At 43.3% G+C, this 144,179-nt stretch overlaps 1 protein-coding gene across 1 annotated transcript; it reads left to right on the top strand.

Moving 5' to 3' along the window:
- Window positions 1-35,498: 35,498 nt before the first annotated feature.
- LOC140185122 (tumor necrosis factor receptor superfamily member 5-like) lies at window positions 35,499-140,047 on the top strand. Its single transcript, XM_072238422.1, has 9 exons — window positions 35,499-35,684; window positions 81,418-81,502; window positions 95,709-95,834; window positions 105,961-106,104; window positions 115,694-115,790; window positions 124,373-124,434; window positions 131,366-131,464; window positions 135,207-135,244; window positions 136,502-140,047. The coding sequence occupies exons 1-9, from the start codon at window positions 35,643-35,645 to the stop codon at window positions 136,748-136,750; spliced, it is 942 nt and encodes a 313-aa protein (XP_072094523.1). The 5' UTR covers window positions 35,499-35,642; the 3' UTR covers window positions 136,751-140,047.
- Window positions 140,048-144,179: the final 4,132 nt, after the last annotated feature.

Below are 144,179 nucleotides of genomic sequence, written 5' to 3'. Positions count from 1 at the left end.
GACATGAACATCGACTTCTCTAACTTCTGCTAAGGCCCCACCTCCCGCTCGTACCCCATCTGTTACTCATTTTTATGCACACATTCTTTCTCTCACTCTCCTTTTTCTCCCTCTGTCCCTCTGAATATACCTCTTGCCCATCCTCTGGGTCCCCCCTGCCCCTTGTCTTTCTTCCCGAACCTCCTGTCCCATGATCCTCTTGTATCCCCTTTTGCCTATCACCTGTCCAGCTCTTGGCTCTATCCCTCCCCCTCCTGTCTTCTCCTGTCATTTTGGATCTCCCCCTCCCCCTCCAACTTTCAAATCTCTTACTCACTCTTCCTTCAGTTAGTCCTGACGAAGGGTCTCGGCCTGAAACGTCGACTGCACCTCTTCCTACAGATGCTGCTTGGCCTGCTGCGTTCACCAGCAACTTTGATGTGTGTTGCTTGAGACTATTTGTATTCATCATTTATGGGGTCCTTTGACCTCTGCAATTCTTTCTTTCCTATCCACCTGGTTTAAAATCGACTATTCTTCTTGGCAAATCATAGACATCTCTTGCCTTGAGCTATGCACGTCTACACTTTATTCCATTACTGTTAAGGGCTGCACCAAGTCTTTTTTTACATTAGATCTGCTGCATAAATGAATGCTGCAGTTGTTGTAAAAAAATAAGCGCAGATGTGCCATGGACTCTCTGAGATTGACTTACCTTTCACCAGTTTCCTAGTTGGCCCATTAGGATTAGTTTTGAGATTTTACATTTATAAATAAATATTAAAAATTAGAAGTCACTTACTAAAACATTAAACAAACAAGCCCTGAAATTCCAGTCTGGATATGTTATACCTAGGCTGCTGCTCTTGTGCTGTGGGTGTTGTTCACGTGGAATTTCTTTATTACATAAATTGCACACAGTCCAGTCATGAGGGAATTTGATCCCTCTCGTGTTTGTGAAAGATGCCATGGAAGAATTTTTAAATGAAACCAGGAAGTTTCCAGTTGTCTTGCTACCACCTCTTTCTCAACAACCATTTGCTCTATTCCCCACATTGTGCGAGGCCTGCTGTTTGATATCCCTTATCACGGCCGTGAAGCACCTTGGGACATTGTGAGAGGGGCTGTGTAGCTACAAGTTCTCCAAAAGCACTCTTGTGTACTCTGAGTGAATATCTACTCATCCATCATTCAATGGGGTGTGGTGCTGCATATTCAGTAGAGGAACATTCTGAAGGATAGATTAATCAGTAATCAAATGATGACATACAGAATGGAAAGAGGCCAGGCATTCACAGTAACTGCCGGCATAATATCCAACCTCAACTTCAGTTTGGCTTCAATTGTTATGAGGGAAGGAGGAAAGAGGAGAAAGTTTTTTAAAAAAGAAATGGAAATTAAATAATATATAAAATGTATCAGAAATATAATAAAAATATTTAAAAAAAATTGTTTTTAGAGGGTCTTATCTAACAATCAGCGCTGGATAAGCAGTAGATCACACCAGCTGAGCTAACTATCTCTAGGAGTGTCATAACTCCGGCACCGTAATAACACTTATAAATCTTGTGTCGCCCACTGCATTGATGGATGGTGATATCATCTACCTTGAGAATTTACAACCTCTATAAAGTTGTCTGATAATTCTGAAAACCATTCATTTCCTTCTGATATGAGTCTCTAACCACTGCAAGATTAGGTTAAGAGATAAACAACTTCCTGCATACTCCAGTTCTCCCATCATCATGTTCTACCCACAGAAACTACTAGCTTTTTGTACTGGGGCTGGGCGTCAGCAGATCCTGGAATTCATTGCCAGTGATGGAATGCCATCCTATAACACCACGGAGAGGTAACAGCAAACAAACATCCCCATTAGTTTTATTGTGGGAAGCTGGAGGTACTTGTGGTGTTCAGCCAGGTATCCGTGGGTGGTTGTGGTAGAAACAATGTACCCTCCTGCTCACTTGTAACAAACAAATGATATTGTACTGATTCCAACATGGATTAAGTAGGTAGTGTAACCCTTTAATGCAGTCTAATTTTAAAATTGTATTCTCATCATAAGGCTTGAGTGACAGTTTAGGAAGACACAAATCATTTATTATCTAAGTATACAACTCTGAAATTCTTCTTTTCCAGATAGCCGCAAAACCAAGAAAGAAAGGAACAATAGCACAATCATGAACCCCAAATCCCTCCTCCTTACACAAAAAACAAACAAAAATGAAACAGGTACCTCGACCCCCAAATCCCCCTCCCCTGTACACAAAAATAACGAGCAAGACTGGGTGAAAAACCCAGAATATAATAACTATAAGACTGAAAAAAGTGTAGAGTTCAAGTTCATATCCAAAACCGCAAAACATCGATGTAACATTCTCCAGGCTCAGCGGCAGGCTCTCCAGTAGCAGAGTGATCCCACCAGCAATCAACAGTCAGTCTCCCTTCTCCGGTAGCAGAGTGATCCCACCAGCGATCAAAATGTAGTTTGCCGGAGCTCACCTTTCGCATTGTTCAATGCTTTAATCTCCCTCATCGCTCTAATCGTCGAACAATGGAAGCTTTAATCGGCGAGGCAGAGTCAAACATTGGCTTGCAGCCTGTACCGCAGACTTCTCGCCATGCAGTTCACAAGCCTGGGCTCTGCCTCCCTGAATCGTCTCACAGACTGCAGAGTGCTGAATCACCCAAACGATCTTCAAACTGTAAATCATAGGCTCCAGCAGTTCCAGAATCACATTCAAGATGAAAAACAAACATAAAAGACATAAAAGGAGTGAAATATGTGGTTTCATGATCTATCCAGAAGATGTCAACTGAAGGACAATTGCCTGCAGGCACCATCTTGACTGGAAGTCTTTGGTCTGCAGGCATTTGAGGCATTCAAGAATTGGGATTCTCCTGACTTGGTAAACACCTGAAATCAGCACAGGTTTTCATCCTGGTCTGAATCATAATGCTCATCAGATCTGATCTGAATAGCTTGTCTTGTTTACTTTGCGCAGAGACAATGATGGATGAGCATCCATGATATTTTCATGTCATATGTGTTTTAACCAGTGATTTTTAAAATAGATACGGGCTGCTTCAAGAACAGGCCCATTTTTTAGGAGAAGCTGGCACACTCCTCTAGACTTGATGAAGGGACAGCAGCTGCCCACCTGGCTTTGCAGGACATGGATAAGAGCCTGGATTAATTTTTAACAGTGGGCTGGACTCCCTACGCTCTAGGAATTGATGTGGAATTCAGTCACTGGATGAAGAAACAAGTTACAATTTCAATGCATCTCTCCTAGGCTAGGAAAAACAGCATCCCTAGTCCAAATCCTTCAGTAAAGACTTCATCTGGTCCCGAATCTGCTCCTGTAGTTAGAAGCTGCCTTTGGTGTCTCCTGTTCCACACTAGACCAGCCCCTGCTCTCTTCACTCCCCCACCCTTCTCCGTTCTGGGCACTCATCACAGCCAAGAGTTTTGCCTCCTAGTCTATCCATTCCTGTGACATTTGGGGCTTTAACTTGATTTCAGTAAAACCGTATTCAATATTGTTATAAAATGGAAACTTGTCACAATGATGTTCTTCTACGAGTCTGTGGTGGCCAGTGCGATCATGTTTGCTGTTGTGTGCTGGGGCAGCAGGCTGAGGGTAGCAGACACCAACAGAATCAACAAACTCATTCGTAAGGCCAGTGATGTTGTGGGGATGGAACCGGACTCTCTCACGGTGGTGTCTGAAAAGAGGATGCTGTCTAAGTTGCATGCCATCTTGGACAATGTCTCCTATCCACTACATAATGTACTGGGTGGGCACAGGAGTACATTCAGCCAGAGACTCATTCCTCTGAGATGCAGCACAGAGCGTCATAGGAAGTCATTCCTCCCTGTGGACATCAAACTTTACAACTCCTCCCTTGGAGGGTCAGACACCCTGAGCCAATAGGCTGGTCCTGGACTTAATTCATAATTTACTAGCATAATTTACATATTACTATTTAACTATTTATGGTTCTATTACTATTTATTATTTATGGTGCAACTGTAATGAAAACCAATTTCCCCCGGGATCAATAAAGTATGACTATGACTATGATTTTTATTCGATGACCTCAAGCAATTGCAGAGGACGACCTCTAATGCCTAGAGGGTGGGGAAGTGTCAGAAAGGTGCAAATTTGCTTTTAATGGGCATTATAAGTGCTCACTAATTAGTGAGGTTACAGATGTTCAGTATTGCGGTATGGTTGTTGGATGGAAGGAGAACAGCTCAGAGGGAATGTTAAAGCTCTGTTCACACAGAACTGGATGTGATAAATGAAAATGGGCAGCTCTGCACATGTGTCAATCTTTGGTGCATTATTGTACAGTAAAACCCAACTTCATACTCCATAACTCTTAACTGCCCTCTCGGAAACCTGCCAGCTCATTCGGGTCAGGGACTAGCTAGGGATAGACAACTCGTGCTGGCCTAACACTTGGCCTCCTGCATCTCCTCTTCATGATGTAGAAGAGTTCGCCATCACCCTGTGTCAAATTAGATTAGATTAGATTATGAGGACACGCTGTCCTCTTTTATTGTCATTTAGAAATGCATGCATTAAGAAATGATACCATATTCCTCTGGTGTGATATCACAAAAACACAGGACAGACCAAGACTGAAAAACTAACAAAACCACATAATTATAACATATAGTTACAACAGTTCAACAATACCATAACTTGATGAAGAACAGTCCATGGCACAGTAAAAAAGTTTAAAGTTTCTTGAAAGTCCCACATCTCACGCAGACGGGAGACGGAAGAAAACTCTTCCTGCCATGCCCGACCACAGTCCGACTCTGAGTCGTCCGAAAACTTTGAGCTCTGATCAGCCCTCCGAGACCGAGTACCGACTGCCATCTCTATCCGAAAGTTTCAACCTCAGCCTTGATCGCCAGTAGCAGGCAAAGCTGGGGATTTTGGGGCCTACCCTCTGGAAATTCTCGATCGCACAGTAACAACAGCGGCGAACCAGGCACTTCGGAAATTTCTGCAGCTGTTCCTCTGCTTCTCACATCTGTCTTTATCAAATCAGAATTGTCCACGGCCCCTATTTAACAGAAATGATATCATTTCACCGGAGAGCTGCGCGCGCTGCGTTGCACTGCCATCTTCTCCTCCCACCTTTAATTTAATCAGTGCAGATACATCACAGTTCCCCAATCTCCAGTGTTTTACTGATATACTAAAAGCCACTGAGTCATAGAGCATGACTGCACAGAAGCAGGCTCTTTGGCCTATCTAGTCCAAGGCATTGATTGATATATTGTAGATATTCTGGCTAGTGAATTGGGGAATTGAGATTAGTGAAGGGAAGTGAGGCTGAAAGAGAGTATCAGCCATGATCTTATTGAGTAATGGAGCAGTCAGGGTTGGAGGGGGGAGAGAATGGATAGTCTACTTCTGCTTCTATTTCTTGTGTTCTTTAGGACAAGGGTATTAAGTGTGTGGGAATATCAGCACCAAGTTCGTCTCTAAGGCAGCTAATATTATGACTTGAAAATATATCGCTGTTCTTTTATCATTGCTGGATCAAGGCACTAAATATCTTATCCAAAAGCATTGTTAGGAATACCTTCACTTGCAGACTGTGGTAAGCATCCTATTTGGTACAGCAACTGCTCTGCCTATGACTGCAAGAAACTGCACATGGTTGTGGACACATATGAGCACATCATGGAAACTAGTCTCCTCTCTATGGACTCTGTCTGTACTTTGCACTACATCAGAAAAGCATGGTAACCTGCCTCAAAACTATCATCCAGTAGAGCTTGCATCCATGGTGATGAAATGCTTCGAGAGGTTGGTCATGAAGCATATCAACTCCTGCTTGAAGAGCGACCTGCACCTGCTCCAGTTTGCTTACTGGCACAAAAGGTCAAGGGCAGATGCTATTTCATTGGCTCTTCACTCAGATCAGGAACACCTGGACAGTGAAGGTGCATACGTCAGGATGCTCTTTATTGCCCATGGCTCAGCATTCAACACTATCATCCCCTCAAAGCTCACTACTAATTTCCAAGATCTAGGCCTTAGTATCTTCGTTTGCACAGGATCCTTGATTTCCCCACCGGTAGCCCAGTTAATGGGGATTGGCAACAAGATTTCACACTTGCCATCAGTGCAGATACAACACAAGAGTGCACGCTTAATCCCACTCACCTTATGCTTATGACTTTATGGCTAAGTACAGCTCCAACACCGTATTTAAGTTTGCTAATAACACCACTATTGTCGGCAGAATCAAATCAGGTGATGAATCAGCATATAGGAGGGACATTGAAAATCTAGTTCAGTGGTGCCACAACATCAGTAAAAACAAAGAGCTGATTACTGACCACAAGAGGAAGAAGCTGGAGGTCCATGAACCAGTCCTCATTAGGGGATTGGAGAAGGAGAAGGTCAGTATCTTTAATTCAACATATCAGAGGATCTGTTCTGGAACCACCACATACGTGTCATCACAGAGAAGGCATGACAAGGCCTCTGTAATCGTAGAAGTATTCGGCATGTCAACAAAAACTTCTATCCATGCACACTGGAGAGGATCCCGGCTGGCTGCTTTGCGGCTTGGTATTGAAACACGAATGCCCAGGAACGGGAAAGTGTACAGGAAGTGGTGGATACAGCCCGGTCCTTCATAGGCAAAGGACTTCCCACCACTGAGAATATTTATACACAGCACTGTCATAAGAAAACAGTATCTATCATCAAACCCCACCATCCAGGCCATGCCTCTTCTCGCTACTACCAAGAGGAAGAAGGTAGAGAAACTTCAGGTCCCGCACCACCAGGTTCATGAACAGTTAATACCCAACAACCATCATGTGGATAACTTCATCTACCACCACTCAGAGCTACCCTAACTAACTCTTTACTCATACTCTCTACTATTTTTATTTGTATAGATCAAACACTGACAAACACCAATTTTGTACGTTTTTTTTGTAAAATTCTAGATTATATCGTTTTATTCCTGTAAGAAAATGAATCTCAAGGTAGTATATGGTAACAGATACGTACTTTGATAATATTTTTACTTTGAACTTTGAAATTTGAGAATAATCAAAGACCCTACCCATTCCAGACCTTCTCTCTTCTCCACCCTCCCATTGGGCAGAAGATATAAGAGTATCAAAGTGTGAATCACCAGGCTGCAGGATAGCTTCTACTCCACTGTTATAATTCTATTGAATGGTTCCACAGCACGATACGATGGATTCTTGACCTCCCAATCTACTGCGTTACGATCTTGCATCTTATAGTCTACTTGTACTGACTTTCTCTGTAGGTGTTGCACGTTATTCTGCAATCTGTTATTCCTTACACCTGCCACAATGCACTGTGTACTGATTCAGCCTGAGTGAACAGTAAGGCAAGGCAAGCTTTTCACCATACCTCAGCACAAGTGACAATCATAAACAATGTGACAATGATATATTGTTTAACTTGGTTGATAGTTTAACTCTTATTGTACATATTGATATGTTGACTTGATTACTTTAATGTATTTTTTGTTGTTGTTGATTTTCAATAATAATTAATAAAAAGATTTAAAGAGAGAGAGACAATCGTAAGCTAATTTTAATTCCAATAATTCGAGAAAATATCCATTTCCAAGCATTCAATAATAAAAGCTGTCAGTATCCTTGCAAGGGTAATCCATGATCAAATACAGGCAAAAGACAGACAGCATTTACTAACAGCTTGAATGCTTCAAGAGGAACCCAAGGAGGACAAATAGTTCTGGGCTTCCAGCCAAGCAGCTTAGCTCTTCCACTGTTACTATGTTGATGGACACGGAAACAATTTTCTGGGAAGTAAGCAAGTTAAACTTTGCCTTAAGTTTAAAAAAAATCTTCCCTTTTTTCTGATTCAGGCAGGCTTGGCTACTGCATAAAGTTGAGGCCACTAGCCCATCGGATCCAAGGCATGAGAATAGCACACAATTTTAAACCACATTGTCTTGTTCCTTCTGCTGCAACTTACTTATATTGCAAAGTTGCCGTTCGGAATTGAAGGCTGTGTGCTTGAGCCAGTCCTATCAGTTGAATGAGTGGCAGAGTGATCACATCAGGCAACAATTACTACTGTGTTGTGGGAACCTGCACCCAGTAAAGTTTAATACAATACCCCCAGCCACCCGAATCCCTGCCAAAGATGACTCCTTAGTTGATAGGCTATTGCATTCCTCAATACGTGCAACATTGCTTTTAATTATGTTCTTTCAAGTAAAAATTGTCTTTAGTTTATCTTTAACGTGTGCTTTCCTTGTCTGCTGCTGCTTATATGATGCTACATAGATAGATAGATAGATGTACTTTATTAATCCCGAGGGAAATTGGGTTTCATTACAGCCACACCAACATGCGGGCGATGTTGCTGCAGTAAGTTTTCCATTGCAGCTGTGCATAGGAAAATAAATTTGATTTTTTGATATTTTTTACTGTGACATCATCTGTTCATCGAGTTGGGAAGCATCTCATTTGTAATCTATTCAATTCCTCTCTCAGTAAATAATCAGTTCCTTCAGCTTCTTTCATTATTGACTTAACCTGTCTTTTGTGAATCAAGCACCAGGACTCCCAGATCCCTCTGCATCTCTGAGCTCTGTAATTCGCCAACATTTGGATAAAATTATTCCTTTTTTTAAGTTTTTCCTACCACAATGAACACTTCCCCATATTTGCATAAGCTTTCTCTGTTTCAACTCAGCTGTCACATTTCCTACAGCCAGTCAGCATAACTGCTGTTTTTAAGGGTCAGTCATGCATTACTGCCATTATAAGACCACAAGACATAGGAGCAGAATTAGGCCATTTGGCCCATTGAGTCTGCTCTGCCATTCAATCATGGCTGACCCTTCTTTTCCCCTCCTCAACCCCACTCCCCGGCCTTCTTGCAGTAACCTTTGATGCTGTGTCCAATCAACAACCTAAAATTTCTGTCTTAAACTCACCCAATGATCTGGCCTCCACAGCTGCCAATGGAAACAAATTTCACAAATTCACCACCCTCTGGTTAAAGAAATTTCTCTGCATTTCTGATTTAAATGGCTGCCCTTCTAAACTGAGGCTGTGCCCTCTTGTCCTAGGCCCTCCCCCCAGCCATGGGAAACATCCTTTCCACATCTACTCTGTCTAGGCCTTTCAAAAGGTTTCAATGAGATCCCACAGGGATGGGGGTGTCTTGGCATTTTCTTAAGAAGTGGCAAATACTCCTGTGGGTTCTGACTCCCAAATGCATTGCATTCCACAATAAAACCCCATTTTTCTAATTGTTAATGTTCCTGAAATAACACTGGCAGTGCAGTTGGGTAAGCTCTGCTGAGTGAAAGTAAAATCTTGTTGCACTCACAATAGAATAGGGAAGGTCATCAGTTTTATGACATATGGAGTGATGGCTATTGAAATGTGTTGTCAGTCCATAGTATGGCAAGCTCTGGATGTAGAGTCATAGAAACATACAGCATTGCCATAGGTACTTTGGCTCAACAAGTCCATGCTGACCAAAATTCTCATCTAAGCTAGTCCCATTTGCTTGCATTTGGCCCACATTCATCTAAACCCTTCCTATTCATGTTCCTGCCCAAGTACTTTTTAAATGCTGTAAATGTACCTGACGGGGTGTTAGCTCAGCACACACACAATGCTGGAGGAGCTCAACAGCTCAGGCAGCATCGTTGGAGGAAAATAAAAAGTCAACGCTTTGGGCCAAGATCCTTCCTCAGGTCTGGAAAGAAAGAGGGCAGAAGCCAGAATAAAAGATCTGAAGGGGAAGAGCAGGAGCTGGCAGTGGATAGGTCAATTCAGGAGGGAGTGGGGGAGTGGGTGGAAATATAGGTAAGGGGCAGGAAGCAGGGAAAAGGGAGTTATGTAAATTGCTGGAAGGTGATGGATGGAAAAGTCAAATGGCTGGAGAAGAAAGAATCTGATGTTGAGAGAACAGTACACCGTGGAATAAAGGGAAGGAGAAAGGGAACCGGAGGGAGGAAGGAAGATGAAGCTGAGGGAGTAATCATGATTGGGGTTGCGGGGGGGAGGGGTGAAAACAGAAAGGGTAATGGGTCAGAAGGATTAGGAATAGGGGTGGTGTGGGTGGTGGGGGTAACCAGATGTTAGCAAAATTGATTCTTATACCAAGATCATCAAGATGGAAGGACAAGGAGAACAAAGAGACAATACAGTCAGATGTATCAATATTAAAGTGGAGTAAAGGGAATTACAAAGGCATGAGAGGAATTGGCCAAGACTGATTGGAAAAGAACGCTGGCTGGGATGACAGAAGAGCAGCAATGGCTGGAATTTCTGGAAGCAATTTGGAAGGCACATGATATATATGAAGCATTCTAAAGGCAAGATGACACAACCGTGGCTAACAACGAAAGTCAAAGCCAAAATAAAAGCCAAAGAGAGGGCATATGATAGAGCAAACATTAGTGGGAAGTCAGAGGATTTGGATGCTTTTAAAAACCAACAGAAGGCAACTAAAAAGCCATTAAGAAGGAAAAGGTGGAATAAGAAAGTAAGCTAGCCAATAATATTAAAGAGGATACCTAGAGTTTCTCCAGATACATAAAGTGTAAAGGAGAGGTGAGAGTGGATATCAGAACTGCTGGAAAGGTAGAAATGGGAGAAAAGGAAATAGTGGATGAACTGAATAAGTATTTTGCATCAGACTTCACTGTGGAGGACAGGAGCAGTATGGTGGAAGCTCCAGAGTGACAGGGGTCAGAAGTGCTTGAAGTTGCCATTACTAGGGAGAAGGTTATTGGGAAACTGAAAGGTCTGAAGCTAGTTAAGTCACCTGGACCAGATATTGTACACCCCAGGGTTCTGAAAAAGGTGGCTGAAGAGATTGTGGAGGCATTAGTAATGATCTTCAAGAATCGCTAGATTCTGGAATGGTTCCAGAAGACTGTAAAATTGCAAATGTCACTCTGCTCTTCAAGAAGGGAGAGATGCAGAAGAAAGGAAATTATAGGCCAGTTAGTCTGACGTCAGTGGTTGGGAAGGTGTTGGAGTCAATTGTTAAGGATGTGGTTTTGGGGTACTTGGAGGCACATGATAAATTAGGCCATAGCCAGCACAGTTTCCTCAAGGGAAAATCTTACCTGACATAACTGTTGAAATTCTTTGAGGAAATAACAATTAGGATAGACAAAGGAGAATCGACGGATATTGTGTACTTGGATTTTCAGAAGGTCTGAACAAGTAAAGAGCCCATGGTATTACAGGAAAGATACTAGTATGGTTAAAGCAGTGGTTTATTGGCAGGAAGTAAAAACTGGGAATAGAGGGAGCCTTTTCTGGCTGACTGCCAGTGACTAGTGGTGTTCCACAAGGGTCTGTATTGGGACTACTTCTTTTACATGTTATATGTCAATGACTTAGATGATTGAATTGATAGCTTTGTTGAAATATTTGCAGAAGATATGAAGATAGGTGGAGGGGCAAGTAGTTTTGAGGAAGTAGAGAAGCTACAGAAGGACTTGGACAGATTAGGAGAATGGCAAAGAAATGGCAGATGGAAAACAGTATCGGGAAGTGTATGGTCAAGCATTTTAGTAGAAGAACTGAAAGGGTGGACTGTTTTCGACTGTTGAAAGGTTTTGATAGAGTGGACGTGGAAAGGATGTTTCCTATGGTGGGAGAGTCTAGGACCAGAGGACACAACCTCAGAATAGAACAGAGATGAGGAACAGTTTCTTTATCCAGAGAGTGGTGGATCTGTGGAATTCATTGCCACAGGCAGCAGTGGAGGCCAAGCCTTCACAAATATTTAAGAGTGATTAATAGATTCTTGATTGGTTAGGGCATGAAGGGATTTGGGGAGAAGGCAGGAGAATGGGGCTGAGAGGAAAAATTGATCAGCCTTGATGGTCCAAATGGCCTAATTCTGCTCCTGTATCATCTGGTCATGGTTTTAAGGAATATGAGGTGTTGCTCCTCCAGTCTGCATCTGGCCTCATCATAGCAGTGGAGGAGGCCATGAACAATTATATCAGTGTGGGAATGGGGAGTGAAATTAAAATGATTGTCGATTGGAAATCTTGGTTATTGCAGCAGATGGAGCAAAGGTGCTCAATGGAGTCATCAACCTATCTATGTAAGGTCTCTCTGATCAAGATCAAGTTGATCAAGTTGCACCGGGAGCAACAGATACAAGGATAAGGATATCCTTGTATATCCTTGTATATCCTTATACAAAGGGAAAATTACTGGACAATGACTTGCAGTGTACAGTTGTCGGTGTCAGACAAAGAGCTACCGTCTGATTTAAAGGGGTGTTCCTCCACCTCACTGAGCCGGGAAACATCAAACAAAAAAGATCACAGACTCCTTAGCAACACACATCAAAGTTGCTGGTGGATGCAGCAGGCCAGGCAGCATCTCTAGAAAGAGGTACAATCGACGTTTTGGGCCGAGACCCTTATCAGTTGTGGTGCTCATGCTGCCATTAATCACCTACAAACAACACTTCACAGGGTTGTGCTTTGCAGTGGAAGTTAACAATGCACTCACATTTACAAATTGCGTAGAAGATCCTAAATACTTCTGCTGATTCGTGAGCCTTGATTGTTCTAAATCGTTGAAACCTGGCACACATCCTCTCTTTTGTCCAGAACTGGGCAGAATGCCATTCTTTGTTATGTGACTGAAGGCATTTTTTTTTGTCACATGTGCCCAGTGCTGTTGAAAAGTATTTTTAGCGTCTCTTACACCAAGCCATGGTTAGCCTGTGGTTGGAAACAATCCCCCTCAGAAGGTGAATATTGAGAAAAGAGAATCGCCAGAGACTGGTATTACTTTATATTTCCGTGCCCTTTGGGGAAAACTTAGTACAGAGTCTCAGAGAAAGGTATGTTACATAGATAACTCTTGTAGTGTTCTTGAGACCGTGGAATTCAGAGAAGAGCAATTCTGTAATGCAGTCTAGGTTTTTTCTCATAGCATCGAGTTATCTGGATCTGTGGAAACCAGTCTCTGAGTGCAGAGTGGTTATTTCTGGACAACATACTGGAGACGGACTACACGACCATCAGTCTCGACACTTACTGAATAGGGATTGTATTTTATAGCTGATAGATGACAGCTATGTTTTTGATGAATGTATAGCTGTACCACCAATAATTTCCTGGCAAAATTCTGATTGGGATGGACAGTAAGTACCACGACTGAAAGCTGGTGCCACAATTTTCAAGAGACAGCCAAAATCATGGTGGTATTCTCAGACATAAGTACTTTTTATATCTATGAGGCAGCACAATTAAATGTCTCTTTTCAATGATGGAACACAATTCTGCTTTCCTGGATTCATAGCTCAGTGTTTTGAGAATGAAGGTTATCTTGCTTTTGTGAGTACTGGCAGAGTACTGAAAAACTTTAGCAACCAACTGGTGTTTGAGGATGTCTTCAAAACTCTCACTGCTGCAGTCAGCACGCTTCAAAAAGGAATCAATCATACTGGTGGCCAAGAAGAGCAGGGTGAGCTGCCTCAATGACTAGCGCCTGGTTTCACTGCAATCTACTGTGATGCAGTGCTTTGAGAGGTTGGTCATGGCTAGAATTAACTCTTGCCTAAGCAAGGATCTTGCCTACTACTGCAGACTCAATCTCACTGGCTCCCCACTGTGCTTTAGGCCACCTGGACACCAGCAGTACTTCCGTCAGGCTGCTATTCATCAATTACAGCTCGGCATTCAACACCTTCATCCCCTCAGTACCAATCAACAAGCTGCAAAATTCAGCCTCTGTACCTTTGTCTGCAACTGGATTCTTGACTTCCTTATGAAGTAGCTTCCATCATAGCTAGTATGGATTGGTGATAACATTTCCTCCTCGCTGACAATCAACACAGGTGTAACTCAATGATGCGAGTTTAGCCCGCTGCCCTACTCTCTCTACACCCATGTCTATGTGGCTAGACACAGCTCAGACAGCAAATACAAAATCACTGATGACACCACTGTTGTTGGCAGAATCTGAGATGGAAACGAGGGAGCGCACAGAAGCAAAATAGATCAGCTAGCTGAGTGGTGTCACGGCAATGTCTTTGCACTCAGTGTCAGCAAGTCCAAGGAACTGGTTGTGGATTTCGGGATGGGGAAGTCAGGAGAACACACACCAATCCTCACTGAGGGGTCAGCGGTGGAAAGCTTGAGCAGTATCAAGTTCATGGACGTCAGCATCTAGTCACTCTCGTCATTTTTGGATCTTATTGACTAAGAATCTAGGCATGAAAATTTGTGCTCAGTTAATGAGCATGGACACAGGAGGTAAATGATGTATCTTTTTTTATATTAACAACTGTGTGTATACTTTAGCAGTAAAGGATCGTGTAAAAAGGGGTCTACTGATGAGAGGTCAAGGGAAGGAGATAATTAAAGATACCATTGACCTTGGACATTCTCTCTCCTGCCCAATTCTATTGGGCAGAAGATACAAAGGACTGAAGGCATGTACCGCCACCAGGCTCAAGCTCAGTTTCTATCCCATTGTTAATAGACAACTAAATGGTTCCCTACTACAATAAGTTGGATTCTTGACCTCACAATTTACTTTGTTATGATCTTGTCATAAGATCATAAGATAAGTGATAAGTCCTGGGTATGACTCTAAACTGCAACCGGTGATGAAGCTCTGATTGGGGACTTTCAGAGCTTTGGGGAAAGTGGGGTTACCCCTTAGTCATTCATTGCTCCCAGAGCCACTCTGACCCGGAACAGTAGCACCTGCAAGGGTTCCTGCTCTGCATACGAGCGAAGGCCAACGGCAGATCTGGCAGGTTCAGTAACTGAACTTATGATGGAGAAGGCGGATGAGCTAGGACCTCAAATGTCAACAGCTCTAGTGCAGGTGGATGAACATTTGGGAAGAGAAATGGTGATTTCTTTAGTTCGCCCAATGGTAGGCAATAGCAAACCACCGTTGCTAGATACTAGGTTTCCTAGAATCTATTTGGTAAGAAAACCATGGTCAAACTCATAAAATGTATCACACAACAACAGGGTCAGGAGGATCTTCAAGACAATTCTGAAGATGCTTCACTTGGTAGGGTTGTGTAGCCCCTTGTTAAGCCTTGTGCTCGCTCAGCTCGCTTTCGTCTAGGGGGAGCAGCCTTCGGCCCTGCTAAACTGGGTAATCAAGTTTGTGTGGATGCTGTGCGATGTACCCCACCCCGCCAAATAACAGACAATGCGCCATATGTGATTAAATGATAACACTTTATAGATCTTACTGGAACTATGTAATTAATGGAGATAAAATATAAAAGGAAAAGTAAAAGGTGCCAAACTTATCAAAGTTCAACCACTTCGTGCACAACAGTTGGAGCTCAATTAACGGAGTCTTCTTTCCACCATTTGATCCCCTCCGACCTCCTCAACCCGCCGCCTGGGATCAACCATGGTGGTCGACCAGACGCTCCACACAAGTCTGTCTTTGTCTCCTCTCCTCTCCTTGCTGAAGACCCTGGGCCTCAGACTCCCGCTTGGGGTCCGTTCCGTCGGCCAGCTTACAGCATCGCGTCTCCTCTCTCTGTCCCCATCACGTCTTCTGACCCAAAGCCCGCGAAAACAATAGCTTACAGACACCCAAGAAAGAATAACATCTATCCCAATTGGATGACTAATAAATACAATTGATTCATGCAAATGAATAAAATTCTCTTATCAGTAATTATAACCCAAACAAGCCGCGAGAGAGAAGCACTTTCACAGCAGTTAACATAACAAAGAAGCCATTTTTATTCTTAACAAAGAAGCCATTTTATTAGCCTTAGCAGTAACACAAAAGAAGAAACCGCTTACAGTTGATTCTGGTCAGCAGGGGATCCCTGACGGTCATCAAGCTACTGCTCATAAAATTCAAGTAACACAAAAGAAAATTATTGCCACTTGGAATATAAGAACCCTATATTCAAGCAGGAAGATTGGACAATGTGATAAATGAAATGGAAAGACTAAAGATTAACATCATGGGAATTAGCAAAGTTCGTTGGATAGGTGCTGGAACATGTCAGAATAGAAATAAAACACTAATTTATTCTTGTGGAACATCCCATACTCATGGAGTAGGAATTCTTGTGGGTGAAAACATGGCAAAAAGTGTTTTAGGACATTGGGCAATATCAGAAAGAGTGCTCCTTGTTAGATTCAGAGGACAACCATTTGATTTAGCAATTATATAGGTATATGCATTAACGTCAGATGGAACAAATGAGGATATAGATAAATTCTATGGAGAGCTTGAACAAGCAAAGAATGGATGCAAATCTCAAGATATTGTTATTGTCATGGGAGATCTAAATGCTAAAGTAGGACAAGGTGCTGATGGAAATACCATAGGAAAATTTGGACTAGGAGAAAGAAATGAAAGAGGTGAGAAATGGGTAGAATGGTGCAAGATGAATATTCAGGTCATTATGAATACCTACTTTAAAAACCATCCAAGATGCTTGTGGACCTGGAAAAGTCCAGGTGATAACACTAGAAATCAAATTGACTTTATTACTATAAACCAGAGATTTAGAAACTCAGTGACTCAATGCAAAACATATCCAGGTGCAGACTGTAATAGTGACTGTAAAGTAAAGCTTAAAAAAACTAAAAAAGCAAAAACCTGAACAATCCCTTGACTACTTGCAATTAATTAAAGAAGAAAACTTAAGACAAAAATTTACAATTGAAATAAGGAATAGATTTCAAAGTCTAGACACAGAACCTGTTGAAGATGATAGCAATCATGTAGAAATGAAATTTAATTCTCTAAAGGATGTCTTGGTAGAATCAGCAAAGTCAGTGATTCCTAAAAAAGAAAAAAGCACAAAGAATAAATGGATGACAGATGAAATCAAAAATCTAATGGAAGAAAGGAAACAGAAGAAAGCAAATCCTATAGAACATAAATCCTTAGATAAAAAAGTTAAAAGCTTATGCCAAAAAGCCAAAGAAGAATGGTTAAACCAGGAATGTGAGCAAATAGAACGAATCCCTATTCCTGATCCAAAAAGGTTACATCAACAAATCAAGAATATCACTAGTAAAAAGCTCTTCTGTTTTTCAGGTGGATGTTTGAAAGCAAAGGATGGTACCATTATCATGGAAAAAGATGAGATTATGAACAGATGGACTGAGTATATTCAGGAATTGTTTGAAGACAATCGAGGTGAAAAACCAGAAATTAAGAAAAACATTGAAGGTCCAAGTATTTTAAAATCTGAAGTCCTTAATGCAATAAATAAGATGAAGAAAGGAAAGGCAGCAGGTCCTGATGAATTAGTAATAGAACAAATTATTGCCCTTGAAGATTATGGAATTGAAAAACTTACTGATTTAATCAATGACATTTATGAGACTGGAATAATAACAGAAGAGGTGAAAAAAATCAGCATTTATCACTCTTCCTAAGAAACCTGGAGCAATAGAATGTGAATTACATAGGACCATAAATTTAATGAGTCATATCACCAAGATACTTCTAAGAATTTTGATGACAAAAGCTAAAATTAAGATACAAGCTGAAATAGGTGAAGAACAATGTGGTTTTGTGAAAGACAAAGGTACAAGAAACGCAATATTGATGTTAAGGCTACTATCAGAACGAGCTGTTTGAGTGCAAAAAGATTTCTTTCTTTGTTTTATCAACTACACAAAAGCATTTGATAAAATGAAGCACAATAAGTTATTTGAAATATTACTGAAAACTCTAGATCTAAATTCAAAAGACCTCTGCCTAATCAGAAATCTGTACTGGGAACAAACTGCCACTGTAAGAATAGATGGAGAAGTGAGTCAGTTTACGAAAATCAAGTGAGGCGCTAGACAAGGGTGTGTTTTCTCCCCTGATTTATTTAATGTATACAGTGAAACAATATTACAAAAAATAAGAGACATCTTGGGAATCAAAGTTGGCGGTGAAAACATCAATAATTTCAGATATGCAGATGGCACTGTGTTAGTTACAAATACGGAGGAAGAACTGCAAAAGTTAATTGATATAATTGTTGAAGAAAGTGCAAAAATGGGTCTACCTATCAATTGCAAAAAGAAGGAGAATCCTATCTGCAGGCTGAGAATAAACGGGGAAGACATAAAACAAGTACAGAACTTTTGCTACTTTGGAAGCTGGGCGACATCAGATGGCAGGTGTGACATGGACATCAAAAGAAGAATTGGGATGGCAAAATACACCTTTACGAGAATGAAGAGTATACTGACCAATACTAAACTAGGCATGACAACCCGCTTCAGAGTACTGAAATGTTACGTTTATCCAGTTATGTTATAAGGCTCAGAATGTTGGACAATATCTAGTAACATGAGGAGACGGATTGAAGCAGCAGAGATGTGGTTTTTGAGGAGGATGCAAGAATATCATGGATGAAATGAATATCTAATGAGGATGTCATGAACAGAGCAAACACAAAAAGAGAAATAATGTATTAGATCATTAAAAGGCAACGTAACTTCATTGGACATGTGATTAGGAAAGAGGAGTTAGAATACACGGTAATTATGGGAAAGATTGAAGGGAAGAAAGCAAGAGGAAGACAAAGACAAATGATGATGGAGACAGCAACCAGAGAACTGGAAATGAATACCAATGAATTGATCCACTTGACCCGAAACAGGAGTGTGTGGGCCATGGCAGTCAAAGCTCAAACTGGGCATGGCACCTGATGATGATGATGTTGATGATCTTGTACCTGATTGTTTGCCTGTACTTATGATGACTGTGAAGTTCTAAACTCAAACTCCTTTTCCAGCCATTACATTAAAACTATAAAGAATTTTGATTTACGATGCACAGTGAAAGAAAATAGGAACTGCAAATTCAAAGCAGTGACAAATAATGTTGTTACTACCAAATTTTCAAAGACTAGTTCACTTCTCTGTTTATCCTCCACAGTGAAGTTCACTGCCAGTACCTACTACTTGAGTGGTTGGTCCATTGTCTCTACCAAGGAGGAGATACCTAGCTAACAAAGTAGTTTAAAACATAGTTCATTCATTTTTAATTATACATGTTTAAATCCAAACAACATTCTGAAAACACAGAGGATTTCTATCTTATAAAAGATTGCTAAATTACAAACCATGTCTAAAACATAAAGGTTTTCCAAAACATAGGTACAATTTCTACAAGTTAAAAAGGTGTAACGACCTGGGAAAGGTTTCCCTGCTAATGTAACGCTGTGACTGGGTTATGACTAGAGATAACGGGGGCTTTGGAATGTGTGCTGGCCAATGAGGGAGAAGTTTTTCTTTCTTGTGTGCCCAAGCGAAGGTTTCGTGGTCTTTTGTTTGGCGGAAGATGGAGAGAGAAGATGCCAGAACAGGGAAATCATAGGCTGCAGGATGGAGTGGACTTGGAATGGGGTCGGGAGTCAACACCGGGGGAGGCAGGAATCGATGGAAAACGAACAGACGGGAAAACAGTGAGCTCCAACGTTGCACATTAGACTGTTTCATGACAATAGGCCCTTCTTTTTTGTTTTCTTTACTAACCTTATAGTCAAACTAAGAATCATAAAGTTGTTTAATTGCATATTGTGTACTGTTTGTTACTTTGTGGTACTGATTTGTAAGGGAACATATCACGCAGCATCCACCCAAACAAGATTTCTTAAGTTTGGCCAGGCTGGGGGATGTCTTCCCCTAGATTAAGCTGCTAGCCAAACCTAGGGTTACAAAGGCATACCCACAAGTTGCAGGTGAACCAGTCATCCGTCACAGAAACTGAAGGCAGAAGAATGGATTCTAATTCACCTTGTGTTTCTGTCATTCTTCTTGAGGTTTCTAGACCATTCCTAAGAAGCCCAGTCTGCTCTCTACATTTATATTTTTTATTAGCCACGTGGGTGACTTCACATATGTGATACTTTTTCAGATACCTTTTAACACAAGAAGTCTAAAAAGTTCAAAGGTTCATTTATTATCAAAGTTTTTTATTAAGGCATCATTTAGTCTTGCGAGACCATGGATCTGTGCCTGGAAAGTCTTCATTCTCCAGGGTGCAGGCCTGAGCGAGGTTGTATGGAAGACCAGCAGTTGCCCATGCTGCAAGTCTCCCCTCTCCATGACACCAAGGGAAGGGCATTAGGACCATACAGCTTGGCACCAGTGTCGTCGCAGTGTGGTTAAGTGCCTTGCTCAAGGACACAACATGTTGCCTTGGCTGGGGCTCGAACTCACGACCTTCAGATCGCTAGTCCAATGCCTTAACCACTTGGTCACCTGCCCACACATATCCAAGTATGTACATAGAATATAACTGTAAGATTTGTCTTCTCCAGATAGCCATGAAATACAGAAAAACCATGGAGTTGTTGAAAGAAAAGACATCAACCCCCTCCCTGGCATGAGAAAGAAAATGACACAGAATTTGCACCCCACCCCTCAAACCCCTCCATTGCACAAAAACTATCAGATCACCCACCTGGAAAATTGTAATAACATCAAACCCCAAACCCCTCTCTCACAAACAAAGGACTAACAGATCAGCAACGTCAAATCCCAAATCCCAAACCCCTCCCTCACACAAAACTAACATATCACCCACCCAGAAAATGGAAACTAGAACGAAAACAGAAAACGGAAGGAGACCATATAAACCACAGTCCACACTGATAATCACATAAGTCTCGAAATTTTGACAACATCCTCCATCAGCACTGAGGAGAGCAGCAGCTTGAACTTAGTCCTTCTGTGGGGAGCGACTGCCAATACACGGCCTCCAACTGTTGACTTGTGGTCTCCCAACTGCCGGTGCAACGCGGCCTTCATGGGGAACGTCTGCTGACCTGGCCTCCTCCTCTGCATTTGCCTTGATGTTTCAACCTTCCTCGACGCTTCGATCAGCTCGAAATGGAGTTGATCGTGGCCCCTCAGCCTGTCTCTGGTCTTCTGCTCAAGACAGCTCATACTCATGGTTGTCTCCTGGAATACTCTTGGGGACAGTGGAGTGCTGGATCACTCAGTCAAACTCCAAACCGGAAGTCACAGGCTCCAACAGTTTTTGAAACACAATTAAGTTAAATAGAATAAGTAGAAGGTGTAAACAAAATGAAATAATTCAAATGATTGACTATCTGGAAGATGTTGCCCGAGGAATCATTGACTGGACACTTCTGGAGACGGAGATCCAACGTATCCAAAATTAATGCTGCGAAGCCGACTCCCTAAGTACACAAACCTTCCAACTATTAACGGATCAGCTATTTAATATGCTAAGTGATGATATCAATCTGATTTGCAAGTTTCCTTGAACTAAACAACTTAGCCAGTGTTCTGAAACAAACCCAGTTAAATAACCCATGTCTTACACTGCAGCTCTTGAGCAGTAAGCACAGGCGCTGTGGCACCAGCATGTCTGTGGCTCTATAGACAGTGCTTGTTTGTAAAGCAGCCTTTTTAACTTCAAACTGAAGACAGAATTAACATTAAGAACTGAAGACAGGCTCCCGTTTACAAGAAGCTTCAAGAATATTGGTTGGAAGTTTAACTTACTCAAAAACAACAACTTCAATCTCTACAAGTGTCAGCTGCTGAGTTTAGAAAGCTGAGATTGGCTGAAAAGAACAGGCCCCCCGGACAGTGTATATCCATTATACACTCTGTAGCTGTTACACATCTTTCAGCAATTAAGAGCCAGTGTCATGAACTTGAAATATATTCACAGTTGTCAGATGTGCTTAGGACCAACATTCACAGTGCAAGTTCATGCAGACCACAATGTAATCAAGATCACATCTTCCCAAACCTTCCTTCCATCACCTGCCTCATCTACAGCAGTCAGGCTGAAAGTGGTCTTGTTCTTTAATAAGATCCATTCCCCAAACACTGTGGACATCAAACAATGGTCACATGACAAGCCAGAACCCCGAGCTGGAAAGTTTGATCCGAAGGCTCTGCCTAGGAAGAAGAATGATTAGGTAATCTTATTTATTGATGATGACTTCCCCCCCTCCCCTTTCTTTCTTTTTCCATTCCCCATTCTTGTTCCCCTCTCATCCTCCTCATCCCCAAACCTGGCCACTCCTTCCATTAGTTCCCTTCCTTCCCTTTTACTCTATGGTTCATTATCCTCTCCTATGTGAGTCTTTTTTTTGCCCTTTACCTTTTCTGTCTATCACCTTTCAGCTTCTTACTTCAGCCCACCTCCCCCCCACCCACGCACATTCCCTCTCACCTGGTGTCACCCATCACCTACCAGTTAGTACTCCCCTTCTCCCACCGCTGCCCCCCCCCTGCACCGCCACCTTCTTATTCCGGCTTCTGTTCCCTTCTTTTCCAGTTATGATGAAGGAACTTGGTCTGAAACATTCACTGTTTATTCCACTCCCATAGATGATGCTTGACTTGCTGAGTTCCTCCAACAATTGAAAAAAGCATTTATCCTACTTGTGGCCTTGGAATGTAAAAGGCATTTCTTTTGCCATTGACCATTTTTCCACGCTGTTTTTTAGTCCCCAGCCTATCATAGATCTCACATTTTTTTTCCTCCGCTGTACTATTTCCCCCCTTTCTCTGAGTGTGCCAAAAAGCTGTTTGTGTCCATGATCGGAGACATGGGAGACTGCCGATGCTAGAATCTGGAGCAACACATAAAGTGCTGGAAGAACTCAACATGTCTGGCAGCATCTGTGGAGGGAAATGGACAGTCAGCATTTTGGGTTGAGACCTTTCATTTTTTTGTTGGAGAGCAGTGTCAGGGTAGATCTGGAACCTGGACTACTCTACTTAGCAAAAGAAAAGGTAGGCATAGTTGGGGTCCATGTGAGTGTCTACGGTTATACCTTTGATTTGGAGGAAGTAGGAGGAGCCAAAAGGGGCAACGGGGTGTTAAGGGAAAACAGAAGCACTGGCAGATGGAGAAGGGATTTAGTGGAGGAGAACTGGTAGAGTTGATATTCCCGAAAGAAATGAAAGCCCTGAGGCCTTCCTATATGTTGTTTTTTGGAAGTGGCGCAAAGTTTGGGTCTTATGAACCAGTCTAGATGAAGGATTTTGACCTAAAATGTCAACTGTCCTTTTCCCTCCAATGATGCTGCCTGACCAACTGAGTTCCTCCAGCACTTTGTGTGGCGTGTGTCTTTTTGAAAGAATTGCACAAGTCTGCAATGACAACTCTGCCAACTTGTGTAAAGCAGTTTGACCTGCTAAGAGAGCTCTGTTTCTATCTCAGCCTAAGTAAATTACTTTTAAAATAAGTTTCCCTGATGGTGTAATGCATAACTCTACTACGAAGTGCTCTACTGAATTGGAAGGCCCTTCCTTGGCTTGAACTGCACTGAGTTAGTGAGTCCACGCGAAAGGTCTCTGTAACTATGTGAGCATCAGAAGTACTGCAGACAAGACCATAAGACCATAAGATATAGGAGCAGAAGTAGGCCATTCAGCCCATCAAGTCTGCTCCACCATTCAATCATGGGCTGATCCAATTCTTCCAGTCATCCCCACTCCCCTGACTTCTCCCCATACCCTTTGATGACCAGATACTAGAAATATGAAATAAAAACAGTAAGTGTTGGAAACACTCAACAGCTTAGACAGGTTCTGTGGAAAGGGGCCCTTCTTCAGAATTGACATCCAAGCATTTAACTATTTCTCTTTCTACTACTGAGTGTTTCTAACTTTTTCTGTTTTTATCTTGGTAGCTGTGATATGGAATATGGTCAACCAAGTTTCCAGCACCTGAATACCAACTACAGTATTATCTTTGCATAGGAAGTGCGACAAGCCCATCTGCCGAACTGGACTCCGCTACAATACCTTGAATGCTGGCATACACATCTACATACAGAATGAGGGAGACACAAGAGTCTGGAGATACTGGACTCTGGAGCAACAGATGGAGGAACTGATTGGTCAGAGAGTATCACTAGACCGAAATGGACACTTAATGCAACACACACAAAACACTGGAGGAACTCAGCAGATCAGCCAGTATCTATGGAAAAGAGTACAGTCGACGTTTCAGACCAAGACCCTTTAGCAGGACTAGAGAAAAAAGATGAGGATTCAGAGTTAGAAGGTAGGGGGAGGGGAGAGAGAAATACAGGGTGACAGGTGATACCGGGAGGGAGAGAGGTTGAAGTAAAGAGCCGGGAAGTTGATTGGTGAAAGAGATACAGGGCTGGAGAAGGGGGAATCTAATAGGAGAGGACAGAAGGCCATTGGAGGAAGAAAAAGGGAGAGGAACACCTGAGGGAGGCGATGGGCAGGCAAGGAGAGAAGGTGAGAGAGGGAAAAGGGGATTGGAGTAGAGAAGGGGTTGGGGGGACATTACTGGCAGTTTGAGAAATCGATGTTCATGCCATCAGGCTGGAGGTCACCCAGACAGAATATAAGATGTTGTACCCCCAACCTGAGTGTGGCCTCATCGTGACAGTAAAGGAGGCCATGGATGGAGATGTTGGAATGGTAATGGGAAGAGGAATTAAAATGGGTGGCCACTGGGAGATCCTGTTTTTTCTGGTGGACGGAGCATAGGTGCTTGGTGAAGTGGCCTTCCATTCTATGCTGGGTCTCACTGATACACAAGAGGCTGCACTGGGAGTACCAGTTACACTAGATGACCCCAACAGACTCGGAGGTGACGTGTCAACTCATCTGGAAAGACTGTATGGGGTGCTTAATGTTAGTAAAGGAGGAGGTGTAGGGGGCAGGTGTAACACTTGTTCAGCTTGCCAGGAGGGAGATCAGTGGGGAGGGATGAATGGACAAGGGGGGTCGCAGGAGATCCCTACGGAAAGCAGGAAGTGGGGGGAGGGAAGGGAAACATGTGCTTGGTGGTGGGATCCCGTTGGAGGTGGCGGAAGTTACAGAGAATTATGTGCTGGGCCCGGGGGGGCTGATGCGGTGGTAGGTGAGGACAAGGGGAACCCTACCCCTGGTAGGGTGGCGGGAGGATGGGGTGAGGGCAGACAGACCGGTACTCGAAATGAAAAAGATGCGGTTGAGGGCAGCATTGATGGTGTAGGAAGGGAAGCCCCTTTCTTTGAAGAAGGAGGACACCTCCTTCATTCTGGAATGATCTTGGTCAATCAATGTTTCAGATTGAGATCCTTCACCTGCTTCTAGTCCAGACGAATGGTCTAAACCTGAAAAGTCAACTGTCCATTTCTCTCCATAGGTGCTGCCTGACACATGGAGTTCCATTAGCTTTTTGTTTGCTACATAAGGAATCACTAATTGGGCCCATAAAATCACGGCACACAGGAGGAGCACGGAAGCAAAGCAATGCACAAAAATTGAGATCATGAGTTCAGACAGAACCATGGCTTCTATTGTGTTTTGCAGTCATCCTGCCTGGGATAGACATCACCAACCCCACATTGTCACTGAGTCTAAATCCTGGAACCTCCTCCCCAACAATCCTGTGGAAGCATCTTCACTGGAAAGGCCGTAGTAGTTCACCATCGCCTTCTCAAAAGTGGTTAGTGAAGAGCATTAAATGCTGGTCTTGCCTCCTTAAAACCAAATCAAGCACATATGTACAGTACACCACATGCAGTAAACCCTGCTGGAGACTGAAGAACTGAGATTTGCAATCACTGTGGCAAATTAAATTGAGTGTAACTAAGAAACGACGAAGGTTAAGGCTGTGTTAATGACTCATTGTCAGGCCACAGAGCTCATCCTACGTCCTTCACTACGCACACAGAGGAACTGGAAATGAAACAGAAAGAATTACGCATGGGGGAGGTTTCTTTTGAGAAAGGAAAATTCCACAGTTCTACAAAATGGAGCTTATTTCTCTTCATTGAAATTAGCTGTTATAAATAGAGTCCAATAAAGAATCTTATTATTGTACAACTCTACTCTGGGTCAGCAGGTCACTCGAGTCTGTCCCACTCCAGGGCTGGATAGATAACCCATGCAGAATGGGACATTATTCTCTTTTGGGTGAGAAACTACACCAAGGGCTTATCTCACAATTCAGATAAAGCAGTTGCTGGAAATGTTCAGGGAAGTGCACAGGAGATTCCCGGTATTCTACCATCACCTCTCCCTCAACTTGTGCCCTGTATGAACAGATGAACTCATAGACAACTCTGTGTTACTCACAGGTTTAAAGACACAATCAAACTGAGAATATTTGGCAGAGGATCAGCCTGTAAGAGAACACATAAAGATCGAAGTGTGAGTTTTCACCTTCAAGGAATTGTGCTATGACAGGTATTGTGCCACAGGCCATGCCTAATCCTTCCTGTCGAAAGCCTTCCAACAAGTTTCCATTGACTCTGAGGGATGACGTTCTAGCAGTATTGACAATCATGTTGGGTGTAGATGGGGTGAATGCACACAGTCTTTTTCCCAGGGTTGGGGAATCAAGTACCTGAGAACATGGGTTTAATGTAGAAAGATTTAATAGGAACCCGAGGGGCAACTTTTTCACAAGAGGTTTGTCATATTTGAAATGAGCTGCTAGAAGAAATGGTTGAGGTAGGCACATTAACAACATTTAAAAGGCATTTGGACATGTAAGTGGATAAGAAAGGTTCAGAGGGATATGGGCCAAATATAGCTTAGTCAACATAGGCCGAAGGGCCTGTTTCAATGCTATATGAATCCATGAAACACAGATATACCTCCACAAATATAAGGGCCTGACATCATCCACCACAGCCAATGCCTTTTGATATAAGGTCATGGGCGTAAAGAGAGCATGCAGGGAGGCTTGCCTAGAGAACAAACACTGGCATAGGCCAGTTGGACAGACTTCCTTGTTCTCTGATGCAACTTGACATACCTACTGAACGTAGAAAAATGTAACTACCAGTTTACATCCTATAAGGCCAGAAAAACTGCAATTCATCATAGAATCCCAAAGCAAGGAAACAGACCATTTGGCCCTTCTTGTCCATGCTGACCAATCTATATTAACCCCATCTCCCAGCACTTGGTCTATAGCCTTCTATGCCTTGGTGATCCAAATGCTCATCTAGACACTTCTTAAATGCTGTCAGTGACTGCTTCTACCCATCTCTTTAGCAGCATAATCCATCTACTCACCACTCTTAATCTCATACCTCTTAGCCTAAATCTGTGTCCTCTAGCTTTAGTCATGTCTGATAAGGGGAAACGTTTTCTGCAGTCTATCCACCTATACCCCTCAAAATTTTATAAACCGTGGTCATGTCCTCTCTTGATCTCCTGTGCTCCAGGGGAAACAGATGCAGTCTCTCCTAACTGAAACACTCCCTTTCAGGCACCATCCTGTTGAATCTCTTCTGCACCCTCTTTAGCACTTATACATCTTGCCTTAGTATAGTGACCCAAATGGCCCTTAGTGCTCCAGTTAAGGTTAATATTTTATAAAGTTGGAACATAACCTCTCCACTCTTGTATTCAATGTTCTGACAATGAATCATTCGTAAGGCCAGTGATGTTGTGGGGATGGAACTGGACTCTCTGACGGTGGTGTCTGAAAAGAGGATGCCGTCCAAGTTGCATGCCATCTTGGACAATGTCTCCCATCCACTACATAATGTACTGGGTAGGCACAGGAGTACATTCAGCCAGAGACTCATTCCACCGAGATGCAACACAGAGCGTCATAGGAAGTCATTGCTGCCTGTGGCCATCAAACTTTACAACCCCTCCCTTGGAGGGTCAGACACCCTGAGCCGATAGGCTGGTCCTGGACTTATTCCCTGGCACAATTTACATATTACTATTTAACTATTTATGGTTTTATTACTATTTATTATTTATGGAGCAACTGTAATGAAAACCAATTTCCCCCGGGATCAATAAAGTATGACTATGACTATGACTATGAATGCCAGTATCTCATCAGCCTTCTAAGCCACATTATCTAACTCTGCTATTTCCTTCAGGAATCTTTGGCCTTCCACACCCAAGGGCCCCTTTTCTACAATGTCTTTGAGACTGTATAAATCACACTGTATGCCCTAACCTCATTGGGGGTCCATTATTAAGGACCTCCAGCACCAGGGCATACCCTTTTCTCACTGTTGCCATCAAGTAGGATGTACCGAAGCCTGAAGGCACACACTCAGCGATTCAGGAACAGCTATTCCCCTCTGCCATCCGATTCCTAAATAGACATTGAACCTGTGAACACTTCCTCACTTTTTAAATATATATTATTTCTGGTTTTTGCACGATTTCTTATCTATTCAATATACACATACTGTAATTGATTGATTGATTGATTGATTGATTTCCCTCTTCTATATTATGTATTGCATTGAATGGCTGCTGCTAAATTGACAAATTTCAGTCACATGCCAGTGATAATAAACCTGATTCTGATTCTGACTCTGGCATACCCTCACATTTATCTGGATTAAATGCTTTCTGTGAAGACTAGGCTTCACACTCTCAACAACTCCACCAATCGTGTCAACATACACAATACGCCGGAGGAGCTCAGCAAGCCGGGCAGCATCTATGGAAGCAAATAGATAGTCGACGTTCCGGGCCGAGACCCTTCATTAGGACTGGAAAGGAAGGGTGCAGAACCCAGAACAAGAAGCTGGGAGTTGGGGGGGGGTGGGGGGGAGGAGAAGGAGAACAAGCTGGCAGGTGATGGGTCAGACCAGCTGAGGGGTGAGGGGGAAGGTGGGTGGACGGGGAAGATCGGGGCGGAAAAGTAGGAAGCTGGGAGGTGATAGGTGGAAGAGGTAAGGGGCTGAAAGAGGTCAATGGGCCATGGAATAAAGGGAAGGAGGTGGGGAACCAGAGGAGAAAAGGGTTGAGAGAGTAGCCAGAATGGGGAGTGAATAAGCAGAGAAGGAGGAAGGCGGGAGAAATCACTGAAAGTTGGAAAAATTGTTGTTCATGCTGTCAGGTTGGAGGCTACCCTAACAGAATATGAGGAGTTGCTCCTCTAACCTGAGTTTGGCCTCATTGTGGCAGTTGAGGAGGATGGACAGGTGTGTTGGTGTGGGAATGGCAAGTGGAATTGAAATGGCTAGTCACTGTGATATCCTGACTTTTGTGGTGGATAGAGCAAAGGTGCTCGATGAAGTGGTCTCCCGATCTGCATCAGGCCTCAGTGATAAAAAGGAGGCCACGTCGGGAGCACTGGATACAATAGATAAATCTTAGGGTCACAAGTGAAGTGTCGTCTCACCTGGAAGGACTATTTGGGACCCTGACTGGTGATGAGGGAGGAGTTGTAGAGGGCAGATGTAGCACTTGTCATGCTTACCAGGGATAAGTGTCAAGAGGGAGATCAGTGGGGAGGGATGAGTCATGTGGAAAGTGATCCTATAGAGAGCAGAGATTGTGGAGGTACTGATGTGCTTAGTGATAGGATCCCGTTGGAGATGGTGGAAATTACAGAGAATGTGCTGGATATGGAGTCTCAGCGGGTGGTAGGTAAGGACAAGCAGAACTCTATCCCTGTTATGGCAGGATGATAGGGTGAGGGCAGATGTGTGAGAAATGGAGGAGATGCAGGTGCCAGCAGCATTGATGGTGATGGAAGAAAACCCAGATTTTTGGAAAAAGGGATATCTCAGATATTCTAGAGTGGAAAGCTTCGTCCTGAGAACAGATGTGGCAGAGGTGGAGGAATTGAGAGAAGACAATAGTATCTTAATAAATGACAGGGTTAGAAGAGGTATATTACAAATAGCAAGGATCCCAGCAACAAGTTATGTGGCACATCACTAGTCACAGGCTTCTAGTCACAAAAAGTGCCCTCTGCCATCGCCTTCTGGCTTCTATTGCCAAACCAAATTTGGATCCAATTTGGCAACTACTTCTCATGGGCCCTAACCTTTTGGATCAATCTCCCATGTGGGGTTTTGTTGAAGGCCTTACAGAAATCCATGAAAAACACATCAACCGCACTACTGACATCAAAACACTTTGTAACCTTTTCAAAAATTAGCTATTCAAGATCTGCTCCTGACACAGCCGCGCTTGGCCATCTTTGATCAATTCCTGCCTGTCCAACTGATCCTGTCCCTCAGAATGTTTTCCAATAACTTCCCTACCATTGGTGCTAGACTCACACATCCTTAACTATCAGGGTTTTCCTGTTGCCCTTCTTGAAAGAGGGAAAACCACATTTTCTGTTCTCTGGTCTCTTTATTCTATCTATCTATCTATTCATTTATTTAGTCCTACAGCATGGAGTAGGCCCTTCTGACCCTTCAAGCCATGCCACTTCAGCAACCCCACACCCTAACCTAATCACGGGATAATTTATAATGATCAGTTGATCTACCTGGTACGTCTTTGGATTGTGGGAGGAAACCAGAGTACCTGGGGAAACCCTACGCATTCCATGGGGAGGATATACAGAGACTCCTTACAGAATGGCAGCGGAATTGAACTCCAAACTCCGGAATGCCCCAAGCTCTAATAGTGCCGCACTAATTGCTAAGCTGCTGTAGCTCACTTGTGGCCAGTGAAGATTAAAAAATCTCAGCCAGAAGCCCAAAAATTTCTTGCCTTGCCTCCCAGAGCAACCTGATACAAATCTCATCTGGCCATGTGGATTTATTCATATTTAAGCCTGTTACAGAATTGACATCATCTATGGTGATTAATGCTTAGAATTTCACTTCGTCCTTTGCTGAGTTGTACAACTACAAAATCCTTGTCCTTTATGTAACACCCCGGTTAAGATTTTACTGCCCATGTTGTAGGGTATTTCACTTAATGATTTTATGTAGAAGCAGTGTGTTCTGCTGGTAGTGTTTGTATTACTGTTAAAGATAAGGTTGTGATGTTCAGCTTAGGAATGTTGTGTCATCCAATCAGGATGGTGGAAGTACGAGCAGATTCTAGAAATCACTGGGTGGAGAGGTTTTTGTGATGGACACTGGGGTGGGTCAAGGATGGGAGATGGAGAGAGGAGAAGCTTGAGAGAATTGGCCATAGGATTCGATCCAACAGGAATACACAATTTGATGGAGTCCTAGGGGGGAAATTCTACCAGTGATTGGTGAATAGGAGTTGGTGCCGTGAGTACGTTGGACACATCAGCTTTTGGAAGATTTGAGCTCCAACCTTGTGCACATTTGACTGTTTTAATTGTGATGAGCCTTTTTTTTTCTTTGATAATGGTTTTGTTAAGTTAACATTCATAAATATACTTTCCTTATAATTGTATGCAGTGTATGATCTGTTATTTCTTGCTGATGGCAAATTGCATGAGGCAGTAGTTACATGGTATTCACACAGGTTGGAGTTCACTGGTCAAGACATTCCAACTTCTCAGTTTTGGTGGGACCCAAGTCATACCACCCCTAGGTGTATGGAGTCTGGAAAAGGTAGTTTTCTCATCACTGAGTCCGGTAGCTGTTAGTGAGGGACAAACGAGCTGTATCTCTAGAGATGCCTAGTAAAAAGGGGTTTCATTTATACGGTAACTATCGATGATAATTATTCACCTATTCCTTCTGCCTCCAAGAACAGATTGCCCACTTTGATAATGGGCCCAACTCCTTCCCTGGCTGTTCTTTTGTTCTTGATATACTTATGGAATATTTTTAGATTTTATCTTGTCTGTGAGTGGTTTTGTGACCTCTCTTTGCTCTCCTAATGCCATTCTTTAAGCATCTACCTACACTTTTTATAGTCTTTGCTCATCTTTAGTTCCTTTGACTTGCTATAAGCTTTTATCATCTCTTTATTGAACCCTTGACATTCATCAAAATTCAGGTTTCCTGTAATTGTTACGTTGACTTTAACTCTTACAGGAACATATTGGCCTAGAACACTTGCTATTACTCCTTTGAATATTGACCTACATGTGGATGCTCTGAGTTTACCTTTGCCAGGTCCTGCCTTACTGTCATGAAATTAGCCTTCCCCCAATTTAAGACCCTGATGGAAGCCCAACTTTTTCCTTAATCACTTTGAAATATGCAGTTATGGTGACTTTCTGCAAAATGTTTCTCACAGAAACTCCCTCCATCTGTCCAGTAATATTCCAAATGCAAACCACTCAAGTCATAGAGCACTACAGTACAAAAACAGACCCATTGACCCATCTGGTCTGTGCCTAGTCCCATCAACTTGTAACTGGTCTGCAGCCCTCCATACCCCTCCCTTCCTTGTCATTATCCAAATTTCTCTTGAATGTTGAAGTCAAATCTGTATCCACTCTTCCACTGGTAGCTCGTTCCATTCTCGCACCACCCTCTGAGTGAAAAGGATCCCTCTCAGTTTCTCCTTAAATATTTCACCTTTCATCCTTAACCTGTGACCTGTAGTTCTAGTCTCATACAACCTCAGTGAAAAGAGCCTGCCTGCAGTTACCCTATCTACACCCCCTCATAATTTTGTAATCCTCTATCAAATTTCCCCTCATTCTCTTGTACTCCAGGGAATAAAGTCCTAACCTATTAAATCTCTCTCTATACCTGAGGTCCTCCAGACCCAGCTACATCCTTGTAAGTTTTCCCTGTACCCTTTCAATCTTACTGATATCTTTCCTTCGGCAGGAGGAGAGAGAGAAGCGCGCCGCGCGTTCGCAGCCCCCCGGTGAAAAATGATATCATGTCCATTAAATAGGGGCTGTGGACAATTCTGATTTGATGGAGATGGACGTGAAAGCAGAAAGGAACATCTGGAGAAAATTCTGAAACGCTCGTTTGCTGCTGTCATTACTGCGCGGTCGGGAATCTTCCGGAGGGAAGGCCTCAAAATCCCCAGCCTTGCCTGCTGTTGGCGACTGAGATTGAGGTTGAATCATTCAGACAGAGATGGCTCTCAGTACTCGGTGTCGGAGAGCTGATTCGGAGGCTCGAAGTTTTCAGATGACTCAGAGACAGATTGTGGTCGGGCATGGCAGGGAGAGTTTTTCTTCCTTCTCCCGTCTGCATGAGATGTGGGACATTTGAGAGACTTTGAACTTTTTACTGTGCTCATTGACTTCTTCATCAAGTTATGGTATTGTTGCACTGTTGTAACTATATGTTATAATTATGTGGTTTTGTCAGTTTTTTCAGTCTTGGTCTGTCCTGTGTTTTGTGATATCACACCGGAGGAAATATTGTATCATTTCTTAAAGCGTGCATTACTAAACGACAATAAAAGAGGACTGCGTGTCTTCATAATTGTCAGTAGGTGACCAGAATATTCCAGATCAGGCATCACCAATAACTTATATACCTTCAACATAACATCCCAACTGCTGTACTCAATACCTTGATTTCTGAAGGCCAATGTGCCAAAGGCTCCCTTTACAAACCTATCTACCCATGATGCCTCTTTCCAGGAATTATGGATTTGCATTCACTGATCCCTCTCTTCTACTCACTCCCCAGTATCCTACCATTCACTGTGTAAGCCCTACTCCAGCTTGTCCTCGCAAAGTGCACCACCTCACATTTTTCTGCAATGAATTCCATCTGCCATTTTACAGCCAATTTTTCCTGGTCATCCAGATACCGCTGCAAACTTTGATAAGACTTTCCCACTGTCCAATATGCCCCCAATCTTGGTGACATCAACAGATTTACAGATCCATTTTACCACATTAGATCATTGACATAGATGATAAACAACAACAAGCCCAACACTGACCCTACGGCACACCACTAGTCATAGGCCTCCAGTCAGAGAGGCAAACATCTCCTATCACCCTCTAGCTTCTCTTGCAAATCCAGTGTTGAATCTAATTTACTTCCTTATCCTGAATGCCAGGCAACAGAAAATTTTTGACAGGGCTGCCCTGCAGGACCTTATTGAAGACCTAGCAGAACATTCCCTCACACTTCACTTGGGTAAACTACAATGCATACGTCTGAACACTGAATTTTCCAGTTTCAGGTAACCTACACCCAATGTTCTCTCTAATTTGTAATGATCAGTGTGCACAAAAATCTTGTGCTGTGTAATTTGTTTTGTCCAGCGACGACAACGTGCGCGCACTGAATAATTCCTTCAATAAAAACAGTATAAGTGAGGCAGTTCTAAAATCTACAAACAAATCATCACCATCCATATTGGAAACCAGGAAAGGAAATGTGATTGTGTATGATCAGAGAAATAGAGGGCTATGTGGTAGGGAAATTCTAGGCAGTTTCTAGAGTAGGTTACATGGTTGGCACAACATTGTGGGCCTGTAATGTGCTGTAGGTTTCTATATTTTTATGATTGTGGAATATACTTAACAAGCCAATGAGTTAGAGGATGACAACCTTCTGTATGCAGTTAAAATTCCTTTGTGCACTAGTAGCAAAAGATGTGTGTGCACACATTCCTTAGAGGGAGCATTGCCCACACCTATGATTTCCTTTCTGACCACTACCATTCCACCTAGGTTCTCTCTACCTTTAAACGCAAACAACAGGAATTCTGCAGATGCTGGAAATTCAAGCAACACACATCAAAGTTGCTGGTGAACGCAGCAGGCCAGGCAGCATCTCTAGGAAGAGGTGCAGTCGACATTTCAGGCCGAGACCCTTCGTCACGGTCTTGACGAAGGGTCTCGGCCTGAAACGTCAACTGCACCTCTTCCTAGAGATGCTGCCTGGCCTGCTGCGTTCACCAGCAACTTTGATGTGTGTTGCTCTCTCTACCTTTACTCACCTTTTCCTTTCCCAGCATCACACGAACACCCTACCTGATACTTAGATCCATTGCCATTTCCTGCTTGGCTCCATCTACCCACCATCCTCAATCTCACCCAGTTCCACCAGTTATCAGCCCCTGACTCATTCCCCACCCACTAATTTTTGCTGGCTACCTTTGCTCTATGATGCAGAAGGTTGACTTGAAATGTCAACTACCTCTTTGCTGAACTGATGATTTTCTAGCATCATTGGTGATTTGCCTTGGTATGCATCCCTGGGTGCAACTGCAGACTTGAGAATGCTTTATTATGCAGTTGCTTGGGGTGAATCTCCACAAGGACCAAAATCCTCCACACAGAGGCAGGTGATGGTCTCATCTTCACCACTGCTGGCCTGATGGCAGCAAGGGCTGGAAATGGGATTCCAACCAACCCTTCCTGTGAGGTTGGTCTTCATGCGCAATGAGATGTCCATAAGGAATGCTGCTGACTGGCACAGCCCCGGCTGCAGGGCTACGTGCTGAGGCTCAGCACAGCCAACGCCAAAGCTCTATGGGGCAAGAGTGAGCCTAGGGTTTCGTCTGCCATTGGGTATTGAGGGACTGAGCCCTGTTGTAGAAACCACTCAGGCACCTGGCAGTGTGTATCACCCCAGGAGGTCAGGCAACTAGCAATTGATGCTCTGCACACAGAATGTCCCTGTGGGCATGGACGAAGGGCCTGTTCCACGCTCCATAACTCTAATGTGATAACTACCAATGTACGGAATCGATACACTGTGAATGTGTAGCACTCAACAACCTCAGAGGCGTGCACACCGTTATCTTTGTATTTCGTGCATAGGTTTTTACGAATAACATCGGTAAATTTTAAAACTCCCTCTTCCTCCCCCGTAGCTGCTCGACCCGCTGAGCTCAGCTGGGATAGTATGAGGTAGCGGTTGTTCACACAATATCTTGAGTTTTGCTCCGCTCTTTTGGTCGGACGAGGGATTTCGGGGGAAGCGGGGCCGGGAAATCGTACTCCGCCCCCGGAATGAGCGAGGAGGAGGCGGAAGTCGGAGCGAGTCGAGTGGGCACGGGGCAGAGCGGCAGCACGACCGCTGACAATGGACTGGCACTTCAGCTTCTTCTGGAGCCTTACCCTGCCGGTGAGTCGGGCGAGGGGCACCGGGCAAGGGTAGTGGGAAGGGCGGGGGAGCTTTAAACTCGCCGTCCCGGTTCGTTTCATCTCTCCCGCCACCCAGCCATTACTAGTGTCTTCACAGTCGTTGAAAGGGCCACGGCGGGCCGTGTGTCCTTGTTTACGGGAAGGGGAATCAAACTCATTTGGTGGGATTTTGTCGGGAATAGCCCGCTTTCACTTTCGATTCTCTTCCTGCTCACCAGCCCCCCGCGTCCATTACCGTGAGCGGTGTCGATGGTGTTACACAGCCGCGCTGATCGCCAGCTAGCTTTCCCTGTGCCTCCCCACTTGACAACACCCCTGTAGACGTCCCGGCTGCTGTTCCATTTACAATGTACAGTTCTACTGCTGCAAAAGTCGAATGTTCATGGCATTTATACCTTATATATGTATGCCTGAGTGGCAACAATCTTGAACTTCGGCCCCTCAATTAACTCTATCACTTGCCAGCTTGTGCTTCCCACTCCTTTACCCTTCTTTCCCCATTGCTGTCTTCCCCTCACCTCTTTACTCTGGCTACCCCCCCTCAACACTTTCAGTGTAGATGAGGGCCCTCGATTAAGATGTCCACAGATACTGCCTAACCTTCTGAGTTACTCAGGTGTTTTGTTGCTTCATGTTCCAGTGTGGGCAGTCTTTTATGTCTCCAGTCAGGGTGACAGGAGTCTCTGGTTTGGAAGCAGACCACGTTTGTCCTCTCTAGACCTCACTTGTCCTCCCAAGTATGTCCTGGGGCTATTTAGATGATATTTATTTTCCATTAAATATCCTTCAATGAAAGGCCGGATATCTATTTATTTATTGATTTTTAAATGCCTTTCACTGTACTACTGCTACAAAATAACACAGTTCACAACATGTGATAATACATTTCATTCTGGTCTCTTATCATAAATGTCCATCAATCAGAATTAGGTTTATTATCACTGATACACAGTATGTTATGAAATGTGTTGTTTTGGTGCAGCGGTGTAGTGCAAGACAGAAAAAATTACTGTAAGATGCAAAAATTAAATAAATACTACAAAACATAAACACTGAGGTTGTGTTCATGGATTCTTGGACTGTATAGAAATGTGGTGGCAGAGGGTAAGATGTTCGTAAAACATTAAGTGGGTCTTCAGGCTCCTGTACTTGTTTGGAGGGCGAAGAGGGCGTGTCCTGGACGAAGAGGGTCTTTAATGGTGGTTGTCACCTTCTTTAGGCAGTTGCCCATATCTTATACCAGTGCTGCAACACTGCTGACAAGTAATTCCTCATCATGTCACAGACTGTCCTGTGAAGAGTCCTTTGCCGAAGAAAGGTCGCATTTATGACCTTTACGTCTACCTGCAAGGGAGAGGGTTCTGGGGTTTACTGTGTCATCTCTAAGGCAACACTTCTGACAGTGCAGCACTCCCTCAGTGTCACTTCAGTGTCAAGCAGTGACCCGTATGAAGGTGGATAGCTTTAATTGTGGCAGAAACTTGTCAAAGTCAGAGACTTCTCACATTCAACTTCTATAGAGAAGTCTGAGAGGGAAGTGCACACTTAGCATGAATAATTAAACAGAGCTTACCTTGAAATGGTAAAGAATTATGTTTAGGCTATACTTTGTTGTCCTTTGGTCCCACTGTGATACTACAGATAATATAGGGGGTGAGTGTGTGATGGACTGTCTACCCACTTGTGTGTTATAAGACATACTCAGAAAATACTACCATCAGTATCCACAATTGTAAACAAATAAAAGCCCATTAACTTTCTGACAAACTATGACTCATTTTGTAAGCTCCTGTTCACATTTATTGAAGGAAAAGGTTAAATTTAGCAGACTTTCAGAAAACTTGCAGTCTCAGTTACAATATAATCATTGTTGAATCATAACCTTCGTTTCAAAGTAAATGTGCAAGACTTGTACAGGAAATCGAACATTTTCTGCGGCAGCAATGGAGAAAGCACAGAATCGCTCAGAATTTTACCTTACTTTAAGGCAGGAGTTCCCAACCTTTTTTGTGCTGTGAACTGCCAGCATTAACCAAGGGGTTCGTGGACCACAGGTTGGAAATCCCTGCTCTAAGGTCTGAATTGGCAAAGAAGTAAAATCAGCAACCTTCTGTTAGAAACAAATAGAAACATAGAAACATAGAAAATAGGTGCAGGAGTAGGCCATTCGGCCCTTCGAGCCTGCACCGCCATTTATTATGATCATTGCTGATCATCCAACTCAGAACCCTGCACCAGCCTTCCCTCCATACCCCCTGATCCCCGTAGCCACAAGGGCCATATCTAACTCCCTCTTAAATATAGCCAATGAACTGGCCTCAATTGTTTCCTGTGGCAGAGAATTCCACAGATTCACCAATCTCTGTGTGAAGAAGTTTTTCCTAATCTCGGTCCTAAAAGGCTTCCCCTTTATCCTCAAACTGTGACCCCTCGTTCTGGACTTTCCCAACATCGGGAACAATCTTCCTGCATCTAGCCTGTCCAATCCCTTTAGGATTTTATACGTTTCAATCAGATCCCCCCTCAATCTTCTAAATTCCAACGAGTACAAGCCCAGTTCATCCAGTCTTTCTTCATATGAAAGTCCTGCCATCCCAGGAATCAATCTGGTGAACCTTCTTTGTACTCCCTCTATGGCAAGGATGTCTTTCCTCAGATTAGGGGACCAAAACTGCACACAATACTCCAGGTGTGGTCTCACCAAGGCCTTGTACAACTGCGGTAGTACCTCCCTGCTCCTGTACTCGAATCCTCTCGCTATAAATGCCAGCATACCATTTGCCTTTTTCACCGCCTGCTGTACCTGCATGCCCACTTTCAATGACGGTGTATAATGACACCCAGGTCTCGTTGTACCTCCCCTTTTCCTAATCGGCCACCATTCAGATAATAATCTGTTTTCCTATTTTTACCACCAAAGTGGATAACTTCACATTTATCCACATTAAATTGCATCTGCCATGAATTTGCCCACTCTCCTAACCTATCCAAGTCACCCTGCACCCTCTTAGCATCCTCCTCACAGCTAACACTGCCGCCCAGCTTCGTGTCATCCGCAAACTTGGAGATGCTGCATTTAATTCCCTCATCCAAGTCATTAATATATATTGTAAACAACTGGGGTCCCAGCACTGAGCCTTGCGGTACCCCACTAGTCACTGCCTGCCATTCTGAAAAGGTCCCGTTTATTCCCACTCTTTGCTTCCTGTCTGCTAACCAATTCTCTATCCACATCAATACCTTACCCCCAATACCGTGTGCTTTAAGTTTGCACACTAATCTCCTGTGTGGGACCTTGTCAAAAGCCTTTTGAAAATCCAAATATACCACATCCACTGGTTCTCCCCTATCCACTCTACTAGTTACATCCTCAAAAAATTCTGAGATTCGTCAGACATGATTTTCCTTTCACAAATCCATGCTGACTTTGTCCGATGATTTCACCACTTTCCAAATGTGCTGTTATCACATCTTTGATAACTGACTCCAGCAGTTTCCCCACCACCGACGTTAGGCTAACCGGTCTATAATTCCTCGGTTTCTCTCTCCCTCCTTTTTTAAAAAGTGGAGTTACATTAGCCACCCTCCAATCCTCAGGAACTAGTCCAGAATCTAACGAGTTTTGAAAAATTATCACTAATGCATCCACTATTTCTTGGGCTACTTCCTTAAGCACTCTGGGATGCAGACCATCTGGCCCTGGGGATTTATCTACCTTTAATCCCTTCAATTTACCCAACACCATTTCCCTACTAACATGTATTTCGCTCAGTTCCTCCATCTCACTGGACCCTCTGTCCCCTACTATTTCTGGAAGATTATTTATGTCCTCCTTAGCGAAGACAGAACCAAAGTAATTATTCAATTGGTCTGCCATGTCCTTGCTCCCCATAATCAATTCACCTGTTCTACATTTGTCTTTACCAGTCTTTTTCTTTTTACATATCTATAAAAGCTTTTAAAGCTTTTAATAAAGCTACTGATCACAAAAGACTTGAGTAGCAGATAACAAGCCCCAAAATGTTTTCCTATCAGAAAGAGCACACCCATGAAAGCAAATAATTGTCAAACAATACTTGAACTATGATAGCAACACTAGTTGCTTTTTTATCAAAGCTTGAAAGTCATTTGTTCACAAGGACAGTTTGAATGATCTTGGCTATATAATAGGCTTACAATAGGTGGGGACTTCCGGGTCATCAAGGGAATGGCGGCGTAAGGAAAAGGTCTCTCGACAAAAAAGAAGGTAAACTGCCCCATAATCGAATTTAGACAAATACCTAATATTGCATAACTATATTAATAAAAGGGGCAAGGATGATGTCTAAGAACAAGATTAAAAAGTCCGCTCCGAAGGCTGATAAACATAAAGAGATGCAGCAAGGCGACGGGCCTAGCTCCCCCACGGCAAGCCAGGACGGAGATAATGAGGGGGAATCGGTGACTCTGTCCTTGATTCTCGGAGAGATTCGCGAGTTCCGACAAGATAACAGCAAACAGCTGGAAGATATTAAAGGAGAAATAGTAAAAACTAACTCGCGGATAGATGAAGCCGAAGCGAGGATTGTTGGAATTGAAGAGAAGCTACAAAACGTAGAGGAGGTGATAGCAGAAATGCTGAAGCTGCAAGACCAGCTCCAGTGGAAATTAATAGATCAAGAAGGCCGCTCGAGAAGGGAAAATGTGAGGATTTATGGAGTTCCCGAAGGAACTGAAGGTAAACCTGGATTGATGATTCCCTTCGTGGAGAAGCTACTTAGAGAGAACCTTGGTATACCGGCCGCAAAAGACCTACAGATAGAAAGAGCTCACCGCGCGTTGGCACCACAGCCTCCAGCAGGCACCCAGCCCAGATCGATTCTGGTCAGATTTCTCAGTTACAGAACGAAGGAAGAGTTGCTTAAAAGGGCATGACAAAAGAAAGGTCTCATGTGGAACAACTGTAAAATCAGTTTAGACCACGACTACGCACTGGGGATTCTTGCCAGACGGAAGGAATATACGGAAACACGGAGAGTCCTGAAGGGAAATAACATCAGATTTCAGACCCTGTATCCAGCTCGGCTGAGAGTCTTTTACGACGAAGGGACAAAAACTTACGCTATGGTGGAGGAGGCAACATTGGACCTGGCGGACCAGGGACTACCTATTAAAGTTATCACCCAACCGGAGTCGCTACTGGAGAGGATTCGGCAGAAGTCGTGGCAGTTAGTGGGGCGAGGACGCTCCACACGAACCAGAGTGTCAAACTACAAGGAAAAGCTGCAAATATTCAGACACGAATGTACAGAGAACACAGATTATTTAAGAGAAATGACTGAAAAGAGTAAATCGGACTTAAAGGTAAAATGAAAACTGGTAACTGAAAATAAACTAGACGGAATAACTTGAATGATAGCAATATGGTCGAGAAATAAATAGGAGAAAATTCTCTATGATTATTCAAACTGCTGAGGGCCCTCTAACCCAGGGTGAAGATAGAGGTTATCCCCCTGAACTGAGGCGGGTCGGTGCTCAGGCCTCACTGTGGGAAGTCGGGAAAAATTTTCAAATGTTGCACGTTCAAAAATGTCTAGGGTGTGGTTATATGTCTTGGTTTACTGTTGAGAAGGGATTGCTTACTGTTTGGTTAGAAAAGGAGTGTGTTTTTTTTTCTACTAGAGAAAAATGCAAACTGAATTGGTAAAAATAATTTCCTATAATGTTAATGGGGTTTTGAATCCAATTAAAAGAAATAAGATTATGTCTAAATTGAAAAAAGAGAGGGCACAAATAGCTTTCCTCCAGGAAACACATATGAGCCAATCTGAACATGGAAAATTAAAAAGAATGGGCTTTAAGCATGTATTTTATTCATCATATAAATTGAGTCACAAAAGAAGGGTAGCTACTTTAATATCAAGTACTCTTAATTATGAACATATTTCAGAGACTAGAGACAAAGAAGGACGGTTCGTAAAAATCACAGGAAGAATAGAAGGTACAGAAATAACATTGCTGAATGTTTATGCTCCTTCAGGTTGTGAATGGTCATTTTATAGACACATTTTTGACCTAATGGTCAGTTCTCAAGGGGTAGTAATTTGTGGAGGGGATTTTAATATTAGATTAAATCCTATATTAGATTCTTCAAGAATAGTTACTCAGAATAAACCTCTGACTCGGAAAGTGAATTCATTGATGGAGGAGTTGGGAATTATAGATGTCTGGAGGGAATTACACCCTACTAGTAAAGATTATACATATTACTCTTTCCCTCATTCAGCCTATTCAAGGATAGACTATTTCTTTATCTTTAATACAGATAGACTCAAGATAAAAAACTGTAATATTGCAACAATTGATCTGTCGGATCATAGCCCAGTCTCTATGTCTCTAATCCTGGAAAGGAAAATGAGGAAAACACTATGGAGGCTAAACTCACATATACTCAATAACCCAAAAGTAATGGAGAGATTAAGGGGAGAAATCAAAGAATATCTAGACCTTAATGACACGGGAGAAACATCACCAGTGATCTTATGGGATACATTGAAAGCTGTACTGAGAGGGAAAATTATTTCCATTACCACTCACATGAAAAAAAATCAATGCACAAAAATTAGCAGACCTTCAAGGAAAATTAAAACAACTTCAAGTTGTAGATAGCAACAAAAGTAATTCAAATCGAAAAGAGGAAATTAGGAAATTGCAAAGTGAAATTGACGATATTTATACGTTGGAAACTCAAAGAAATTTTCTTTACCTGAGACAAAAGAATTATGAAGTAGGAGGTAAATCAGCTAGATTATTAGCATATAAATTACGAAAACAACAAGCAGACAATACAATTCATAAAATAAAGAATCCAAAGACAAAGCTTGTGGAGAGTACAATAGGGAAAATTCAAGAGAGTTTTGAAACATATTATCGAGAGCTGTACTCCCAACCCCGGGAACCAATGAGCCCTATATAGACAGTGTATTGAATTTTTTAGATCTACCTAAACTTACAGATTTACAAAATGAAAGTTTATTAGAACCAGTAGCTGTCAAAGAACTGAACGTGGTCATCTCTAGGTTAAAGGCTGGAAAGTCCCCGGGTTCTGATGGGTTTACCTCAGAGTGGTACAAGTCCCTGAAGACAGTTAGCCCCATTACTACTTAACACCTTTAATTGGATCTTGCAGAGAGGAGAAACTCCACCTCCCTGGAGAGAAGCGATTATTTCAGTTATTCTTAAAGAGGGTAAAGATAAACTAGAATGTGGCAATTATCGGCCAATTATTGTTCTTAATTTAGATTACAAACTATTTACATCTATATTAGCGCGCAGATTGGAAAAGCTTTTACCTGGCCTAATCCACTTAGACCAGCCTGGATTTATTCAACAAAGACAAACACAGGACAACATAAGGAGAACTCTGCACATATTAGAACAGGTTAATAAGAACGAGACAGAGACAATGGTAGTAGAATTGGACGCTGAGAAAGCTTTTGATTCGGTTAGTTGGGCATTCCTATACAGAGTGTTAGGAAGATTCGGCTTTCAAGAAAAGTTTATTAAAGTAATTCAGACTCTATATGACAGCCCTACAGCCCGAATTAAGATAAATGGGGACCTCTCTGACTCCTTCATCTTAGAGAGAGGCACTAGACAGGGATGCCCAATTTCTCCTCTCCTTTTTGCGCTATATATTGAACCGCTTGCCCAACTAATAAGACAGAGCGAAATTGTAAAAGGTATCAAGGTGGCAGGGATTGAACAGAAAGTGGCGTTATTCGCAGATGATGTTTTGGTCTATCTGAGTGAACCAGAAAAATCATTTATAGGATTGTTTACACTGTTGGATGACTTTGGGAAAATATCAGGTTATAAAATAAATGTAAAGAAAACGCAGGTTATGTCCCTAAATTATACACCATCCAAAAAATTGCAGGATACATATGATCTTAAGTGGGAAGCTAAATCATTAAAATATTTAGGAATAACCCTGCCGAAGGATCTTTCAACACTGTCGCAGGTAAATTATGGGCCATTAATCTCAGAGATAAAAGCAGATATACATAGATGGAATCTTATCCCCTTTTTAAGTTTAAATTCGATAAATACTATAAAAATGAATATTCTTCCTCGGTTATTGTATCTTTTCCATACTTTACCGGTGGAGGTGGATGATAATCAATTCAGGGAATGGGACAAATGGATTTCCCGCTTCATTTGGCAAGGAAAGAAACCTAGAATTCGATATAACACCTTACAGTTAGGGAAGGAAGGAGGAGGTATGGTTCTTCCTTGCCTGAGAAATTATTTTTATGCCTCACAGATAACCCCTCTGTTATATTGGTGTAATGGGGAATATAAGGCTAGATGGAAGGAAATAGAATTTGGATTAGTTGACAGTTTTCCTCTTCAGGCCTCAATAGCTGACAAAGGATTGATGGCCCAGTTGGAAAAATTTAAAAACGCTTGGATAAATCTTACATTAAAAGTATGGCAGAAGGTGGTTAATTCATGTGGAATTAATAACATGTTAAAACTCTTTAGGTGGTGTGCATATGATACTGAATTCCTTCCCAACAGAGGAGATAAAAGATTTGAGCTATGGATAAAGAAAGGTCTTACAACCTACCTCTCATTTATAGATAAAAGAGTATTACAAAGTTTCCAAATCCTGCAGGACAAACATGGCCTAGAACATAATGACTTTTTTAGGTACCTTCAAGTACGAAACTATGTTAACCAGAGTTGTAGATATACAGACCTATCAACAGTAGAATTAGAATTTTTCAAGATTCTGAATTCGGCTTGCAGTTCAATACCTAGTAAATCAGTTTCTCGATTATATAATGCACTCTCCCATGCTAAAAACGTAAATACACTGTATATTAAAGAGAAGTGGGAGAAAGAAGCGGGGTTGGTACTTTCAGAGGAGGCTTGGGAGAAAATCTGCAGCTTTCAATGGTCCTCGACTAATTCTTTGACTTGGAGAGAACATTGTTGGAAAAACATTACTTCAAGACCCCATATCAGGAAAAATATAAAGATACAAATGTGATGTGTTGGAGAAGGTGCGGCTCCAAGGAGGCAAATCATTTTCATATTTTTTGGGATTGCCCTAAATTAAGTCTATTTTGGGAAGGTATTCATAGAACATTAGTTAAGGTACTTAGGTCCCAGCTACCTCTGAACTTTGAGACGCTCTATTTGGGGCATGTATTGTTTCTTGAACAGAAGAAAGATATAAAGTTGCTGCAGGCCCTCTTAGCGGCAAGTAAGAAATCAATCATTAGAAAATGGCTAAATCCAATACCACCTACATTAGAAGATTGGTACGAAATTATCTTGGAAATATTTAAAATGGAAAAGTTGACTTACTCCCTGAGAACTCAAAAAGAAAAATTTTATCAAATCTGGAATAAATGGATTGAATATATAACCCCAATGCGAGCAGACTTTAGATGACTCTCCTAATGATTTATACTGCTCTTCTCATCAACACAGTAATATTGCTAACGTAAGCACCCCTAGTCTAAATGTTTGTTTTTTTTTGTTTTCTTTTGGAAAATAGAGAATTAACACAAGTAAAGGGAAAGATTTGGGAAAGGGATAAAAAAATGAAAAAATTAAGTAAATAAGTACATAGGGATTGGATAATTATGTCTGCGGGCAGGAGCAAGCATGAACAAATTAGGATATATAAACACCTACAATGGTTGATACATAGGCTTATATACAACATTTTGGACCAGTGGAAATGGTCCAGAAGGGTTATATGGAAACTATTATTACCATTTTTCTTAACAACTAATTCCATTACTTAACCTAATAGGTTAGATTTACCACAGTACATAATTATCTATGTAAATGTTTATTTTCCTTTTATATCATCTCAATGCGTACTTAAGAATGTATAAATAATTGTAGTTTTATACATATAAAAAAATGGAAAAGGTTGTATGTGTGAAAAAAGTACATGATATTTGTGAATTCCTTATCCAAATAAAAATAAAATTAAAAAAAAATAAATAATAGGCTTACAATATAATTTTTTGCCATTTCAGGCTAAGTTCAATATAGCTTGCTGTCCTTTGGTAATGACAGCTGTGTGAGCTCGATTTTTTTCTATGGAAGTAAATCTCTGCTTTGGGTATAAGAAAAGTCTCTCTGAAACATTACCAGGCTATACCATATTGTTTTAAGAAAGGAAGTGAGTGTGGGCTGAAACAGCATCTGCTGGCAAGTGCTTTGTCCAAAAGTTTAAATGATTGTTTTGAGTTAATTAAAATACCTGTTGAACGAGTTTACAGGAAATTATTGATAATTGTTGCTGATGCAACTCCAATATGGAAAAAAAGAAAGCAGACAGAAGGGATTGTGGCTAAATAGTGACATGTCATTACTCTCATTATAAAAATACCATTTAATGTATAGTGAAGCCTGCTGTCTCCCTGTGAGTAAGTAGGTTAAAGATTAAAGTCTGTCACAAGCCTTGTGGCCCTTCAGGCTGGTGCTTATGCTGGTTTTCATGGTGTGAAGCAACTGAGAACGAGACTCTTCCCCGAGTAGGACGCCAGTCTGTCGCAAGGTTAACCCCCAGCATTTTTGCCGGTACCCATTCTCAGCTGGGTAGACTGGAGTATTGTGTGGTTAAGTGCCTTGCTCAAGGACACACGCTGCCCCGGCCGAGGCTCAAATCTACGACCTTCAGATCGCTAGTCCAACGCCCAAACCACTTGGCCATGCGCCACAAATGTGAGTAAGTAGACTCCTATGAAATTAAAACATTTTGAGAAACCCCAAAATATGAGTGAGGGGTCAACAACTGATGCCCACCCATTGCTTCAACTGAAGCATATTACTCTGCAAGGTCAGAAATCCAAGCTCTTATAGAATTCATTGAACCCCAAACTCATAGTGAAGAACAGAATTTGTGCCAAGATGAGGCCACCCTCGGGGTGGAGGAGCAACACTGTGGATTCCATGTGGGTAGCCTCCAACCTGACGGCACGAACATTGGTTTATCCTCTCAGTACTTTTTTCCCTCCCCCTCTCCTCTTCTTCTGTTCTCCACTTTGGCCTTTTACCTCTTCTCACCTGGTCTCCTGCTCTTTCACTTCCTCCTGGGTCCCCTCCTCTTTCCCTTTTGCCGATGGTCCACTCTCCTCTCCTATCAGATTCCTTCTTCTCGAGTCCTTTACCTATCCTACCCACCAGATTTCACCTGTCACCTTCTAGCTCACCTACTTCCCTTCCCCTCACCTTTTTATTCAGATGTCTTCCCCTTTCCTCTTCAGTCCTGAAGAAAGGTCTCTGCCCAAAACTTCAACTGGTTATTATTTCCACAAATGCTGCCAGACCTGCTGAGTTCCTCCAGCATTTTGTGTGTGTTGCTGCAGATACTGGAGCAACTCATAAAAGTTTCACCAGAGAAACTTGGCAGGTCAGGCGTCATCCACGGAGGGGACGATTCCTTCATAGATGCTGCCTGACCTCTTCCTCCAATGTTTTGAGTGTTGCTTGAAACTATTTGAAAGCATCTCCCTAGATTAATAATAGAATACTTGGTGAAATGGATAGTTGTGATTTACATATTTTACTGAAGCCGACTGTGATTAAATGAAAGAATCACTGGCGTTTACTCGGCCACTTCCATGGTTTCAATGTGCTGTAAAGTACTGTGAGGTCATTGCTGTAATGTAGGAATCAACCAGCTGCCTTTCACATTGGAAATGAAAATCAACAAATAGCAGATGATGCTGGAAGATCTTGGAAGGGTTGGCACATGATTTGTGGTCCAAGTGGCCCATTTACTTTATGACTCTGTGACACACGTTGTGCAATTTTTCATGTGGCTATATCCCATAGCCAGTACGATGCAATAAGGAAGGCGGTCTTCATTTTCATTCATAGTGGTGAGGAGTAAGCATTGACCTCATTACTGTGGGCACTTCTGCTACTCTCATGCTATCTGAGAGGGCAAACAGGGACTTGGTTTAATATTGACCTGAAAGAGAACACCAATGTATTAGCTAACACTTCCATGATTTGATCTCTGGAGCGAGATAATGGAGTTGAAATCTTGTGACTCAGGTTCTGACTTGGAGTTAGCAGCTTCTGATGGCAGAATATGGAAATTTCTCTCGAACTCCTCTCTTCACATTCATCTCTGAAGTTTTGAAGCCGTTATTATCTTAAATTCCAGCTCTGCATATCATAAGTTTCACAAACATTAAACCTTCAAAGTGAAATGTGATTCAAGTGTATTCCTGGGAAGAGTAACGCCAGCCAATGTAAATAATGAGAAAATCTGCGGATGCCGGAAACCCAAGCCACACACACAAAAAGCTGGAGGAACTCAGCGGGCCGGGCAGTATCTATGGAAAAAAAGTACTTCCGACTTTTCGGGCCAAGACCCTTTAGCAGGGTCTCGACCCGAAATGTCGACTGTACTTTTTTCCATAGATGCTGCCTGGCCTGCTGAGTTCCTCCAGCATTTTGTGTGTGTTACTAGCCAATATAAATATTACTAAACCTGTACAAGCGGGACAGGTTGCACGCGAACCAGAGAAGGACCAATATCTTTGTAGGGAAATTTGGTAATGTTATATGGGAGTCTTTAAACTAAATTGGCAAGGGGTAGAACTGAACAGGAGCAAGTCACAGTAAGTAAATTCAGTAATCTGGATAGATTTTATTTTGTTAAGCAACCTCATGTGGCACCTTATCAAATGCCTTTTGAAAATCCATGTAAGTGACATACGCTGCCTCTCCTTTGTCCACCCTGCTTGTTATTTCCTCACAGTAAAGACGGAAAGGAGTATTCAGTAGCGCTGCATGTATTTCAATGCATGATATTTAACAAGTACGGCAGATGAACTCAGAGCATGGATTGGCTGCAGAGGGTCGGGATTTCACAGGCATAACAGAAACATGGCTGAGAGAAGGGCAGAACTGGCAGCTTCGTGATCCAGGATATTGATGCTACAGGCAGATACAGGTTAGCGAAGAGATGTTACCTTTTTGAGGAGGGAGAGCACAGCAATAATGCTCAGAGATGCCACTCTTCGGGGATCATCCAGTGAGGCCATATGGGTGGAACCTGGAAACGAGAAGGAGGGGGTTACTGTAGTAGTGCTGTATTATAAACCTCTCCAGTAGTCAGTGGGAATGTAGGGAAATTGTTCATAGTATTAAAAATAATAGTGTTGTGTTAGTGGGATATTTTGATTTTCCTGGTATTGACTGGCCACCCCAGAATGTTAAGGGTCTGGATGAGATGGAATTTATGAAATGTGTTCAGGAAAGTTTCCTGAGTGAATATATAGAGGGCCCTGCTCGGAAGGGTGCAATATAGGATTTTCTCTTGGGGTACAAAGCAGATTAAGTAACCAAAGTGGCAATCAGTGAGCACATCAATTCTAGTGACAGTGATTCTGCTAGTTTTAAGATAGTGATGGGAAATGCTAGGACACATTCACAGGTTGGGGTCCTAAGGTGGAGCGTGGCTAATTCTGGGGTAGTTAGGTAGGTTCTAGCAGAGGTTGATTGGCTGAGCCTGTTTGAAGGGAAAGGAATGAATAGCAAGTGGGAGGCTTCATGAGCTTAGCGGCAGCATGTTCCTGTTGGGGTGAAGGGTAAGCCTGGCAAGCTGAGGGAACCTTGTCTGATGAGCGATATTAAGGTTTTGGTCAAGAACAAGAAGGAAGCATACATCGAACTTAGGAGGTCATGGACAAGTGAATCCTATGATGGCTATAAAAAGATTGAGAATACTTTTTAAGGGGGTAATCAGGAGGGTAAGGAGGGGGTAGGAGATGAATCTGGCAGGTAAGGCTAAGGAAATCCTGAGGAGGTTCTATAGATTTATTAAGAGTAAAAGGGTGACTATAGAGAGAGTAGGTCTCTTGGAGATCCCTGTGGCTCCCAATGCCTTAAGCTGCTGGAGGAGGGTAGGATTTTTAATAAATATTTCTCTTTTGTGTTTTGGAGTACAGTTGTACTATCACGGAGGAGGTATTTGCAACCCCGCAGCATTGTTAAAGTGGATAAATCCCCAGTGCTTCCTTGGACTTTGTGCAAGGCTGGAGAGGAAATTCTGGAGGCCCTTGTAGAGATAGATACTTCATTGTTACTCACTGATGAAGTTCTTGAAGGCAGAAAGCTGGTCAGGATCTACCAGAATTTGGATAGACTGACTGAGCCTGTTTAGGAGTCAGTGTGGCATTGTGCACGGAAGGTTATGCTTGACCAACCTTCTAGAATCTTTTGAAGAGATAACTCGATAAGAGTTGGGCATTGTCGAAGGCCTTGCTAAAACCCAAATCAACAAGGTCCCACATGGTAGGCTGGTCTGGAAGGTTGGATCCCACGGAATTCAGACAGAGCTAGTTCAGTGGATTCAACATTATTTGGGAGGTGGGAAGCAGAAGATGGTGGTTGAGGTTTATTTCTCAGATTAGAGGCCGGTGTGCCGCAGAGGTAGGTGTTGGGACCTGGTTATTTGTTATTTATGTAAATGACTTGGACTCAAATGCACAAGACTTGATCAGTAAATTGGAGGATGATATCAGATAGGTGGTGGTATTGATAATGAAGTAAGTTATCGTCGATTGCAGGGGGTTATTGATGAGTTGGGGAAGTAGGCCGTGGAGTGGAAAATGTATTTCAATACAAATAAGTGTGAAGTGATGTAATTTGGAAAGTTAAACCAAACTAATATAGTACGAATGTTTGGGCATTAGGAATTGTAGTGTTACATAGGATCAAGGAGTACAAGTGCATAGTTCATTGAAAGCAGCATAACAGATGGACAGCTTGGCTTGTTTAGCAAGCTGGCCTTCAGTCAGGACACTGAACATAGGAATTGGGACATTACAGTGGTATCAGTTGTTGGTGAGGCTGCACTTGGAGAACTTTGTACAGTTTTGGTCAGCTTGTTATAGGAGAGATGTGGTTAAACTGGAAAGAGTGCAGAAAAGACTTACGAGGATGTTGGCAGGACTGGAGGGCCTATGTTTTAGGGAGGGGTTGCCCATGGAGCATATGATAATGTGGGACATAGACAGGCATAGTTAAAATGGATGTTAGCAGTCTTTGCCCCAGGGTAGGGGAGTCCAAAACTAGGGGTCATAGAATTAGGGTGAGAGGGGAAGAGTTGAAGAGGGAGGAAGTTGGTGAAGTAGGTACAGTAGTATAATTGAAGAAGCATGTGGATAGGTACATGGAGGAGTAGGCCTTTGCGGGGTGTGTGCCGAATGCAGGAAATTGGGATAGCTGGCTGGGCACAGTGGTCAGCATGGACTAGTTGGACCGAAGGGCCTGTATTCATGCTGTGTTGCACTATGACATCATGACTGTATGAGCACTCTCACATCAGGGTTAACTGATGGTCCTTCTCATGCCTCACACTAGTTCACCATCATGGTGGACTATTTGATCACAGCTGAGCTGGGTTATGATCCTGCCCATGTGTAAGTTCCAGGCAGACTGCTTGGCCAGGATTTAATGTGGTAAAGTAGGATCAACACACTAATAATATATGTTGGATATCATGAGGGAAAGCGAGATTAGAATGAGGGGAACGCTCACTCAGCTGCTTATTGTTGTACTCTCATCAGCAAGCTTCTGCAGCTGTGTCTGGAAATATTCCTGGCCCTGGCTCTGGATTGAGCTCTCTTTCCTAGTTGTTGTACACAGCCAAGTTCCTCAACAGGCAATGTTTCTCCAAAGTTACACAGCAGAATAAATAAATACAAACTTTTTTTAATGGGTCTATAACTTTTTCTCTGCAATTCACCACAGAAGTTAAGAGGTTATTTATCATCTAGGAATTTCTGAGATAATCCCACAAGGTTTGTGTTTACCTCAGCAAGCTCAGGGTTCATTGACCCCAATTCCCCTGAGAAGCTTGTGTTGAACAACCTTCAATCTCAGACATAGGTTAAGAAACACGTTGTTCTCAAAATATACATTTTTATTAAAAATTTGGTAGTTTCTTGGACACACAAATACCACCTCTCTTTTTGAAAATTATGGCTTATTAACTACTAACAGCATCTAATTTCTGTAACTGTGATGGGGAGATTTCAATTCATGTCTTTAGATGATTATTTTGGGCCTCTGACCTGTTAGTCCAGTAACTAAACCACTGTGCTGCATTTTTTTAAACCTTGTTGTGACTGATCTAAAAGCACTGTGTTTTTGGCAAGCACAGTTTTGAGTTTGTTCATGGAGGAGTTTAGCATGGCCAGAGATGGAGAACAGTAAATAAATCAAGTTGACCATTGTTACATAAAGCAGAGTGCAGCAACTGAAGTTGGCTATTATCATACAGAGTGTAGTCTAGCTGGAGCTAGAGGATGATATCGAAACCTAATGGGTCTATTGACATCCAGTGAGGAGGCCTTTATGGCCCTTCGAGCCAGCAATTCTTGATTTAGCAACCCTTGCCTAATCATGGACAATTTACAATGATCAATTAACCGACCAACTGGTACATTTTTGGACTGTGGGAGGAAATGAGAGCACCAAGAAAGAAACCCATGTGGTCTCTGGCCTTACAGAAATTGAATCTGGTGTGAAATGCTGAGCTAACTACACTCCCGTGCCACAGATTTTAGATTAGGGTGTAGAATTGTACTTTCCTTGTTTAATTTTACAATACTTGCTTGCACTTTTATATAATTGCCTATGTACATGTAATTGTTCAGTGAATTTTCCAGCAAGTACAGAATAGCTTCTTATATATTTTTCTAGAAGTTTCTTTGTTCCTGTAGCATGTGTGAGACAACTTGAATCTGGAAATTTTATAGGCTAATAGTTATCACAGGAATTTTGCTATTTCTAGCCTGAGTATGAGATGACCATGATTGTTTTTAGTTTATCTTTTCCTTGTTCTCTCGGCTCATTTTTTTTTGTTTGTATTCCACTCTTGTAACACTTAATGAAGTGGCCTTAAGCAATAAGTTTTATGCCTCATTCTTGACTTCCAAAGAAGTTTTGGACCACAAAAGCATCAGGATCCATCACCAGACTGAAGTTGATGATTGTCATTTAAAACAGAGTGCCTCAGGGTGGATGGTTTCTTCGGATGCCTCCCTGCAGCTAACGATCTCAGCTGTACAAGGAAGGGATGAGCAACAGCAACTCAACAGGGAATGGGCAGGCACTCACTGGTCTTTGTTGACCATGACAACCATAAGCATTCTTTTGCTGAATTCAACCAGGCTGGCTGGGCTTCCATGATCTATATTTAGAGTTAGAGTTATTTATTATTTTTGGTTTTGCTTGGGACTGTTTTTTGGTTTGGCCATTAGCATTGTGTGGCAAAAGTAAATTTTGTTTGGTTAAATGTGACAATGCTTTTCGGTGGGACAATGATGTAGCGAATACCACACGATTGCACCTGCTATTCCCATCTCAGTGGCCAGCAGGTCTGGGTGTGTTCCTTTTGGAGCTCATGGAGGCAGAGAAGTTCACTACCAACTAAGAATAAATGGGATTAGTATAAATGGGTCATCTCCCCTTTCAATCAAGAATCTATCAACCTTTGCTTTAAATGCATTCAATGGCCTCCTTATTAGGTACCTCTCCTTTACCTAATAAAGTGGCCACTGAGTGTATGTTCGTGGCCGTCCTTTGCTGAAGCCCATTCGCTTCAAGGTTCAATGTGTTGTGTGTTCAGAGATATCTTTCTGCACACCACTATTGGAGCACATGGTTATTTGAGTTACTGCCACCTTCCTGTCAGCTTGAAGCCGTCTGGCCATTCTCCTCTGACCTCTCTCATTTACAAGGCATTTTCTCCCACAGAACTGTTGCTTGCTGGATGTTTTTGTTTCTTGCACCATTTTCTGTAGACTCCAGAGACTGTTACGTATGAAAATCCCAAGAGATTGGAAGTTTTTGAGATGCTCCAACCACCCCATCTGGCACCACCATTCTTTCCATGCTCAAAGTCACTTGGTTCCTATTTCATCTCCATTCTGATGTTTGGTCTAAACGACAACTGATTCTTGACTATACCTGCATGCTTTTATGCACTGAGTTGCTGCCATATGATTGGCTGATTAGATATTTGCATTAACGAGGTCCAATCATATAGTAGCAACTCAGTGTACTTAATAAAGTGGTCACTGAGTGTACACCTTTTTTATGTCATGGACCCCTAGGTTGGAAACCTCTGATACCCACTGACTTGAACTCCACAGTTTTCTGTAGCAATGAATTCCACAGATTCACCACTATCTGACTGAAGAAATTACTCTTCATCTCATTTCTAAAGGGACATCTGAGGCTGTGCCCTCAGACATCAGAGTTTCCTACGGATGGAAACATCCTCTCCATATCCACTCAATCCAGGCTTTTCAGTATTCAGTAGGTTCAGTGAGTTATCTCCACCTCTGCCCCCCATCCACCCCTCTAGCCACCATACATCTGAACTCTATTGAGTGCAGGTTCAGATTATCAAATGCTTATCGTAGGTTAAGCCTTTCATTCTTGGTATTATTCTTGTGAACTTCCTCTGGAACCTCTCCAAGACCAGCTCATCTTTGCTTGGATGTGAGGTCATAACATTTCTCACATTATTCTCGGCGTGGTTTCATCAATGTCTTGTTAAACCTTAGGAGTATGTCCTAGTTTTTTATTTTCCAGTTCTTTCAATATGAATGTCTTCTTTATCACCAGATTTGGTCACAGTAGAGTTTGGGCCAATGGATACAGGGAGAGGAAAATCAAAAAACACGTAACAGATGTGAAATAGGGATAAAAGGGAGCAGCTTGGAGGAAAGGCAAGGACAAGCAAAATGAGAGATAAATCCAAAAGAAAGACTAGCAAAATTGCTGTTGAAGTAGGAAGGTGGGAGTGATGTGAGATAATGTAAACGAGGCTGTGATGCTCCCCAAAGTGTTCATCAGATGTTCTCTGTAGTTTCCTCTTGAGTGTTGTGGTTTTGCAGGTGAGATGGTGTTAAAATGTGTGGGAAATGATTGCACATTGAACTCCTGACTATAAAAATCTGCTTTCTACCTTCACGTGTAGCATCTTGGAAGGCTGTGTTTAATTACAAATTCTATAATGAAACCAAGTTTCTCTAAACGTTTGCAGTCCATCACGTGATGGGCTTGACTCTCCTCCCTGTACTGTCTGACAACTACCTTCAGATCAAGTATGAAAATGAGTCTGTGCTGCTCTCTTGAATGTCCCTGGGGTGATCTTGCTTGCATCTCAATATTTATCTCTCGACTAACTGCAGTAGGACAATTATTAGCTTATTGGTATTGCTGGATCTTGCCGTCTCCACTTAAGCTTACAATGAAGTACCAGTGTTGGGAAAATATCGCACGTAGTATAAAGCACTGTGAGTTGTCATGGACAAAGTGATGAATTTTAAAGTTATTTAGTTTTTTTTAAAACTTAAGTATCCTGAAATTGGGAGGGATAGCACTGGAAAATATTGGGAGGTTGGGTAGTGAGGTCTTTCACCATTTCAGCATGTACCACAGATTTTCCTCTTCTAGCCTCCATCACAACAATCTCCAGATGAGTATGTTACAAGTTTTAATGCTCAAAAAGTGTAGCAAGTGCTCAGTATCTGGAGTAGAAAGGAGTGCTAAGCTTGGATCGCAGATTTCTCTCTGCTCTGTCCATGTTAATATCCAACGTATTATGTGTTGTGAAAACAGATTTTTTGGTCTAATTGCTCCACGTCGACCAAAATGGCTTTCTGAGCTAGTCCTGTGTGCCTGTGTTTTGCCCATATCCCTTTAAACCTTCCAATCCATCAGCCTGGCCAAATATATTGTAAACATTGCAATTTTACCCACCTCTACCACTTCTTCTGGCAGTTCATTCTATATGCTCATCATCCTTCAGGTCCAGTTCAAATATTGTCTCTCTCACCATAAACCTTTGTCATCTAGTTTTAGATTCCCCCACTCTGGGGAAAAGAATGTGACTGTCCACATTTAATATATTTTATTTTAAATTAAAGAATGTCAGTGTTTTAATTTTAATTTTTAAAAATTTAATATTAAAATTAAAATAATGCTGACATTCTTGGACCAGTTACTTCACCATTCTGCACATTTTAATTTGGGAAAAGTGGTTGGAAAAAGAAGTATTAAAAAAGTTTTAACTTCTGCAAGATATTTGCCCCCTTCAACCATACGTCTCATTTGGAAAAACAATGTTATTCGGTGGCTCATGCTCATTCAATATGTTAAATGTTTTAAAACTATGGTGTGTAAAACAGTTTGGATGGACTGTTTAAGGCAGCACCATCCAGGTGCAATGTGATATGCATTGTTTGGCTTAGCTTGGTAAGTGTACAAGTCTTTGAAAAGAAAGAACCATGACACCAGAGGTCTCGGTCAAATCACGAGTTACTTGACCTTGGAAAGGATGGCTATAGGCAACCGAAGGTTGATTTCCATGTCCTGGGTGAGGGGAAGGTCAGTTTGAATTCTTCCTCTTGATAACTGTTGGTGGTAGGTCCCAATAAATGCCTTGCAGCAATACTTTCACAAATGGATCCTGGCAATCAAGGATCGACAAAGTCCAGCATGATTCAGCACATGAAGGGAGAGCTTGCAGGAAATAACTTCCATTCTACACAATAGTGTATATTTTTATGATACAGCTCTGGTTAGATTGGTTATACAACTCTTGACAGCAATCTAAGACTGGGAATAATCCAAAGACCATAAATTCAAGTCCCACCACAGCAGCAATATTTAATTTTTTTGTAAAATACTCACATCTCGTGCGTAACTAGCCAGCATTTATTGTACACCCTCAATTCCTCTTGAGATGATGAGGTTTGGATTGGATCATGTTTGGACCAAGTCTGTGATTAGGTAAAGAACTGAGGGGTGCTGGCAAAACACAAACCTGGCACTGCTGACATGTAACACACATCAAAGTTGCTGGTGAACGCAGCAGGCCAGGTAGCATCTCTAGGAAGAGGTACAGTCGACATTTCAGGCCGAGACCCTTCGTCAGGACATGTGTCACCATTGGCAGGTTGGCAAAGATCTGGTTGAGTAGGTTAACCCTCGCAATGGCTCACTCGCTACTTGCCATAGCTGCCAAACTCTGTCTAGGTCGTAGCACAGTCATTCAGAATGATAGCAGATCCTTTGGCACAGCAAGTCCATGCTGATCATAAGGCACCCATGTGTTTCCGGTCCTGGCCAGCTCCGTTAGTAGTGGTCTCGCCAAGACATCGAAGTCCTCACCCAGAGTCAACTCTGAACCCTTGCTACTCCCAGTATTTCCTCCCAAGTATTGAATAACATGGAGGAGCCCTGATTTATCAGTTGATGGTGGTGATCATGCAGGGGTTCCCTTGCCCTGTTTTATCTGATGCTAGAATCAGGTTTATTATCACTGAAATACAGTACGTTGTGAAATATATTGTTTTGTGGCTGCAGTACAGTGCAAGGCATTAAAAAAATCATAATTTATGGTAAAAATTATAAATAAGTAAGTGCAAAAGAGGAATAGTGAGGGCCATTCAGAGGGGAATGTTGAGTGTGGGTCTTCAGGCTCCTGTATACCTCCACCCTGTAAGTAGTAATGAGAAGAGGGAATATCCTGGACGACGATTTAATGGTGGACGCTGCCTTTTTGAGGGTCCCTGAGGGACTGCCTTTTGAAGATGTCTGTGATGTTGGGGGTGCTTGTACTCATGATGGAGCTGGCTGAGTTTACACCCCTCTGTGGTCTCTTTTGATCGTGTGAGGAGGCTTCAATGACCTGAGGTAATGTTGAAGACTCTAAGGGCTATCCTCTCTCACCGGTGCACCACTGTGCCACCTCCTTTGGCGGGTCTGCCCCGCCAGCGGAACAGGAACATGCATGGGATTATGATGAATGAGTCTGACCTTTGGACAACTCTCCTCTGTTTACATACCAACCCCCACATTTGTGAGGAGGACTTTGCAAGGTTGAACTTACCATGCCTGATTTCGATGACTTTGATCACAGGAGTGAATTCACCATATCCGAATTTGGTGCCAGATGGCCCATCTGTTTTTCTTTCCTCCGTTATATGTAGTATTTCTCAGATATGTGAATGGCTTAGTAAGCCATTTCAGAGTTGACCATAGGCCAGACTGGGTCAGGATAGCAAATTTCATTTCCTGAAGGGCATTGTATCAATCCAGTAAACTCATAAGTATTAGGAATAGGAATAAGTCCTGATGAAGAGTCTCGGCCTGAAACGTTGACTGTACCTCTTCCTAGAGATGCTGCCTGGCCTGCTGCGTTCACCAGCAACTTTGATGTGTGTTGCTTGAATTTCCAGCATCTGCAGAATTCCTGTTGTTTACGTTTAGGAATAGGACTGATTATGTGAGGGTTTCTCCACCAAATTCCTGATTATTAGTCTGATTTTAAATTGCGCAACAGCCATTGTGGGATTTGAACTTTGGTCTGTAATCTGGTATCTTAATCCTCCATGCCACAACCATGAGGAGTATTTGTATATATATAATGACTTTGGGGAAGAAAGTTGTCCTTATGGGAAGGCCTTGAATTTGTGAATAAACAGACTAAGGAGTATTCCACCCACTGCTATAAAGACACAGCTCTTTGATATTGTTATTCTAGTGACCTGCATGTAGTTTCTTATCACTATTAATCAAGAAGGTTTATCTGGTTTTAAATGTTGTGTCAGCTCACTTTTTATGCTCATATATAGAACCTTCAGAAATATAAATAATATGACCAGTTAAAGTCACATCCAGATATTTTTAACTTATGAAACTGTTGGTTCTCCAAAATGGATGACCCATTTAATATAGCACAAAGCAGAACTGTCCAAATGTTCTGTTCATAAATTCAGACTATGTACCAAGAGCTATTGCTCAGGAAGGCATTTTCTGGTGAGCGACAGATAAACAAGAGCTTGCAGGGCAGTAACTCAATTTAGTAATCAGGAAATGTGTCAAAATGACCTTATTATTCAATCACTTGACTGAAACTCAGTCCTGCAGCCTCTTCAAATCACATCATCCTGATACGACCTGCCATTCAGGGTGTTGGGGTCATGGGCACTGCTGGTGCATACAGTAAAGAGTGTCACAAACTTTAAGCTTCAGTGTCACCGAACTGTCTGAATGAAATAACTCACGAACAGCACTGACTTCCTCCTTCACGAAAAGCCTGGCAAAACCGCAAGACAGGCTTAAAAGCATGCACGCAGTTTGAAAGATTGTACCAAAAAGCTCAAAGCCAGCTTTTGTCGTGCTGTTATCAGATTCTTGAATGTACCCTCCGAATGATAAAAGACAATCTCTTAATCTCCCAGTCCACCTCATCATGACCCTTGCATTTTACTTTTTCATCTGCACTGTACCATCAACACTATATTCTGCATTTTTCTTTTTTCTTTTTACCATCTTGACATACTGATCTACCTGGATGGCATGTGGAACAAAAGCTTTTCATTGTATCTCAGTACGTAATAAGCCAGCAATTTTATAATACATTTTCCATACACCAGCTTCAATCCTTTTGAAAGTGTGCTTTCTATGACAGTCTCCAAGACCCTGATGAAGGGCCTCAGCCCAAAATGTCTACTGTATGTTCTTCTTCATAGATGCTGCCTGACCTGCTGAGTTCCTCCGGCATGTTGTGTGTGTTTTTTTGGGGGCACCTCCATTAGATTCTTCACTGTCCAATGAAGAAATCTTAAAATATGCCACTCTTCAGGCCTGATTGGAGAGTTTAGACACTCCAGCCCTGTATTCATTACTTGTTTGACTTAGACACATCTTGCTGTGAGACAGTTCTGTGGGCACCGCTGGAGCTCCCTGTGTCTCATTATGGCCACCATCACACATGAGGTGTATACAAGCTATACAAAATTATGAAGAGTACAGATGGGGAAATACAAGCAGAATAATAGTTTGGCATGGACTAGATGGGCCAAAGGGCCTGTTTTGTATACTGTCGTACTCTATGACTCCATGAGAGCTGTATGGGTGCTTTGGTCCTTTGTGTGTGTCAAAGCTGAATTGAAGCGTTGTTATGCATTTATTTTCCAGTAGCTTCAGTTGGACCTGAGTGAGATTTTTCTGGTGCTCTACTCAAGAGAATTAAAGAGGGTCACCTTCTGCTGCTCACCCAGCTGAGAGAAGCTAATTCAACGCAGACAGGAAGTTAACGCGGTGTGCTGCTTGGTTGCATAATTCTCTGATATTTGACTGCATCTTTATGTAACAAGCATCTGAGGGTTTGCTGCTGATTTAGTGCTAGTTAAGGTATCTGTGTTAAAGAGGTCACTTTCTAAAGGTCTGAGTGCATGGACCAGAATGATATTCCAGTGCAGTGTATGGAAGATTTGTTCTATTGAATCAGAACTTTATCCGTTCAGTGGTGGAAATCAAAAAAAAAAATCTGACAGCATATTTTGCAGAAGAATAGGATCCTGGTGTCCAGGCTAGTAGTTGTGAGACAACTGAGCCATTATTAAGTTTATGGAACTTGTGTGCCCCATTCCTTTTGTTAATGTGAATAAAGACTAACCTTTGTGTGGTGACTGGGAGTGACCATAGGATTTAGGAGTAGAATTAGGCAGTTTAGCCCATCAGGCCTGCTGGTTTTTTTTTCAATGCCATTCTCCTGCCATCTCCAGGTCACCCTTAACTCCCCTACCAATGAAACACCTATCAATCTCTTCCTTATATGCACCCAGTGTCATGGTCTCCACAGCCCTCTGTGGCAACAAATTCCGCAGATTCCCCACCTGCTGGCTGAAGCAATTCTTCTTATTTCGCTTTTAAATGGGAGTCGCATTATTCTGAGCCCATGCCCTTGGACCCTAAATTCTCTGACTAAAGTCATAGAGCAATACAGCATAGGTACAGGCTTTTCAGCCCAATTAGAACATGGTGCAACCTAGCTAGTCCCAATTTCCGGTGTTCAGCCCATATTCCTCTAAGCCCCAGAACCCCGTGAATCTATCCAAATGTACCTTAGATGAGATTATTGTACCTACCTCAACCACTACCGCTGGCAGCTCGTTCCACACACTCACCATCGTCTATGTGAAGAAGTTGCCCCTCAGGTCTCTTTTAAATCTTTACCCGTTATCCTAGTTTTGGATTCCCCTACCCTGGGGAACTACTGTTACCAGCCACCTTATCTATGCCTTTCGTAATTTTAAGCACTTCTGCAGGCTGCCCTATATTCCCTTTAATTCCAAGGAATAAAAACTGCTTTGATAAACCTCTGCCTGTTACTGAGCCCCCTGGTCCTGGCAACATCTTCTCTGACTTCCACTTCAGTTACTTGCCCTGCCTCCTTCACAAAGAGGTGGTCCAGTATTGCACCCTCCCAAATGGGACCCTCTGTATATTGACTCAGTCAGCTTTCCTGGACCTACTTCACAAATAATTGTGGAAACATCCTGTCCACATCCGCTCTATCCTGGCCTTTCAATATTTGATAAGTTTCAGTAAGATGCTCCTTTTATCCTTCTGAGCACTTTTACCATCATTGAAATATTTTTAAAAGAATAGTCACTCTGAAAATGTGACTGCAATTTTCATTCAACAAAATCCCTCAGCTGGCTTTGGAATCTTTCCAGCAGCTCTCCTTGTTATTTAGTGATATTGACTACGGAGCAATTTTGAGGCACTTGATGGGTTTGTAGTGAGAGTGGTCTGCTGTGCCCATTTTGGGGATTAGAGTCATGGGATGTTTTGTAATTGTTGTTTGTGTCCACCTGGATTATCCAATGGGAAGACAAGTTGGTCATTCAAATGATGGAACTTCTGGCCCTGATGTTATGATTGGAGATTTGCAGTGGTTCCACTTCAATGGGCTTCAAACATTGTGAGGCATATGGTGATGTAATGGAAGCTGCCCGTTACTTTTAAAATAAGTGTAAATAACACTCCCAGGTTTAGAATTTGGATACCTCTTTCGATCCCTGTGTCAACTGCGGGAGCATTTTTCCCTTCTTTCTCCCCCAGTCCCTCACTTTGAATCCTGCACACATCACGTCTTTCCTATTCCCCAGCTCTAAGCTGGGGAGTTTCTTGTTTTCCACGCGTGACGAAGTGCTTCCCCCTTACTTGTACTGTTGTGACGTAAAATACCATCTGAAGCAGTACGGTGCTGTTTGAGGAATGCGAGCTTCTCGTCTCTCAACAGAGGGTTCTGAAATTGGTGTATTTCCTTGATTGGGGTTAAAAGCAAAAAACCTCCTGTTTAATGCAGTATTTGACATGAAACATCTCTTGTACCCGATATCAATATAGGGACTGCAGGACTGGAGGTTCTTGCATCTTCCATGTTAAGAATGGGCCAGTGACTAAGTTACCCACAGGCTGTTACAATAACCCTGACCAGGTATTGTTCATAAATATCAAAAGACCAGAGGTCCTCACTCAGTGGTGAAATGCTTTCATTTGAGCTGGAGAAGGTGGCAGAATGGTGCAGCTAGTGCATGGTGAGCCACTGCCTCACCTCTCCAGTGACCTGGGTTCAATCCTGGTATCTAGTGCTGTCTGTGTGCAGTTTTCATCCCGTTTCCTCCTACATCCGGAAGTCTGGCCGGTTGGTAAATTGGCTCATGATGCAGAACTGAGGTGGGGGAAAATCGAGAGCGGAGGAAGGTAAAGATGTGTTTGGTGGTAGGATCTCATTGAAGATGGTGGAAGTTGCAAAGAATGATATGCTGGATGCGGATGCTCATGGGGTGGTAAGTAGTGATGAGAAATACAAACCTGTTATGGTGGTGAGAAAATGGGGTGAGCTGGGGAAATAACATTTTAAAATGGGTTCTCTTTTGCTTCTCTTTGTGTTGGACACGTGGCCAAGTGGTTAAGGCGTTCGTCTAGTTATCTCAAGGTCGCTAGTTCGAGCTTCAGCTGTGGCAGCGTGTTTGTGCCCTTGAGCAAGGCACTTAACCACACATTGCTCTAGTGTCTGTGCAAGGAGTGGCGCACACACAGACTTCCAATCTGTGCCTTGTAAGGTATGAAAATGCCCGACGCAGGCCTCTCATGGTCTGAGTCATCGTTCCCTCCCTCCCTCCCCTTTGCTGATCCCAATAAACAATGAGACAACTACTGCATCTCAGCATTTCTAAAACTCTCTTGTGATGAAACCTGGACTTTGTTTTTATGACAAGGCTTTGATCCTGTCAGTCATAAGGTACAAGAAGAGAATTGGGTCATGGCCCTTTGAGTGTGCTCCATCATTTAATCATGGCTGACGTTTTTATAACCCCAGTCTCCTGCCTTCTTTCAGTAACCCTTACCACCTCACCAGTCAGAATCTCAGTCTCTGCTTTAAAATTAGTCAATGATACACTGTTAAATACAGCCCCTTATGGCAGTGAATTCCACTGATTCACCGCTATCTGGCTGAAAAAATTTCTTACTCAGTTTAATGGGGGATTGCCTTCAGCAAGGCATTTGACAAGGTACCCCATGCAAGGCTTATTGAGAAAGTAAGGAGGCATGGGATCCAAGGGGAAATTGCTTTGTGGATCCAGATCTGGCTTGCCCACAGAAGGCAAAGAGTGGTTGTAGATGGGTCATATTCTACATGGTGGAGGCCGGTCACCAGTGGTGTGTCTCAGGGATCTGTTCGGTGACCCCTACTCTTCATGATTTTTATAAATGACATGGATGAAGAAGTGGAGGGATGGGTTAGTAAATTTGCTGGTGACACAGAGGATGGAGATGTTGTAGATAGTGTGGAGGGCTGTCAGAGGTTACAGAGGGACATTGATAGGATGCAAAAATGGGCTGAGAAGTGGCAGATGGAGTTCAACCCAGATAAGTGTGAGGTGGTTCATTTTGGTAGGTCAAATATGATGACAGAATATAGTATTAATGGTAAGACTTTTGGCAGTGTGGAGGATCAGAGGGATCTTGGGGTCCGAGTCCATAGGACACTTAAAGCTGCTGCGCAGGTTGACTCTGTGTTTAAGAAGGCATATGGTGCATTGGCCTTCATCAATCGTGGGATTGAGTTTAGGAGCCGAGAGGCAATGTTGCAGCTGTATAGGACCCTGGTCAGACCCCACTTGGAGTACTGTGCTCAGTTCTGGTTGCCTTACTATAGGAAGGATGTGGAAACCATAGAAAGGGTGCAGAGGAGACTTACAAGGATGTTGTCCAGATTGGGGAGCATGCCTTATGAGAATAGGTTGACCGAACTTGGCCTTTTCTCCTTGGAGCGAAGGAGGATGAGAGATGACCTGACAGAGGTGTATAAGGTGATGAGAGGCATTGATCGTGTGGATAGTCAGAGGCTTTTTCTCAGGACTGAAATGGTTAGCACCAGAGGGCACAACTTTAAGGTGCTTGGGAGTAGATACAGAGGAGATGTCAGGGGTAAGTTTTTTACGCGGAGAGTGATGAGTGTGTGGAATGGGCTGCCAGCGACGGTGGTGGAGGCGGATACGAAAGGGTCTTTTAAAAGACTCCTGGACAGGTACATGGAGCTCAGAAAGATAGAGGGCTATGGGTAACCAGAGGTAATTTCTCAGGTAAGGACATGTTTGGCACAGCTTTGTGAGCCGAAGGGCCTGTATTGTGCTGTAGGGTTTTTATGTTTAATCTGAGACTGTGCCCTCAGATCCTAGACTTTCCTGCTAGTGGAAACATCCTGCCCTTGTCCATTTTATCCAGGCTTTTTAAATATCTGTTAGGTTTCAATAAGATCCACACTCATCCTTCTAAGCTCACAATGAATACAGGTCCAGCAACATCAAACAGTCGTATGTTGAGCTTTTCAGTTCTGGATCATTCTGGGACAATCAAAAACTGCAGCAGGTCAGACAAGTTGCCCTCATTTTTTCTCTCTCTGTTTTTGTTGCTGTTCTTGTAAAATTATCACTTCTACGTTTCACAAAGCCTTGGTTCTCTCAAAACACACCTGGATCCTGGTTCTAACTGTACGGCCTGTATGTTCATCTGACCAGCTCCATGACAGAATTCACAGTTCCTACTATTGTTGCAACACAGTTTGCAACAAATATGCATTGGAGTTAGTGGGACCTCAGTTTTATTGGCAGCATTTAAACAGAAGGTGATAATTTTGTCTTCACAAATTCAAACAAGAAGTTCTTTTAATGGATCAGTTATTTTTGCCTTGTTCCTCGATGTTTGCAGTTCTTTTCTGTTCCAGAGTCTAAAAGCTAGTAAGATACTGTATATTCTCGACATAGAGCAACCTGTGTGTCTCTTCCCCTCGTCTCTCTTAAACATGGCTGCTTTAAAACTTTGCTTTTCCCTCATATGTGGTTCATAGTCAACTTTTGAATAATGATTATGTTTTGGGACTTTTTACCACATTACAATTGCTCTCCAAAAATTGGTTTATATAGCGTAGGAGACAGTATTACATGCCAAGTTTAGCTCTCAAATTACTAAGAAATTTACAAAACAGGAACACAAGTTTAGACCTAACCAATCTTTGCTGGGAGTTATAAACCACCTCCACTTTATTTCCTATGTCTCAATCTGTATTATTTTAATTTCTTCCTCACATATGTACCAGCCTCTTGCTTCCCCTAAATCAGATTGATTCAACTTCACCTCAATAGATGACTTCCATATCCTCTCTATCATTAGCTGTACTCAGTTCCCTGAAACTGGATGACGTTGAAGCATGGAAATTCCATTGTTATGTAATGATGTAGTGACATTTACTGTGTGTGAATACAGTTCAATATAATTGAAACTGGTGGGACAAATTAGAAAGCCGATAAAATATAGTTTGGATTTTTAGTTTTATGAATAGAAACAGAGCACAAAGCAGGGCACGACCCACCCAGCCAACATACTTTTCGTTCCTCTTCCCTCCGGGAGAAGGCTCAGGAGCTTGAGGACTCGTACAGCCAGAATTGGGAACAGCTTCTTTCCAACTGTGATAAGACTGCTGAACGGATCCTGACCCGGATCTGGACTATACCCTCCAAATATCCGGAACTGCCTCTCGGTTTTTTTGCACTACCTTACTTCCCATTTTTCTATTTTCTATTTATGATTTATAATTTAAATTTTTAATATTTACTAATTTTAACTATTTTTAGTATCTTTAATATTTAATATTTGGTAATCCGAGGAGTGTGAAGCGCAGAATCAAATATCGCTGTGATGATTGTGCGTTCTAGTACCAACTGTTTGGCGACAATAAAGTATAAAGTAGTCATCCTGTACAAAAGCAAAGAAGTAATGATTATCCAGTGTTTATAAATCACCTGGCAAGTCTGTTTACAGTATTGTGTCTATTTTAGGAAGGATTCCAAAGTCTGTCCATACTTAGCAACAAGAAGATGCTCGAGGGAATCAGCAGGTCAGGCAGTAAGTGTGGAAGGAAATGAGCAATTAACTTCTTTCCACAAATGCTGCCTGACTTGCTGAGTTCCTCCAGAAATGTGTTTGTTGCCCAGATTCCAACATTTGCAGTCTCAATCCATCCTTGGCTCATTTAGACCAGGAACGAGGTGCTTCAATCACACAAACAAACTGGAAAAAAATAGGATGGTTCTCCTTTGGACAGTGAAAATTGGAAGAAGATTTAATCAGTGGGTTAAAGTGACCTCTTTAGGGTAGATTTTGGAGATTGGCTTGCAGCTACTAGTGGCTGAAGTAAGAGGACACCCTTTAGGATAGTTAGCCAAAGAACAAGGGCACGGAAATTTTTTTCTCTCTTAAATGCCAGCGTTTTCGCAACTTGGAGTAAACCTCTGGAAAGGATTTCACACCAAAGCAATCCAGGTTGATTATGGGAAAGTTGAAATCCTGTACTACTACAACCCTAATGCTCAAACACCTCCCTGTGAGTTGCATACATATCCTGTTCTCTATCTCCCACCGACTGCCGAGGCTTGCAAAATATTCCTTGGAAAGTGGTGCCCATGTTTCCTTTATTTCTAAGTTCTATCCAAATGGCCTTCTGTGAAGAGTTTTCCGAGACATCTGCCTCATTCCTGCAGTGATTCTCTGCTAGGTCAGTAACAAGGTGATTAAATGGCAGGGTAGATGTGGTGGGATGCATGGCCCAATTTTGCTCCTGTGTTTAATGGACCCCCCTTTCATGCCTGAAAATTCAACACTCTGGAATACTGACTTGTCAATCTGGCTCTTCTTTCCACCATGTCTCTGTGATTGCAGCAATATGATATCCCCACCTGCTCGTCAATGCTCTCACTTCATCCGCCTGGCCAGCAAGCCTCCTTGCATTAAGATGCAATTTACCCTTCTAAACCTGTAGGAGGTTTCAAAGGTACATTTAATGTCAGAGAAATGTATACAGTATACATCCTGAAAAGCTTTTTCTTCATAACCATCCATGAAAACATGGCAGTTAAATGTCAGACCCCCAAAGTCCCTCCCAGCTCCCCTCCCTACTGCGCGTAAGCGGCAGCAAGCTACGATCCCCCTCCCCCCACTGGCAAAAAAAAAGCATCGACACCCAGCACCGAGCACTCAAGCGTGAGCAAAGACACAGACTTGCAGTACTCCAAAGACTACTTGTCCACCTGGTATTTGACATACCACAGGCTCTCTCCCCACTAAGGGAGAAAGAGATGTCTCCGTTTCACAGTGAGAGGGGAGACATAATGAACAGCTCGCTGATTTATAATGTTCAAAGTCCGTTGTGTCGCTTTTTCCGAGCTCTGTGCCTAATGATGTCAGGTCTTTGGGCACACAGCCTTAGATCTTCCATCTCCCACGACATACAGATCTCCTGCCCAGACACCAATCTTCGATCTGCCTGTTTCCAGAGCCATGAGATCTTGGTCCTCCGAAGACGAGCTGAGCTCTTAGGCCAAGCCCTTGGCATGCGGAATACCAGCCAGTCGTGAAACCCCAGAGCGGATCCCATTCCCGCAAAGAAGCATAGCCAGCGTGTAACTCCAGGTTAGGGTCTTCAAAAGAACCTTGAAAGGTAAAAATAGAAATATTAAAGATGGAGATAGAGCTGTTTCCGAAGATGCAAGCGAAGGAGTCGCCATTAGGCGCCATTAATCTTCCTAAGAGGTTCTGCAGATCAATTCAAGAACTGGTGGTGACCAATCAATGACTCTATAACTGTACAGTGTCCAGTTTGGAATGAAGAGTAGAACCACGTGTATCTTGGGGAGAGTGTCTAAAGTGGCTAACTGAGCGGAGACAGATATACAGATCACTGTAAGTCATCACAATATGAGAGAATAAAAACATAGGTACAGGAGAAGGCCACATGGCTCTTGATCCTGGGCAGAAATCCAAATCTTGATCTAACTACAAGTCCTTTCATGCTCCCAAATCTACTAATCTTGCTCTTGAATACACTCAATGATTTGGAAAATGCATTATCCTCTGGATTACAAAATTCGCACCCTCTGAGTGGAAAAAAAACTCACTTCTGAGAGCTGTCTCTAACTCTTTTGTTTGTAGTTCTTGTCTCTTTAGCCAAGGCAAATGTTCTCCTACTTTTTCTTCTTCGTTAGTCTTTTGGGATCAAGGATGACTTGCTTCCTCTCTGATGCAGTGGTGACTGCTGAGGCCAATATGATAACTGCAGATAATTCCAGAGGTGGGGTAGGTGGTGCCAGATGGGAAGGGTAGGTGTGTGCACTCTCTGTGGTGCTTATGCAGGGCCTCTGTCTGCTCCAGATGCACGGGCTTGAGGTTCTCAATATACGAAAAGCTTCTCTACATAAAGTGGTCATTGGCCAGGCATTTTCAAGAGTCTGTGGGGGTACTGAATTTAGTACCTAAAACAGTATAATGTCTGTGCTGAACATGATGTCAAATTAAACATTTCGCCTGCATATGTTCTCTATCCCTCCCTTCCATGCAAATACACATACCTCTCTACAAAGCTCTTAAAATGCATCTGTAGGATCTGCTTCCCCCAGCACCCCAGGAATTGCATTCCAGGCACCTACTACTGTCCTGCACACTAAACATTTGCTGTCTCACTGTAAAGCTCTGTTTGCTAGCATTTGACATCTCCACCCTTGGTAAAAGACTCTGACTATCTACCCTATCTGTGTCTCTCATAATTACGTAAACTACTATCAGATCTTCCACCAGGCTCCGACTCATTAGAGTATGTCCTGATGAAGGGCCTCGGCCCGAAATGTCGACTGTTTACTCTTTTCCATTGATGCTACCTGGCCTGCTGAATTTCTCCAGCATTTTGTGCATGTTGCTTATCCATCTCTTATTATAGCTCAAAGCCTCCACATCCTTTTAGTAATGGGACAGCCAGAACTGCTCACAATACTCCAGGTGTTCCACAAGCCTCTTGAGAGTATTCTCGAATCTGTTTCTATGTAAATGGCAATCTCTTTCTATGATAGAGTGTCATTTTCAGGAGCCTGCTGTTGGGCTTCAAGCCCTTAGATTTGTATATCAAAATATGCTCAAAGTTAGAAGTTCAAGAAAAAGTTTATTGTCATTCGCCCATGCACATGTATGCTGCCAAACGAAACAACGTTCCTCCAGGCCAAGGTGCACAACACAGTACATATAACTCACATACATAACATATATAAATTAATAATACCACTTGTAAATTAACCAATAATAAGTTGCATTTGTGGCACAAGTTAAAAAGTAAACAGTATAACTTAACCAGCGCTTCATGCGTGATGAGACCTGGGTGGTGGCAGGGAGTTTAGTAGCCTTATGGCCTGGGGGAAGAAGCTGGTTCCCATCTTAACAGTTCTTGTCCCAGTGCTGTGGTACCTCCTGCCTGATGGTGGTGGGGGGGGGGGGGGGGGTCAATGAAATTGCTGGACAGATGGGAGGGATCACTTACAATGCTAAGGGCCCTGTGTACTCTGTGCATGTAGTGCTGCTGATAAATACAGTATCTCTGATAGATGGAAGAGAAACTCTGATTATCCTCTCAGCAGTCTTCACAATCCTTTGTAGGGACTTGTGGTCAGATGCCTAACAATTCCTGCACGAGATGGTGATGCAGCTGGTCAGGACACGCTTGATGTAAAAATTAATTGGAATGGGGGCAGGGAGCCTCGTTTGCTTCAATCTCCTCATGAAGTGGAGATACTGTTGTGCCTTTTTGATCAGAGAAGTGGTGTTGAGGGACCAGGTGAAATCATCCATTATGTGCATTCCCAGAAAATTGGTGCTCCCAACTCTCTCTACTGATGAGCCATTTGTGTGCATTGAGGAGTGGTCATCTTGCACCTTCATCTCTTTAGTCTTGTCCATATTACGAATCAAGTTGCTATACTTGCACCATTCTGTAAGCTACTCTACCTCCTCTCTGTATGCCATCATGTCGCCATTGTTGATGAGGCCACCTACTGTTGTGTCGTGAAGCTGATGATTCGGTTTGAACTGGATCTAGCTGTGGACAGGGTATGCAGCCTTGGTGATGGGGGGGTGGGGGGTCGGCTGTGCTCAGTGTGATGAAGCTAAGAGATGTTTCTGCCAACACGGACTGACTGTGGCTTTTCTGTCAAGAAATCAAGGATCCCAGTTACAGAGAAGGAGTTGAGACCCAACAAGGACAGTTTTCCCACCAGCTTCTGAGGGATGAGCCAAGCTGAAGTCAAAAATCAGCATCCTGGCATATGAGGTTCCATTTTCCAAATGGGACCGGGCAGAGTGGATTGCAGAGGCTACGGCATTATCAGTGGACCCATTCGAGTGATAAGTGAACTGGAAAGGGTCCAATGTAGCAGAAAGATGGGATTTAATGGGATCCAGAACCAGCTGCTCAAAGCACTTCAATATTGTTGAGGTCAGTGCTGCCGGACAGCATTCGTTGAGGCAGGTTACTGTCACCTTCTTGGTCACCAGAGTGGTGGTGGCCGCCTTGAAGTCTGAGGAGACAGTGGACTTATTCCAGCAAAATGTTGAAGATGTTTGTCCCTCAGAACCCAACCAGATACGTTATCAGGCCCTGTAGCTTTACGTGTGTTGACCGTGGCTGGAGTCTTCCTCACTTCAGCTGCAGCTGGACAGAGTGCCTGCTCGTCAGGGGTAAGAGGGGCCTTCCTCGCTGGCACATCGTTCTGTGCATCAAACCAAGCATAAAAGACATTTAGCCTATTAGGAAGAGAGGTGTTGCTGCCGTTGATACACAGGATGGTTGTCTTGTCCATTATGGTCTCAGTGCCCTGCCACATGCACCTGACATCTCTGGTGTCACAGGGAAGGCTGTATGTTTTCCTTGAATAATCCCATTTTGCCTCACTGCTTGTGCAGGAAATTGTAGTGCTTCCTGACCTAAGAACTTCTTATTCCCAAGAGAGCAATGGTAACTGGCCTAAACGATTACCGCCCAGTGGCACTGACTTCAACAAACATCAAGTGCTTTGAGTGACTGGTGATAAATTGTATAAAATCCCATCTTCCAGCTACAGTAGACTCTTTCCAGTTCACCCATTGCTCAAATGGGTCCACAGATGATGTCATAGCCCTTGGCCCTCCAATCTGTCCTGTCCCACCTAGAAGACGAAGCTTCATACACCAGAATGTTGTTCATTGATTTCAGCTTGGCATTTAACACGATCATCCGTCAGAGGCTGGTGGATAAACTGTCCTCACTGGGTCTTGACACTCCTCTCTGCAACTGGATCCTGGACTTCTTGATGAGAAGACCCCAGTCAGTCCGAGTTGGCAACAACGTCTCAAGCTCCATCAGGCTGAGCACTAGTGCCCCCCAGGGTTGAGTATTCAGTCCAATGCTGTTCACGCTGCTGACTCAATGCTGCCCTGCCAGATTCAGCTCAAGTTGTATCATCGTTTGCTGATGATACAACAGTAGTTGGCCTCGTCAGAAACAACAGTGAGATGGCATACAGAGAGGAGGTGGAGAGTCTTCTCAAATGGTGTGAGAACAATAACCTGAGTCTCAATGTGGATAAGACGAAAGAGGTGATTGTGGACTTCAGGAAGGCACAGATCAGTCACCCTCCATTGCAAATCAGTAGCTCTGCTGTGGAAGAGTGACGAGCACAAAGTTCCTTGGTGTGCACATAACAGATTACTCGCATAAGCCAGACTGGATCACCAGGATCCTGAAGAAGTACCAGACTAATACCATCCACAACCTGTAAGGAAGCTCAAATCACAGCTTATGTGGGTCAAAGATTCAGGACAGCTGGAGTTTACAGGATTCCCTGTGAATGCAGAGCAGTGTATATCAGCCAGACGGGACACATGGTGGAAACCCGCATCAAAGAGCACAGGGGATGTATCTGTTTGGGTTACCCGGAGAAATCAGCAATAGCAGAACATTGCATTTGCAAATGACCATAGGATAACTTCAGCACAAAACTACTGTGCTGTGCCAATGGCTTTTGGGACCACCTGAAATAAAACTGGAAACTATTGAAATAAAACTAGAGGAAAATAAATTTAATAAAGAGGAAGGTATCGCTGTAAGTAAGAACTGGAGTTTGATTGTAAGCAAGGTGGGACAGCAGAACCCTGATTGGATGAGGTCTAACCAGTCAGGAACGACAGAAGGTGGTGGTATAAATATCACCAGACTAGACATGCCCAGGCATTATCCCTGATGAAGATCGCAGAATCTGTCATTGAAATGTCGGTTATAATTGTTATCTGTATGTGGCTGGAAGCCCAAGAAGGGTTATCAACAAGAAGCAGAGTTAATGCTTCAGATTGTCAGCTCTCAACCATATCCACCTCAGCACCATTAATACATAAAGGGATGTGTACTCCAACCTGGTTTCTGAAGTCAATGACCAGCTGTTTTGTTTTGCTGGTATTGAGGAAAAGGTTGTTGTTTTGACGGCATGTCTTCAAACTCCTTCCTGTATTCCATCAATCATTGAGATCTGGCCCACTATAGTGTCATCTGTGAATTTGTAGATCAAAGTTCAAAGTAAATTCATTATCTTAAGTATGGACAGTTTACCATATACAACTTTGAGATTCATCTTCTTGCTGGCAGCAGCAACACAAAGAAACACAATAGAATTCACGAAAGACTGACAAGCATCCAATGTGCGGAGGAAGAACAAATAGTGAAAAAAAAATAGAGAAGAGTAAGTAAAGAAACAATACAATGAACATGAACTGCAGAGTCCCTGAAAGGAGCCAGATGTGGAGCCAGTTCGGTACTGAGGTGAGTGCTGCTGGTCCTGGAGCCCGATGGCTGCACTTGTTTGTTCAGTGCTGAGGCGAGTGTAGCTGGTGCAGGAGCCCAGTGGCTGAAGGGCAACAACTACTCCCAAACTTGGCGGTGTTGACCCAGACTCCTAAACTTGGCGGTGTTGACCCAGACTCCTGTACCACCCGCCCAATGGTAGTAGTGAAAACAGAGGGAGTTGAGTCAAACCCAGGCTGATGGGACAGACTCAAGTGTGGGATCTGGGCTGACGCAGAGAAGTGAGCTGATCTGCTTAATCTGGTTTGGCACTTAATTTGGCTTGTTTTTTGCTCTTGGGTCCCCATGCTTCAATCCGGCCTGAAGTCCACCTCAGAAACGGTTGCTGTAGAGACGGCCATATCTACATTCTGAAGAGTCCAGTTTGCCGAAAGGAGTTTGAGCATACTGCACTGAGGCAATAGTGTGAGCAGGGTGAATCATTCGGTCTTCGAGCAGCAATGCTGACAATCTTGAGAGAAAGGATTTTGGCTAGGCCTCAAACACATGGTTGAGACAGCAATTATAAGAAGCTTTGTTTACTGTCTCTGTTGGAGCTCTTCACAAACAAGAGAAAATCTGCAGCTGCTAGAAATCCAAGCAACATACACAAAATTCTGGAGGAACTCAGCAGCCCAGGCAGCATCTTTGGGGAAAAAAAGCACAGTTGACGTTTTGGAATCCAGTCCTGCCGAAGGGTTTTGGCCCGAAACGTCGACTGTACTTTTTCCCATAGATGCTGCTTGGCCTGCTGAGTTCCTCCAGTATTCTGTGTGTGTTGGAGCTCTTGTTCCCCTATGTTGATGAGTTTCAGCTACAGAGTGGTGAGGTCAGCCAAACAGTAAAGGAAGTCCTGAAGAATTGAATGTTGAAGTGATTTTCAGGTCCCTGCATGAAACATTGCTTGGCTGATTTGTTGCTGAAGTTTGGAACTTTGCCACAAGACATGAAGCTTCGTTGAAGACAAGATTGAAAAATACTCTGCCATTTTTTCACTAAATCTTGGCTTAGTTGGGGAAATTTGGTTAATGTTAGTGACAAAACTGGTGAAAATCTGGCTGTGTGTGCCACACAACAACTTCTCACTGAATGTCAGCATGACCAAGGAACTGATATTTGACTTCAAGAGAAGGAAACTAGAGGTCCAGGAGCCAGTACTCATTAGGGGATCAGAGGTGGAGAGGTTAGCAACTTTAAATTCTTTGGTGTTATCATTTTGGAGGACCTGTCCTGGCTCTAGCATATACTGTAAGTGCCATTATGAAGAAAGCAAGGCAGTGCATTTACTTTCTTAGATGTTTGCGATGATTTGGCATGTCATCTAAAGCTTTTGACAGACTTCTGTAGATGTGTAGTGGAGAGTATATTGATTGGTTGCATCATGCCCTGGTATGGAAACACCAATGCCCTTGAATGTAAAAGTCTGCAAGAAGGAGTGGATACTTTCCAGACTATCACGGGTAAAGCCCTCCCCATCATTGAGCACATTTGCATGGAACACTGTCGCTGGAAAGCAGCATCTATCATCAAGGACCCCTACCATCAGGTGAAGCTCTTTTCTCACTGCTGCCATTAGGAAGATGTGCAGGAGCCTCAGGACCCACACCATCAGATTCAGGAACCATCAGCCATCAGGCTCTTGAACCGGAAGGGATAACATCACTCGCCCATCACTGAACTGTTCCCACAACCTATGGACTCACTTTCAAGGATTCTTCGTCTTCATCTCCTGTTCTTGATATCTCTTGCTTATTTACTTTTTATTACTATTTCTTTTTTTGTATTTGCAGTTTTTTGTCTTTTGCACATTGCTTGTTTTCCATCCTGTTGAGTGTCTTTCATTGATTCTAATGTGTTTCTTGTATTTACTGCGAGTGCCTGCAAGAAAATGAATCTCTGGGTTGTATATAGTGATATATATGTACTTTAACAATAAATTTAATTTGAACTTTGAAAACTGTTGGAGATTAATCTCAAACTCATGAATTTGTCTGAGTTGGACCCAGTACTAACATTGAGAAATGAAGCAGTAAGTTCCAAAGAAAGTCTGAGAAAAAACTGAACTTGGACTGAGTTCATCCAAAACAAAGTAGTCCTGAGAGGTGAGGAGAATAGACTCCAAGATCTGCTCTCCAGATTTCTCATGTCATTGTACTAAAACTTCTGATAATCTGCTCTGCTATTTGGCTTCTGGCTTACCTGATTCTGATCCCTGCACTTCCTATAAATGCTCTAAGGCCCTGTTCCCACAAGCTCCTTAAACTTTGATAAAGGAGCTAACTGTCTGTTCATTCTATTGCTGATAGTTTCTTTTTTTGTGTTTTTTTTTATACCAGGTTTATCATTGACGTATTTGTTGCTCTGTGGCCGCAGTACAGTGCAAGACATAAAACATTACGATAAGGTTATAATAAAAAGTTAAGTAACTGGTGTAAAAGAGCAACAGAGAGGCAATGCCTATGGATTCATGGACCATTCACAAATCTGATGTTGGAGGGCAAGGAAGCTGTTCCTAAAATTGTGAGTTGCATCTTCAGGCTCCTGTACCTCCTCTCTGGTGGTAGTAATGAGAATTGGGACAGATGGTGAAGGTCCTTCGTGATGGATGTCCCCTTCTTGAGACATTGCCTTTTGAAGATGTCTTCAGTGGTGAGGAGATTGTGGCTGTGCTGGAGTTGAAGCATCATCACTTTCAATCCTGTGCATTGGAGGCTCCATACCAGGAGAAGATTTAACTAGTCAGAATGATCTCCACAATACATCATTGTTAGAGTCTTTGGTGATATACCAAATCTTGTCCAGCTCCTAATAAGGTATAGCCAATGGTGTGTCTTCTTCATGGTTGCATCAATATGTCAGGCCCAGGATAGATCCTCTGTGATGATGATGCCCAGAAACCTGCAGCTGCTCACCCTTTCCACGGCTAACTCTTCAAGGAGCACTGATCTGCGTTCTCCTGGTTTCATCTTCCTGAAGTCCACAATCAATTCCTTGGTCTAGTGGAAGTTGGGTGCAAAGTTGTTGTAACACCACTCAATGGCTGAAGTGTCTTGGACCTGAAATGTTAACTCTTTCTCGTTCAACAGATGCTGTCTGACCTGATGAGAAATCTCAAGCCTTATCTGGTTTATTTCAGGTTTACAGCATCTGCGTTTTCTTTCAAGATACTCATTTTTACTTTCTGAGCTACTTTGAGGACACTGTTCCCAAGCTTAAAAAAAAACTGAACAAGGCCTCATTTCCCATGCTCCCTTGAAACACATCACCAGGAAACCATGTCCTGTAAATGAGAAAATATGTTGATGCTGGAAATCCAAAGCAACAAACACAAAATGCTGGAGGAACTCAGCAGGTCAGGCAGCATCTGTGGAAAAGAGTAAATAGTTGACTCAGTCCTGAAGAAGGGCCTCAGCCCGAAACGTCGACTTTTGAACTCTTTTCCATAGACGCTGCCTGGCTTGCTGAGTCCCTCCAGCATTTTGTGTGTGTTGCAACTAGTTCCCATGACCCTTTTAAACTCACTGATGTCTCATTTTCCATGAGCCTTTTAAACTAATCAACAATGTTTCCCAGTCTCCCTTTAAACACATCCAGGTCTGTTCCAACACTTCTTTTAAAATCACTGGGGTTTACTTTGTTTCCCATGCTCCCTTGAAAGTCACTGGGTTTGCTGAAAAAATGTTGTACTATTATATGATATCTTTCAAAAAAAGTTAATAAAAGTGTGTTGAACTAGCAATAAGAGTAATAACCAGATGTCTGGAAAATCTGGTGCCAGATTATTGGAGGAAGCACTAGCTCACTGTTGAATATAATTGGGACATATTGGGGCCAGTACATTTTAGCCCAATTAAGTGGCTGCCCCAGACAGCTGAAGTTTCATGCAAATAGTTAAAAAGGTATAAAAAAAAACAAACTACCATTTAACCGAGTAAAAAATTATGTATTTAAATGAAATACAGAAAAAAAAATAGAACATTACCAATACTGTTGTAGTACTATAAAACTCATAGCTATTGATGGAAGAATTCATCCGGTGTATTCTGCCGTGTTCTTTTGATTGACTGTAAATGAACAAAGACACCTATTGCAGATAATGGATTGTCTTCATACAATGCTTTCAAAGATTGCATCTTCTAGGTCTTCATTTTCATTGTAACATTCAAAATGATTGTCGATACCTTCAAATTCTTCCTAGACCCTAACTTGTTGAAGTTGTGAAATAGTTCTACTTTTGCTCCTGGCTGCTTTTGGCATCACCAAGTGTCATAGCTTGAAATTACAGTGAGGAAAACGGCTCTGAGTTGTCGTAATGCTTATTTCTCGCCAACTATCGGTGACAAAAACCATTGCTTTTTGAGCACAAACACAAGCAACTGATGCTATTTAAAAACTATTCACTCTATGTATAGTGTAGTGTCTAACTGCCATGAAAGTGTGCACGACTGACACTAATTAGAAATTGTCCGTCAACTGTCTCTTGTCCCAATTAAGTGGCATAGTCTCAAATAGGCAAAGGGAATCCCAGCTATTTTCTCAATTAGTTTTTGATCCTTAAAAGTTGTCCCAAATAAGTGACTGCCCTGATTAACTGATGGCCCAATTAACCTTGATCTATTGTAGTGCTTTAATATCTCTCTTGAGACACTAAAATCTTTACCATTGACCCTGAGATGGGGGGGTGGGGGCGGGCAAGGATTGGCACAATAGTATGAGAGCCTCAGTGATGAGGCAATAACATGGGCCCCTATGATGATCCTAGTCTGATGGATCAGTTGTCCTGAAAATGAGTAAGTTGCTCTTGTGAAAATGTGGTCTGGTTTCCTGGCTGTGTGTGAGGGTGATGCAGTTGCTGTGTTCCTGGTCTGACTGTGCAAGTGGGACTCCCACTGGAAAACGCAACATTGAATTTCTGAATAATGTCAAGTGACCCAGACATGGTGATTATCACTTCCACAATTAGTGTAGTTTCGATTACGTAGCTGAAATAAATTGAACCCTGTTGTGTAATTTCTAGGGTATGCTCTATTGGAAATCTTAATTTAATTACTAATAGAACTTTTTAGATACTGCATTTCAAACCTTTTGTACTAAGAACATTTCTTCCTTGTTTTAGACCAGAAAACCGTGTGGTGGGCCAACTACACGAGTCAAAGTGGAGTAAGTTTTATTATCAGGGCACATACATGTCACCACATACAACCCTGAGATTCTCTTTCCTGCGAGCATACTTAGCAACAGTAACTGTAAGCAGGCTCAATGGACAACAAGCTGTGCGGATGCGGATATAACTAAATAGCAATAAATAATGAGCAGGAAATAACAAGATAAAGGAGTCCTTAAATGAGTGTAGATATTGTTACGTACCCCGTAACTGGGTTGCCAAACCAGCAGAAATAGATCACTCAGTTGGAGTCTGGATTACTAGAACTAAGAAAGTTTTATTAAAGAAACAAGCAACACAGTACTCTAATCAAAAGGATAATGAATGCAACAGTTCAGCAATGATAAACATACATGTACACAGAATTAAGACAACAGGATCAATCAAGCTCTATCGTTGTCTAGGGGTAAATGACCAGTTTCAAAGTGACGCAAAGTTCAGTTCAATTTAGTTCAGTTCAGTTTGCAGTAATCGTTGCCGTGGCGATGGACAGTGGGGGGGAGGAGAGGGAGCAAAACGAATGAATATTCAACACAGCTTCCACACAGACCTTCGCAGTCAGCTTTCGGGTGAGTCCTTTGTGATGTCATCTGAGGTCACCGACCATGACCCCTCCGTTTCCAGATACGAATCGCTTCCCTGTGGTGAACCTGGCACCCAGGCAAGGGTGGACACACACCAGATTCCCGCCGATCGTGCCTTTCCACCCTGAGCGTCTATGGCTTGATCCCGCGATCAGCCGTCCAAAAGCTTCCCACAGACTTGTGAGAGGCGCACCGCTTCCAGGGTCTCGTTACCTCGGGTGTCGTGTGTGTCCTGCCTTAGCGAACCTGTCCCTTTTTATCCCCCTGCTGGGGTATCGCCTGTCCATCACTTCAAACAGTTCAGGGTTCAAAGGGGGAGCCGATCTTGACAGCTCTCCTTCCGTTACTCTCTCCCGTCCCTTCATTAACATCTCCAATGCTGGTCCATTGTTTTCCTTATCTCTCTCTCTCTCTCTCTCCTGAAGCCAGGTGGCAGACCAACTGCTGATCCCACTGGTGCCAGCACAGGACAGCTACATCGTAATCTATGTGTATTCTTGTCACAATATTGCCTTTTGTTCAAGAGCCTGATAGTTGAGGGGTAGTACCTGTTCTCGAACCTGGTGGTGCGGGTCCTGAGGCACCTGTACCTTTTACCTGATGGCAGCAGTGAGAAAAGAGCATGGCCTGGGTGGTGAGATCGTTGATGCTGGATACTGTTTTTCAACGGCAATGTTTCAAGTAGGCATTCACAATGGTTGGGGCGGGAGGGAGGGTTTACCTGTGATGTACTGGGTGGAATACACTACCTTTTCTAGGATTTTCTGCTCAAAGGCATTGCTGTTCCCATACCAGGCGGTAATACAACCAGTCGGCATACTTTCCACCACACATCTATAGAAGTTTGCCAAGGTTTTTGATGATGTGCTGAGTCTCCGCAGACTCCTGAGGAAGTAGAGGTGCTGTTGTGCTTTCTTCATAATAAGATGTGTCCAGGACAGGTCCTCTGAGACAGTGACACCCAGGAATTTAAAGTTACTGACCCTCTCCACCTCTGATCCTCAGATGATTACAGGCTTGTGGACCTCTGGTTTCCCTCTCCTGAAGTCTGTTCTGGCATTGAGTGAGAGGTTGTTGCCATTACATCACTCAGCCAAATTTTCAGTCTCCCTCCTGTATGCTGATTTGGCCCACAACAGTGGTGCCATCAGCAAAATTGTATATGGTGGTGGAGCTGTGCTTAGCCGCACGGTCATAGGTGTAAAACGAATAGAGCAGGGGGCTAAGCACACAGCCCCATGGTGCACCTGCAGATGGAGATTGGAGATTGTAGAGGAGATATTTTTGCCCATCCGGACTGACTGGGGTCTGCCCGTGAGGGAATCCAAGATCCAATTGCACAAGAGGGTATTGAGGCTCAGGTCTTGGAGTGTTTAAGGATAAATTAAAAAAATAACATTTACTGCAGTATCATCTTTTGAATAAAGTTCTACTTGTACAGATATGAAAATGTAACAAGAGCACAGGAGGGTAAAGGTGAAATGTGGCGAAGGAACGTGAAACTTGTGTGGAACCTTGGTTAAACCAGAGCTGAAATGCTGTTCTGCTTTCCACATTATAGGGGAACTAGGAAAGGGTGCAAAATAATAAGTGTAATGACATCAAAGCCAAGAGAATACACTTCTCTGGAAAGATGGAACAGGCTTGGGCTTTTCTTTCTGAAAGTAGAAGACTGAGGGGTGACCTGATAGATTCTGTTTAACTGCACAATATTAAATCCATTTGCAAGTGTTCAGCAAATACAACAGGCCATGCCTGCGTGACCCAGACAACTGCCACGCATACTGCTTAAAAAAAAAGGCATATCCTTGCCTGTAAAGTCTTTTCAAAGCTTAGTTTAGAAGATGCTGTAGAGATGTAGAAGGAGGACTTGTAGTCTGATGCAGCTAAAGTGGAATTTTTTTTAGCCTCAGCACTAAGCAGTACGTATGTAGTAAATCTAATACTGCACATCAGCCAGGTAACACCATCCCTACTGTAAAGGATGGTGGAGGTAGCATCATGCTATGGAGATGGTTTTCAGCAGCAACAAATGGAAATCTGGTCAGCGTTGATGGGAAGGTGAATGCTGCTAAATACAGAGGGATCCTGGACAAAAACATGCTAGCCCCTACCAGAAAGCTTAAAGCAGGGAGGAAGTTCGTCTTTCAGCAGGACAACAACATAAAGCACACTGCCAGAGCAACCATGGAGTGACTTCAGACGAAGAAAACTGATGTCCTTGAGTTGCTCAGTCAGAGTCCTGACCTTGACCCGATCAAACATCTCTGGCAAGACTTCAAGATTGTTGTTCACCTAACTAACCTAGCACAACTTAAGTAATTTTGCAAGGAGGAATGAGCAAATCTTGCTCCATTACATTGTGCAAAGCTATCAGATACTTATCAAAAAAGACTACTGGCTGTGATAGCTGCAAGAGGTGGTTCAACTAAGTACTGAGTAAAGGGGGATCAGTACTTTTGAACTGCAGAAATTTCTAGTTTTTCATACTTTACAATTTTGTTTTATTTGGGGGGTAGGCTCTACTGTGGAGAGAAAAAAAAGAGCATGTGATTCACAAATAAAAATTCTCAGTTAAATTGATCAAAACCCCTGGTTGTAATACTCACTTATGAGAACACAAGGTTGGGGACTGAATAGCCTTAAAAGGGATATTCCTTTCATATGCTTGAAAGGAACAACTTGAGCAGCTATGGGCCTGTGACTAATTTAAAGGCCCGTTCAGAAGTTGACACTGAGGTTGAATTTTATTCAGTGATGGGCTTTCAGTGCGTTGAAGGCGCAGACTTTCTGTAAAAAGCAATAGCACGATGAAGGCCACGATGAATGCATGTCTAATCATTTTGTGCCTGTGTTTTATTTTCAGTTTTGCATTTCCGCTCCCTCCAGCAGCTGCGACGTTGAGACCCAGTACTTAAAGGGTGGCCGGTGTTGCTTCAAGTGTGGTCCTGGTAAGTACCTCTCATGTGGGTCTTAATCACAGTGAGACTGGAGGGGGAGGAGTGACAGGAGCAGAAACAAGATTTACTTGAGAACTGGTAGAAAGAAAAATAGATTCATATTTGGCACAAGAGTGACTTGGTTAAAGTGTAAAAACAAGAAATTCAGGGTTGTTCAGAATGTTAGTGGAGTGAGCGATAGGGTTAAGTATTTCAGGTTGGTGACATTTCACCAGAACTATGAAGAGTTATAAACTAAACTTGTTGAAGCTGCAGATACGACTGGAAGTGATAATGACAAACTGAGTTTAAAGCACATCAGAAGCAGAAACAGGATGAGACCATTTGGCCCATCATGTGGCTCCACCATTCAATAAGATCATGGCTGACCTTAGCACCACATACTTAAATCAACCTCACTCCCCTAAATATCAAAACATTTACTGATTTTTTTTCTCTTGAATATATGCAGCACCAGAATCTCCAGGGAAGAGAATACTGAAGTTTCAGTACTCCTCGGTTAAATTTCTTCTCATTTCAGATCTGAATGCCTAATCCCTTTTCTTTGAGATCATGATTCCTGGAATCTATTCATCCCAGCAGAAGCCACATTGCTTCTAAACTATCAGGAGTTTTGTGACTGCAATGAGATCACCTCTTTGTCTTCTAAACACTACCCAACATACGCCCAATCTGCTTAATCCCCTCTCAAAGGAAGGGTCATCTCATCACTCCTGTTTCAGGAACCCATCAGTTGAACCTGTGTTATACTCCCTGAATCAGAGTGTATCTTTCCCTTTCTGGGGAGACCAGACCATACGTAACATCCAGGTGTGGTCTCACTTGGACCACGTCTAACTGGAGAACTGAAATCCTCCAGCAAGAAAAGCTAGTGTACCGTTTGCCTTGCTAATGCTTGCTATGGGTATCATTGTCACTGATTTGTGTACAAGGAAACTTAGAACCCCTTGATCACCATTGTACTTTATTCTTCATCATTTTCAAAAAAACACACCACTTTCCTAATTTTTCTGCCATTGCAATTTACCTTGAATCATATTCCATCTTTCATACCCTCTCCTCATCTGTCTGTACCCCCCTATAATTATCCTTGCATCCTCCTGACAGCCCACTCTGGACATCTAAATCACTGATAGAGATTGTGACCATCCCAGCATTTCCCCACTAGTCACAGTTCTCAATCAGAACATACATGCCACATGTTTACATGTAGCAGATACATGTAAATATGTATCTGTTTATTCCTACTGCCAGTTATCCTCTGCTTGGCTGTACACCCTTGACTTGGAGCCTTCTTTCACAAATGATATGCGATGTTCTGTGCAGCATGGGGCATGAGATAAGTTGTGCTGCAGTACTCTCTGCTCAACCACTTCTGTTACAACTAAAATATATCACATCCATGAATTTGCACTGATCTATTCAAGTCGTTATAAACTCAAAAATTTCGAACATATTTGTTGGACTTGGGTTTACTTATATTTATGTGTGTTGACTCTACACAGTTCTATTATTGTTTTTTTCAGGTTTTTCCATTGCCACTGTGTAAATGATCGTTTCTAGCATTTATCCCAACTACTAATCTTGGGTGATCAGTCTCTTGTTCTCATTTTCACTTTCCTGGCACCTCTATGTCTGTAGTAGGGTGGAGTTGAAAAGAGACTGAATGATGTGTTTTCTGAGATGGCAGTGAAGTCTTGTTTAGGACAGATAATCTCCCTGAAAGCGTGTGAATAGAAAGAGAACTGTTATCTCTGTTTCTCTCCTCACAGATGTCTGACCGTTGAATACCTCTAGCATTCTCCATTTTAGCTTGTGTTTCCAGGCATTGCAATGCATAACTTTTTTGATCGTTGTTAAAATATACCCTTTTTATTTGATGAAGGATGTAATTAGTTTGTCTTCCCTCAAAGGCTGATGGATTTCATTATGGTTCTAGGATGTATTACTTTGGACCTCTAACACTTTGCTCGTGTGAATAGTTTATTCGTGATTTTCATGCTTATGATGTTGTTGCAAGGTGCAGAAGATTGACATTGAGATCTTCTGGCCCAAAACCATTCTGCTGCGCAATTTAGAGTCTAGTCCTTCTGCATCTTAATTCCATTGATCCCATGATAATCTCACCTGACTTGAAACGTTTGCATTTTGAAGCTTTTAGTTGAATTTAGTTTCTGTCACCTTTTGAAGTGAATTCCATGTTGTCACTACCCTGGAGAAATCACTTCTTGCCCTTTCCCAACCTTCCCTGAATGGCTGAGGTGACATGACTATGTCACCTGGTTGAGTACTTTCCACCACAGGATGGTTCTAACATCAGCACAGAAAAAGATCCTTCAGCCCATCATGTCCATGCTGGCCATTATACTAATCCTATTTTCTCAAAGGTTCATTTTATTGTCAAAGTATACCTCTACGTTACAACTCTGATATTTGCCTACTCCGGATGGCCATTAAATACAGAAAGACCATGGGTACTGATGAAAGAAAAAACATCAACTCCTCCCCCCCCCCAACTGACTCGAAAAAGAACAGAAACAAAACTCGCAGATGTAAAAATCCCCACAGCAAAAAACAGCCACAATAACAATCAACGATCCTCTACTCCTACCAATCCCCGCACCCATCACTCGCAGAAAAGAACAGCAATAGTAGCACCAAACCCCCAACTCCCCTTCTTACATGCGAAACAATTAACAGATCACCCACCCGCCAATCGTCCACAAGAAAACACTGAAAAACTGAAGGAAACCAATATACAGTCCAATAATCACATAAATTTCAGTATATGGGAAATGTCTTTTTGCTGCATATGTGGAGAGCAGCCGCATGAACTTAGCCCTTCCATAAAGAGTGACCTCTGACCCACACCTGCATGGCGCCAACCCGGTTGCTGACCTTTTAGCGCTGAGCCATTGCTGACCCCTTCCGCATTCACCTTGATGTTTCAGTCTTCCTTGCTGCTTCGAGGTAGAATCACTCATGACCTTGGTCTTTCCCACAGGTCAGCTTGTGTTCTCGGACCTCTCCCCCCACACCCGTCTCCGATCTCTACGAGGCATTTCATCTTCAGCCTTCTGTGCCCTGGTTGTCACTCAACAAGCTCATATTCTCTAATCATTTTAAACTGCTAGCCAGTGAAGCATAAATCTCAAAGTAATAGCGGAAAGAAATGATCTTAAACTTTGACTCAGAGCGCTCACTGTAGACTGAAAACAGTAGTGTAGTTTATACCCAATATGACTGAGTATTCATTGAATCATGCAATGTTATGTCAAAGCAAGAAGCCGCTCAAGCTACTGCCCTTTTTGCATGCTCTGTTAGAGATGCTCCTTGTGCGTAGTCCTGTGCTTAACTGTTTATCCATTCTGTCTTGCCATTTAGCACTGAACCTGCTTTCACCAGACATTGCATTGAAGGTCATTACTTCGCACATCCTTTTCATTAAGTTTCTCTTCCTGAGTTATCAACCAGTCTGCTGCTGCGAGATGTGGGCTTTATTTTATCAAAACAGTTCATTTTTTTTTAAACAGACAGCATGAGTGGCATTGATAACGCAGAGAGTAAGAAACTTGTTTTTTTTTCGGTAGCAGGGGTGTATAAAACTAGAAGTATTGAGCTCAAAATTTAGGAACTTACATATATCACAGCTTTGTAAAACTCTGGTTAGCCCACATCTGGAGAACTGCATTCAGTTCTGCTTGCTCCATTATAGAAGGGATGTGAGGGATGTGGAAGCTTTGGAGATGGTGCAGAGATGTTTACGAAAACACAGAATAATCTGCAGAGGCTGGGGTCAAAGCAACATTCACAACACGCTGGAGGAACTCAGCAGGTCGGGCAGCATCTGTGGAAAAGATCGGTTGACGTTTCGAGCCGGAACCCTTTGTCAGGACTGTAGAGGGAAGGGGCAGAGGCCCTATAAAGAAGGTGGGGGAGGGGGGGGGAAGGAGAAGGCTGGTAGGTTCCAGGTGAAAAACCAGTAAGGAGAAAGATAAAGGGGTGGGAGAGGGGAAGCAGGGAGGTGATAGGCAGGAAAGGTGAAGAAGGAATAGGGGAAAACACAATGGGTAGTAGAAGGAGGCGGAACCATGAGGGAGGTGATAGGCAGCTGGGGGAGGGGGCAGAGTGAAATAGGGGTAGGGGAAGGGAGGGGGAGGGAATTACCGGAAGTTGGAGAATTCTCTGTTCATACCAAGGGGCTGAAGGCTACCTAGACGGTATATGAGGTGTTGCTCCTCGAACCCGAGTTTAGCCTCATCATGGCAGTAGAGGAGGCCATGTATGGACATATCTGAATGGGAATGGGAAGCAGAGTTGAAGTGGGTGTGCTTCCAAGTGAGGCAACACTTCACTTGTGAGTCTATTGGGGTTATCTATTGCATCCGCTGCTCCCAGTGCGGCCTCCTCTACATCAGTGAAACCCGACGCAATTGGGGGACCGCTTCGTCGAGCACCTCCGCTCCGTCCGCCACAACGGACAGGATCTCGCAGTAGCCACCCACTTCAACTCTGCTTCCCACTCCCATTCAGATATGTCCATACATGGCCTCCTCTACTGCCATGATAAGGCTAAACTCAGGTTTGAGGACCAACACCTCATATACCGTCTAGGTAGTCTCCAGCCCCTTGGTATGAACATAGAATTCTCCAACTTCTGGTAATTCCCTCCCCCTCCCTTCCTCTATCCCTATGTCACTCTGCCCCCTCCCCCAGCTGCCTACCACCTCCCTCTTGGTTCCGCCTCCTCCTACTACCCATTGTGTTTTTCCCTATTCCTCCTTCACCTTTCCTGCCTATCACCTCCCTGCCTCCCCTCCCCCACCCTTTTATCTTTCCCCTTACTGGTTTTTCATCTGGAACCTACCAGCCTTCTCCTTCCCACCCTCCCCCCACCTTCTTTATAGGGCCCCTTCCCTCTACAGTACTGACAAAGGGTTCCGGCCCGAAACGTCGACCGATCTTTTCCATGAATGCTGCCTGACCTGCTGAGTTCCTCCAGCATGTTGTGAGAGATGTTTACGAGGGTGCTGCCTGGATTAGAGGGCATGCGCTACAAGGAGGGGCTGGACAAGCTTGGATTGATTTCTCAGGAGTGGCAGATGCTGGGTGGAGGCCTGATAGAAGTTTATAAGATTATGAGAGGCATAGATACGAGTAGGCAGTTGGTACCTTTTTTTTCCTGCACAGGGTCAAAATGTCCAATTCTAGAGGATATGCATTTAAGGTAAGAGGGAGATAAGATCAAAGAAGATATGTGGGGCAAGTATTTTACACAGAGTGGTGGGTGGGAGGAATGGTGCCAGCGTTGATAGTGCAGTCAAATATAATGGAGGCATTTAAAAGGGTCTTAGATAGGCATGTGAGTATGCAGAGAATTCAGTGGTGTAGACTTGTGAAGGCTAGTGAAGAGACTAGTTTATTTAGGGTTTTAATGTCTAGTTTAATTAGTTTGGTACAACAATATGGGATTTAACAGCCTGTTCCTGTGCTGTACTCTTCTATGTTCAAGTGGACAAGGTTCAGAGTGAGGAGAAGTGGAGTTAGAGGGGATTGAGGAAGAATATTTTCCACCCATATTATGGTTGGAATCTACCAAGGGGCAGTGGAGGCAAGGACTCTCACAACACTTAAGGAGCGCCTGGATGGGCATTTGAACCACCAAGGCATAGAAGACTTTGGGTTGAAATGCTGGTTAGTGGATGGGATTAGTGGAGATGGGTATGTGGTGTTGGGTATGTGGTGATGGGTGTGTGGTGATGGGTGTGTGGAGATGGGTATGTGGTGATGGGTGTGTGGAGATGGGTATGTGGTGATGGGTATGTGGAGATGGAGATGGATATGTGGAGATGGGTGTGTGGTGATGAGTATGTGGAGATGGGTATGTGATGATGAGTATGTGGAGATGGGTGTGTGGAGATGAGTATATGGTGATGGGTGTGTGGAGATGAGTGTGTGGAGATGGGGGTGTGGAGATGGGGGTGTGGAGATGGGTATGTGGTGATGGTGGTGTGGTGATGAGTATGTGGTGATGGTGTGTGGTGATGGGTGTGTGGTGATGGGTGTGTGGTGATGGGTGTGTGGAGATGGGTATGTGGTGATGGGTGTGTGGAGATGAGTATGTGGTGATGCGGGTGTGGTGATGGGTGTGTGGAGATGAGTATGTGGTGATGGGGGTGTGGTGATGGGCGTGTGGAGATGGGTATCTGGAGATGGGGGTGTGGTGATGGGGGGGTGGAGATGAGCGTGTGGAGACGGGGGTGTGGTGATGGGGATGTGGTGATGAGTATGTGGTGATGGGTGTGTGGAGATGGGGGTGTGGAGATGGGTATGTGGTGATGGGTGTGTGGAGATGGGTGTATGGTGATGGGGGTGTGGAGATGGGTATGTGGTGATGGTGGTGTGGTGATGAGTATGGTGGTGAGTGTGTGGAGGTGAGTATGTGGTGATGGGGGTGTGGTGATGGGTGTGTGGAGATGGGTATCTGGAGATGGGGGTGTGGTGATAGGCTTGGACATGGTGGGCCGAAAGGTCTGTTTCTCTGCTGGATTACCCTGAGACCTACTACTCCCTCGGTATCACAGAATGTTGCTATCTTCCTCATGTTTCTGCCAAAGCTGGCACCATTCCAGTGAGCTTGTGTTATACCGTATGCTGGGCAAGGTCTGGATTTCTCTGTAGTAGTGCCTGGAATTAAATACAACACCCTAGCTGAGACTTCAAGTGTATTTTATTAAGATTGACCATAACTTCCTTGCTGTTCACTGCTCTAATAATACACCAGACTTCTAAACTAAGTCTATATATTGTGTTGAGATGTATGCTTTCATTTGCATATGTTGCTCTTCATTATTCCTTCATTCCCTTTATATTACTCCCATTTACCACATCTTGCCTCTCTTCATTCTCTGGCTCACTGTCAAATAGGAATGACGTGCAAATGACCTATGCTGGTTGCACTTCCCAAATTTACGCCTCTTTCTCATGCACTGCACACTTTGGAGGATGTGGCCAGTGTTTGTGGGAGGCAGGGAGCACCGTCTGTTTGAGGAAGTGGGTGGTCACCATTGAAAATCGAACCCCAACAAGTTGAGGTATGGAACCTGAGCTGAGCTGGTCTTCAACCAGTTACTGAGCTGATAGTGAATGCTGCTCTCCGTCCATGGTCAACACCAGATGTTAAGCTAAAGGCCCTACCTAAATAGCCACATTGTGGAAACTGTGGGGCTGTGTGACATTAAACCTTTGGTGCAGTGGGTCAGGTGATTAAACCAGCATCCCGCCCTGTTCTTGTGGTCTCAGGCCTCTCTCTTAGCTGCACCAAGAAAATTCATTCTCCCTCCTGGCCGCCTCTGTGATCTTTAGCCTCCTCCAGGATATGTGTCGATTATCATTACTCGAGGACATCTTAAAAAGATGGCAACCCAGGAAGGTAGATCAATCATTAAGGGCCTTCACCCTCTGGGACATGCTCTCTTCTCATCACTACCTCAAGGGAGGAGGCACAGGAGACTGAAGACCCACACTCAACTTTTTAGGAACAACTTCTTCATATAAGTAATAACTTGAAGTATTTTTTATGTCATGCAGGACATTGCTGATACAAAACAACAATTTTCATATAAACCTGATTCTGATCATGAATCCGATGTGATATCAAAAGTAAATACACATTGATGTTTCATCTCAGTATAGGGAATTGTGTTGCTTAAAACTGAAGCACATTTTGAATTTGTGGAAGCTTTGCAAAGCGCTGATGTGTTGCTGGGTAACGTAAGTGGATTCAGAAACACATTGCCATTGTAGGAGTCCCTTTCTCTGCTAAAACTCGTCATCGGGATTACTTACTCCATCAGGCTGCTTGATGCAGTCAAAAAAAGAAGTGACAGTGATGTTTTTGAGTTTTGTAAATTATTCATTGACATCATGATTAAATTTCAGAATAGGAACTGACAAGGTACTCAGATATTGACAAGCTATGGCATACACTGCACTGGAGACTCCAATGAAGTTCCAAAGGCAAGAGAAAATCTGCAGCTGCTGGAAATTCCATCCTGATGAAGGGTCTCGGCCCAAAACATCGGCTCTTTACTCTTTTCCATAGATCTCCCTGAGTTCCCTCAGCGTTTTGTGCATGTTTAAAGTTCGAAAGCACTGCTCTGTGCTCTTTCCTGTGTACTGAATACAATGAGCTTGTTGTGAGTTTGTTGACTCCATTTGATAATGCACTAATTTTTCTCAAGCTGCTTCAATGAGGAGGAACATTCAGGACCTGCCCAATTTATAAGTTGTGTTTCAGTACTTCATTTGCAGAGAAACAACAGATCAATCCTAATAACGTGGCTGTGTGTCCACAGTCACATGTGACCAGATGGATTTTTGAGGCAATTATTCACCATGTTGAGCTTCCCAGGGATTTCAATTTCTTCAGCCAAAACCTCACCTAAGATTGAAATTAGAGGCACATTAAAAGGGTTCCTCTTACCAAAAGTCACTTTGTCACTTATCATTTCCTGTCAGTCGCCTCATGTACAGATACTGCTGCACCTAGTGTCACTTTATGTACATACCATCAGTCCATGTATGTAAGAAATCTTATGTATAAACGGTTACATTCAACAGTTAGATGTACATTGTTTTATAGGATTGCTTTTACGTTCATTGTGCTTTTATGCTTTGCGTTCTATTATGATACATCAGATCGGAGTAACAACCATTTTATTCTCCTTTCCACTCGTATTGAAGGATGGCAACAAGCAATCTTGAATCTTTCTTCTATAACATGATCCCAAGCAGTCACATTTGACCCTGTTTGGCCCATTTGGCTTCAAGTCTTTCCTGCCATGTAACTGCTCTTTAAAGTGTTGTAATTATTGCCATCTCTACCACTTGTTACATATAGCCAGCACCCACTGTGTGGAAAAAATTGCTCCTTGGGTCCCTTTTAATTGTTTCCTACTCTCACCTCAAACATATGCCTTCAGTTTTGGACTCTCCTACGCTGGGGATAAGATTGTGGTTATTCGCCTTCTCTGTGCTCCTCATGATTTTGTACATCCCTATAAGGTCACCCCTCAGCCTCTGAAGATAACGCCTTGTGAATCCCTAATATTGATTGGCACTTGATTAGTTCCAAGGGTTTAGATGGGGCAGAATTTGTTAAATGTGTCCAGGATGGATTCCTGTTACAGTATGTGGGCAGGCGGACCAGGGGGAATGCCATACTAGATCTAGTGCTAGGTAATGAACTGGGTCAGGTCACAGATCTCTCAGTGGGTGAGCATCTGGGTTGGCAAGTTTGCAGACGACACAAAGGTTGGTGGTGTTGTAGATAGTCTAGAGGATTGTCAAAGATTGCAGAGAGACATTGATAGGATGCAGAAGTGGGCTGAGAAGTGGCAGATGGAGTTCAACCCGGAGAAGTGTGAGGTGGTACATTTTGGAAGGACAAACTCCAAGGCAGTGTACAAAGTAAATAGCAGGATACTTGGTAGTGTGGAGGAGCAGAGGAATCTCAGGGTACATGTCCACAGATCCCTGAAAGTTGCCTCACAGGTGGATAGGGTAGTTAAGAAAGCTTATGGGGTGTTAGCTTTCATAAGTCGAGGGATAGAGTTTAAGAGTCGCGATGTAATGATGCAACTCTATAAAACTCTGGTTAGGCCACACTTGGAGTATTGTGTCCAGTTCTGGTCACCTCACTATAGGAAGGATGTGGAAGCATTGGAAAGGATACAGAGGAGATTTACCAGGATGCTGCCTGGTTTAGAAAGTATGCATTATGATCAGAGATTAAGGGAGCTAGGGCTTTACTCTTTGGAGAGAAGGAGGATGAGAGGAGACATGATAGAGGTGTACAAGATAATAAGAGGAATAGATAGAGTGGATAGCCAGCGCCTCTTCCCCAGGGCACCACTGCTCAATACAAGAGGACATGGCTTTAAGGTAAGGGGTGGGAAGTTCAAGGGGAATATTAGAGGAAGGTTTTTTACTCAGAGAGAGGTTGGTGCGTGGAATGCACTGCCTGAGTCAGTGGTGGAGGCAGATACACTAGTGAAGTTTAAGAGACTACTAGACAGGTATATGGAGGAATTTAAGGTGGGGGCTTATATGGGAGGCAGGGTTTGAGGGTTGGCACAACATTGTGGGCCGAAGGGCCTGTACTGTGCTGTACTATTCTATGTTCTATCCTTTCTGCACAATGTGCTGGTTGGTTAACTGGCTACTTCCCCCTCCTGTATGTTACAGGCAAAAGAATCAAAGGAAAGTGAATGGGCCAGTTTGAGAAAGAAAAAGTTGCAGGGGCATAGGAAAGGGGAATAGGCTGATGGGATTCTTTTGCATGGGCTGGTGTGCACCCAAAGTGCCAAATTGCCTGCTATATTGTACTAAGTAAGTGTAAGTACAGAAGTTTCAAGAATTGACTTTTCAGTAAAGTAAACCTTTAGATGAATGGTAAATTGAGTACTCTCGAAGATTGATGCAAGCAATCAGCCGTTATTATGTCAGAATAATTGACTGCTACTTGGTTATGGGTTCAAATCCCACTCCATGTCCTGAACACTGACCGTGCAGTGAAAACTAAAAAGGCTCGATAGAGGTATATAATGTTTCAAGAGTGGACGGCCAGTGCTTTTTATCCAGGGTGGCAATGGCTTATTCTGATATTTGGGGCATTGAAGAGACCTTTAGGTGGGCACATGGCTAAAAAGGAGGGTCATGGGCTGAGTAGGAGGGAAGGTTAGGCTGGTTGTGGAGTAGGTTAAAAGGTTGGCACAACATCAAGGGCTGAGGGCCCATACTGTGCTCTGTTGCTCTGTGTTAAAGATTGTCACCGAAACATACAGTGAAATGCGCTATTTGTATTAAATCAAATTAGAGAGGATTGTGCTGGGCAGCCTGCAGGTGTTGCCATGCTTCCAGCATGAACATAGCATGCCAACAACTCACTGACCCTAATCCTACGTCTTTGGAAGGTGGGAGGAAACCGGAGCACCCGGAGGAACCCACACAGTCACCGGGAGAGCATATAAACTCCTTACTGACAGCTATGGGAATCGAACCCTATCTTACAGTTGATGTAGTAAAACAATTGTGCTAACCGCTATACTACAGTGCCACCCCTCGCTGAATTGGGCAGGATGTTAGACTGAGACATTGCTGTTTAGTGGGCTAGTGGTCCCATGGTACATATCAAAGAGCAGAGTTCCCCATATCCTGACCAATCCAACACTTTAGTAGACTGATGAACTGATCTGATGTTTGTGACTGATACTGCCACAACATTTACACCTTTTTTTACATATATGATTATGTGTCGTTCCAGTAATTGTTTCTGGCCAAGAAAATGCCTTTATATAATTGTTGGTTTTTGCCCACATAAATAAGTTTGTAGTCAACAGTGTTTAAGACCACCTTTGCAAATTTTGTTCCAATACAGATCCCAATTTCCACAACATATTTGTAGTGTGAGGTACAATGGTTACCACAATGATGAGGGAGTTAGATAGGTAGATATATGTAATTAATCCCGAGGGAAATTTGGTTTTGTTACAGCCGCACCAACCAAGAATAGAGCGTAAATATAGCAATACAAAAAACCTCAACAATCAAACAACAAAATGCAAAACTATGCCAGATGGAAAATAAGTCCAGGAGCAGTCTATTGGCTCAGGGTTTATGACCCTCCATGGGAGGAGCTGCACGTTCGATGGCCACAGGCAGGAACTGACCCTCCACGGGAGGAGCTGCACGTTCGATGGCCACAGGCAGGAACGACCTCCCGTGCCGCCAAGTGTTGTATCACGGTGGAATGTGGCCGAGGTCCAACAGTAAAAAGTTCAATATCCAGTCTGCAAACACGTTCCTCGATCGTAATATACCCTGGATTGCACCATCACCGTAACAATGTCATCACGTCAGGCCAGCCTCTTAAAGTGAAACCCCAACGCAATGTCGCTGGTTGTGAATTATGTACATTTCTCCCAATTATATTATCCTACACAAGCTCCCCCCCACACCCAGAATTCACTAAAACCGGCATGGTGAACCTGTCTGGAGCTTGGAGAAGCTGCCCAGCTTGGGTCCTGTGTTCCAGAGGTGCGTTGACACGCTTATTCATGATCACGGCATGGCAGTGGAATACTCCAAATCTTGTTGGGCCAGTTTAAAATGATCTACTGGAATACATTCAGGTTTATCCCTCTTATCTATCATAAAAGTCTTTTCTCTCCATTCCAAAATGCAGAACGGGCCATCGTAAGGGGACCTGAGGGGATATTGGTGTGCATCATGGCAGATGAAAGCAAATGAGGCAGACTTCAGGTCAACAGGTGTTCATCTAGTGATCTGAAGGTCGCTAGTTCGAGCCTCAGCTGTGGCAGCGTGTTTGTGTCCTTGAGCAAGGCACTTAACCGCACATTGCTCTAGTGTCTGTGTGAGGAGTGGCGCCCCTCACAGACTTCCAATCTGCGCCTTGTAAGGCATGAAAATGCCCGATGCAGGCCTCTCTCATGGTCTGAGTCGACGGTCCCCCCCCCACCCCACTCAGGTTGACAGGAATCCATGTATGCTATAGGAGGTAGGAATAGATGAAAAGGAATTGAATTTACCCAGGAGGGTGGAAAGCTGTGAGAAGTTGACCAGGCGGTCGTGGCATCAGGAAGGAAATCACCTGGCACTCATAATGGCTGCCCATATACTAACTCTGCCACAGAAGACTGCGGGTTCTCTTTTGGAGCTGTTCTGAGCCCCAGCAGGACCCATGGGAGACAATCATGCCAACACTCATCGGTCAGGGAAGCCCTCAGAGCAGCCTTTAAGGATCAGTAAAACTGCTCAAATAGGCCATTCAACTGCAGGTGATACCCCATGAAGCCTAATGCTGAGAGTCTGGGACATCGCAGTCGAGAGGTCTGATGTGAATTGGGTACCACGGTCAGAGGAAATATCAGAGGGGGTGCTAAACTCAGCAACCAGGGTGCAGATGAATGCCAAAGCCACATCTGTGGCTGTCCTCAATGCTAGAGGGATGACCTCTGGCCACCTGGTGATACGGTCCACCATGGTAAGGAGGTCCGTGAAACCACAACAGGGGAAGAGGATCAACAAGGTCCACATTGACATGGTCAAACTGTCACTCAGGGACCTCAATAAGTGCCATTGACACCTGAATATGGCGGTTAATTTTTGCCTTGCTGCCACGCCACACAAGGCTGCTGTCCAATCATGCAGTCCTTTCTGAGGCCATGCCAAACAAACTTTGGTACAACCAGTTTCTGTGAGGCCCTCTGCCCTAGATGCAAGAAACCATACATGGAATCGAAAGCAATCCATCTCCAGTTTGCAGGCACAATGGGGCGAAGGCAACTGGTTGAGACATCGCACAGGAGAGAAACCCCAGCTACCCTGAAGTTGATGTCAGCCGACTGCAGTCCAGTGACTGCTGTTCAGTAAGACTGAACCTCTGTGGCAGTAACGTGGTTGGATACCAGGCTGGCTGAGTCAGCCCCTATGTGTACGGCCTCAACGGCTGGCCGTGAGAGGCAATCACCCATGGCATTATTTTTTTTCCCCTTGATACGTTGTATATCAGTGGTAAACTCGGATACGTAGGCCAGGTGGCGTTGCTGTCATGCAGACCGTCTGATATTTTGGCCATTGCATGCATGAGGGGTTTGTGATCAACTAACGCTGTGAAGTGGTGGCTCTCTAGAAGAAAACGAAAATGGCGGACAGTCAACTAAAGGCCGAGAAGCTTACACTCAAACCGGCTGTACTTCCTTTTGGGGGTGGAGACGTCTACCAGTGAGGTTTTGCAGAGCTTGAAGTGCCTTGGGTCAGGGCAATTTTCAGAATTTCAGGCAGTCCCAGTGCATCTCCCCTTTAACAGGTGAAGGCTGGTTTTAAATTGTGCTGGCTATCATTAAACTGGGTTTCATTCCAATGAATGCAAACAGTCAAAAGCCTGGTGTGCACTGGCCGCATGCACCTGTCATTGAAAAAGTAGGTAGCACAGACAGGTCAATGGGTGTAGGTTAATGGCAATCCCTATACTTCCATTTTGTGAGATACTCACTTTAACATTCTTTTGATTCCTGCAGCAGTATAACCCTTCCCTCACTCTTGTAAAGTTATGAGGCTTCTATGTTCTGATGTAATTTGGGAAGCGCTAAGAGGGGTTTATATTTTTTTCCAGGCTCGTACATGAGAAGTGAGTGTAACACAACGGTATACCCAGATTGTCATCCTTGTGGAAACGGTACCTACCAGCAGCAGTGGAACAAGAACAGTCCCTGCAAGAAGCACTCGTCTTGTGATCCTGGTAAGCGTCTTTTACTTTTATTAGTCACTTTGCGTTTAATAATAATTTTCCACCCCTGTCATTGGCAAACATTGGAAAATCTGCAGGTGCTGGAAATCCGAGCAACACCACCCACAAAATGCTGGAGGAACTCAGCAGGCCAGGCAGCACCAGTGGAAAGGAATAAAGAGTCAACGTTTCGGGCCGAGTCCCTTCATGAGGATTGGAAAGAAAGGGCAGAAGGAACGGGAATGGGAAGGTGGGGGGGAGGGGAAGGAGTCCAAGCTAGAAGGTGATAGGTGAGGGGGAAGGCAGGTGGGTGGGGAAGGGGAAATGAAGTGTGAAGTTGGGAGGTGATAGGTTGCAAATGTCAAAGCGCTGAAGAAGAATGAATAAGAGGAGAGTGGACCATGGGAGGAAGGGAAGAAGGGGAAGCACCACAGGGAGGTAATAGGTGATAGGCAGGTGAGAAGAGAAAGGGTAAGAGGGGAGCCAGAATGGGGAATAGAAGAAGAGTGAAGCAGGAAGGGGGAGCAGTGGATATGAGGTATTCATAGAATAGTACAGCACAGTACAGGCCCTTTGGCCCACAATGTTGTGCCAACCCTCAAACCATGCCTCCCATATAAGCCCCCACCTTAAATTCCTCCATATACCTGTCTAGTAGTCTCTTAAACTTCACTAGTGTATCTGCCTCCACCACTGACTCAGGCAGTGCATTCCACGCACTGACCACTCTCTGAGTAAAAAACCTTCCTCTAATATCCCCCTTGAACTTCCCACCCCTTACATTAAAGCCACGTCCTCTTGTATTGAGCAGTGGTGCCCTGGGGAAGAGGCGCTGGCTATCCACTCTATCTATTCCTCTTATTATCTTGTACACCTCTATTATGTCTCCTCTGATCCTCCTTCTCTCCAAAGAGTAAAGCCCTAGCTCCTTTAATCTCTGATCATAATGCATACTCTCTAAACTAGGCAGCATTCTGGTAAATTTCCTCTGTACCCTTTCCAATGCTTCCACATCCTTCCTATAGTGAGGCAACCTTAACTGGACATAGTACTCCAAGTGTGGCCTAACCAGAGTTTTATAGAGCAGCATCATTACATCGCGACTCTTAAACTCTATCCCTCGACTTATGAAAGCTAACACCCCATAAGCTTTCTTAACTATCCCATCCACCTGTGAGGCAACTTTCAGGGATCTGTGGACACGTACCCCCAGATCCCTCTGCTCCTCCACACTATCAAGTATCCTGCCATTTACTTTGTACTCTGCCTTGGAGTTTATCCTTCCAAAGTGTACCACCTCACACTTCTCCGGGTTGAACTCCATCTGCCACTTCTCAGCCCACTTCTGCATCCTATCGATGTCTCTCTGCAATCTTTGACAATCCTCTGCACTATCTACAACACCACCAACCTTTGTGTCATCTGCAAACTTGCCAACCCACCCTTCTACCCCCACATCCAGGTCGTTAATAAAAATCATGAAAAGTAGAGGTCCCAGAACAGATCCTTGTGGGACACCACTAGTCGCAATCCTCCAATCTGCATGTACTCCCTCCACCACGACCCTCTGCCTTCTGCAGGCAAGCCAATTCTGAATCCACCTGGCCAAACTTCCCTGGATCCCATGCCTTCTGACTTTCTGAATAAGCCTACCATGTAGAACCTTGTCAAATGCCATCTTGGACAATGTCTCCCATCCACTACATAATGTACTGGGTGGGCACAGGAGTACATTCAGCCAGAGACTCATTCCACTGAGATGCAACACGGAGCGCCATAGGAAGTCATTCCTGCCTGTGGCCATCAAACTTTACAACTCCTCCCTTGGAGGGTCAGACACCCTGAGCCAATAGGCTGGTCCTGGACTTATTTCATAATTTACTGGCATAATTTACATATTACTGTTTAACTATTTATGGTTTTATTACTATTTATTATTTATGGTGCAACTGTAACGAAAACCAATTTCCCCCGGGATCAATAAAGTATGACTATGACTTACTAAAATCCATATAGATCACATCCACTGCACTACCCTCATCTATATGCCTGGTCACCTCCTCAAAGAACTCTATCAGGCATGTTAGACACGATCTGCCCTTCACAAAGCCATGCTGACTGTCCCTGATCAGACCATGATTCTCTAAATGCCCAGAGATCCTATCTCTAAGATTCTTTTCTAACAGCTTTCCCATCACAGATGTAAGGCTCACTGGTCTATAATTACCCGGATTATCCCTACTACCTTTTTTGAACAAGGGGACAACATTCGCCTCCCTCCGATCCTCCGGTACCATTCCCGTGGACAACGAGGACATAAAGATCCTAGCCAGAGGCTCAGCAATCTCTTCCCTCGCCTCGTGGAGCAGCCTGGGGAATATTCCGTCAGGCCCCGGGGACTTATCCGTCCTAATGTATTTTAACAACTCCAACACCTCCTCTCCCTTAATATCAACATGCTCCAGAACATCAACCTCACTCATATTGTCCTCACCATCATCAAGTTCCCTCTCATTGGTGAATACCGAAGAGAAGAATTCATTGAGGACCTTGCTCACTTCCACAGCCTCCAGGCACATCTTCCCACCTTTATCTCTAATTGGTCCTACCTTCACTCCTGTCATCCTTTTTTTCTTCACATAATTGAAGAATGCCTTGGGGTTTTCCTTTACCCTACTCGCCAAGGCCTTCTCATGCCACCTTCTTGCTCTTCTCAGCCCCTTCTTAAGCTCCTTTCTTGCTTCCCTATATTCCTCAATAGACCTATCTGATCCTTGCTTCCTAAACCTCATGTATGCTGCCTTCTTCCACCAGACTAGATTTTCCACCTCACTTGTCACCCATGGTTCCTTCACCCTACCATTCTTTATCTCACCTGGACAAATTTATCCCTAAGATCCTGCAAGAGATCTCTAAACATTGACCACATGTCCATGGTACATTTCCCTGCAAAAACATCATCCCAATTCACACCCACAAGTTCAAGCCTTATAGCATAATAATTTGCCCTTTCCCAATTATAAATTTTCCTGTCCTCTCTGATTCTATCCTTTTCCATGATAATGCTAAAGGCCAGGGAGTGGTGGTCACTGTCCCCCAGATGCTCACCCACTGAGAGATCTGTGACTTGACCCGGTTCATTACCTAGTACTAGATCTAGTATGGCATTGCCCCTAGTTGGCCTGCCCACATACTGTGACAGGAACCCATCCTGGACCCACTTAACAAACTCTGCCCCATCTAAACCCTTGGAACTAATCAGGTGCCAATCAATATTAGGGAAGTTAAAGTCACCCATGATAACAACCCTGTTATTTTTGCACCTTTCCAAAATCTGCCTCCCAATCTGCTCCTCTGTATTTCTGCTGCTACCAGGGGGCCTATAGAATACCCCCAGTAGAGTAACTGCTCCCTTCCCGTTCCTGACTTCCACCCATACTGACTCAAAAGAGGATCCTGCTACATTACCCACCCTTTCTGTAGCTGCAATAGTATCCCTGACCAGTAATGCCATCCCTCCTCCCCTTTTCCCGCCCTCTCTATCCCTTTTAAAGCACTGAAATCCAGGAATATTGAGAATCCATTCCTGCCCTGGTGCTAGCCAAGTCTCTGTAATGGCCACTACATCATAATTCCATGTATGTATCCAAGCTCTCAGTTCATCACCTTTGTTCCTGATGCTTCTTGCATTGAGGTACACACATTTCAGCCCTTCTACCTTACTGTCTTTACACTGTTTATTCTGCTTCTCTTTCATCAAAGCCTCTCTATATGCTAGGTCTGGCTTTACTCCATGCACTTCTTTCACTGCTCTATCGCTCTGGGTCCCATCCCCCTTGCAAATTATTTTAAACCCTCCAACTTGAGAGTGGCCTCATCGTGGCAGTAGACAAGGCCATTGACCAACATGTCAGAATGGGAATTGGGATTGGAATTAAAATAGTTGGCTGCTGGGAAGATCCTCCATTTTGCTTGTTGTAGTGTCTGGCTGGCTTTGTTATCCACCTGGTCCTAATGCCCCCTTTGTCTCCATCTTGTATGTGATGTGCTGTGGCTCAGCTCAATGACTGAGTTATGAAGGTGGTGGGATCATAGATGTTAACTTGTAATCCAGTCAGTCACTCCGTTACAACGCAGAGGGGGTGCGGTGGGGCAACTTGGGTTACATTGCGGGTGGCGGGGTGTTCAAGGGCATCTGTCTTCCTTCTCAAATGTTAGGAAACCATCTCAACAGAGGGAAGGAGATCAGCGTAGTATTCCTAGCATCCTAATGAATAATCACTCCTCAGTCAACATTGCTGTTGTAAATTATGGGGCCGTTGTCACCTGGCTGTATTGAGATTCTGCCATGAGGGTCCTGGTTGCTGCATTGTCACTTTAAAGTATTATCTGCTGTTTCTAAGTACTTCCCGCAGGCTTGCAGGCACTTCATGCAGTAGTAGTGATTCAATTTATTGACTATAAGGCAAGAGGGTATCTCCTGAGTTTATCATAGAGTCATACACCCTTCAGCACACCTCGCCTATATCAATCATCAAATGCCCATCTGTGCTAATCCCATTTACCAGCATTGTCCCATGGCATTGTGTGCCTTGGTAATCTGTGTGCTTTATGTGAAAGGTGCAAAATGAATTGAAGTGTTTTTAAGCACCTTTTATCAGAAGATTTTCATTGTAACCTTGACCACCTCTTTCACCCTCAAATACTCAATCTAAGTAACTCCTCATGCTAAAGTTTTAAAGATTTTTCTTGTCTCATTTTGATTCCCATTTAAATGTTCTTCACATATCACAGAGCAAAGCACAGAAAGTTTTAATAAACATGTTACTTTACCAATCAGTAATGCCTGATGTGAAAAAACAAGGTATAGTAAATAAAAAGTGAAACCATTTTGATTTCTGCGGTTTGAATTTGTTGATGTATGCTGAGATTCTGTGATTCGAACCCCGCTCACCTCCTTGCCCTGTGACCAATCCTGTTGTGAAAATTAATCATTAGCCTGACTGGAAATGGGATGGATTGGAGCTGTGAGTACTCGCACTACTCTCTGTTTCTGATGTGGGTCAGTAAGGATTTTAGGAGAGTCTGTTTTCTTACTACAGGGAATCAATGTGAATATTGAGCGGGAGTTGGGGTGGGATTAGTATTAACTCTAGCCCGGACAATGATTAGGTCATGGGAAGACACTGGAATCCATTGTTCAGGCAGTGATAACAGAAAACACGCAAACAACAGGAATTCTGCAGATGCTGGAAATTCAAGCAACACACATCAAAGTTACTAGTGAACGCAGCAGGCCAGGCAGCATCTCTAGGAAGAGGTACAGTCGACGTTTCAGGCCGAGACCCTTCGTCAGGATTTGACAGAAGCAACATGAAAGGGAAATCAAATTTATCAAACTCATTGTAGTTCTTTGAAGAGTAAGTTGATAAAAGGGAGCCAGTAGATATTAGTATATTTGGATTTCTAAAAGACATTAGATAAGGCCCCACTTTAAAAAGTTACTATACAAGATAAGGGCTCGTGGTTTTGAAGGTTATAATTTAGCAAGGATAAACAATTGATTAGCAGACAGGAGAAAAAGACAGGGATGAATGGGTTGTTGAGCTCTCCCTTGAGAGTGCTGCTGAGGTGAATGCTGGGGTTTCAGCAGTTCACAGTCTATAATAAAAAGGTAAAGGGTCTGAGTGTAATGTAGCCACCATTTAGGTGACAATAAAGAAATAAGAAGGGAAGGAAGTTGTGGGGAGCTGCAGAAGAGATATAGACAAGCTGAAACATTGAAGTATAATTTTGGCAAATATGAGGTTATTCTCTTCAGCAGAAAGAATAGAAAAGCAAAGGTTTATTTAAACGAGGTAACCCAGTAACAGTTAGTATTCTTGTACACAGAACATCAACAGTTTAAATGCAGGTACATCAAGTAACTAAGTCAGAAAATAAGAGTGCAAAGGGAATAAAATTAAGCAGGAGGAGGCCATTCAGCCCATTGTCTTGATATTTATGACACTGAAAGCTGATCAAGGTCACTATCATATTGGAGCTTTCTCCTCACATTTCTTGATCTCTTCAGCCATAAAGGACAGGATCTAACTCCATCCTAAATATATTTACATATTTGATAACTTGGCCTCAGCTGCCTTCTGTGGTACAGAATTCCTCAGGTTCTATGAGTGAAGAAATTTTTCCTCATCTCAGTCCTAATGAGGCTACCCCATGTTCCTGGGGTGTGACCCCTGATACAGGTCTGCCAGCACAACTCTTCTAAGATGAGGATCCCAAAACTGTTCGCAATACTCAAGGTGAGGCCTCAGCAGTACCTTATAAAGCCTCAGCATCACATCCCTGCTCTTGTGTTCTAGACCTCTTGAAATGAACGCTAACATTGCATTTGCCTTCCTCACCTCTGACTCAGCCTGCAAGTTAGGATGTTCTGCAAAGGGACTCCCAAGTCCCTTTGCATCTCAGATTTTTGGATTTTCTCCCCGTTTAGAAAATAGTCCGCACATTTATTTCTACTTTTTCCAACATTGTATTTCATTTGCCACTTTCTTGCCCATACTCCTAATTTGTCTAAGTCCTTCTGCATCCTGTTTCCTCAACACTACCTCTCCACCAACCTTTGTATCATTTGCAAACTTAGCAACAAAGCCATCTATTTCATCATCTATATATATTTATATACAGCATTAAAAGTGGTCCCAACACTGACCCCTGTGGAACACCACTGGTCACTGGCAGCCAACTAGACAAGGATCCTTTTATTCCTACTCGCTGCCTTCTTCCAATCAGCCAATGCTCTAACCATGTTAGTAACTTTCCTGTAATTCCATGGGCTCTTAGCTTGGTAAGCAGCCTCATGGGTGGCACCTTGTGAAAGGCCTTCTGAAAATCCAAATATACAACATCCATCGCATCCCCTTTATCTATCCTACTTGTAATCTCCTCAAAGAATTCCAACAGGCAGGATTTTCCCTTAAGGAAACCATGCTGACTTTGTGCCATCTTCACCTGTGTCACCAAGTACTCCATCACCTCGTCCTTAACAATTGACTCCAACATCTTCCCAACCACTGAGGTCAAGCTAATTGGTCTATAATTTCCTTTCTGCTGGCTTCCTCCTTTCCTAAAGAGTGGAGTGACATTTGCACTTTCCAGTCCTCTGGCACCATGCCAGAGTCCAATGATTTTTGAAAGATCATTTCTAATGCAGCCACAATTCTGCCACTACATTTCAGTACCCTAAGGTGCAGTTCATCTGGTCTGGGTGACTAATGTACTTCTAGGTCTTTCAGCTTTTCGAGCACCTTCTCATAGGCAACATCTGTGCTTATCAGTTCTTCATTTCTAACAGGACTTATTGCTAATTAGTGCAAATAGACAGATAGACCTCATCTGCTTCTTGCCTGGCTATCCTCATGATTTTGTTAACCCTTAATTCTCAGGCTTAATTATCTTCCACACTCTGCAGTCTCTTGTGTCTCTTTCCTGCATCTTGTCAATCCAGTATGTTTCAATGAAGTCCCCTCTTGTTCTTCTAAAATCTAGTGAATGTGGGCCCAGTTGTCCTAATTTCCCTTCATTCTGACATCCTAGGATCAGTCAAGTGAATCCTCAATACACTCCCTCCATAGCAAGAATATCCTTCCTCAGCTAAACAGACCAAAGCTGCACAATTTGCTCAAGGAGTGGTCTTACAGTTGCAGTGAGACATCTCCGCTCCTTTGTTCAAATGCTCTCCCCTACATGTACTATTTGCCTTGTTAATTGCCCACTGCACAAGTATGCTCACTCTCACTGATTTGATGCACAAGAACACCCAGCTCGTGCTGTTTATCTCCATCGGACAATCCACGCCAAGGGTGTGTGAAAAGAGCTACTTTTTAATCACTGCGGCGCTTGAGATTTTGAAGGCGGAGTTTTGTGGCAGGTTTCTGGGTTAAGGAGCAATCGATCAGCAAGTAACAGAATGTTAAAAGAGCTACCTTTCAGTCGGGTTGCTCTCAAGATTTAAAAAGCAGAGCTTCGAGTCAGCTGGGAGCTTAATATCCAAGGATACACGTTGCATTGAAAGAATAGGCAGGAAGACGGGGTGGCGTGGCTCGGTAGGTAAAAAATTAAATTACGTCACTAGAAAGAGGTGCCATAGGGTGGGAAGATGTTGAACCATTGTGGATGGAACTAGGGAACTGCAAGGGTGAAAAGACCCTGACAGGAGCTACCTACAGATCCCCAAATGGTAGTAAGGACGTGGGCTACAAGATATAGCAGGAGAAAGAAAATGCCTGCCAGAAGGGCAGTGTTACATTAGTCATGGGGGATTTCATTACGCAGGTAGATTGGGAAAACCAGGTTGGTGCAGCAGCTGATCACCACCTTCTCTTGCGCAGTAGGGCTGTGCCATTCATCCTGACTTGCCAGTGATACCAAGAACAATTGGAAGGTATTTTGTGACGTGTAAGTGCAAATTCAGACAGTGCATTTTGGGCTGAGTTAGAGCGAGAAGGGTTATTGTGAAGTTTAGGGGCGAGATGTCAGTGAAGGGCGTGAGAAACAGTTCAATGCTTTGGAAGTCAATGCAAGCTGTTGCAGGAGGGTCAGTGTTGAGTGTGAGGGGCTGGTATCCTTTGGATCTGCTGTGTGGTTAGGGTCAGTTGTGGGCTGACTGGTGGGGGTGGAGGGAGTTTACAGACTCGGGTGTGGGGGAGCAGTTCCCTGATACCAGCTCCTAGGTACGTGCGGCCAGGTACACCTTCTGAATCAGATTTTCAGACACCTGGGCTGTTTGAGTAGGTAAAATTTGTGTATTATTAGTGCAGAGCTAAGCAGACGTAGAGCGTGTGATTGGGGCTTGATTCATTAGGCTGAAGTTGCTGGTAATAGGCCTCTCTCATTTTCACCAGCTAGTAATGTTCAGAAATGGTTACGTTGGTCTGAAGTTATGCCCAGACTAATTAAGAGATTCCGGACAAAATTATAACACTAACGCACTAATTACAGTTGGACTTTCCCCACTATTTCACTATATTGAGAGGGAGGTGTCCCTCTAACTCTGTTCAAATGTGGACTTTTGAATGTGGCATTTTGCACCTGTTGTTTTAACACAATGACAGTGAAGAACGTTTCCCAGCTGTTTCCCAGCTTGGAGCCTGTGCAGTTTATGCATGCTGTAAAATGGTTCAGGTCAGACATAAGCTCACTGAACCAGGAGCAGCAACGCTGAATTCATGGCTCTTCCCAGAATCAGGTACTTTCCTGAGCTATTACTCTGTTACCTTTGGGAAATCAACTTGCACAACTTGCTTGATCACCTCACTATTAAACTGAGTTGTTTAGTGAGGGGCCGTTATTTTCATCTCCCAGTGTTGTTTGGTCTGTGGGAAATATCAACAAAAGTTAGACCTAGCCGAGTCTGAGCAAGCAGGAGCTGCCAAACCACACACAGACTGCTCTGTCCATCATATGTCCTGCTGCATAACCTTGCTATTTATTCTCAGAACAGGCCCTTTGGCTCATCGCATTTTGGTAAGTTAACTTATTGATTGAATAAATTACCCACTGTATGATTGAGGCCAAAATTGCCTTTTTGCTTAAACTCAAGAGATTCTACAGATGCTAGAGTTCTTGGTTCTTGATCTTGAGTCGTTATGAAGTATCCCGACCCGAAACACTGACTGTTTATTCCTCTCCAAAGATGCTGCCTGACCTGCTGAGTTCCACCAGTATTTTGTGTGTCTTGCTTAACTTTTTGCTTTCAGTTTCCTTCACAGAATCCAGTGGCTTCATTCCAAGCAGAGACAGAACAGAAAATACCAGGAATATTCAGCAGGTCTGGCAGCATCTGTGGAGAGAGACCAACCAATGTGATTGCCTCCAAACTGCCCCCTCATCTCTGAGGCAATTAAGGATGGACAGTGTATGCTGGCATTGTCAATTGATGGCAACATCCAGTGAACAAATAAAAAGAGCCGGAAAATGGATTAATTCTGAGTCCCGTGCAGGCAAAGAGGCCTAGGTATTTTAGAGTAGGGTTGGTAGTTCGAGGGAGCTGTGCCCTTGTGTTTTCATTAGTCTCTGAGATACAGACACAAGAACATTCTCAGAGATATATTGTCTAACCCAAGTCTCTATTTTTCAGGAGAGTTTGAAGTTATAAAAGCTGGTGACTTAATCAGCGATGTGGTGTGCATGTGTAAAGAAGGGAAGCACTGTCCTAACAGGGACTGTGAGGTCTGCAGGGATGATGACGTGTGCCTGCCGGGATCAGGAGTCAAAACCCCAGGTGAGCCTGAACACTGAGGACAACGGCTTAACCCGTCCCAGAATGATCTCAGAAAGAGCATAAGAATCACATTTATTGTCACTGACATACGTCATGAAATTTGTTGTTCTGTGGTAGTGGTGCAGTGTAAGACATAAAATTTACTGTACGTTATGATGAAAAATAGAATAAATAAATAGTGCTAAAGATGAATAGCAAGGTTGCGTTCATGGGTTTATTGACCGTTCAGACAGGTTGAATGACCAGGGTGATCTTTGATTTGTTTGGCTATATAATAGTTCATATTTTTATACAACATTGAAGGAGCCAACTCTTGGAGCAATCCCATCAAACCCGTTTCCCTAATGTAACCTGAAATCTCTCACATTCCCTTTAACCCCACATCTTCCTTCCACCTGCCACTCAACTGTACTCCGTTTGTAGTGACTAGTTACTCCAGTGACTTATGTTTCTTTGGGATGTGGGAGGAAACAAGGGTGCCCAGGGAGGTGTGTGTGCGGGAGGGAGGGGTTGCGGGGTAGAAACTCATGCAGTCAGAAGGAGGATGTGCAAACTCCACACACACAGACAGCATTGAAAAACAGGATTGAACCTTGGGCTGGTGGAGCTATGAGGCAGCAGCACTAACTGCTGCAATACTGCGCCACCCTCGAGTCTGTGGTGGAGGGGAATGGGTCGTTCGCTCTCCTGGTTAATGTTGTTATTACGTGTGTCACGTCCTCAACCCCAATGTGACAGGGTCTGAAGTACTCATGTGACTGACTTCACTTACTGAGTGGGTCATTGGAGAGCTCAGTCTTGACCTTGTGTGCTGTCTGTAGAGTTTGCACATCCTCCTTGTGACCATGTGGATTTTTCTGGGATTCTCCGGTTTCTTCCACATCCCTAAGTGTGCTGGTGGAATAACTGGATGCTGAAAATGACCTCATTGGGTAAATGACATAAGGAATTTGATGGGAGTTGTTAAGTACGTATAGAAAGGGGGAGAGAGAGAGAGAGAGAGGAAATAAGTTAGAAAGCTATAGAGAAATAATGGGTGGGAAATGGTATTGATGGGTTTGTTAGAATAAATAAATTAAATAGGTTTTATTAGTTACATAGGCTTATTCCCTGGCACTGAGAGATTTTGTAAAAGGTTACTGAGGGATATTGCTTGTTTATGTATTAGCCAGTGGGGCCCAGGGAGAGCCTGAGTTAAAATCAAATGGGAATGGTATGAAGGATTGCCTCCCATTGTCCAGCATAATCCAGCAATCACTATCTCCAATTTGAAAGTCTTCACCTCTGTGTCCCAAAGATAATGAGATTTCCTGATGATACGTTGCCTCCTGGGTGCCAGGGTCCGGGACATCTCGGATCAAGTCCTCAGCATTTTGAAGTGGGAGTGTGAACGGCCAGAGGTCGTGGTCCATGTAGGTACCAATGACATAGGTAGGAAGAGTGATGAGGGTCTGTAAAGTGAGTTCAGGGAGTTAGGTGCTAAGTTAAAGGGCAGGACCTCCATGGTTGTGGTCTCAGGATTGTTACCTATGCCATAGACTAGTGAGGCCTGAAGCAGTAAAATTATACAGTTTAATTTTGGCTAAGGAGTTGGTGTAGGAGGGAGGGCATAAGATTTTTGGATCATTGGGTTTTCTTCCAGGGAAGGTGGTACCTGCACAGAAGAGACAGTTTGCACCTGAACTGGAAGGGGACTAATATCCTATTGGGAAGGTTTGCTAATGCTGCATTGGGGGGGCTAGTGCTGTTGCAAGAAACATAAGTTTGTTATAGTAGGTGGTTTTATCTTTCCATGTATTGACTGAGACTCCCACACTATAAAAGGACTAGATGGGAAAGAGTTTGTCAAATGTGTTCAGGAAAGTTTCCTTAATCAGTGTGTATAAGTTCCAGTGAGACAGTGTGCGATACTTGATCTGCTGTAAGGGAATGAGACAGGGCAGGTGACAGAAGTTTGTGTAGGTGAACACTTTATATCTGCCGATCACAATACTGATCTAGCTTTGAAGTAAATATGCTGGTGTCTTAAGAGCAAAAGGATTACGAGGGACATTATTGGTCCTCTGGAATATCAGAATGGTAATCCATGTGTGTGGAGCCAAAAGAGATGGGGGAGATTTTAAATGAATTTTTTGCAACTATATTTACTCAGGAGACAGACTCAACATCTATAGAACATAGAAATCTACAGCACATTACAGGCCCTTCGGCCCACAATGTTGTGCCAACCATGTAACCTACTCGAAAAACTGCTTAGAATTTGCCTAGTGCATAGACCTTTATTTTTCTATGCTCCATCTATAGAAGTGAGGAAAAGCGTCATCAACTTCATGAACCCTATAGAGATTACGGAGGAAGAGGTGTTTGTTCTCTATAGGGAAACTAGAGTGGCAAAATTCTTATGGCCTGACAGTGTGTTCCCTCGAACCCTGCGGGAGGCAAGTGCAGAAATTACCAGGGTCCTAGCAGAGATATTTAAATCAACCTTAGCGACTGGTGAGGTACCAGCAGATTGGAGGATAGCCAATGTTGTTCCGCTGTTTAAGAAAGGCTCGAAAAGTAAGCTGGAAAATTATAGGCTGATGAGCCGGACATCAGTAGTGGGAAAGTTATTGGAAGGTATTCTAAGGGACCAGACATATAAATATTTGGACAGGCGTGGATGGATTAAGGGTGGTCAGTGTGGCTTCGTGCATAGTAGGTCATGTGTTACCAAACTTACAGAGTTTTTTGAGGAAGTTGCGAGGAAAGTGGCAGAAAGCAGGGCAGTGGATGTTGTTTTCATGGACATTAGCAAGGTATTTGCCAAGGTCCTGCATGGGTTGGTCAGGAAGGTTCAGTCACTCAGCATTCAAGGAGAGGTCGTAAATTGGATTAGACATTGGCTTTGTGGGAGAAGACAGAGAGTGGTAGTAGATGGTTGCCTCTCTGACTGGAGGCCTGTGTCTAGTTGAGTGCTGCAGGGATTGGTGCTGGGTCCTTTTTTGCTTGTCATCTATATCAATAATTGGATGATAATGTGGTGAACTGAATCAGGATGACTCCAAGGTTGGGGTGTAGTGGACAGTGAGGAAGACTATCATGGCTTGCAGGGGGATCTGGACCAGCTGGAGAAATGGCCAAAAAAATGGCAGATGTAATTTAATGCAGACAAATGTGAGGTGTTGCATTTCAGTGGGACTAGTCAGGATAGGTCTTACGCAGTGAATGGTAGGGCACTGAGGAGTGTGGTAGAACAGAGGGATCTGGGAATACAGATCTATAATTTGTTGTAAGTGGTGTCACATGGAGATAGGGTTGTAAAGTAAGCTTTTGGCACATTGGCCTTCGTATATCAAAGTATTGAGTACAGGAGAAGGGATGTTACGTTGAAATTATATGAGACATTAGTGAGACTTAATTCAGAATATTGTATACAGTTTTGGTCACCTACCTACAGGGAAGATATAAGTAAGGTTGAAAGAGTGCAGAGCAAGTTTACAAGGATGTTGCTAGGTCTGGAGGACCTGAGTTCTAGGGAAAGATTGAGTAGATTAGGACTTTATTCCTTGGAGTTTAGAAGATTGAGAGGAGATTTGATAGATATATAAAAAATTATGAGGGGTATAGATAGGGTAAATGCCAACAAGCTTTTTCCACTGAGGTTGGGTGGGCCTATATAACCAGAGGTCACAGGTTAAAGTTGAAAGGTAAAAAGTTCAAGGGGAACATGATGAGTAACTTCTTCACTCAGAAGGTTGTGAGGGTGTGGAACGAGCTGCCAGCATAAGTGGTGTGTGCGAGCTCCATTTCAAAATTTAAGAAAGGTTGAGATAGGTACATTGATGGTAGGGGTTTGGAGGGCTATGGTCCTGGTGCAGATCAATGGGAGTAGGCAGTTTGGCATGGACTAGATGGGCTGAATGGCCAGGTTCTGTGCTGGACTCTGTGACTCCATAAAAACATGAGACTGCTGATGCTAGAATCTGGAACAAGCAATAATCTGCTGGAGAAACTCAGTGGGTCAGACAAGACCCGTGGAGGCAAAGGGATGTTTGACATTTCAGGCCAGCACACTGCATCAGGATTGAGAGTGTAGAGGGAAGGAAGGAAGCCCCTTGTATAGAAGGCTATAGGATAGGGCTGGAAGGTGATCCATGGAATCTGATGAGGTGGTGGTGATGGATAGTTAAATCCAGATGGGGGACAAGGAGTATTGACAGGTGATAGGTGAGAACCTGAGAAAAAAATAGAAACTGTTAGGTTGATGGTGCCAAGGAGGGGAGGAGAGGGAAAGCAGGTGGAGACAGAGGCTGGTTGGTAACAGGAAGAGCCAGATAAGAGAGGGATGGTGGATGGGTAGAACCAGATGAGGGCCAAGGAGTTAATTGGTGATAGGTTGGAACATTAGAAAAGAAAAAGGGAATTTAAGGTTGATGGAGTCAGATGGGGGAGGGGACTGAGAGCAGGTACGAGACAGGATGGTGGGTGACAGGTGGCACCAGATAAGAGAGAGAGATGGTGGGCAGATGGAGCCAGGTAGTGGAGGGGTTATGAAAGGGAGATGGAAGCCTGGTAGGTAGGGTTGTAGGTGATGGACAGATAGAACCCAGTGATGAGTAAAGGTAATGATGGAAGGAGGGAATGAAAAAGTGCACAAAGGGAGAGAGACCTTGGGTGGACTGGTGAGGGTGGGAGAGGAACATGGGGGAGTGGGTTACTTGAAAATTGGGAATTTGGTGTTTTTGCTTGGGTTGTCAAGTACTCGTATCAGAATCAGTATCAGGTTTAATGTCACCAGTAGTGTATTTCTCATGAACTTGGTTAACTTTGTGGCAGGAGTAAAAAGCAATACATAACAATAGAGAAAATCTGTGTGAATGAATGTATATACATGCACAGTTTTTTCTCTATTTAGAATACTTATTCAAAAATATATTTGTATTAAATAAGTAATAAAAAAACAGAAATAAAAAGTAGTGAGGTAGTGTTTAATGTCCATTTAAAAATCGGATTGCAGGGGAGGAGAATCTGTTCCTGAGTTGTTGAGTGTGTGTCTTCAGGCTTCTGTATCTCCTTCCTGATGGTAGCAATGTGAAGAGGACATGTCCTGGGTAATGGGGCTCCTTACTGATGGACGCCGCCTTTTTGAGGCATCGCTCCTTGAAGTTGTTCTGGATACTACAGAGGCTAGTGCTCATGATGGAGCTGACTAAGATTACAGCTCCCTGCAGCTTACTTTGATCTTGTGCAGTAGACGCCCCCCCCCCCCCCAAATACCAGTTTGCCATGCAGCCAGTTCGAATGCTCTCCAAGGTACATCTGTAGAAGCTTGTGAGTGTTTTGGGTGACATTCCAAATCTCCTCAAGCTCCTAATGGAACGTAGCCACTGTCTTGCCTTCCTTGTAGCTGCATCGATATGCTGGGTCTAGGTTAGGTCCTCAGAGATATTGACACACAGGAAGTTGAAATTGCTCACTCTCTCCCTCTTCTGTTCACTGTATGAGGACTGAATTGTGTTTCCTCATCTTACCCTCTTTGAAGTCTACAGTCAGTTCTTTGGTCTTACAGACACAGTGCAAGGTTGTTGCTGCGACTCCCCTCAACTTACTGGTATATTTTACTTTATTGTCGCCAAACAGTTGATACTAGAGCATACAAACATCACAGCGATATTTGATTCTGCGCTTCGCGCTCCCTGGAGTACAAATCAATAGTAAATATTAAAAATTTAAATTATAAATCTTAAACAGAAAATAGAAAAGAGAAAGTAAGGTAGTGCAAAAAAACCAGGAGGCAGTTCCGGATATTTGGAGGGTACGGCCCAGATCCGGGGCAGGATCCGTTCAGCAGTCTTATCACATTTGGAAAGAAGCTGTTCCCAAATCTGGCCGTATGAGTCTTCAAGCTCCTGAGCCTTCTCCCGGAGGGAAGCTTTGCTTGAGTACGCCCTCTTGTTCATAAGCAGATTTATAGATGGCATTTGAACTATGCCTATCCACACAATTACGGGTTTAGAGAGAGTGGGGCAGTGGGTTATAAGCACACACCTCTGTGGTGCGCCAGAGTTGATTGTCAGCGAGGCGGAGATGTTATTTCCAGTCGGCACAGATTGTGGTCTTCCGGTTAGGAAGTTGAGGATCCAGTTGCAGAAGGAGGTACAGAAGCCCAGGTTCTGGAGCTTTTCGATCAGAACTGTACGAATGATGGTGTTAAACTCCAAGAATGAGGTACCAATAGTTGGCAATTGGCTTTACTGTGGCAGTAGAGAAGGTAGGCTCATCTAAGTTTGGTTTCTTTTTCAATATTTTTATTAATTATTTGCATGACAAATACAGAGTACATTATGATATTATGGAAATGGAAACAAGATTGAAATGCCCCATAACTATGTATAGTAAATTAACCATAATATTGAAAAGGTATATTTTATTCTAATCTAAAGCAAAATCAAAACCCCATAACAAAACAAAAAAAGAGAGAGAAAAAAAAACAAAAATCAGTTGTTTGGTTAAAAGAAAAGAAAAAAAATCTGACATATAGTCGTAAATTCAAACATATAATAGCCATCACCATTGCTGAACAAATCGAAAATTGTGAAAGTAGTTCCAAAAAGGTCCTCATAATGTGAAAAAATCTTGTCTAGGTATAGAAATAGATCACCTTATCTTCTCTAGATTTAAACACGACATAACATCAATCAACCAATGGGCATGAGTAGGCAGAGAGGCATCTTTCCATTTAAACAACAAAACTCTTCTCGCTGAAAGAGAAATAAAAGCCAAAATATGCAAATCATTCAGCTTAAGAGTAAAATCATTTCCTCCAACAATGCCAAACAAGGCAGTCAGAGGGTTGGGTTTAAAATTTACTTTAAAAAGCTCCGAGAAAGTTTGAAATACTTCTTTCCAAAATTTATCAAGCCGCAGGCGGGGCCAAAACATATGAATTAGAGAGGTCTCTTCGTCATTACACCTCTTACAGTATGGAGAAAAATCTGGTATCACTCATAAGTTGTTGCTTTATGCTGATGACCTTTTGCTCTACATCTCTAATGTGGAGTCCTCTCTACCCTCAGTACTCTCTTTACTTTCTGAATTTAGTCAGTTCTCAGGATATAAACTTAATCTTCATAAGAGTGAACTTTTTCCTTTGAATAATTTGATATCAGTCAAGTCTGACCTTCCTTTTAAAATTGTAAGAAATCAATTTACTTCTTTGGGTATAACAATTACTAGGAATTATAAATTTCTTTTTAAAGAAAACTTTATCACTCTTTTGGAATATGTTAAGAAGGTACTATCAAATTGGTCTCCTCTTTCTTTATCGCTGATTGGACATATTAATTCTATTAAAATGAATATTTTGCCTAAATTTTTATACTTATTTCAAGCCCAACCTGTTTTTACTCCTAAATCCTTTTTTGACTCTTTAGATTCGATTATATCTTCTTACTTATGGAAGAATAACCCCCCCCCCCCGATTAAACAAAGTTCATCTTCAGAAAACTAAAAAAAATGGGGGATTAGCCCTACCCAATTTTAGGTTTTACTACTGGGCAGTCAACATACACTACCTTACATTTTGGTTATACTACATCAATCGTGAAGACTGTCTGGTTTGGGTTTCTTCCAAAATTAATTCTATTCATAAATTTTCTATTATTTCTCTTCTTGGTTGTTCAATTCCTCTATCTTTAAGTAATTTAACTGATAATTATGTAGTTAAACATTCTTTGAGGATTTGGTTACAATTTAGAAAATTCTTTGGGTTATTTGGTTTTTCACTCTCTAGTCCCATTTTTTTCTAATTTTTTTTTAAACCTAAGTTTGGTTTCACCGATGCAGAGGAGGCCACTTCATGAGCACTGGATTCAGTAGATCAGCTTGAAGGAGGTGTTAGACCTCCTACTGTTAGAAGTGAAGGTGGGAAAGTGCCAGAGGATGGAAAGGGTTTTGTGGACTAGTGGGTAATGAAGAGTGTTCTCTTTGATAGGGTGGGGAACGCGGCTGGCGAGGATGAGAAAGGAAAGGTGGCTGGTGGTGGGTTCCTGTTGGATGATGAAAATGCAGTGCGGTTGCACTCGACCTGTGGGGTGTACCTACACTTCAGGGACTGCAGCGGTTCAGGAAGGCAGCTCATCACCACCGTCTCAAGGGCAACTAGAGCTGGGCAATAAGTGCCGGCTTAGCTGGTGACGCCCACATCCCGTAAAGGAATAATTAAAAAAAAATCAGATCTAGGAATCATTGTGTTTTTTTATGGCATTACGGTTTAGCAGATGTTTGAAATGGATTCATTGATAGGATGTGTCTATCAGTGATAATGTTGGCCAATCACACTCATTGTCAGTCGATGGTGAAGTGTTAGGCCATTCAGAGAGCATCTGATCTCTTCCTTATTCTGGGTGTTCCCCTAAAACTCACTGGAGCTTAGGTCCCTCCATATCCTCTGAGGCTCTTGGGAGGGGGGGTCCTTGGTTCACATACACTGTCAAGACCCACAAGGGCCCTGTGCTGCCTTTTGTAACAATGTACTGAATGATGAAATGTGAGCTTAGGATTTGGGAAGTTAACTCACGTATGGGGAGCATGTCCGTTTATCCTGTTCTTGGGCATTAGTGTTTCCATCCCAGGCATGAGGCAGCCACAGCTTGCTTATCAGAGCCCAGGTTCCCTGGGAGGCAGTGTGTTCCGCGATCTTGTTGCAGGCCCCATACCTGCTATCGACTGGAATGTTAAGGGAATTTTTAGCTTACAAATCAGAAACGCTCTGACATAAAAGAAAATCTTTTGCCCCATTTTGAGATAATTATCAAGCGTTTATTTTGGGCTCCTAAAGAGCAGGATAATGCTTTCTCTTTCCACCAGTATTTGGTAACAAGATGGTAGATGTTTAAGATAATTTTCACAAGAACTGGTGAAAGATGAGGAAGTCATTTCATGAATGCAGTGTTTAAATGGTTGAATGAAGCTGATAAAACATCAACAATGTGGCATGTTCAGGATCTGGGGTTATTAGCTTTGATTGACATTTTTAAATAGCTTGTTTTTGATGATGCCGCACAGTATTAATTAAATTTGGTGAGTTCTGGGGGGAGTGTAGGAACTGGCGTACATGGGCACTGGGACCTCAGTGAATTATAGGGGAGAGTAGATAGTGGTGTTGTGGTAAGATGAGTACGTAGACTGGAGACCAGCGAGTATCATGGGAGTATGAGAAATGGGACACAAGTGAGACATGGAGGATTGAGTCCCTGGTGCGTCTTGAAGGAAGGTGGGCAAACGGGGTGCTGGTGGATCTATGGGAGGGTGGGGAACATTACCTAGTGAACCAGATGCTGAAACAATGGGATTTCTGAAAAGTCAGATAGTGAATTGTTGAAGTTTAGACGAGAATTGGATAAATACTGGAAAGAAATTTTAAAAATCCATTTGCAGGGTATGGGGCCGAGCCGGAGATGACTTCTGTGGAAAAACAAGCCTTCCCACCACTTGGTCAGATCTTTTTAAAAATTTGATGTGTTGTAATAATGGATCAACACACTTGTTATGACAATAGCTGTTGACGAAATGTAATGACAGTATCTTCTTTTAATCCCTTGGCCAGGTGATCGAAAATACCAGGGCACAGTATGCGAAGAATGCAAAGAAGGATTCTATTCAAATGTGTCATCCTCTATTGAGCCCTGCAGGAAATGGACGAAGTAAGTGGAGCAGGAAGGTAGAGAGTGGTGAAGGCAGCTTTTGGCATGCTGATCTTCGTCAGTCAGGGCATTCATGGTGCAGTTGTGCAGGACACTGGGGAACTGTACTTGGAGTATTGTGTTAAGTTTAGGTCACGCTGCTATAGGGAGATGTTATCAAACTGGAAAGAGAGCAGAAAAGATGTACAAGGATGTTGCCAGGTCTTGAGGGACTGAATCATACGGGGTATTTGGACAGGCTGGGACTCGTTCTTTGAAGCGTAAGACAGAGGTCTCCAACCTTTTTTTGCACCGCGGACTGGTTGAATATTGACAATATTCTTGCGGACCGGCCGACTGGGGGGTTGGGGTGTTCAAGTAAAGTTAAACTCACCTCAACATGTCTTTTACAGTTAGGGTTGCCAAATTTCTCACTCCTAAATAAGGGACAAAAGTAGCAGTCAAATCCCGGGACACTTTACCTCAGGGAAGACTACCATGACCATGAAGCCTAGTGCGGGCACCTGTGTGCACATGTGTGAGGTGCGCATATGCGTATGTGCCGATTTTTTTCCGCAGATCGGTTTTGCCTTCATCTTCCCGACTGTCCATACATTATTTCTACTTTATATAGGCTGTGTATTTATCATATCATTCCTGCTTTTACTATATGTTAGTGTTATTTTCGGTTTTATGTGGTATTTGGTACGATTTGGTAGGTTATTTTTTGGGTCTGGGAACACTCAAAAATTTTTCCCATATAAATTAATGGTAATTGCTTCTTCGCTTTACGCCATTTCGGCACAAAAGGTTTCATAGGAATACTCTACCTTAGTGGGGGAAATACGGGAGAAGGGCGGTCCCGTATGGGACAAACCAATTTAGCCCAATATATGGGATGTCCTGGCAAATACGGGACAGTTGGCAACCCTATGTTCAAGTTCAACGATGCGTGACGGAATGAGGAAAGGTGCAGCTGACTCATATCGTTTCCTCGCGGCCCGGTAGCGCACGATTTGCGGCCGGGTACTGGTCCGCGGCCCGGTGGTTGGGGACCGCTAGCGTAAGAGAATGAGGAGTGAACTATAGAGGTTTGTATGGATAGGATGAATACATTGAGTCTTTTTCCCAAGTTTGGGGAATCAAGGACTCTGTAGAACATGGGCTTAAGGTGAGAGGAGAAAGATTTAATGGGAACCTGAGGGTTAACTTTTTTTTTATACAAAGGGTGTTATGTGAGTGGAATGCGCTATCAAAGGAAGTGATTGAGACAGGCACAATTAAAAGACACTTGGACAGTTACATGGGATGGAAATGTTTAAAAGGTTATGGGCTAAATGCTGGTAAATGGGACTAACTTAGTTTGGGGCATCTTGGTGGGCATATGCTGTTGTGTGCTGGGGCAGCAGGCTGAGGGTAGCAGACACCAACAGAATCAACAAACTCATTCATAAGGCCAGTGATGTTGTGGGGATGGAACTGGACTCTCTCACGGTGGTGTCTAAAAAGAGGATGCTGTCTAAGTTGCATACCATCTTCGTCAATGTCTCCCATCCACTACATAATGTACTGGGTGGGCACAGGGGTATATTCAGCCAGAGACTCATTCCTCTGAGATGCAGCACAGAGCGTCATAGGAAGTCATTCCTGCCTGTGGCCATCAAACTTTACAACTTCTCCCTTGGAGGGTCAGACACCCTGAGCCAATAGGCTGGTCCTGGACTTATTTCATAATTTCCTGGCATAGTTTACATATTACTATTTAACTATTTATGGTTTTATTACTATTTATTATTTATGGTGCAACTGTAACGAAAACCAATTTCCCCCGGGATCAATGAAGTATGACAATGACTATATCCCAGTTGAGCTGAAAGGCCTGTTTCTGTTTTTACAACTCTTTGCCTCTATAACTCTGATTAGCCAGGTTCAGAGACACGTTCTCACAACCCTGGCAGCATAGTTGACTCTTCGCGCCTCACGTTCCATCACCAAGACTGTACGTACCTGGTTACACATGTGACCTTCAAGGTGCTTCCATGTTTCTGTTTCATGGAGGCCAAATCTAGTCAGGCATATTTCTGTAAGCTTCAACCATGATCTTTGCCAGAAGATTCGTAATTAAGACCGTAGAACAAGGAGTGTTGGCCATTTGTGATTCTGAGTAACACTCATAAAAGTTGCTGGTGAACGCAGCAGGCCAGGCAGCATCTCTAGGAAGAGGTGCAGTCGACGTTTCAGGCCGAGACCCTTGGTCCTGACGAAGGGTCTCGGCCTGAAACGTCGACTGCACCTCTTCCTAGAGATGCTGCCTGGCCTGCTGCGTTCACCAGCAACTTTTATGTGTGTTGCTTGAATTTCCAGCATCTGCAGAATTCCTGTTGTTTGTGATTCTGAGTGACAGTTTTTCTCCCTGCCTCAGTTCTGAATGGTCTGCCTCATATTCTGTGATCCCTGGTTCTGGACTCAGCTGGGGAAACACATCACCTGCTTCCACACTCTGAGCCCATTAAGATTTACACTCCAAAGAATATAGGCCCTATTTGCTTGGTCCTTCATTGTGTGGCAAACCCACCATTCCTGGTGCCAGTCTGGTGAATCTTTTCTGCACTCCCTGTCAGATACATGGATTGTAATCTTTGTAAGTTGCATACTTTGTCTTGTGAATAAATCAGAACTATACACCATACTCTAACCCTGATATAATTGCAATGAGACTGCCTTACTCATGAATTCAAGTCTGTTTATGGTAAAAGCTAAAGTATCATTTGGCTTCCATACTACACTTGCTTGTTGGCTTTCAGTAAGTTGTGTACAAGGACACCCAAGTCCCTTTTGTATTTCAATATTTTCCCGTCTGTCGCCATTTGAAAGATACCCTGCTTTTCTGATTTGTGCACAGGTATTTTTCGATGATTTCATAATTGTTAAATAGCCTTTCAAAGACCAAATAGAGAATTCTGGAAGAGTCTCCAGAAAGAAGTTAATATCTCAAATCAAATGGAGGAAACATTGCAATAAAAAATGGTGGTTTTAATGTTACAGGGAGATTTAATCAAGAGGAAAAGTTGGGGGATTGTCAGATTTACGATCTGAAAAACTTTGAAGTTGAGTCTGGAAGTCTTTTTGGGTGCTGTTCCTTAAGTTTATACTGAGTTTAAATTAAACAGTGAAAGAGGCCAAGGACAGAGTCAGGTGTATAATGAATTTGATTAATTTAAAGAGGTTCAAAGTGAATCTGATTTGATTTCAGATGATCTGAAGCTCAGAGTCATGCTTGGCAGTGAGGTGTTCAGCAATCTGTGTTCAATCTACCTGATGTCAGAGAGTTTGAGGCTCATAATGGTGAGAAGGGATGTCCAATGGGATTGGTACTTCCTGCCAAGATTGCTTCCAGTGAGATTTATCAGATGATTCCTCAATCACTAAACTGCATTGTGTTTGTCTGTTCAAAAAAGATAAATGATTCCTTAAAAATATCATCAGATTTGAAGTGGACCTGGATGAGAAGGACTGCAATATTTTTCTGAGCTGGGATGAACCTTGATTTGGGCCCTTCAATTTATTCTTTCATTGAAGTTCTTTTCAAGATTGACTGTCATAATCGATTCCCCCACCACCAGCATTTCTCTCTGCAGGACCAGTTCCCTCAGTTGGTTAGAGGCTGTTTGCCATCTCTGATTAGGGCAGGAACCAACATGGGTAGAGTATGGTTCATAAACAACTAGCCTCCCTTAGTTAAAATCATAGGCAGAATAAGAAGCAGCATCAGACATGTGTTGTGAGATCTGTTGTTTCGTGGCAGCAGCACCGTTCAAGACACAAACAAATACGAAAAAGTCACAATAAAAATGACGTGCAAAAGAAGAATATTCAAGTTGTGTACATGGGTTCATCGACCGTTCGGAAATCTCACGGCAGAGGAGAAGTTGCTAAGTGTTGAGTGTGTATCTTCAGGCTTCTGTACCTCCTCTTTGATTGTCTAATGAGAAGACGGCATGCTCCAGTGGTGAGTTTCCTTAATGATGGTGTCCTTGTTGGTGGGGACGGTTGTGCCTTTGATGGAGCTGGCTGAACCTACAACCCTCTTCAGCACCTTTCAATCCTGTGCATTGGCGACTTCATACCAGGCGGTGAAGCAAGCAGGAGAATGAAGCGAGGGAAAGCAGCCGGCCCAGGCGGGGTACCTGGCTGGGTACTGAAGACTTGTGCTAATCAACAGGCTGGAGTGTTCACTGACATCTTTCACCTCATACTTTGGCAGTCTGAGGTACGCTTCAAGTGTGCTTCAATTATGCCGGTGCCCAAGAAGAATGTGCTAACCTGCCTCAGTGGCTCTCGTCCAGTTGCACTTACATCCACTGTGATGAAGCGCTTTGAGAGGCTGGTGTTGAAGCTTCTTCATCTCCTGTTTCAGGAGTGATTTGGATCTACTCAGATTTGCCTACCGTCAAAACAGAGCAACAGCAGATAACCTTCGTTGCCTGTTCACTCATCTCTGGAATATCTGGCCAGTGAAGGTGCATATATATTCTACACATTCTACAGATGCACAGTGAAGTATATCCTGAATGGTTGCATCACAACCTGATATGGAAGCACCAACGCACAAGGATGGAAAAGGCTCCAGAGAGTGATGGATGCAACCTAGTCCATCACAGGAAAAGCCCTCCTCGCCTTTCAGCACATTTACAAGGAGCACTGCCACAAGAAATCAGCAACCCATATTAAGGACCCTCCACTACCCAGGCCATTCTGTCTTCTCATTCCTGCCATTAGGAGGGAGGCACAGAAGTCTCAAGCCCCACACCACCAGGTTCAGAAACAGTTATTACTGGAGCCAGTGTAGGTAACTTCACTCCCCCCAACTCTGAGCTGATTCCACAACCTACGACTCATGTTCTCAGTATTATTTATTTTTCTATTTTTTTTAATATTTGCTCAGTTGTGAGATGGCACCAGTAATTTGGCGACTCTTTGTGTGCAACTCCGTTGGGAATCATCAAGTATTCCCGTTTAGGACTGCTGCAGCTGAGATCCACAGTCAGAGACATGGGGACTTGATCATTGTCTTAAGATGTTTAAAAAATCTATCAGTACTCAAAATTGTCAGATCCTAAACTGCAGACTCAGGTGGCAAGTCCAATTCTCCTTTAAAAGAATGGAAGTGTGGAAGGTGAGCCGACCTACAGGTATGATTGGAGTGCAGTGGTCTTAGGCCCCCACTCCGACTATCCTGTTGGTGAGTGTGCAGACTCCAAAAAATGAAACTGAAGACATCAGAGCAAGATTGCAGTACACCACTCTCCATAAAAGCAGGACAGCTCAGTCTTTTAAAGTTTGCGGAGGTGGAGTATGTTTTGTGATTCGGTCATTGTGGTCCACAGATATGGTGGTTCCGTCTCAATCCTTCTCACCTGACCGAGAACGTCTAGCGGTCAAATGTCCATTTTATTTGCCAGGTGAGTTTTCTGCCTTCACTCTGGTAGTGGTGTACATTCCACCTCAGGCTGGCACTGGATGGGCTGAGCCCCCATGAACAGCAGTCATGAAACAGCACACCCTGATAACTTCTTGATCATCGCAGGAAATTTCAGTCAGCTTGAGAAAGTCTCTGAACAACGACCACCAGCAAATCACCTGTTGAATCAGAGGACCAATACACCTATTCACTGTCATACCACCCTACCTGACCACCGTTATACCACCACACCTGACCACCGTTATACCACCATCAGGAATGTTTACCGTGCCATCCCACACCCACGCTTTGGAAAGTCCAATCACCTTGCTGTACTTCTACTCTTGGTGTACAGGCAGAGACCATACAACACAGTGCTAGTGATGAGGACCAAGTAAGCATGGTTAAAGAAAGTGGAAGAATGTTTACAGGACTGCTTTGAATCAGTGGACTGGACAATATTCAGAGATTTATCTTCGAATCTGAATGAATACACTACAGTTGTCACAGACTTCATCAGCTATGACCAGCTATGGAAGGTTATATTCAGAGCTCAAAAACAATTCTGGTTGAGGTTAGAGACGGAATTGGATACATGTCAGATCTGGCAGGGTTTGCAGGCCATTACTTCCTACACAGTAAAACCTAACATCCTGAATGGCTGCGATACTTCACTGCCAGATGAGCTCAACACAGTTTATGTACCCCTTGAAAGAGAGAATGAAGCTACATCTGTGCACATCCCTGCAGCATCTGGTGACCCTGTGATCTCTGTCTCGGGAGGCCGGAGTCAGAACATCTTTCAAGAGGGTGAACCCACACAAGGGATCAGGCCCTGAGTACCTGGTAGGGCACTGAAAACCTGTGCCAACCAGCTGAGAGTGTTCAAGGACATCTTCAATCTCTCACTGCTGCAGTTGGAGGTTCCCCACCTGCTTCAGAAGGGTGACCCAAAAAGAGCAGGGTGAACTGCCTCAATGACTTTTGCCCGGTGGCACTCGCACTTACTGTAATGAAGCACTCGAGAGGCGGATCACCTCACTCTTCCTTCAGTTAGTCCTGATGAAGGGTCTCGACCTGAAATGTCGACTGCACCTCTTCCTAGAGATGCTGCCTGGCCTGCTGCGTTCACCAGCAACTTTGATGTGTGTTGCTTCAGTTGGTTGGGTGGTGTGCAGCAACAACCTTGTACTCAACATCAGTAAGACCAAGGAATTGATTATGAACTTCAGGCAGGGGAAGTGGAGGGAACATATACCAGTCCTCATCAAGGTATCAGTAGTGGAAAGGGTGAGCAGTTTCAAGTTCCTGGGTATCAGCATCGCTGTAGACATAACCTGGGCCCAACATATTGATGCAAATACAAAGAAGGCACAATAGTAGCTATATTTTATCAGGAGTTTGAGGAGACTTGGTATGCCGACAAAGACTCTAGTAAATTTCTACAGATGTACAGTGGAGAGCATTCTGATCCTTTGCATCACTGTCTGGTATGGAGGGGCCACTGTGCTGGATCTGAAAAAGCTAAAGTTGTAATCTCAGCCAGCTCCATCATGGGCACTAGCCTCCCCAGCACTGAGGACTCCTTCAAAATGTGGTGCCTCAAAAAAGGCCGCATCCATCATTAAGCACTCCAGTTACCCAGGACATGCCATCTTCTCATACCTATAATCAAGGAGGAGGTACAGGAGCCTGAAGATACATGCTCAATGTTTTTGGAACAGCTTCTATCCTTCCGCCATCAGATTTCTGATTGGACAATCAACCCTGCCTCATCTTCTTTCCCTATTTTGCACTAACATAATTTTTATACAGTATATACAGCACATATTATAATTTATACCTTTTATTATTATAAATATTGCAGTATTCTGCTGCCACAAAACAACAAATTTGACGATATATGCCAGTGATATTAAACCTGATTCTGATTCTAAGTTTGTCTTCTTTTGTGCAGATTGTCAGTCGTTGCATGTAGTTTTTCATTAATACTGTTGTATTTCTTTGTTCTACTTGGAATGCCTGCAAGAAAATGAATCTCAAGGTAGTATATGGTGACATTTATGTACTTTCATCGTAAATTTTCTTTGAACTTTGAACTTCACCACAGGTCAGAAAAATCAACGGCATTTTTGTAAGAGCCTAGTTTTTACATCTGAGCTTTGCTGCCACCATGAGGCCAATGGTAGTATTGCTCACACTTTTCCCAGCAAAGGGCCTCGGCCTGAAACGTGGACCGTACCTCTTCCTAGAGATGCTGCCTGGCCTGCTGCGTTCACCAGCAATTTTGATGTGTGTTGCATCTATTCAGCAGAACGGTCCAATCACTGAGCTATCCTCAATCACCCCAAACTAATCAGAGAGCTTGCTTATGTATGGAATGATCTGCCTGGATGGTATGCAAAACAGTTTTTGACGATAACGTACAACGATAATAAACCAATTACTAGTTACGAACATAGCATAGTAGATGAACATTGCTACACAGTCAGATTACTTACAGTGATGTATGGAGCTTAGTCTGCTCTTTGTGCTGAAGTGACTGTCTTCTGCAGTTCCCTGCCCTTGGCTAGACCCTGAGGCCACTGCTGCTGCTTGCTAACCAGCAATAGACTTGAAAGTCGCTAAATGGCTGTAAGTAAGGTAGGGTTTGACTGTAATGCCGTCTTTTATCGCCTGTCACTTTGATGGGTTCCAGGGGAAGTTGAAGATCTTGGGAGAGGAGAAGTGAACTAGCTGGGATAGCTACTGCAACAAAGTCCAACCAGGCCACGCTCATTCTTATCCCTTCATTCCCTTCTCCTTTATACCCTTGTCCAGCCTCCTCCTCTATCCATCTAGACACTTTACCTCCGCCTTTTCCGAGGAACCAATCTGAAGAATTCCCTGCAGGCAGGAATGTTCCAGGTCTTACTCGTAGGCTGTGCCCAGCACCTCCTAAGGTTGGGTGCATGTGGTAATTAAATGAATCTGAATGTGAGTACTTGAACTCATTCCTGCAGGCTGCCTCTGGCAAGATGCCCCCATCCCTAACACAGTGATTTGAGCAGAGGCCAGGGCTGCCAACTGATTGGGCAGTATTTGTGGGTTTGGAGTTTGGGAGTGGTCAGAATTTGTCTCAACGCTGTTTGTTCCTTTTCAGTTGTACATCATTCGGACTGATTGAAGCTCAACCTGGCAGCTCAAAGGCCGACGTTGTCTGCGGTGAGTACCCCCACCAGCAGAAGGGGCCTGACCTTTGGATAATTGGGACCTGAGTAAAGAAGCCACATTAAAAAAAAACTACAGACACTTAAATAACAACAGAAAATACATGGGGATGTTTAGCAGATCGGGCAGCATCTGTGAAGTGAGACACAGGGGTAATGCTTCAGGTTAAGCACCTTTTATCAAAACTAGAGAAGTGAGGCAAGTTGCAGAGAGAGTTGGGAGATGGGAGGGACGATCTGTTGCAGAGCGTGGAGTAGGTGATACAGATGTTTTTTGTTGTAGTGTAGGAGAGGGAAATGACACTTGGGCAGTACTGCAAGAATGCTGCATTACTGGAGAGGGAAATGACAGTCGATGTAGTACTGCAGGAATGCTGCATTACTGGAGAGGGAAATGACAGTCGATGTAGTACTGCAAGAATGCTGCATTACTGGAGAGGGAAATGACAGTCGATGTAGTACTGCAGGAATGCTGCATTACTGGAGAGGGAAATGAATGAATGCTTTTGAATGGCAGCTCATCTGTCTGGTGAGGCAGTGCAGGTGGAAAAGAAACCTGAACCAGGAGATACAGAACATGACGCCTGCAAGAAATCTGACATAAATGAGATTGCTGGAAACACTCAGTGGATCAGCAGCATCTGTGGAAGGAGAGAAGCTGTATTAATGTTACCGGCCGGTTCAGACGTAATTGAGAAAGGACTGTCAAATGTATTGTGAATTTCCAGAGCTGGTCAGAAGAGGGAGTGATATTCATTGAATTGACTCTGATCTTTGTTGAGGTGGTGTAGGAAGTGAAGGCAGAGAACGGAGTGATGGTGAGATGGGGAATTAAAAGTGATGGGTTACTGCCATTTTTGGTTTACCAATGATTGAAAAAAGCATCATTTGACCCCTTCAGTTTGTCGGATGATTGTTTTCGTTACTTTAATGGCTAGAAGATCTATACTATTGAATTGGAAAGAGATTAATCCTACAACATTTCATATCTTGTTTAAATCTAGAAAAAATTAGAAATGTTACTTTTGACCCATCTATTAAATTTGATGAGACTTGGAGACCATTTATTCCATACTTCCACATGATGTAATTTGACCCTTGCCAAATCTATTTTGTGATTTCATTATATGGGGAGAGGAACAGAAGTGGCGACACTATTGGTTTTATCTGAGGTATCATAATAGCCCTTACTTTTCTTTTTTTTCCCCGTAGTTTTCTTTAGTTTGGGTAGATTAGTTTTTTTTAGGGGATTTTTTTTTCTTTTTCTGTTTTTTTTTTAGTGATATTTTATATTTTATGTATGCTATTTATATATTTTGTTGTTAATCTGTGTGATTTTGGGATGTTTCTAACTAAGTGTTACCTGACTGTAAACTTCAATAATTATTATCAATTAACATAATCCCAATTACTATGTACTTGCTTTTTGTAATCTGTTTGTTGTTGAAACTAATAAAAAATTGAAAAAGAAAGAAAGAAAAATAATGGGGGACTGGAAGCTCTAGGTCACTCTCATGATTACACGTAGAAGTTTTGCAAAGTGGTTGCCCTGTCTGCAACGTAGAGGAGACCACGTGAGGAGAACCATATGCAGTACACTTGATTGAGGGAACTACAAGTGAATCACTGTGTCACCCAGAACAATTGTTTGGGTAACGGGATGGTGGGAAAAGGTCAGCTGTTGCATACCCTGCCATTGCACGAGAAATCACCATGAGGCAGAGAGGGGACCAGGGGGTTGCAGAGTGAACAGCATTTTCAGATGCTGATGTGGTAGAAATTCACAGGTGATGACAAATGGAATGTGGAGGCTGGTGTGGTAGAAGTTAAGGATTGGTGGTTCCCTATTGCAGTAAGGAGAGGGAATGAGAGGAGAACTGTTGAAAATAGAGAACACTTGATTGGGACAACTCTCAACAATGGTGGAGGGGGAAGTCATGGTTAAGGAAAAAGGAAGGCAACTTAAAAACACTGCTTTGAAAATCCTCATCATCAGAACAGGTATGATGGGTTGAGGAAATGGGCAGCAGGTATACACAGAGTAGCTGTGAGAATCAGTGGGATTATAATGGATGTTGGTTATTGATCAATGAGCTAGGGAAGGAAGAAGTCCAGAAAGGGCAGGAAAGTGTCAGGTGTGGAACATGTGGAAACTGGTAGTGGAACTTTTGAGTTCTGACCAAGTGTAGAAAGCAGTACCAATGCAGTCATCGCAAACAAGAGGAAATCTGCAGATGCTGGCAATCCAAGCAACACACATTGTGTGCTGCAAATCCTGTCATGAATGTGCTGGAAAAAGAGGTGAGGCAGTGGGACTGAAACCAGTACTGCTCCACTGTCCCACAAAGAGACAGGCTCAGTCACAGCCCAGGTGACTTCCATAACTACACCTTTGACTGGGAGAGAAGCCGTTGTTCAGAAACAAGCAAGGATTGGACAGGAGGAAAATGGATGGAAAAGTGTAGACAAATCACTGTTGCTGGGGAAGAGCAGAGTGAGATAATGGGTCTAACGGAGGGCAATTGTACAAACTGAGGACCATTTGACTGCAGCTTGTAAAGGGAAGATCTTCTGAGAATCTGGAGACAATGCTCGATGTTCCTGTCAGTGTCTTGGGTCCAGAAACTGCTGGACGGGGGAGGTTAGAAGTTTAGAGTGGACGGGGGAGGTCAGAGGTTCAGAGTGGACAGGGGAGGTCAGAGGTTCAGAGTGGACAGGGGAGGTCAGAGGTTCAGAGTGGACGGGGTGGTCAGAGGTTCAGAGTGGACGGGGGAGGTTAGAGGTTCAGAGTGGACGGAGAGGTCAGAGGTTCAGAGTGGATGGGGAGGTTACAGGTTCAGAGTGGACGGGGGAGGTCAGAAGTTCAGAGTGGACAGGGGAGGTTACAGGTTCAGAGTGGACGGGGGAGGTCAGAGATTCAGAGTGGACGGGGGAGGTCAGAGGTTCAGAGTGGACGGGGGAGGTTACAGGTTAAGAGTGGACGGGGAGGTCAGAGGTTCAGAATGGACGGGAGGTCAGAGGTTCAGAGTGAACAGGGGAGGTTACAGGTTCAGAGTGGACGGGGGAGGTCAGAGGTTCAGAGTGGATGGGGGAGGTTACAGGTTCAGAGTGGACGGGGGAGGTCAGAGGTTCAGAGTGGACGGGGGAGGTCAGAGGTTCAGAGTGGATGGGGGTAGTTACAGGTTCAGAGTGGACGGGGGAGGTTGGAGGTTCAGAGAGGACGGGGAGGTTACAGGTTCAGAGTGGACGGGGGAGGTTACAGGTTCAGAGATTCAGAGTGGACGAGGAGGTCAGAGGTTCAGAGTGGATGGGGGAGGTTACAGGTTCAGAGTGGACGGGGAGGTCAGAGGTTCAGAGTGGACGGGGAGGTCAGAGGTTCAGAGTGGACAGGGGAGGTCAGAGGTTCAGAGTGGACGGGAGGTCAGAGGTTCAGAGTGAACGGGGGAGGTTACAGGTTCAGAGTGGACGGGGAGGTCAGAGGTTCAGAGTGGACGGGGAGGTCAGAGGTTCAGAGTGGACGGGGGAGGTTACAGGTTCAGAGTGGATGGGGGAGGTCAGAGGTTCAGAGTGGACGGGGAGGTCAGAGGTTCAGAGTGGACGGGGAGGTCAGAGGTTCAGAGTGGACAGGGGAGGTCAGAGGTTCAGAGTGGACGGGAGGTCAGAGGTTCAGAGTGAACGGGGGAGGTTACAGGTTCAGAGTGGACGGGGAGGTCAGAGGTTCAGAGTGGACGGGGAGGTCAGAGGTTCAGAGTGGACGGGGGAGGTTACAGGTTCAGAGTGGATGGGGGAGGTCAGAGGTTCAGAGTGGACGGGGAGGTCAGAGGTTCAGAGTGGACGGGGGAGGTCAGAGGCTCAGAGTGGACGGGGGAGGTTACAGGTTCAGAGTGGACGGGGAGGTTACAGGTTCAGAGTGGACGGGGAGGTTACTGGTTCCGAGTGGATGGGGTGGTTACAGGTTCGGAGTGGACGGGGAGGTTACAGGTTCAGAGTGGACAGGGAGGTTACAGGTTCAGAGTGGACGGGGAGGTCAGAGGTTCAGAGTGGATGGGGGAGGTCAGAGGTTCAGAGTGGACGGGGGAGGTTACAGGTTCAGAGTGGACGGGGGAGGTCAGAGGTTCAGAGTGCACGGGGGAGGTTACAGGTTCAGAGTGGACAGGGGAGGTCAGAGGTTCAGAGTGGACGGGGAGGTCAGAGGTTCAGAGTGGACGGGGGAGGTTACAGGTTCAGAGTGGACGGGGGATGTCAGAGGTTCAGAGTGCACGGAGGAGGTTACAGGTTCAGAGTGGACAGGGGAGGTCAGAGGTTCAGAGTGGACTGGGAGGTCAGAGGTTCAGAGTGGACGGGGAGGTCAGAGGTTCAGAGTGGATGGGGGAGGTTACAGGTTCAGAGTGGGCAGCAGATTGTACGGTTTAGGAAAGCAGTTTGTGTGTTTTGGGTCCAGATGGGGAGTAGGTAAGAGGGAGAATGAGCCAGAGGGGCATTGGGAGTTCAGGAGGTGGGTGAAAATATTTGCTGTTTTCGTGTCGCTGTTTTGCCACACTAGGCACCGAGGCCGCAGGAAGGAAGCTCATCGTCATGTCAGGCTCAGAGTTCACTGAGTCGTGTACCTGGAGTGGATGACAGCCTACTACTGTGGATTGATTTGTCAGGATCATAGAGCAGAAGATCACAAGTTATCATCAAAATGTTTCATGTAGTACACGTCAGCAGGGTGGTAACTTGGTCAGAGCAAAGTGAAAGGATCAGGTTTGGCTGTGATTGTCAAGCATCGATTCCCCTCTCTTCGACAGCACCAAAAGAAATTGTCTCCTGGCCATCCTGGTTCTCCAGTCTATCGGTGGCCTTCCCCTTGTTCTTCCTCCCTATGATTTAGAACATGCTTGTCCCTGTTATTGTAGTCCTGGTGAAAGATCATTGGCCTGAAACATTAGCTTGTTTTTGTCTCTCTGGACACATGCAGCCTGACCTGACCTGCTTGTTTGAGGATCCCATTCAAATTCATTTGTATTTTTAAAATAGTTACAGCACTCTGTGTATGTATTTGGAAAAAAATAATTGTGCTTGGGATCTTCAGACAGGGATTTTATTTTTCATTGTGAGTTTGACATGCCACCGAGTATGCTTATAGATACTGGGATTTGGAGATCTTTACTGGTATATATTCTGTGAATAGTGGTTGAACTTGCTGAGCAGCTAAGTACCCGAAGTGATCACCTCCCCTACTTGCAGTGTCTTGTGGCTACAGTGTTCACCATCTGCAGGATGCAATGTAGAACTCACGGAGTCTGTAGATAGATGGAAATTGCAGTGTCACAGTAGCATTGCAAGTGCACAGATATACATATTAGAAGAGAAGTAGAAAGAATAAGATGCAAGTTACCGCAAACAGTCTAACAGGAGGGGGTCATCACTTCTCTGGCTATAGATTGACTCATAACGCCGGATAACCGAGGGTAAGAATGACCTCTTTGGAGCACTGCAGTTGTCTTAGTCTGTCACTGGAAGTGCTCCTCTGTTCAGCCAAGCTGCCATGCAGAGGGTGTGAAATATTATCCAGAATTGCCAGGATTTTCCATCGTGTCCTTCGTTCTACCACAGCCTCCAGTGTGTCCAGTTTCACTCCTATATCAGAGCCATATGTTTCTAATCCTTTCTAATCGGTTCATTGAGCCTGTTGCAGATCTTCTCAAGGTTCTCAAGCCTAATGATGGGCAGGACATGTTGGTGCACTGTGGTGGGAATAGAAAAAAAATCTGTAGAAGGAAAGGTAGGCTGATGGAAAATTCTAAAGCACTTATTTATGGAAGCAGTGGGCAGGGCTGAGGTATTGAGTGAATACTTTACATCAACCTTCATCCAGGAAGAAGATGCTTCCAGAGTCTACAAAGGATGATGCAATGGAGACTGTGGGTGAGATGGAAAGTGACTAAGTGGAGGATAATAGAAAGCTAATAAATCACCTGGCCCCAGATGGGATGCTCATCAGGCTGTTGAGGCAAAGAAAGGGAGACTGCAAAGACCCTGGCCATAATCTTCCAAATGCTTACAGATTCAGGGATGGTGTGTGGATTAGAAAATTGTAAATGCTAAATGCTATACTTTTGTTTAAAAGAAAGGGGATAGTCAAAAACCCATTTAGCCTTGGTGGTGGGGAATGTTCCAAAAATGATCATCAACTGCAGACTTTGCAGTTGCTTGTGTTGATTGAATATAGAAAGCAAGCAAGGCAAATCATGTCTAGGTAACTTGACAGAGTTAGTCAAACTGGAATAGGTAGGATTGTTCTTCTCAGATTAGAGGAGTTTATAAAGGGATCCAACAGAGATATTTCACATCATGAGAAGTATAAAAAGGTAGGCAGAGAGTGTTGCCATGGTGAAGAAACAGAGAATGAAATTGATTGGCTGAAGACCTAAAGGAGAAATGGAGAAGTGAGTGTATGCAGTGAGTGCTTATGGTTTGGAATGCACTGCCAGAGCCAGAATGGAGGCAGATTCAGATACAGCTAGTCAAATATCTGATAGGAAAGCAAGGTTTGAGGAGGGAACATGGAGGTGGGACCAGATGGATTTCTCTTGCACAGATCCAGTATGGACTTGATGGGCTGAATGGCCTCTATGCTGTAATCGTTCCTAATTTTCTAATTCTCTCGCTTGCTACAAATTACACAAGACCCCGAGATTGAAATATTGCCATTCCATAATTGTTAGAATCCTGGGAAGGCTCCCCCCACAGCACCTTCACCCCATGGACTGCAGGTGTTCAAACCAAAGGCTTCACAACTATAAGGAATGGGCAGAGCCCCTCCTCCAAGCCCACAGTGCAGGTAGTGATCTCATAGGTTCTCCTGTCTGCTGAGAGGAACTTTGACAGGTTTTAAGGTAAACTGCAGGACCAGGTTAACAGAGGTTGACTTTTTATTTCAGGTGTTCCGTTACCAAACAATGGGTGTTGCAAAGGAGCAATTATTCCTTTGGTTCTGATTACTATCGTCCTCATAATTCTGGTTGTCTGCAGCCAGCTGGGTGAGTCATCTGCTTTGACAATTACCCTGATTCTTGTGCTAGTTTACAACACTGTTTGATCTCACAATGTAACCAAAGGAAATCAGAAGGCAGCAGTTGCTGCATATGTGAAGCAAACACACAAAATTCTGGAAACACTAAGCAGGTCAGCCAGTGTTTATGGGGAGAGAGGGACTGTTTTCTACCCACGGATACTGATTTACCTGATGAATGCATCCAGCAATTTTCACTTTTGTTACTGCAGTAGTGAATGTTTTGTATCCAGTCACTGTTAATTAGTCAAACATTCAGCTGAGCTTTACCCTTTTCTGGATTAGACAGTTTCAAAATGAGGTTGAATGCCAAGCCACAGCACTTCATCCCATAATATCTCGAGTTTTAGATCTCTCTATCGCACCAAACTTGGTTAATAGAATCAACCTTTACCAGTTGGCAAGTCCATAAATTGCCTTTTGTATTGTTTGCATCACATGATAAATTTCCAAATAAGTGTCGCCATCTTATCATAAGACATAGGTGTTAAATTAGGTCATTCAGCTCATCATGTCTGCTCCAGCGTTTGATCACAGCTGATTTATTTTGTCTCTCAACCCCATTCTTTTGCCTTCTCCCATGACATTTGACACCCTTATTAATCAAGAACCTATCAACCTCTGGTTTAAATATACCCAATAACTCAGCCTCCACAGCCGTATGTGGCAGTGAGTTCCACAGAATCACCACTCTCTGGTCAAGGGAATTCTTCCTCATCTCTGTTCTAAAAGGATTTGTTCTGAAGTTGTGCCCTCTGGTCCCGGATTCTCCCATTATTGGAACACCTCCATGTCCGCTCCATCTAGGCCTTTCAATATTCGGTAGCTTTTAATGAAATCTCCCATCATTCTTCTAAACTCCAGAACCATCAAGCAATCTTGATACATTAACTGTTTCATTCCCAGGATTATTCTCATCAACTTCTTCTGGACCCTCTCCAATATCAGCACATCCTTTCTTGGATATGGGACCCAAAGCTGCTCAGAATACTCCAAATGCTGTTTGAAAAATCTGTTATAAAAACTTAACATTACATCCTTGATTTTATATTCTAGTACTCTGCTAACAGTGCATTTGCCTTCCTTACTACTGAGCCAACCTGCCAGTTACCCTCTGGGAAATCCTGTATGGGTACTCCCAAGGCCTTTTGCACCTCTGATTTCTGATTTTACTCCCTGTGCAGAAAATTGTCTAAAACTTTATATTCCTGCTACCAAAGTGCATAACCATACACTTACCTACCTTGTACTCCATCTGCTATTTCTTTGCCCATTCTCCTAATCTGTCCGAGCCCTTCTGCGGACTCCCTGCATTCTCAACACTACCTGACCCTCCACCTAACTTTGTATCGTCCACAAATGTGGCCAAAACACCATCAATTGCATCATCCAGATCATTAACATATAACGTGATAAGTAATAGACCCAACACCAACCCCTGTGGAACACCACTGGTTACATGCAGCCAACCAAAATAGGCCTCCTTTATTCCTATTCTTTGCCTTCTACCAATCAGCCAATCTTCTGTCCATGCCAGTGTCTTTTCTGTATTGTCATGAACTTATATCTTGTTTAGCAGTCTCATGCACGACACCTCGTCAATCTGAACATCCAAGGAAACAACATCCACCTGACTCTCCTTTATCTATCCTACTTGTTTTTTCCTCAAAGAATTCCAACAGATTTGTTAGGCAAAATTTCCTTGTAAGGGAACCATGCTGAATTCAGCCTATTTTATCTTGCGCCTGCAGTACTCCGAATCCTCATCTTTAATAATGGACTCTAACATCTTGCCAACGAGTGAAGTCAGGCTATAATTTCCTATCTTTTGCCTCCCTCGCTTCATAAAGTTTGGAGCGACATTTGCAATTTTCCAGTCCTCTGGAACCATTCCAAAATCTAATAATTCTTGAAAGAGCACTACTAATGCCTCCAAAATCTCTTCAGCTACCTCTTTCAGAGCTTTGGTGTGTAGTTCATCTGGTCCAGGTGATTTATCTACCTTTAGACTTTTCAGCTTCTCAAGCGCCTTCTCCTCAGTAACAGTGGCTACACTCACTTCTGCCCCCGACACTCTTGAATTTCTGGTATGCTGCAGGTGTCTCCCACAGTGAAGACTGATGCAAAACACTCATTGAGTTCACCTGCCCTTTCTTTATGCCTCATTTCTACCTCTCCAGCACTATTTTCCAGCTGTCTAATATTCATTTTTACCACTCTTTTACACTTTATTTTTCTGCAACCACTTTTGGTATTCTCTATTATATTATTGGTTAGCTTACCTTCATATTTCTCTCCTTTGCTTTTTTAATTGCCTTCTGTTGGTTCTTAAAAGCTTCCGAATCCTGTAACTTCCCACTAACTTTTGCTATGTTGTATGCTCTCTTTTGCTTCTGTTCGTCTCTTTTTCTTCCCTTGTTAGCCATGGTTGCCTCATTCTCCCTTTAGAATGGTTGTTCTTCTTTGGGATGAACCAATTTTGCCTCTGCAAATTAACAAGAAACTCCAACCATTGCTGCTCTACTGTCATGCCTGTCAGTGTCCCCTTCTTATTAACTTTGGCCATCTCCTCTTTCATGCCTCTGTAGTTGCCTTTAGTCTGCTGTAATGCTGATACTTCTGACTTTACTTCTTCCTTTCAAGCTGCAGAGTGAATTCATATCATATTATGATCACTGTCTCCTAAGAGCTCCAGTACCTTACACTCTCAAGTCAAATCTGATTCATTAAACACCACCCAATCCAGAATTGCCTTTTCCCTAGTGGGCTGAACCACAAGGTGCTCTTAAAAAAGCCATCTCATAGGCATTCTAGAAATTTCTTGTCTTGCATACCAGCATGAACCTAATTTTCCCTATTTATCCGAACACTGAAATCCCCCATGACAATCATAACACTTACCTTTTCACATGCCTTTTCTATCTCCCATTCTAACTTGTATCCCCACGTCCTGGCTTCTGTCCGTAGGCTAGTATATAACTCTCATCAGGATCTTTTTACCTTTGCAGTTTCTTAACTCTGCCCACAAAGTTTCTATACCACTTGCTTTTATGTCACTTTCTATGGATATGATTTTATCTTTTTTACCAATAAAATACTCCCCAACCCCTCTGCCCACCTCCCTGTCCTTTCGATACTTGGCTTGTATGTGCAGTTCTTCACCCATTTTCCACAACAAGATGTTCTAATTAAATTATTCAGTTTCCCAGTGGCTTGAGTTTCAGTTGGACAAATTTTACAAAAACTCAGAAATGTTACTTTATTTGTAAAGATGATTAGTACTGATGTGATGTAATCGGTGCCACATAACAAAAATTAAATATAATTAACAGTAAACGATTGAGTGGTTACCTAGTATGACAGGATGGGCTCTTGATATCACAATCTACTTTGTTATGACCATGCACCTTATTATCTGCCTGCTCTGCACTTTCTCTTTAGCTGTTACACTTGATTCTACACTCTTTTATTGATCTACAGTATTCTACCTCAATGCACTGTGTAATGATTTGATCTGTAATAATGGTATGCTTGTCACTTTGCCTCAGTACATGTCACAGCACTAAACAGAAACCTAAAAATAAAATTGTCTCTGCTATCGACCAGAAATCATGTTTAAAACCTTTCGTCAGTTGAGAATTGAGCTTGTCTGCAGCAAAAAGATGAAGAATCCCACTTTCTAGTAACGGGCAGCTTGTCTTTCTCTGCAGGTTATCTGAATGCTGCCAAGGAAGCCATAAGAAGGCGGGTGAGTGTTATCCTAATAATAGCTAACTGCAACATAGTGCTCCTGCTGAGCACCTCTGAGCACCTCACCCCTTAATGTCTTCAATCGCAGTCCCAGGGGAGTGGCTGGAAGCTGGTAAAACTATATTAATTTAGCACTGGGTAGTCCAGTTACCTGTTCCAGTGATCTGAGCTGGTCAGAGACTGTCCTAGACTTGAAGAGATCCAGCAATACCAAGTGCTCAGGATAGCTCTAGCTGTTGGAATCCCAGCTTGCCTAGGCACATCCACAGCATTAAGGTCCAGAATTCCCACTGTTGGAGAGCGTTCCAATACTCCATGCCTTTCAAAGTTATTCCAGACATCCAGTGACCCCAGCTTGTTCAGGACTCTCCTACTTCTGGCCTTGCACGCCGTCCACACCTCAGTAAACCTCCAGATTGAGCCCCAGCTGGTCAGCATGAGGGCCACGGTCCCAGCTGCCTCAGTCCTCCCCCAGGCTCCCCGCCAGCCGACAGATTCTCACAACTGAAGGTGGTGCTCCCAGCTCAGTACTGCTTCCCAGAATCTAGCTCTGTTCAAGACATGGCTCACCACCTCTCGGGGGGCAGAGAAGTATAAGCTGGCCCTTCAGTACTCCAGCAAATCCTTCCTATGTGTCTCCACCGCTCTTTCAGGTAATGGACCCTGAAGCCCTGCCACCTCAGATGAAATACATTTTCATCAATTTCCATCTAACCTTGTCCCTTAGCTAACGTTTATATTGTTAACCCTTCATGTGAACTTCCATTTGACTCCATCTCCTGTGGATTGATGAACTGGAGGTTTGTATGTCTATACGAGGGGATCAACTTGCATTGGTGACATGCCTGATATATACAAAGAATGGGCCCTTCAGCCCACAATCTTTTGTCAGCCTTTTAACCTACTCCAGATCGATCTAACCCTTCCCTCTTACACTGCCTTAACCCTTGATTTTCTTTTTCTTTCATCCATCCATGTGCCTATTTGAGAACATCTTATATGTCCCCAGTGTATCAGCCTGCACCACCACCTCCAGCACTCATCACTGTCTGGGCAAAAAAATATAAGTTCCCCCTGACGTCCTCCGCCTCCCCCCACCCCGGCCAACACTTACCTCCAATCACCTTAAAACGATGGCCTCTGGTGTTGGCCATTGCTACCCCTGGAAAGAATATTGTGCTGCAGAAGGCAGGTTATGAAATGCCTTGCAGTCCATACGATGAGATGTGTCTTACGTGGCTTTTCTGTCTTTCAGATGACGAGAGGAAGGGAAGAGGAGGACCCCAAGGATGCAGCTCAAATAGGCAGGCTGATGGATGGCGTACCCACACCGGAGAGTGGGCTACACGCAGGGATCCAGGAAGAGGGCAAGGACAGTCACCCCTCCGAGGAGGAACAGAACCACATTGCCACTTCGATTCGGAGAGAAGACTTCAAGTGTAGACAAGATGCTAATGGAAGTACGGGAAGGCAGTGGGTGGACAGAGACATTGCATTGCCGTGAATCCGTGGCTGAAGCAACATGCCGTGGACTTCATCAGGTTTCCCTTGAAATATTGTGGCTTTCATTTTAATCCAGAGCATTTTATTTTGCCTTCAACACATTATTTCTATAACGCTGCACCCAAGGAACCCTGTGAAGTTTAATCACCGGTAATGTTTCTCATTGGATCAGTGTACTAAGGGATTCCTGTTCTGATGGAAACATTGAACAGACAAAGTGGTCACTCTCAGTGCAGGTGGGTTCAAGGACATTGATTGTTCTGATATGAAGTTCTTTGTTCTGCAACCATCCCTGACAAATCTCTTATCTTGGGTGTTTGAGGTTGGTGCAGAGATTTGCTCATTGCTGCTTGGGAGTGGATTCAATGGGGGTTGGACTAAGCCCTGTCATCCATCTCTACCAGACGTAATGTGTGTGTTTCGAGAAGGAGGTTTGGGCTCATCATCGCATCATAATTTCTCAACATCTACGGCTTTGGGTAGAGATATGGAATGAACTCTCAGTGGGTGAGATTTCAGAGAAGCTGCCACTGGTCACGGGCAATTAGCCAGTGTGAGATGGCCACTGCTGGTCACTCTCCAGCGTGTCTAGATACATCAAGAGAGGAGGAGGGTATGAAACAGCTAGAACAATGACAAGAACATAACCCCATAACTGCTGAGAGAGAAGCCATTCGAACTTCATCACTGGTCATTTCATTGAAACCACTTGTAAGCTCGTACCTTTGTGATTTCATTAGTCGATTCGTTAAAAATTTCACATTAATGGCAATCTTCTTTTACTTATCTCACTGAGGAGTTTTTCAGCTGCTTTGATAATGAAAGTGATGACATTAGTTAGTCTGAATTTACTACAACTATAAGTAGCATGATTTTGCTTTATTTTGTTGTTGGGGAGCCACATAGGAACAGCAATCAAAAGTTCTTACTGAGGGCGGTTGTGAACTTGGGACAGAGGAACTGTGTGGTGTTACGTCTTTAGTGCATAGTGATCTGTTTAAGCTTCAGCTGTTAAAGTGGGAATCTATAACTGATACTTCATTAATTTAACTGATAAACTTAAATTAATTAGCTAAAAGACCAAGTGAATTTATTAAATAAGTAATTAGTCATCAATTGAATACCCAAGCAAGGTTAGATAGGGATCATTGGGAAGGAGGAGGGTGCCACTCTTCCAGTGTGGGTACTCACAGAAAGCAGAGTCCCAGATAGCCAGATTTGTGGCTCTCATATTTTGAGGAACAAAGCCAAACTTACGTGCAAGACATTGTAATGTGTCAGGGACAGTGGAGCATAGCGTGGACACTTCAACCCAAGAGTCAGTGGCACAGTTTAGGTTTAGTTCCTAGTGTGTGGCAGGGGCTTGTGATGTACTGGGCTGGCCAGTGAGGCGGAAGCAGTGTTGGAAGAGCTTCCAGCCATTGCCTTTGTTTGTCATCTGTGAGAAACTTGCTTAATCTGGACAAGAATAAGGAATGCTAAGAAATGGACAAGCTGTGACTTTAATGAATGAAGGAGAAAACTCAAGAGCTTGATTGCCAACTCCTGCTTTGTTACTTTTGATTTTGTGACTGAAAAGATTATGGTATGATACAATCAGTAGCACGTTAAAGGAACAAGAGAGGGATGTAGTCGAATATAATACCACTCTCGGCATCCATGGACTACAGTCGCAATTGGAACTGTGACTGCAGACAAAGCATCCATTTGTCATTCATATTGGAATTAGTATGCAGTCCGAGCTAAAATTCAGGTTCTGCTGAGGGAATTTGAAGAGCTTTATTATGAATTCAAAAACAAAACCTCAAAGGTAATAACTCTCCATATTGCTACCCGTGCCATGTACACATTGACAATGGCAAAGAGTAGAGGTGTAAATGTAAAGGTAGTGTGGGAGAGGGCATTTTATTTCCTGGGGCACTGGGGAAAGATTGACTTGCCACTTTGGGATAGACTCCTCTTGGAATGAACTCAGCCCGATCTCCTGCAAAATTGTATAATTCATGTTAGAGGGAGGACTCAAAATCAAAGACTCAAGAGGTTCTGCGGGTGCTGGAAATCCAGAGTAACACATACAAAATGCTGGAGGAACTCAGCAGGTCAGGCAGCATCTTTGGAAACAGTTGACATCTCGGGCCGAGATCCTTTATCAGGACTGTCTCCACAGACGCTGCCTGACCTGCTGAGTTCCACCAGCATTTTGCGTGCATTGCTCTAAACCAAAAGAAGCTGGAAGGTGAGTCAGGGTAGAAGTAGATATCCGAAGAACGGAATCAAGTCTGTAGAGTGAAATAAAGTCAAGCCAGTTAGAAAAGGCAAAGAGTTTTAACAGCATTAACGACAGGGGTCACATGCAAAAATAGTAAAGTTGGAAGCACTCTGTCTAAAAGTTTATAGCATTACAGTGAAATCTGCAATGGGTCTCTGCAACTCAAGATACTTTCACAGAGACAACTGAACTTGAGTCTGAAGTGCAATTCTTGCAAAGTGCCCAACATGAGGACATTTAGGTCTAAAATATACAGTAAATGCCACTACCAGAGTTAAATGACTTTGTTGTCTTTTCTGATACCTGGTTGTAGAGAGACCAGGTGTGACTTCTAGAAAACATAAACAAACAGTAAAGAGTGCCTTGATAATAATGGATAACGTCATAACATTGTGTGGATATGATAGTTGAAAAATTAAGTTGTAGCCAGTTAAGAGAAAAAAGACAGAAATTACTGATAGGAATTGTTGGTAAACACACTAATCCAAGTTTTAGACAAATAAATCAGGAGGAGCATATTGGCAAGGAAATAATCGTGGGAAGTTTTAAACTTCACAAAGTTTAGACAAACCAAATTGGCAAAATGGGGAAGTGCATGGATTTGAAGGCAGTTCCCTAGATCAACCAGCCAAGGAGCATGCTAGTTTATATGTTGACTAGGGCTAGTTAAAAACCTTTAGATCAAGAATTATCCTGGGATCCTAATAAGACAGGACTTCATGTAAAATTTGATTGATAGGGTTAACACAGAAATTAAAACTCCTAATTTGAAAAAAAAAGCCAATAATGAAGAATTGGAGATTGCCAGCGGTAGACTGGTATAATGTACATTTTGCATGCTGTTATTTTGCACATCAATATGTGTGTTTTTATTGTGGTCCTGATGGGACATGACCTTCTTGGTGTTCCCTGCTTTACAACGGTGTAATATTGTTTGGAATTTTCAGTTTGCACCCCATCTTAAAGACTCAACTTGTGAATAATGTGTTTTTTTCATGCAGCTTTGTCAATAAATCTTTACATCTCCTATTTTCAGAGGTATCCTGTGTCTTGAGTGCATTCCTGGAGATAGTACAGTGAGAAATACAGTTAAAAGATATGATAGACAATTAACAAGGCAAGCATTAAAGAAATAAAATGCATTTCAAATAGAAGTACGTATGATCTGATGGCCCTTACTAGAGACATAAAGCTGTGATAGCTCATCAGGCTTTTCAAGTCTACCTTACCATTCAGCTGCTCTGCCCAGGCCTCAACTCCCTTTCTGTTCCAGTTCCCTATAACTCTCAATTCCGTGATCTTTCTAAAATATATCTACCTGCTTTTCAAATATGTCAGTGATCCCACCTCCACAAAACCCCGGAGAAATAATTCCAGAGTTTCAATGCCCTCTGGGAGAAGATATTCCTTCACACCTCATTTTTAAATGACCATTCCCTTATCTTGTATCTGCCTCTCCTCATTCGCGATTCGCCCATACGTGGGAACATCTCAATATTGTTGGACTATGGAATGGCCTGCTTAAAGAAGTGGTGCAGGCAGATAATTCCACAACATAAAAGAAGCATCCAGCTAAGTACTGAAAGGCATAGAAGGCTACAAAGTTAATGCAAGAAGTTAATCTACAAAGTTAAGGCAGAGAAGGCTACAAAGTTAATGCCATATTCAAGTTTGTTGTCGTAGGCCGAGTCAAAGGTGGTGACGAATCAGCATACGGGAGGAAATCTGGCTGAGTGGTGCCACAACAACCTCTCACTCAATGTCGGCAAGACCAAGGAGGTGATTATTGACTTCAGAAGAAAGAAAGCAGAAGTCCATGAGCCAGTCCTCATTGAAGGATCAGAGGTGGAGAGCGTCAGCAACTTTAAATTCCTCGGTGTTAGTATTTTGGAGGATCTGTCCTGGGCCCAGCACTTAAGTACAATTACCAAGAAAGCACAGCAGCACCTCTACTTCCTGAGGAGATTGCGAAGATTTAGCATGACATCTAAAACTTTGACAAACTTCTATAGATGTGTTGTGGAGAGTACATTGTCTGGCAGCATTAGAGCCTAGTATGGAAACACCAATGCCCTCGAATGGAAAATCCTACAAAAAGTAGTGGATGCAGTCCAGTCTATCATGGGTAAAGCCCTCCCCACCATTGAGCATATGTACATGAAACACTGTTGCAGGAAAGCAGCATCCATTATCAGAGACCCCCACCACACAGGGCATGCTCTCTTCTCACTGCTGCCGTACAGGTGTCTCAGGTTCAAGAGCAGATATTACCCCTCAAACCATCATGCCCTTGAACCAACGAGGATAACTTCACTCAGCATCACTTGCCCAATGATTGAAATGTTCCCACAACCTATAAACCCACTTTCAAGGAATCTTCGTCTCATGTTCTCAATATTTATTACTTATTTATTTTTATTACTTCTTTCTTATTGTATTTGCACTGTTTGTTGTCTTTTGCACACTGGTTGAATGCCCAGTCTTTCATATGGTTATTATTCCATTATAACTTTATTGAGTATGCCCACAAGAAAATGAATGTTAAGGTTGTATATGATGATGTGTACTTTGATAATAAATTTACTTTGAACTTTGATTAAGTAGGTTTAGTGTAGATGGATACAATGGGCACCATGGATATGGGGGCCAAAGAGCCTGTTTCTGTGCTGTCTGGCTCTGTGAGAAACAGTTATAGTGCTTTATCATTGATTCATACTTGTGGAAGCTTGCTGTGAATAATGTGTGCAGCAGTAATTTCTAAAATACAGGAATAGCTATGGTTCAAAAATAATCAATCGGCTGTGAAGCCCATAGGGTATCCTGTGGCCTTGGGTGGTGCTATATAAAAATGCAAACCTTGCTTCACAAGGCATCAGGGTCACAATGGCAGAATCATGCTCATTGTATGATGCTATTCGTGTCTAATACAATGTAAAGGAAATCAATAATCTGCAGATGCTGGAAATCTGAAATCAAAACAAAAACTACCAGAATTACTCAGCAAGTCAGGCAGCATCCAGAGAAAGAGAAACCAAGGTATTGTTTCAGGTCAAAGACTCTTCCTCAATCTGCTTCAACAACTTCAAAGTGCTGTTGCTATTAATGTTAATAGCTTATCTAATTATTATGTGGGGGAAAGTCCTCAAACTTTCTTCCAAGGATTGGAAACATATCAGTTATACATTCGCTGGAAGGTACACCATTTATACACATGCATTTTAAGGAGAGGATTGTTGGGAGGATCAAATTGGAAGCAAATTTATTTTTTTAGCATTCCACTAAAAATGTCAGAGGTTCCCCCAAGCCTGCCCCGCGACTGGCAGACAGTGGGAGGCAGTGCAGGTAGTAAAGTTAATGCAGTGTTATTAAACTGTTCCTCAGAAGTTTAAACGTGGAAGGCACAATATATCTTCAGAACCAGTCTACAATCACTTTATTAGATACAGGAGTGGAGCCCGGTGTGATTTTTTGCTGCTGTAACCTATCCACTTCAAGGTTTAACATATTATGTGTTCAGAGATAAGAAATTCTATCTGCAGCAGTGAGAGATTCAAGACTAAAAGCTCCAGCCAGTTGGTTAGCACAGGTTTTCAGTGCCCTGCCAGGTACACTATCAGGGCCTGACACCTTGCAAGCGTACAGCCTCTTGAAAAATGTTCTGACGTCAGCCTCTGCGAATCTTGTAGAGATTCTTCAAGTGTATCCTTTCATTGAGAACTGCTGTACATAGGGTCCACCATTCACTTAGCTACTCACATCATTAATAAACCTTTGGCAGTTTGAGTATTGGTCTCTGGTCAGTCTGGCTTTCATTCTGCTGCTTTCCAAGAGAGCAACTTTATTTTCACCAGCCAGAGAGGTATTGCCAGGGCCAGCGGGATTCTGGTTCCACACAGATTTTGCTGAGTTGCAGAATGTGGGTCTCAGAGATTCTACAGATGTTTGAAATCTGTAGGAACACACACAAGCTACTGAAGGAATTCAGCAGGTCAGGCAGCATCTATGGAGGGAAATGAACAGTTGATGCTTTGGATAGAGAACCTCCATCAGGACTGGAAGTTGGTGGTGACTGGCCTTGAACCTGCAAGTCCAAGGGTTTTATTTTGTTTAAAAATGGTGTTTTATTCCTAACAACTTCTTGTATGATAAGAAGGACTATTAATCTCAGTCTTTATTGTCTTACACCATAAGGTCTACGTGCACTGCACTTTCTCTGTTCTGCTCTGCACTCTGTTACTGCTTTCCTATGTAGTACGTCAATGCATTGATATGGTGAAATTGTCTGTATGCAAAAACAAAGTTTTTCACTATTCCTTGGGATATGTGACAATAATAAACCTGCTGAATATTTTGCTGGGTTATTTCAGATGTCTGTTAGAACAGTTCTGCTGGTCCTGAGTAACATGTAGGCCAGGTCAGGCCAGGTAACGGTGACTCACCAGGAGTGTTTTCACAACTAACTGGAAGTTTAATGCTCAGCAACACAGACATGTGTCCTTTTAGCTCTCAGACCCAGCCTCTAATCAGACCTGGTCTCGCCTCAGTGCCAGCACAGGTATATCATCACTTGATAATAGTCATAGTCATACTTTATTGATCCCGGGGGAAATTGGTTTTTGTTACAGTTGCACCATAAATAATTAAATAGTAATAAAACCATAAATAGTTAAATAGTAATGAAACGACTGGTATCCAGTCACATTCACCTCAATAATAAGCAAATGCTTTGAGAGGCTGGTCAAGGACTACATCTGCAGCTTGTGCCACCCACACTGGACTCCCTACAATTCGCCTACTGACACAACCAATTGACAGACGTCACAATAACCACAGCTTTACACATTGTCTGGGGTTGAGAGGGTGAACAGCTTTAAATTTCTCAGCATAAACATCACTCAGGATCTCACATGGTCTGTACATACCGGCTGTGCGGTGAAAAAGGCACAAAGGCGCCCCTTTCACCTCAGACAGTTGAAGAAGTTTGGTATGGCCCCCCCAAATTCTAAGAATTTTCTATAGGGGCATGATTGAGAGCATCCTGACTGGCTGCATCACTACCTGGTATGGGAACTGTACTTCCCTCAATCGCAGGACTCTGCAGAGAGTGGTGCGGACAGCCCAGCGCATCTGTAGATTTGAACTTCCCACTATTCAGGACATT

Source organism: Mobula birostris, chromosome 2, assembly GCF_030028105.1.
Source record: "Mobula birostris isolate sMobBir1 chromosome 2, sMobBir1.hap1, whole genome shotgun sequence".
Lineage (NCBI taxonomy): Eukaryota > Metazoa > Chordata > Chondrichthyes > Myliobatiformes > Myliobatidae > Mobula > Mobula birostris.
The sequence above is the reverse complement of the archived record's forward strand: the minus strand, read 5'-3'. Positions and strand labels throughout refer to the sequence as shown.

Coding starts and splice junctions, on each gene's coding strand:
- LOC140185122 (XM_072238422.1), top strand. CDS start 35,643: ATGGACTGGCACTTCAGCTTCTTCTGGAGCCTTACCCTGCCG. Junction 106,105..115,693: donor ATCAGGAGTCAAAACCCCAG/GTGAGCCTGAAC, acceptor TCCCTTGGCCAG/GTGATCGAAAATACCAGGGC. Junction 131,465..135,206: donor GGTTGTCTGCAGCCAGCTGG/GTGAGTCATCTG, acceptor CTTTCTCTGCAG/GTTATCTGAATGCTGCCAAG.